Source organism: Nymphalis io, chromosome 8, assembly GCF_905147045.1.
Source record: "Nymphalis io chromosome 8, ilAglIoxx1.1, whole genome shotgun sequence".
Classification (NCBI taxonomy): Eukaryota; Metazoa; Arthropoda; class Insecta; order Lepidoptera; family Nymphalidae; genus Nymphalis; species Nymphalis io.
In genome coordinates this window covers 6922460-7028010 of record NC_065895.1, presented here as the reverse complement: position 1 = coordinate 7028010, position 105551 = coordinate 6922460, and the positions used below count along the sequence as shown (strand labels likewise).

At 35.9% G+C, this 105551-nt stretch overlaps 1 protein-coding gene across 3 annotated transcripts; it reads right to left on the bottom strand.

Annotated features, from left to right (window-relative positions):
• Window positions 1-8819: 8819 nt before the first annotated feature.
• Window positions 8820-105220, bottom strand: LOC126770337 (uncharacterized). Of its 3 annotated transcripts, XM_050489705.1 has the most exons (135): window positions 104940-105220; window positions 92046-92107; window positions 91634-91835; window positions 91244-91348; window positions 91037-91153; window positions 90784-90915; window positions 90586-90701; window positions 90187-90436; window positions 89439-89704; window positions 88636-89368; window positions 87371-88543; window positions 86756-86965; window positions 86270-86563; window positions 83196-86189; window positions 82457-83122; window positions 81646-82356; window positions 81284-81475; window positions 81028-81210; window positions 80812-80943; window positions 80009-80729; window positions 79504-79679; window positions 78499-79410; window positions 78090-78227; window positions 76696-77469; window positions 75861-76004; window positions 75594-75668; window positions 75318-75395; window positions 69079-69294; window positions 68718-68900; window positions 68436-68636; window positions 67781-68071; window positions 66421-67572; window positions 66003-66341; window positions 64666-65925; window positions 64181-64486; window positions 62976-63290; window positions 62549-62866; window positions 62155-62466; window positions 61748-62059; window positions 61354-61665; window positions 60946-61260; window positions 60516-60830; window positions 60115-60441; window positions 59732-60043; window positions 59202-59522; window positions 58798-59112; window positions 58245-58568; window positions 57734-58048; window positions 56655-56987; window positions 56279-56578; window positions 55878-56201; window positions 54870-55808; window positions 53835-54776; window positions 53422-53733; window positions 52813-53121; window positions 52416-52730; window positions 51359-51679; window positions 50935-51249; window positions 50525-50851; window positions 50128-50436; window positions 49739-50041; window positions 49023-49658; window positions 48410-48721; window positions 47970-48299; window positions 46835-47440; window positions 46061-46687; window positions 45639-45938; window positions 45207-45533; window positions 44814-45113; window positions 44379-44684; window positions 43662-44300; window positions 43196-43510; window positions 42529-42855; window positions 42155-42448; window positions 41761-42066; window positions 41021-41653; window positions 40595-40915; window positions 40182-40505; window positions 39774-40076; window positions 39390-39698; window positions 38654-39280; window positions 38251-38565; window positions 37837-38166; window positions 37463-37759; window positions 37082-37387; window positions 36358-36993; window positions 35649-36278; window positions 35227-35541; window positions 34145-35074; window positions 33748-34062; window positions 33332-33667; window positions 32916-33215; window positions 31826-32131; window positions 31115-31747; window positions 30716-31027; window positions 30301-30636; window positions 29919-30218; window positions 29537-29839; window positions 29104-29421; window positions 28708-29028; window positions 28317-28619; window positions 27914-28246; window positions 27285-27584; window positions 26890-27195; window positions 26148-26789; window positions 25362-25994; window positions 24891-25196; window positions 24256-24552; window positions 23524-24177; window positions 23135-23443; window positions 22735-23055; window positions 22319-22624; window positions 21933-22244; window positions 21150-21464; window positions 20706-21032; window positions 19992-20615; window positions 19464-19772; window positions 19073-19375; window positions 18658-18966; window positions 18069-18380; window positions 17633-17932; window positions 17081-17560; window positions 16635-16991; window positions 16340-16543; window positions 15741-15923; window positions 15473-15661; window positions 14586-15350; window positions 14268-14465; window positions 13999-14196; window positions 11680-13782; window positions 11058-11449; window positions 10741-10923; window positions 9952-10222; window positions 9622-9866; window positions 8820-9538 (listed from the first exon to the last, which is right to left on the bottom strand). In XM_050489705.1, the coding sequence occupies exons 2-135, from the start codon at window positions 92100-92102 to the stop codon at window positions 9158-9160; spliced, it is 54612 nt and encodes an 18203-aa protein (XP_050345662.1). In that variant the 5' UTR covers window positions 92103-92107; window positions 104940-105220; the 3' UTR covers window positions 8820-9157. The 3 variants fall into 3 exon arrangements, with proteins under 3 accessions (XP_050345662.1, XP_050345664.1, XP_050345663.1); XM_050489707.1 differs by lacking the exon at window positions 69079-69294; XM_050489706.1 differs by lacking the exons at window positions 75318-75395; window positions 75594-75668; window positions 75861-76004; ... (22 more) ...; window positions 92046-92107; window positions 104940-105220 and adding an exon at window positions 69516-73300.
• Between the last annotated feature and the right edge of the window lie 331 nt (window positions 105221-105551).

Sequence of the window (105551 nt, the reverse complement as noted above, 5' to 3'; positions counted from 1 at the left end):
CATCTCTGCTTGACCGTAATTTTTTGAGTTAAACTTTTTTTTTGAGATGTCACAAAAACGTACACAAACTTGAATGTCTTTTCCTATGCTTTATTTATTGTGACTGCAAACGATAAATTCACCGGAAATTGTGTCATTTTAATACTAAAACGTAAATCTGTTTTTTTTTGTAATAAGTACTTATTATCAACTAACCGATTAACTGGTTCATTTTTCGCTCAGAGAATCGGAATTCAAAGGGCATCGATTCAATGGGGAAATGCTGCCAATATTACACGTGGTCACGATTTGAACAGTAACTATTTTTAATTTTTATTTGTATATATTTAAGGCTTTCTTCACTTGTCAAACTAACCGACTAAGTATAAATATAACAAAACCATGAAAAAAAATATATGCGGCATCGAAACGAAATACCTAACTTATAAACTTTAACTTACACAGTTATTTACAAAGCGAAAAAAATACTTATGTATGAGTATTTTCAAGTGACCTACTTAACTACCTGGTGAAATAATGTGAAAACTAAAAATACTAAAACTGTATATGGTCTTATTTCGATATCTTTTATAAGAATAATACCTTTTTTTTAAAAACGATTTCGCAAATAATGTGCTTACCCGTGGTTTGGCCAGCATAAGCTGAACCCTATTTAATATGATCGATCATATAGATCTGAGCTCAACTTACATTAGAAGCTTCTTAATCTCTGAAATTGCCCATTTTTTAACTTTGTTTTGTTTCTATAAATTTTCAGTCATCATCATTTTACAGACTACCATTCATAGTTAGCTAAAGTTTCAAAGGTAGCAAAATTCAACTGAACAATTATTTTATAGCATTTTTATCGAAAAAATGTTTGACGTGATTCTTTACATTGACATTAGTTTATTATTTATGAACTGATTGAAATAAAATAATTTTAAGTGAATCAGCCACAACACATTGATGAAAACCACCTCCAAATCCGTTAAACCGTTTTGAAGATTAGCGTACACAAATGCATAGACAAACAGGAAACAAAGATTCTAACAATCATTGTTTTGGGTTCTGTTGCGTAGATAAAGGCCCCCAATAATATATAGTTTTACTCATATATGTTCCACTAAAAAACAGACAGCGATCAGTTAGAGATTTTTATATGTATAGATTGTCAGGCCAATTTAATCTCTGGCTTGTTGTACTTGTCAGAGCCTAACAGGGCCTATAGTAATCTGCGCCACGGTAGCATGCGAAAGCGATCCCGTGGCGCTCCTCGTTCAGACGGAAAGGGTACCGCTGGTTTTTTAGTGGATATTCCGATGTTCGGTGCGCACTCGGCGCCTTGGACACCGGCGAGCCCCACATACCCCCCCCACTGTTCGTTAAAAAAAGGGCCTATAGTAATCTACCTTACGATTAATCACCCACAATATTGTAACCTATACAGTGGCCTATCAAGGGTACCTAGTACTTAGGGTAGCAGGACTGGCAATATGCCACGGGCTCCTGACCCGGTAGAGGACCGAGGGGCCGCGAGCTCAAAGTAACCTAACATTTTTAACAAAACTTGTCGTCAGGAGGACATCATTATATTTACAGCTTACATTTGCACTGTAATATTGATAGATTGGTTGTTAGGACGTTTATATTGACAGCTTACGTTTGCACTGTAATATAGGCACACTTATCGTCAGGACATCATTATATTGACAGCTGACCTTTGCTCTATAATACAAGCAGAATGGACGTCAGGAAGACATTATAATATTGACAACTGACACTTGCACTATAATACAGGCAGGTCGTCAGCTGACAAATCAATTAATTTAAATAAAATAATATAAAAATTAAAATAAATTGTTAAGATTTCAACGCATTCATTTCATTTTTTGTCGCGTTTGGTGGCGCGGACGAGCTAATGTCGTATTCTGTCTATAAAAAATTTGTATGGCTTGATTTTTTAAGTTTTATAATCTTAACGAAAGAATTGATTTTGGACCTTTTGAAAGAATTTGCTACGGTCCCCGCGCTTGTTTAATCCGGAACTTTATATAGCATTTGAATTTTATACTCAAATGGTTCGTGTCACTTTTGTCATAACTTGTCAAATAAAATGGGATTAAGGGTAGTGCTTTAGTTAATTATCGGCTTAGCTACCACTGATTTTAAATCAAGATGTCATACTGTTACTGTTTATAAATCAATCTTTTAATATAATTTATTTGTCAATCTTTTGCAATATCACTATTTTTAATGTATTGAACTATTAATATAAATCTCAAATGAAATAAATATATTTTTCATATATATATTTGTACTGCATCTTTTTTGTGAGTACAACTTCTATTAATTTTTCATTGTCTCCATCAAGACTCAGTAAATATGTCGCGAAATCGACATGTTTTGTTTGAAAATATATACACATTTGTAGCTAGAGGATATAGAAGACCGAAATCAATAGATATTTATTGTTAGAAGAAGAAAAATACCCCATTATGAAAGCATTGTCAGAAATTTAAATTTATTATAAGTACTAATTTACGTGTTAAGACACAATCTGGGCTGCACACGCGTATGCTCTGTCTTGTATATCGGAAACGGTTTTAATGATGTGGCTCAACTATTGTATTTATCGTTAGATAAGATTTTGCTTTTTAATAATATTAATTTATTCGCATGAAACATAGTTTTACAGATGTTATGATTTCTTTACAAGTATCTAATACATTTCGCCCACGATAGGCACGCAAATATTAGGTCCTTACATATGAAATTAGCGTTTTGTCGTACTGACCACTTTGATCTGAAATATTTCCATTTTGGTTAAAAATTCCAAATTCAAATTTATAAATTCATTTAGCTGATACATTTGTTTTTGAAAACAGTTATTAATTTGTTTTTTCCTCATTATTTTTTACTTTGGCGTCGCTTATGACAGCACAATGGAAAACATGAAATATCGGTATATTTACGAGTACGAGTTCTACCGTGGCACCAGTGCTGCAGAAACAGCGCGAAGGATTAATGATGTGTACGGCGCTGGTGTCGCAAAAGAAAGCAAGGTACGTTTTTGGTTTCAACGTTTTCGTTCTGGGAATTTCGACATTCAGAACCAACCCCGTGGATGGCCGGAGAACAAAGTGGAAAATGAAAAATTAAATTAAGGATATTGTGGAAGCGGATCCATCACATAGCACTTCAGAGACAGCTGCAGGCTTCGGGGTAAGTGATAAAACTTTATTAATCCACTTGAAGCAAATCGGGAAAGTAAAAAAACTTGAACGATGGGTACCTCATGAATTGAGTGAATCGAACTCTCTGATAATCTTGTCGAGCTTAATGCCAAGAAAACACAGGTATGCGCTCTCACGGCGAAAAAGTCAACATTTTCCCCTCTTCCCTCCCTCTGTGGTACTCCGCTGGTGATGCAAAGCAAAATCGCCATGCTGAGGATTGACGTTCGCTGCGACCTTAGTCCAAGGGATTACATCGAGGCTGTTATAAAAACAGCTTCACGGAAACTCGGAGTTCTGAACAAGGTGCGGCGCTTTTTCACGCCACAACAACTGTGCCTGCTGTACAAAACACAGGTACGGTCTTGCGTGGAATATTGCTCGCACCTTTGGGATGGCTCCGCTAAGTACTTACTTAAGGCCTTGGACCGATTGCAGCGACGTGCCGTACGCATTATTGGCGACGTAAAGGTCACAAACACCCTTGAACCTTTACAGTTGCGTCGTGAGATAGCAGCACTGAGCGCTTTCTATCGACTGTATCACGGCGAGTGCTCTGAGGAATTATTCTCTCTAATTCCTTCTTCCCCCTTCCTTCTTAAGTCCACGCGAGCTGGTTCTCGATGTCACCGCCTAACTGTGACATCAATTCCATCGCGAACAAAGAAATTTGGCAACTCCTTTATTTGTCGCACTTCCAAAAAATGGAATTCCTTACCAGCTCACGTGTTCCCCTCCTCTTACAACCCGGGTTCCTTCAAACGAGGCGTGAAGAGGCATCTTGCGGGCCGGCAAGGCGAAGGTGGCTAGTGCAGAACGTTTTTCCCATCTGTACTGGCCGTCGTCGCGTTTGGACTCTACTACCACTTACCATCAGGTGAAGTAGAGTTATTTGCCATCCCGACGCATATAAAAAAAAAAAAAAACATTATCATCTGCTTCCAAAACCTCCGACCAAGCCAAACTTTGTAATGAATTTTCAAATTTTAGAATATTTTCTTTACAATAATTGCGTGATTTTAGAATTATTTTAAGAATTATTTTTTTGAATTGGATTGTTTAAAGATATTTGTATTATTTGGCATGTATCATGATCTGAAAGATATGAGTATATAGTAATAAGTTTCAAGACTGTTCCAGCTTTGGTAATATTCGTTGCGTTATGTCCTATGCAAGATTTTTGTCGTGTTGGCTCATTTATGCTTAATCTAAGATTATATTCTTATAGCATGTTTTTAAATTCTTCAGTGATTTTATTATTTTTTAATACATCAATGTTAAAATCTCTCTCAATCTTTGAAGGATAAGATCAGAAATGAGATTATCCGGAAAAGAACCGGAGTCACCGACATAGCTTGCAAAATTAGCAGGCTGAAGTGGCAGTGGGCTGGTCACGTATGTCGTAGGACCGATGGCCGTTGGAGCAGACGAGTCCTAGAGTGGAGACCGCGAATCGGCAAGCGCAGCGTAGGGCGCCCTCCAGCCAGGTGGACCGACGACCTTAAGAAGGTGGCGGGCACCAACTGGATGCGGAAGGCGGATGACAGGGAGCTTTGGCGCACCTTGGGAGAGGCCTATGTTCAGCAGTGGACAACGATTGGCTGTTGATTGATTGAATGTTAAAATCACCTGCTAAAATTATAGATTTTTTATCTTGTTTGGTTAGCCTACTTAAAAATGAGTTAAGTTTATTAAAGAATAAATTTGTTTGAGTTGGGTGTTCTGTATAAGCAAATAATTTGATATTTCAGGAAAGGTATATCTACACCACAGCATTCAAATATTTTTTCTGTTGAAATATCACAGCATAGTTGTATTGGTTTTCATTCTAAGTTTTTATTTAATAGTATACAGTATTATATAGTTACGTAGAGTAATATTGTGTTCATCACCTTTTTTATAAACGTTTCAGTAAAACAAAGTGCATCGACATGAAGATTGCTATCATATAATTCATTTAAATACAATTCAATCTAATCTAGTTTATTTAATAGCCCGGCTATGTTTTGATATACTACAGAAAATATACTATTAGTTCTTATCTTTAACTTTCTCTATTAATCTTTCGTGTTTAAACCAATGATATTATATATTTAAAAAGAAGCAGACATGTCATTTGAGCGTACAAATTGAAGACTCGAATACGTCTCACATGTAAAAGTATCAATAAAACAATATAAAATTTAGGAGAAATAATAGAATGAAAAACGCCACATTGATTGACTTTTTAAATAATCAGTGCCAAATAAATTATTTGTAAAGAAAAAACGGGTAGACCTTTCTAAAGTCGATGACCAAATTGTTATATATATACAAATTTGTTATATATATACAAATTTGTTATATATATATACAAATTTGTTATATATATAAAAATATTACAATTTTGTACCCGTAGTATGCGGAGCGTAGATATGCGCTCGAACGTTATCTCACAGTACAAATTTTTTTGTTTTACACTACACTAGGGAAACATATACCTAGCTCTTTTTTATCCATAGTAGTTGATATATATTTGTCTCCCTCTCTCTTTTTTATTAGATTATCATTTCGACCAATCAACGACGACGAAATTCACGTCGCAAATTCGCGCGCCAACATCATTTTTTCGAATGTTCGCGGTTATATTTGTAAAAATTTCGTAAATTGCAAAATGTTTTTCGAATATAATTAACAACAGTAAAGTGATTTTATTCATCATCAATCAATCATATTAACAAAGGTTCTCGGGTAAGCGTAGTATTTGTATATTCTATATATAAAATAGCTTTTTGTACTTCTTCCGCAAAGATTTTAGTTTACCCTAAATAAAACTAATAATTATAAACTTATCAGTTAATTAATTAACTAATAATTATAATTACAAACTAATTTTGATAAACTTATCAGTCAATTCTAATAATTATAATTTATATTTTAATTATTTAAATACAGTTATCATATTAAATTAATTTCATTCGTAGGTACTCATCAATCTTTTTAAAAACATTTTTGTATCAATAAGATTCAGGTGTCAGTTTCAGGTTGTGTTCGGCTTTTACTGTTTGTGAACTCATTTTATAACTTATAATTTATATGTTTTATATACAAGAAAATGAATAAAATACATAGTAATTTTCATAGACACACTATAGCGAGATTCAAATATACTTTTTATTTTAAACAGATTTTGTTGTTTTAACATAACAGTCATATTTTTTATTTACACATTAATTACATTTTAATTTCACTACTAATATAAGATAAATACTTATAGGTAAAATGGTGTTGTTAATTACGAAACAAAGATTTATTGTGTAGATGGAATTGAAACGGATCAATCTAGGATAATATTTTGCCTTTTCCGGAATCACCTAGAGAAATGTTGCATATCATACAAAACATTGATCAGGTCGACGTGCTAAGATCTGAAGCCTAAGGCTTAATTTTTTTTTTTATACTAACAACAAAATCAGACTAGATTCATCCAAGAGACTTTATTGTAAGTATTGATAGTAGGTACTTGAATTTGTAGATATAATAATCTTATTCATATTAGTTAGTAATTTATAACATCTTTTAAAGTAAACTTTTTATGAATAAAAAAAAATACCCTTTATATAAATCTATTCAATTGAATTAATGTTTTAGTTAATAAATTATAAAAATAGAAAAAAAAAATTATTTGAATATTAAGTTAGCCTATAATTGATATATATTTGTTACACTATTTTTATATAAGCAATTAAAAAATGTTTTACTTACTAAAATGGCTTCCTAATTAATAAAGAAACGATATGAGGGCAACGTAACAGACATGTCAAATAATCTCATTATCTTACAACCGTCTCGTAATATTCACTCGTAACAGATATATTCGAACCGGATCTTCACAGGATTTTACAGGGATTTTTATAGATAATGAAAAGGCGTAAAGACGATCTGTGGACCATATCGGACTGAGAAAACCTTATTTGAATAGACACATTTTTAACATTTTATGGTAAAAAGAAAACTTATTTACCCAATTTTATACAAATACTAAAGAGTAGAGACATTTGAAATATTTTTTGCAACGTGGGATAATAGCATAATGGAAAAGATTTTCATCATACCGATGAATTTGGTTGGCAAGCAAGGGATTCCTCTCGAATCTCGACTTCAGGATTGCTATGAAGTTACGATAGCGAACAGTATTTAATTTGGAGAGCGCAGTCACAATTATGAATATTGGAATTTGTAAAGACAATGTAAAGCGCCAAAACCTTTCTTTATAATATATGTAACAAAAACACTCTGATGTCAGCCCTAGATTATGAGTAAATTCAGTCAATCTTACAGCTTTAGTCTCAATAAACTAAAGTATTTAATAAATATCAGAAGTCACTTCGTGTTTTTTTTAATCGATAAAAAATAATTATTTAATGTTTATAATCATTGAAAGACCCTTTAAGTTATAATGTAGTTATACATACAATATTTTATTTTTCGCCATGAACTGGATTCACTTTCTGCAAAATCAAGTTAAGGATTAGCAACTTTGCTCTTAATTAAGATAATTTAGCAGAGGTTTGAGGACAGTTTTTGACGAGGCTGCTGTATATATCTACAAGTACCTTATCCGATGACGTTATCTTGTTCTTGTCAATATTTTGCGTTTACATATGTTATAAAAAATACTATTTCAGCTTAAAGGAAGTTCATAAACTTTTATGCCAAAGTGGGCAGATGTAGTACATGTTCAATGGAGCCAATGCACGATTTAAATACAAGGGTTAAACGAAGTATTGTTTTATATATATTGAAACAGAAGGTGAGCCAGGATAGCGAAAGAAGTGACGGTTGTTATAAACAATATTCATTAAAGAGGCAGAGTGACCACCCTGTTCAAGTTCAACAATAATTATGATCGTTCATTGTAAAAATCATATCACGAAGTTAAATAACATTAAAACAAAATTTATAATCAAATTAACTTCAATAAATATTAGGTTATTCTAAATTATATACGCGTTGGTCGTAGCGTTGAGTTTAAGTGTTGTAAAAAAGTAAAAACAATCATAATAAATGAGTAAAACACTGAGACTTTTATTCAACAAATTATTTAAAAAATCTGGATATGAGGGCGATAAAAAATTATAAAAAAGAGTACAAAAACTTTCGATAATATTGTTAAAATAAAGTTTACGCCTGGCTATACCAAATCATAGCGTGCGGCCCTATGGAGACAAAAAAAATCTATCTCTTTCTTAGGTATGTTCTTTCCCTTTCACTTGATAGAGCGGCGGCAGTTACAGCATTTCTCATGGTGTGTGATGCGGCATACGAAGGGTTAAGAATATCAAGAATTATTATTACTTATGTCTTGAGCGTGTCTATTATGTATTATTGTAAAAATGTATGTATTATATTTATTTTGACAAGCTCAACAGAATGACAAAAAATAGTACATTAAGTAGGATAGAAGTTAAATATTCTCGGAATGTAGCTCTACTTTTGAGCTTGCGCCTCAAAAGTAGAGCGTGTGTTGTTTGTGTAATGTCTAATGTGTTTTTCTTTAAATTTTAAGAAAGTCTATTTCGATAACATATTGGCAACGATAATAATAAGTACAAGACAATTTATTTATTATTTTTTATTTAATTATTAATTGCTTATGGACTAAATTCAATAATTATTTTACAAAAATATGGTGATTTCGAATATTTATTATTTATCACATAGTTCAGAGGAGGCGACGAGTCTAAGTTAATAATTATTAAGGTAAAAATATAATTAAGATAACCTAATGAGGACGCCGCGAGCGCTCGAGGGATGCGGCTACGGTGCCGCAGCGCCCATGGCGTCCTAGCCCGGCGGTCCTCCGACGGCACGCACAGATTAACCAGTGAGTGAAAGAGGAAGAGCCGACACCGCCCGGCGCCGGCGGAGGAGCGGGGCATGGACTAGCTGCGAGCGACGGCTCAGCGCTGGAACAGCGGGTTTGGGAAATCGGGCGGATGCGGTAATGGTGCGGGTGGTGGGCGCGCTCGGCGCCACGCGACCAACCAACAAGCTACCGCTGCTGCCACCGCTACGAGCGCCAGAAGCGCCGTTAAAGCCAGCGCTACAGCCAGTCCAGCTGCGGACACGCACACCTCGCCGCCGCCTGTCGTACCACCTGGCTCTGTTCCCGAGCCATCGCGTTGCCGTGCCGCTCGGGACGGGTCGCGTCTCTCCAGCGTGAAGATCTCGTTTGACTCGACCGTTACCTCCTCTCGAAGTTGACCCGACAGCGGGCCATCTGAGTCGATCGTTTCTCGTTTACGGCGTTTTCCAAAAGCGTCGGAACCACGGCAGTTAACCTAGACGCATTTTATGTTACTAATTTTATATACTAATTTGTATAAAAATATTAGAAGAGTTTAAAATATTCTTGAAAACTTACCGGTTGACATTTTCCAAAACAAACTCTTATATTACATTGGAATCTAATATTGTCGCTACTAGGGAACTTGAAGGCGTTGAATGCAGCACGCAAGGCACTACCGTCTTCACTTCTTTCCCATTCCCCAAAGATAGCCGCGTCAGTAGCACAACCATCCTCATCGGTAACCGTGTACTCGTTTTCTATATTTGTTGATACTTCGCTAGTTTTTGCAATACAACTGCGAGCGAATCCTCCGTATATACCTAATAGTATTTAAAATGGTTACTTGAAGTAATATGTAGGGGATGCTGATATTTGGTAAAAGATTAAATGTTATTTTATACTTACTAGACGGTTGAACATCGACTTGTAACACTAAGTTTTCTCCGATTTCTGCAGAGCTGACCTCATCGCCAGTACGCGATACGATCCTCATAGAGCACGTAGGCGGAGGACCAGTGTTTGCAATCGTGCCCGCGGTTGTTAACATAGACACATTGAAAGCAAGTGTCACATTTTGTTCTCCAGTTTGATATATACATTTAATGTGGAAAGCTTTAGCGTTCGATGTTACAAGTTTAGGATGTTTCTGCATTACTAGAACGAAACTCGCTAAGCCCTGCAAGTAAAATGATAAGCGTAAAATTAACTCATAACTAGGAAAAAGTTTTTTTTTAATAATTGTTTTCGAATATTTTAAGTATATTTGATATAAATTGAATATCTTTTTTATTAAATATAATTAGTTTTTATACCATTATATATGTCGTGGAAAGCGATATGGTTTAATATTAAATTGCTGATTTGAGTATTATAGTACCAGAGAAGGGGGTAAACACCGTGACATCACTTGTTATTGTAAATTGGGGCATGTGGACAGAGTCGTGTTGGAAAGTGAGGAATTGAAACGGCACATTACGATTACGGACGCCGACCAGGTCACTTCTCCAAAACGAAACTGTCGGTTTACCTATTTTACTTTTAAGTGTGTTTATTGTGTTCAAAAGAAAATAAAGTCAGATTATAAGAAGTGTACATTATCATTTTCGCCACCTACCACCACCACCTACTCAAAATGGAGACAGTAGTATCGCTCAGCCATCCCTCCCGCCGTCATATAAAATCAATAATACTTACGTTGACATGAACTAATCCACAGTCACCAAAGAATACAGTGAAATCTACGGGTCTTTCTTGATTCACAGTTGTATGAACAACGAGACGGCATCGTTCATCTTTGCTATATCCTTTTACATATAATACTCCATTGAAATCTTTAATCTTAAGGCTTACACTCACTCCATTTGCGAGACAATGTACCTTGAACATAAAAGAGAGTATGAGTATATAAATAAAGTTCATATTTTAATACAAAATTAAATAGTATGATAATTTCAATATCAATTGTTATAAATAAAATAAATCAATGTAAAATTTATTAAAGTTAATCTCACCTGCATATCGGGTAGGGGGAAATCGGTTCGATAATTAGTGATGTTAGGCGTCGATGTAGTATTGCAGTGGACTCTCGGATTACCGACGTAGCCAGTGATGCAGGTGCATCGTGAACGGTGATTGACGGCTTCGCAAGTCGCATGCAGCCCGCATGGTTCGGCCTCACATGCTGGTACACACTTTTTATTAACGCAGCGCGAAGAATCATCACACTCATCGTCGACAACACAGCCAGCTGGTATGCATGAGCCACCGAGCATCGTGAACCCACGATCTGAGTCACAAACGCAGCGACCACGTACATCTACGATACGACCCTCATCTTGAAGACAAGGAACACATTCTCCGTTGTCGTTCACTCCTTGGCCCTGTACGCACTTCGTAATGGGAGCTGCAAGGATTGAGACAAATATAATTTTAATTGTAACAAGATGAAATTGTATTAAGGAAGAACAAACGTTTACAGCAACAAACTTTTTTCAGTTTTTTGAGGATATCCAAAAGACCTTTTATTGAAATAATAAAAATAATTTCTTTTTGCTAAGTAATGCTTTGTAAGTAATTAAAAACAAAGAAATTCATCATAAATTTAAAGTTAAAAATATATTAATTGTAGCTTACGTTTATAAGGTGTACATTGTACAAGAGCATTTCCTTTATAGCCAGGTTCACATTCACATATCATAGTTTTTACTGGCAATGTATCAATAAGTTTACATTCTGCATTTATGCCACAGAGATTTGTGTCCAAACAAGGATTTGAGCATTTATTTTCTAAGCACGCGGTAGCAGGCGGGCAATCTAAGTCAGTATTACAACGTGGTTCTGTTTTGTTACAGCCTTCAGTAGTACTCTGGTATCCCGGTGGGCAAACACAATAAACTTCGTTAAGGTGTACTCTACATTCAGCAGGTTCGTTACACGTATTTGAAGTGCATGGTTCCACACATTTTGAGTTGATGCATGATTTTTGAGGTGGACAATCAGAGTTTGCACGACAGCTGATCGGCGAACAAGATAAGGCTGGGTTACCAATAGTACCAATTTGGCAGCGACAAGAAGCACGATGTTCTACGCCATAGCATTCGGCAAATTTTCCACAGATGTTAGGCTCAATTGTGCAGGCGGGCACACAACGGTTATTTACACAAGTCTCATCGTCTGCACAATGGTTATCCGCTTGACATTTAATATCATAACATCCCGAGCGTGGATCGCCAATAAAGCCGGGCATACAAGCACATACTGGTTTGTGATCTTTAATTTGACAATCAGTGTTTGGACCACATTCGCATGGATTTTTACAAACCGAAGTTATGCAAGCATGGTTGGAATTACAGTCCTTATCTATCTCACAAGCTACTTCCAGAATTGGAGTGGTTGGGCGACAAATGCCTTTACCACTACTGACATAACCTGGAGGACAGGAACAGATCATTGTGCGAACGGGTAATGTGGGTGATACTTCACAATGAGCTGGCGTTGAACAAGGCTGCAACGCCGTACACGGATTCACACATTTTGCAGATAAACAAGCTAATTTAGACGGACAGCCTGCGTCTACATAACATTCTGCTGTTTTTTGAATTTTACACTCTATATAAGGACTGCCTGTGTAACCTTGGCTACATTTGCACACACTAATGTGGTTACGAACTAAACATTCAGCATTGTTTCCACATGGATTTGTGGTGAGACATGGATTAATACACCTGTGAGTACGACATTGTTTATCTAGCGGACAGTCACCATTTGACCTGCATTCTACTGCATTACATCCGGAGTAAGCATCACCTTCAAATCCAGAACGGCAACGGCAAAGTGGCTGTGACCTTTCTACAAAACACTCGGCATTAGAGCCACATGTGCTATTTAACAGACATGGACTGACACAATTTCCATTTACACAGGCTTCGTTTGTTTCGCATTCTGAATTTGAGCGACAACCAACAATGCGACACTGACGATAAGGATCACCGTCATAACCATCAAGGCAGGAACAAACGGGCCTATGGTTGCGAATATAGCATTCTGCATTTTCTCCGCAGTTACAAGGATTTCGACACATTCTGTTGACACAGGATTCCTGATCACTACAATCCTGATCAGTGGAACAGCTGAGCGGTGGTAGTTGAGCTGGCTTACAAGAACCTCTTTCATCTGGTATGTAACCTTCTGGACAGCGGCATATTAAAGTTCGGAAAGGAACACTGTCAGAAACTGTACAGCGCGCTTTCGCGCCACATGGTGTTAGTTCTTCACAAGCATTGCGACATTCATCTCTGAGACAAGCTTGCCCACTCGGGCAGTCTCCATCCAATCTGCACTCTGGTTCACCATATACTATTGATTTTTCGCAGATGCTTAGAGGGTTGCCTAATGGTAGTTCCGGTGGACATTTGCAAGATGCAGCGTGGTTGCGAGCGAAACAAATAGCATTATAGGCACACGGGTTACGTCCCTCGGGTGAGCAGGCGTTATGGCAAACACCTTTGATGCAAACGTTATCATCATTACAGTCAGAATCTATTTCACATTCGGATGCATGACATTTATCGTATGGGTTCCCTGTTGTAGCCACAGGACAACGGCATTTAGGTCGGTGAGTTTCTCCGTAGCACTCAGCACTTATGGCGCACGGAGCTTCTACGACGCAAGGATTGACACAGGCTCCATTGTAACACATTTCGCTATCCTGACATTCCGAATCAGACGTGCAGTCAACTAAAAAAATGATATTAAAAAGATAAATAATAGATCAGTTTTATGTAATGTTGTGTTAAAATACTTATTTTAGATAATATTTAAAAGTAATAACATAATTAATCGCATGATTCACCTATAAGATTAAGAATCACTGTTGTTTATTAAAAAAAATATATTGTATTTAATCAAAAATGTTTTATAAACATAATATGTAAATGTAAATATTGTATTTACCTTTTACACATCCAATGTATGGATTTCCAGAGTGATTGCGTTCGCAAAAGCACACCGGATGGTGTCTCACTACAGTGCATTCTGCGTTAGTACCACAGACGCAAGGATTAGCGCATGCACCGTTTATACATGCCTTGGATAATGGACAGTCAGAGTTCGTTTTACATCCAACAGGTATAACAGATTTATCTTGTGATGCTATAAAAGTATATAGGTTAAGGTTTGTTCTATACATTTCATTAAAGAAGTTTTAAAATAAAGCAACTTACGCGGTGTACAACGTGTATTGGCATTTCCTGTGTATCCCATAGGACAAGAGCACTGGGGTTTATGGTTTATGACACGACATAAAGCGCCGGATCCACATGCATTCATACATGGGTTGATACAAGTACGCTCAGTACATGCTTGCTCTGGTCCACATTCTTCATTTTTATAACATTCGAAAATTGACGGTTGCCTCGGTTCTGAAAGAGTTTTAGAAATTAAATGAAGAATATAATAAATACAAATAGTACTATAGTAATTAGAAATTCGTAAAAAAAATTCCTGTCAGAAATAAAAAATGGATTAAGCCAAATAAATACCTGGGTTGCATTCTATTCTTGGATTTCCAGTGTATCCTGGAGGACAAGAGCACCGTGATTGATGATCGTCCGTTTCACAGAGTGCATTATGTCCGCAAGGCGATGCTTTACAAGCATCGATACATTTTCCACGTTGGCAAATCTGATTCTTTGTGCAATCAGGGTTAGAAGAGCATTCCGCATCGGGTGGATTACGGCAACCACTGTCCGGAGCCACGCGGCCTCCATCAGGACATACGCAGGCCACTGCACGTAAGGGTAGTATGTCCACAGTCTTACAGAGAAGACCAGCATCGCAAGGATTTCCTTGGCATAAGTCGACACACCGAGAGTTCACACAACCAAGTGGGCGGGCACAGTCAGCATCAGTAGCACATTCATCCGAGAGCTGAATAGTAACACAACCGCGAAGGTATGGATCGCCGCTGTGACCTGGTGGACATTCACATATAGGTCGATGACGATTGGGGGTGCAGACTGCACCGGGAGCGCAACTGTTCTCGGAGCATGCTGGTTGACAGAATCGGTTTAATCTGTTACATATCTGTGAATCGTCACAGTCTTCGTTATATTGGCATATTCCTGAAACGCAAGCCCGACGTGGATCTCCTTGCGTGCCAGGTGGACAGCGACAAGTGGCCACATGGGCGATAACTTCACAGACGGCATCTCGACCACAAGGACCACCGAAACCACAGGGGTCGCGACAATATCCATTGAGGCAGCTCTTATCAAATGGACAGTTTTCGTCTGAAGTACATTCCGCTGGAAAAAATAAATAATCGTTACTTTATATATGTACTTTAATTAGTGTATTTAATATTACGCAGACATCGAATGTCTAAAGATAAAGTTTTATGATATAATGAATTTTGCAATATACTTACGTATATAACAAGAGCGAGCCGGGTCACCAGCGGTACCAGGTGGGCAACGGCAGCGAGCGCGGTGTACATGAGCTTCACACAGTGCGCCAGTACCGCACGCGTTCGCGCAGGCCGAAATGCAGCGCTGACCAACACATGCTTCCGCTGCACCGCATTCCTCGTCAGATAAGCACATCGGCCCAGATACACCTGTAGTAACATTTGTTATGTAATTTTTTTTCCCAACTATCATTAAAAATTGTGTAAAGGGTTTGCATATGTCAATTACTTGGTGTGCATGCGACGTTCGGATCTCCTTGTAGTGGCGGCACACACATGCATGAGACGCGGTGATCTCTAGCGTGACATTCTGCTCCAACACCGCATGCTCCTGATGCGCACACGCTCTTACACTGCTGGTCTAAACATTTTTCTTCGTCACCGCAATCCGTGTCTTCTGTGCATTGCCCACCTAAGAAAATAAATAGTATGATAAGAGAAAACTTCAACACTGCAGTAATTTAACAGCGTTAAACCCATTACGATAGTTAAGAAGGACAGGTGACAAGGTTTTCAAATAATATATTAAGATGTGCCATGCGAAGTAAATACGATTTTATCCGTTTCCAAAAAAATAATACATGTATTTACATACATACAAAAAATAGTGTGTATTATACAATATAAAAATGGCGAAAATTATTTTATGCACGTACGTACAAATTATTTCATGACCTGCTTTGAATAGTCTCTCCTGGTAAATCACTTACATATCTGTCTATTAATTTCAACGAAGGTTTATCAACTTTTTTTAAACCTATTGATTAAAATGGTAAAAAATGTTATCAGTTTACAAGTCAATATCGTATAATATTTATCACGACTTACGAGGACTGCATTGTATGGAAGCATCACCAGTCAAAGGTTGAGGACATTCGCATATTAGTGTACGGAATGGTAATGTATTTGCAACGCGACACACAGCTCGGGTTCCACAGGATGTCTCTTCACACGGATTTTTACAGTTTCCTTGTAAGCAGGCCAATCCGGGGCCACATTCGGCATCGTTTCCGCACTCAAATTGGTCTTGTACTAATGAACGATATAAAAAAAATTGTGAATATCATTATTTTTACAAACAATTTCTCTGCACTTGAACTGTTTCAAAAATAACAAGGCTAACCTGTTTTACATTCAATCTGAGGATTTCCTCTAGTACCGCGTGGACATTCACATGTAGGGTTATGGCGTACGACGTTGCAGAGAGCGCCAAGTGCACAAGCTCCGGCACAAGGATCTTGACAAACCTTTCCTTTACAAGCTAACCAGTTAGGACAATCTTCATCTACTGTGCATTCGTCTTTGCGACAGCCAATCCATGGATCTCCGCGAGTTCCAGGAATACATTCGCAAGATGCCACGTGACCTCTCGTATAGCATTGAGCTTCAGAACCGCACCGCATGCGTAGGCACAATTTGATGCAGGTACTGCTTTCGCAGCCCTCGTCGTCAGGGCAATCATTATTGCTGTGGCATTGAGCTGCAGCAAATAAAGTATTGGAAGTATAATAACTAAATTATATTTTAACAAACATTTATTAATAAAAAATACACAATAATTGTGTATACCTGAATGGCATCCTATATAAGCGTCACCTTCATAACCCGGTAAGCAGGCGCAACGAGCTCTATGCTGTTTAGCTAGGCATCGAGCATTTATACCACAATTCGTAAGCAAACAAACAGAAGTACATCTGGAATCGACACAAGCTGCGTTATCAGCACACTGTTCATCGTGTAAACATTCAGGTACCGGTGGCGCCACAGTGACGGTAGTGATTTGTTCACAACGCACAAATGGATATCCAGTGTAACCAACTGGACACGAACAAACAGCAGAATGTCTTACGCCAGTACAAATTGCATTAATACCACAGGCGTTTATGCAAGGATCTGAACATTTTCTATTAATACATGCTCGGTCGCCGGGGCAGTCATCATTGACGATACACTCAGGGTAAGTGCAGAATCCATCTCGGCATGTTCCGTGTGGGCCACAAGGGTTAGGATCGCAAGGATCAAATACCGTTGGGCTCGTAGGTGGTGTTTCTAAAAGTAACGTGTTTTTTAAATATATATTTTTTGAATGAATCCTTAATTATTAATTGATTATTTATTTACCTCTGACTCTGCAATGTAGGAATGGATCGCCTGTGGTAGAAGGTGGGCATGAGCATATTGGGGCATGATCAAAAACGCGACACATGGCCCCATTTCCACAAGCACCAACGCATGGGTCGATACATTTATTACGAATACAGGCTCGATCACGAGGACATTCGGAGCTCACAACACATTCGGGTCGACAACCCGTGGAGCCTGCATCTCCCATTGTGCCACTAGGACAGGAGCACACTGCGTTACCAGCGACGGCGCTGCAAAGAGCGCCAGGACCGCATGGAGATGGTGTGCAAGGTGGAGCTAAATAAAAAATAAAACATTTATATATACTAGTAACATAACACTTTAGCACGTGCAAACATCAAATGATTTAAAAGATAATAAAAATAAATATCGAAGCGTTGAAAATATTTGTTAAATACTATGAATTATTAACCTGTTGTTATGATGTCACATCTTTCAAATGCATTGCCTCTTGTTCCTGATGGGCATGAGCAAAGTGGGATGTGGTTTATCGTTTCACACTCCGCACCTATTCCACATGTACCTTGACAAGGGTCACGGCAATGTGATCGGATACATGCACGATTAGGAGAGCAGTCCGAGTCGGCAATACATTCTGGTCTACATCCAGTGTAGGGATCACCGCGTAAGCTTGGTTCACATTCACAAGACGCGCCGTTTCCTCTTGCGCGACATATTGCGCCAGGACCACAAGGAGATGGATTACATAGATCCGGTTGTTTTGCTGTAAAATTTAGGTAATTCTTATATTTTTGAATTAATTTTAACAGTACATGTAAGCAAGTCATGTAACAAGCATTTTTGCTTAGATTCTGCATAGAGGTCACATAAAAAAATTACGACTCACTAAGTTTCGCAAGTAAAACCCATGCCTAAGTTTTAAAAGCGAAAACAAAAGTTTGTCGCAATCTTTATTCCCTAAATTTATATTTTGACTAGCAATATATAAAAAAAAAATTATAATAAAATCAAAAGCAATCTTCCAGTTAAATCTATCTTACGAATATTCTCGATGGGTCGACATTCAATAAGAGGATTTCCGCTAGTGGGTGGGGGACAGGTGCAGCGTGGTTCGTGAGCAACTGCGGTACAAACAGCATTGAGACCGCATGCTCCGGGACAAGGGTCAGTGCAACGTCTATTTAAACACATGAGATTCCATGCGCAGTCGCTAGATTTAAGACACTCAACGCGACAGAACGGAGGAGCGCCGAAATACCCAGATCGGCACTGACAAACAGCATTAATGCAATCAGCATTAGGTCCACAGTTCGGACACGGTGATTTTATTTCAGGTTCCAGTTCTGTAACTGTATGAAATAGAAAACGTAATTATTTTAATATTACACAATAATTTAATTTTTATTTATGGTAAAATATATTACAATATATTGCTTAATATTACGCCTATATTACCTTCCATACATCGCGTAAATGGATCACCAGTATAATGACTTGGACAGCTACAAATTGGAGAATGTGAGTTGGTATGACAAATAGCATGTGTGCCGCAAGAGCCAGGACAAGGGTCACGACATTTATTATTACGACAGGCACGACTCGGTGAACAGTCAGAATCAAATCGACATTCAGGTCTGCAGCTTGGCGGTTCTTCGTACATCGTTGATCGACAAGAACAATGGGCCACTGTACCCGCTGCCCGACAAACACTATTTGGTCCACATGGATTTGGTGAACATGGATCTGTTACTATTGGTGCTGAAATATTAAAAATATTGCTATTAACATTGTTTTACAGCGAGTCTTCCGATTTTTAATACATTTAAATACAAAAAGAAAACCGAACCTGTTACACGACGACAAGCAATAAATGGATCTCCTCGTAGTGGTGCTGGACATTCACATATTGCTAAATGATTATAAACATTGCAAACTGCGTCTATACCACATGCATTTTTGCAGGGGTCAATGCATTTGTAATTGATACAAGCAAACTGCTTCTGACATTCATTATTTGTTGTACATTCTGGTCGACATTCAATGTAACTGTTGCCATAGTATCCAGGGATGCATGAACAAGTTCCATTATCACATACAGCATTGACACCACACGGCGATGGTGTACAGGAATCCGGCTGCGGTACTGGATCTTCATCTATTTATATTATGACAAATATTGGTTTGAGTGCAATATATATATAGTTAGTACTAAAGTGTAAAATTGCTATTTGACATTTGGTTTAGATTATTTATAATAGTATATATAAATAACTTAAAATGATTATGAATCAAAATATTTTTAAAAGTATATAAAGTGATAAAAATATTTTTTGAAAATACTATCGCTAAAGATGTAAATACAATATAAATATACCTTTTACTATTTCATAACATCCCACAAATGGGTCTCCTCGATAGCCTAGTAGACACGTACAAATTGCCAGATGATTAGATGCACGGCACTCGGCATTACTGCCACAAGATCCTATGCAGGGATCAACGCACTTTTCACGTACACAAGCCTTATCTTTAGAACAATCTTCATTAATCGTGCATTCTGGAGAGCAACGTGGAGGACTGCCAAAGTAACCTGGCTTACAACTGCAAGAGGCTGACCCATAGGTGTCTTGACAGTGAGCAAAAGGTCCACAAGGATTTGGTTCACAAGGACTTGTAGCAACTGCAGTTATTATCTTTTTTTTAGTGCATCGTGTAAATGGATCTCCTTCAAAACCTTCGAGGCAAGTACAGTATGGACTGTGGCGGTGAACACGACATTGAGTATTATCGCCACATGTTCCGATACATGGATCAATGCATTTTAGTTTTATGCACGCTCTATTAAGAGGGCATTCTGAGCTTGTCACACATTCAGGTCGACAGTTTGGTGGGCTGCCATGATATTCAGGTAAACAGGTACAAATCGCTTGTTCGTTGATAGTCTTGCATGTACTGTATGGCCCACATGGAGAGGTAGTACATGGGTCTGTTGGTTTATCTACAAAATAGTTTTTTTATTAATATTTAAGGTTAATACATATGTTTAGTATTAAATGTCATATAATTAAAATGAATGAAATACACTCACCTTCTATTGGAGTGCAACGATCATATGGATTGCCTATAAAACCAACGATGCAATTACATTTGGGCATATGGTTAACAGTTTGACATTCGGAATTGATTCCACAAAAACCTAAACATGGATCTTGGCATTTATTATTGAGGCATGCTAAATTTTGTGAACAATCGGAGTTCAGCAAGCATTCGGGTCTGCATCCTTCATACGGGTTACCAAAGTATCCACTTATGCACATGCAGCTAGCAGCGTTATTTCTTTCTTGGCATAAAGCGTTCGGGCCGCATGGATTTGGCGAACATGGCTTAACTTGTTCAGGTGGTCTTTGTATTGATACTGAAAAATAAAACTTATATTAAAGAATATATACATAATTGAGTATTATAAAGTAATCCATCCCGATTTAAGTAAAAAATATTTTAAGATTTCGGTAGTAATCAATAAACCTAGTACCTTTAATTGGACTGCATAGGTCAAATGCGTCTCCTTCATAGCCAGATTGACACGAGCACAGTGGAGAATGGCTTACTACTCGACAAACCGCATTTTGTCCACAAGCACCTATGCACGGATCTACGCATTTATTATTAATACAAGATTTATCAAAACTACATTCACTATTTGTGATACATTCTGGACGGCAATATGGCGGATTTCCAATAAAGCCATTTAAGCAGGTGCAAGAGGGCGTTTCCCCGCTTTCGCGACACTGTGAGTTAGGTCCACATGGTGAAGGCGTGCATGGTGTTCTTTTTGGTGGATTGTCATCTGTAATTAACAATAGTAATATTTAAAAAAATACTAATTTGTGTAGATATATTAATTGGGATACTATATGAATTGGCAAATGAACTATATCAATTGATGAATATGTGAGCTCATATAAATTACTGTATTAACTATTTTATTATATGTTACACTAAGATTTATATTATCTAACATTAAGGTGAAACACTGCTGTTTTACATTAGAAACAATAAACACTGAACAATTTAATTCATTAGCAATCACAAACAAATTAATTATTCGTTGTAAACCAACTTTAAATGCATGATCATTTTTGTCAGATTAACGCAGAAATGAAGTATCATCCGCAAACAATAACATAAATACCTTTACCGCCCCTTTGTGAAACCAATATGGTTTCACAAACGGGTTTTCACTGTAAAAAAACTATCAGTTTAAAAAAGGATCATACTTCAATTTCAATAAATCAGTAAATGTAAAATTACTTACATGTTATTACCAAGCAATGCGTAAATGGATCGCCAGTTAATCCTCTTGGGCAATAACAAATAGGATTGTGATTATGAATCCTACATTCTGCATTAACACCACATGATCCGCGACAAGGGTCCACGCATTTTTGATTAGAGCATGATAAAACGCTTGAGCAATCTGAATCAACTAAGCATTCAGGACGACAAGATGGCGGTATTCCAATATAGCCTAAAATACATGAGCAGACTGCTTGCTCCTGCACAATGCGGCACTGACTGTTCGGACCGCAAGGAGATGGAACACAAGGATTTTTCTTTTGTTGTTCAACTAAAAATCAAAAATAAATGGTTAAAAAACGTTTTAACTTAGGAAAATTATAGTTTTTTACTAATTTTATTTACCTTTGTTTGGTGTACACGTAAAGAACGCATTTCCGATGGTGTTTGGTGGGCAACTACACATAGGAACATGATTATATACATCGCATGACGCATTTTCGCCACAAAGATTTGTACATGGATTCATACATTTATTATTTAAACATGCTAAATTTGATGCACAGTCTGAGTTATGAGTGCATTCAGGTCGACAACTCAAGTAAGGATTGCCAAAGAAGTTCTTTTTACATGTACAAAGTCCATCGTTACAATCTGCGTTCGCTCCACATGGGCTCGGATTACATTTATCATATAGAGCTGGAGTATGTTCTGAAAAACACATTTTATTTAAATAATTTAATATTTAATAAACAATAACAACAAATATATAAATAAATAATAATTCTGACTACAGAAATATTTAACTGAAATTATCTCACCTATAATTTCTGTAACGTGACAACTTTCAAATGGATTTCCTGTATATCCTTCTATACAACTGCATATAGCAGAGTGCTGATGGACTTGACAAACGGTTTGCAGTCCACAAGAACCAACACAAGGATCACTACATTTTCTATTGATGCAAGCTTTGCTTGTTGGACAGTCAGAGTTAACAGTACATTCGGCTCTACAGTTTGGTGGAATTCCAATAAAATTATCTATACAAGTGCACATTGGTATCTTATTAATAGTCTGGCAGATTGAATTCAAGCCACAAGGAGACGGTGTACAGGGATTCAGATCAGCAGGAGGACTTTCTGTAAAAAATATTTCATATCATGAAGGAGAATTTGCTTAATTTCATATATAGTTATTATAAAAATTATGTATTCTTACTTTCTCTTACAATGCACCTGGTGAATGGATCCCCTTCATAGTTTTCTCGACATGAACAAATTGGTGCATGATTAATTACTTTACATTGAGCATTTTGTCCGCATAAACCTGGGCACGGATCAATACATCTTTGATTTATACAACTCTTTGATTTTTCGCATTCTGAATTAACCGTACACTCAGGACGACAACTAGGCGGTGCTCCAATATACTCAGGTATGCAAGTGCAAGAAGCCACACCGTTATTATCTTTACATATACTGTTGCTTCCACAAGGGTTTGGAATACAAGGATTTTGCGGCACAGGTTCTATAAGAAATAGGTTAACATATTAAATTATTTAAAGTTTTAAACATTATCATATTTCATAATTTGTAGCAAAAACTTACCCGGTTCATTAATAATTATATGACAATATGCGTATGGATTTCCAGTATATCCGGGAGAGCATTTGCATGATGGTAAGTGGTTTATGACTTCGCAAACAGCAGTTGTGCCGCATACACCTGGACATGGGTCTTCACATTTATTATTAAGACAAGCTTTATTAAAAGGACAGTCAGTGTTTACAACACATTCGGGTCTGCAGGTCTCATAGGGATTGCCAAAATATCCATGTTCGCAAGCACAAACGGCAACATTATTTCTAGTGACTCTGCAGCGAGCATTGATTCCACAAGGTGTTGGATTGCATGGGTCTTCTGATATTGACATTTGTGGTACTTCATAGCATGATAAAAATGGATCTCCTGAATAACCACCTTGACACGAACACATAACGGTATGAAGTCTCACTATACATACGGTATTGATTCCACAAGATTCAGGGCAAGGGTCCTTGCATTTATAATTAATGCACGTTCTATCAGTTGGGCAATCTTCATTGTTCGTGCATTCTCGCTTGCAATTTGGTGGGTTTCCTTCAAAAGTAGGTTGACACGAGCAAGTATGCGAATAACCATTAAGTGAAGCTTTACATATGCTATTTGGTCCACAGGGCGAAGCGGCACATGGATTATTAGGTAGTTCTTCAGTGGGTTGTACTGGAAAAAATAAAACTTTTTTAGTGATTTTAGACTTATCATGTTATAATAAGTTATTTTAAAAGTATATAAAATTACCGAAGCAGTGCGTGAAAGGAGATCCTGTATATCTTGGCGGACAAGAACATATGGGATTGTGATTGTTTACGTTGCATATAGCATTGGAAGCACACGACCCTGGGCATGGATCCTGACATTTTCTATTAATGCAAGCCAACGACGGAGAACAATCAGTACTTTGAATGCACTCAGGTCTGCAACTAGGTGGATTACCCATGAATCCTTGTATACAGGAACAAACTGCTTGACCGTTTGTCTCTCTACATAAACTGTTCGGCCCGCATGGAGATGGTTCACAAGGTTTGGTAACAGGTACTAAAAATTATAAACAGTTATTAAATTACGAATTTATATATAATAATATATAAAATAATTGTAATAAATAAAATAATATATAATGTAATTGACTATTTTAAATCAGTCAGAAAATATAGTCTATGTTATTCGTTAGTATATCAAATATGTACGTGTACATATTTTCAATTCAATTTATTTATTCGTTCTCAATTACATTAATAATATTTAAAAATCACTACACATTGTTTAACTGTTTACTGTACAACATTAACGGTTGTTAAAAAATAAAAATACAAAAGAACAATTAAAAAAAATAGATCATTTAAGAGAAAAAAATAATTTGTAGTAATACTTACTATTTACATTAATGCATTCGTAAAAAGCGTTCCCAGACATACCACTTGGACAACTACATACAGCTACGTGGTTATAAACCTGACATTCAGCGTTAACTCCGCACATGTCGCGACAAGGATCAACACACTTGTTATGTAAGCACGCTTGAGTGAGGAAGCAATCTGAGCTGAGTACGCATTCAGGGCGGCAGCTGAAGTACGGGTCACCGTGGTAGTCTGGCAAGCAACTGCATTCTCCATTGTTACGGCAAACGGCGTTTGGCCCACATGGCGACGGATTACATGAGTCGATGTTTTGAACTGGTTCTGTAATTTTGGTATAAATTAATAATCACAACAATCGTTATTTACTGTTAATTTTAATAAAAATAAGGTAAAATTGCATTAAATTTATATATTGTTTTCAGATTAGTATTCACATTTTGCTTTACTATAACGTTATGTTTATTTTAATGAGCAATCATATTTCACCTTGTACTTTTATATTGCAAGCCATAAAAGGATCTCCTTCATACCCAACGGGGCAAGAGCAAACGGGCACGTGTTTCACGACGTTACACACTGCTGTTATGCCACATGATCCTAGACATGGGTCGAGACATCTCATATTTATACAGGCTTTGTCGTTACTGCAATCAGTGTTCAGAACACATTCGGGTTTACAATTTGGTGGACTTCCAATATAATCTGGCAGGCATATGCAGGAAGGTATTCCACCTGTATCTCTACACTCGGAGTTGAGTCCACACGGGGAAGGAACACAGGGATTTACTGGTTCCAGTAAAGTAGGTTCAACTTTAACGATTTGATGACATATTGTAAACGGATTTCCCGTATATCCTTCTTTACAAGAGCAAATAGGATTATGATTGATTGCCCGGCAGTCAACGTTAATGCCGCATCCTTTGGGACAAGGATTTATACACTTTAAGTTTTCGCATGTTTTGTCGAGAGGACATTCAGAGTTTGTAATACATTCTGGGCGGCAGTCAGGTGGAGATCCAAGGTATCCATTTAAGCACGTACAGATAGCTAGGTCGTTTTGATCTTTACATAGGCTGTTTGGTCCACATGGCGATGGATTACAGGGGTCAATTTTTTCCACTAAAATGTAAAACACATTGAATATATTTAAAATGATATAGTGCTTATAATCTGATATTAAATTAATATTTTTCATACGTACACTGCATTGGAAAAAAAAATACATTAACAACTAGCATTGAGAATTATTGTAAAGTTTATGTATTTACTTACTTTGTGGTTTAAATAAACAAATTTTGTATGGATCTCCAAAGTGTTGATCTGGACAGCTACAACTAGGTATATGATTAACAACATTACACAGAGCATTCACACCACATGTTCCAGGACAAGGGTCGTGACATTTATTCAGGTGACAGGCTTGATTAGATGGACAATCTGAGTTTAATATGCATTCCGGTTTACACGCGACGTAAGGATCGCCAAAATAGCCCGATATGCATGTGCAAGATCCAATATCATTCCGTTCTTTGCATTCAGCATTAGCGCCGCAAGGAGACGGAACACACGGTGTTGGTCTTTCTTCATTTATTTGGGCAACTTTAATTGTACAATATAGGAAAGGATCTCCCGTATAACCATTTTCGCATAAACAGCTTGGTGTATGGCTTACAACTCGGCATTCTGCATTGACTCCGCAAGAGCCGGGACAAGGATCCCGGCATTTTTTATGAATACAAGCTTTACTAGTATCACAGTCAGTATTACTAGTGCATTCAGGTCGACAATTAGGCGGTGAGCCGTTAAATTCAGGCAAACATTTACAATCTGCACTATTTTCATTTTCAGTACAAAGTGAGTTAGGTCCACAGGGTGAAGGCAAACACGGATTAACTTTAACTGGTGGTAATAAAGCTGAAAATTAGAAGGACAACGGTTATAATCGTATTAGAAATTCATAGTTGTATAATAAGAGGATTATTTTTCTTTTTATTATAAAATTGTTAATACTTACGAATTAGTTGACAAACTGAAAATGGATCTCCTGAAAATCCAGACATGCACGTGCAAATTGGGTTATGTTTGACAACAATACATTGAGTGTTGCGTCCACATGCTCCAGGACAAGGGTCTATACATTTTTGATTTGAACAAGCTTGATTTAATGGGCAATCCGAGCTCACTGTACATTCTGGGCGACAGTTCGGTGGACTACCAACATAGCCTTGAACGCAAACACATACAGCGTGCCCATTTACTTCTCGGCATTGACTATAAGGTCCGCACGGTGAAGGTTCACACAAATTTTTAGACACTGGTTCTGGAATAAAAAGAAAATATAAGGCTATTTTATTTGAAACCTTTATATCACATAACATATCAAATATATGTTATAGTTTTAATACGCACCTATAATTTTACGACAATAATTGAAAGGATCGCCTGAAGTTCCAGAAGGACAAGAGCAAATCGGTATATGATTAATAACTTCACAAGAGGCACCACTTCCGCATGTTCCTATACAAGGGTCGTTACATTTATTTCGTATGCAAGCCTTGGTGCGTTGACATTCAGAACTCAATACACATTCAGGTTTACAACCAAAGTAAGGATCTCCGAAGAACTCCGGCAAACAAGAGCAAACACCTTCATTGCAAATGGCGTTAGTTCCGCAAGGCGAAGGAGAACACGGATTACTCGGAGGAACATCTGAAATTATAAGGAATTATACTAATTGGTATATATAATGTTTTATTTGATAAATAATATACTTTGGGCTATAATATAATTTTACATTATAATTGCACACTTAAAACGCGAAGCGGCGTTATAGTATCTCTATTGTGGCCAAAAAATAAAAAAAATCGCGATTTAATTAGTGTAATTTTTTGTAATTGTATTTGCTACATTTTCGCTTTGCCAATTTCGGCTTCGTTAGAATAAATGCTATGATTATAATAATAACGTGTATTAATTATTATTTTACATTAATAACGTAAAATTAGCCTTCAAATACTAACAAAATATGATTTACATACCATTAATTTCAAAATTGCAACTTGTAAATGGATTGCCAGTGTAACCTTGTAAACACGAACAAATGGGTAGATGATTGTTAACAATACATTGAGCATTAATTCCACATGCACCCGGACAAGGGTCAACACAGCGATTGTTTATGCAAGCTTTATTAGCATTGCACTCTGAATTGACCGTGCACTCGGGTCTGCAACGAGGTGGCGTGCCCATGTAATTCGGGAGGCAGCTGCAGCGGGGTATTCCATTGCGATCCTCACACAGTGCGTTTGCACCACATGGCGATGGTAAGCATGGGTTGACATTCTCTTGAGGTGGTAAAATCGACGTAGGATCTAAAACGAAATATAGCGTTTTTAACAAATATAAAAAACAACCAAATCATAATTAAAAAAAAAAACTCACAAGGCATGCAATGAGAGAAAGGATCTCCAGTGAAATGTTCTTGACAGGAACACATAGGATTATGTGTGATAACTCTGCAATTAGCGTTTCGACCACATTGGCCTACACAGGGATCGACGCATTTTCGATTAATACATGCTTTATCAGTTCCGCATTCGCTGTTGATTGTGCATTCAGGTCGACAATTTGGCGGAATTCCCATATATGTGTCGCTACAACTGCACACTGCCTGAGAATTAACCTCACGGCACTGACTATTGGGACCACAGGGTGATGGATTACAAGGCGTAACTTTTACGAAATCTGTAAAATAATGAGAATGATATTAAATACATTTGAAAAAGTGGTACTGATCGTATAAAGTTCAAATTCAAATAAATTTGTAGATTACCTTCGACTTTGTCTATACAATATGAATAAGCGTCTCCTGTTAGACCCGTTGGACAATGACATGACGGTAAATGATTTACGACTTGACATATTCCATTCGGTGCACAGATACCAGGACAAGGATCTTTACATTTATTTTGAATACAGGCCAATGTAGGGCTACAGTCAGTGTTGATAACACACTCTGGCCGACAGCCTTCATAAGGATTACCAGTAAAATCTTCGAGGCATTTACATGCACCAGCCCCATTTCTTTCTGTGCATTCTGCATTAAGCCCGCAAGGAGAAGGTTCACATGGAGAACTATATTCAATAATAGAATCTATAAAACAAAAACATATAAGTTTCATACATTTTTAACAAAAAACAACAAAAATAAATCTTTTTTTATTTTTACCTTTAACAGGATAACAAGAACTTAGCGGGTCACCGGTCTGACCATATGGGCACGAACAAATTAATGCATGACTGACAACTTTGCAATCAGCATTGTATCCGCAAGTTTCAGGACAGGGATCTTTACATTTCTGGTTTATGCAAGCCTGATTGGTTGGACACTCAGAATTACTTATGCACTCAGGACGACAGCCAGGTGGAGCTCCTATATAATTGACTTGACAAGAGCACGATGGAGACTCTCCGATTACTTTGCAAATTGAGTAAGGTCCACAGGGAGATGGGGTACAAGGATCTATAGGGTCCAGTGGTGTTGATACTGTAAAAGAAATATCTAATTAATACTATAATCAAATCGATGTTTTTATGATACCTGTACAAAATATTAGTAAACTTTTGTTATAAATACAATTAAAGTTATTTTAAATACATACCTATCGGAATGCAGTTTGTGAATGGGTCGCCCGTATATTGTGCAGGACATGAGCAAATAGGATTATGGTTTATAACTTCACACCTTGCTCCATACCCGCAGCTACCCTTGCAAGGATTTATACATTTTTGATTATTGCAGGCTTCATCGCGAGGACATTCGGCACTAATGGTGCATTCTGGTCGACAAGATGGCGGACTACCGATAAAGTTTGGTAAACATGAGCACACAGCTTGGTTATTAACTGTTCGACACTGACTATTTGGTCCGCATGGACTAGGATTACAAGGATTCACATGAGTAACTGAAACAAGAAATTACATTGGAGGTTAAGTTGCTTGACTTAATGTTTTTTTATATATTTGTTTTTTACTACGACTTACTTTCAACTTTGTAACACTCTCTGAAAGCATTACCAGTCATTCCTTGAGGACATGTACAAATTGGAATATGATTGTAAACATTACATTCTGCAGTTGGAGCACAAGCTTCAGGACAAGGGTTCATACATTTATTACTGGAGCATACTTTTTCTGTTGAACAGTCCATATTTGTCACACATTCGGGTTTGCAACCTACGTAAGGGTCTCCATAATAATCAATTACACATGTACATATTCCATTGTTACATTCGGCATTAAATCCACACGGTGATGGGTTACAAGGATCTTGAATAATGACATCTAAAAACATTTACAAAAACGATAAAATAAAACTTATAGAAGATAAATAGTAACAATTCTTATGTTAATGTATACATTTTACCTTGTACTGGCGGAATTAAAGTACACCTAGTAAAAGGATCTCCAGAGAAGCTTTGTGCGCACGTACAAGCTGGGAAATGGTTAAATACCGAACATATGGCATTTTGACCACAACTGCCAGGGCATGGGTCGCGGCATTTCATGTTTATACATGCCTTGTCTGAAGGACAATCTTGATTGATCGCGCATTCGGGGCGGCAATTTGGAGGTAGTCCGTTGAAGTTCGATATACAAGAACATGATGGTATGCCATTAACATCTCTACAAATGGCATTATCTCCGCAAGGATTAGGTACACAAGGGTCCTTAGATGTGTCAAAGATTGGTTGAATTGGAGCTAAAATAAAGTTTAATTTAAATAATAAAATATATAAAAATTGGAAAACAAATATATGGTCTACTAATTATATACTTACGTTGTTGATAGCATCGTGTGAAGGGATCCCCTGTATAACCTGGTTTACATGAGCACACTGGACTATGAGTAAAGACTTTGCAGTCTGAGTTTATTCCACAATGACTAGGACATGGGTTTGTGCATTTTAAATTAATACAAGCTTTATTACTCGGACACTCCGAACTGACTGTGCATTCTGGTCGACATCCAGGAGGAGAACCAATGTAATTAGGCATACATGAACATGCACTTTGACCATTAATCGCTTGACATACACTATTTGGTCCACATGGATTGGGAAGGCATGGTGTAAGAGGTTCTGCGCTTAATTCTGACAAGCAAATAATAACACATTAGCTGAAGGATGATAAAACATTAAACTGTAAATATAACGTTGTTTAATTAGAAAAAAATATACCTTTCATAATATCGCATCTGTAGTATGGTTCGCCGGTGTAACCGGGAGGACAAGTGCATACTGGTAAGTGATTTACAGTTGTACAGAGAGCCATTGGGCCACAAGTTCCTGGGCAAGGATCAAGACATTTATTCCGTATGCAGCTCTTGTTTGGCGTGCAATCTGTATTTACTGAACATTCAGGACGACAACCTTCATAGGGATTCCCAATATAATCAGACAGACAAGTGCAAGATCCTGCTGAGTTATGTTCTTTACAAATGGCGTTTGCACCACACGGAGAAGGGTCACAAGGAGATGTTTTCTCAGGGACTCGATTTTGTTGAGGTTGGCAATTTGAAAATGGATCACCTTCATATCCGATATCACAGAAGCACATCGGTGTATGACTGACAACTTTGCAATTAGCATTTTGACCACAGGTATTGATACAGGGATCTTTGCATTTCTGATTAATACACGCTTGATTAGTTGGGCATTCACTGTTACTAGAGCACTCGGGCCTACAATATGGTGGTGAACCAAAGAAATTTGGCATACAAGCACATGAAGGCGCACCAGATACTTCTTTGCATATAGAATTAGCACCACACGGTGATGGTGAACATGGTAACGTATCAGCAATAACGGGGCCTGTTAAGAAATAAGAATTAACAGTACGAAAAAAACAATAAAAATACATAGGAATATGATATTAATAACAATACTTACTAAATGGTACACATCTAACAAAAGGATCTCCAGTAAATCTTGGCGGACAAGTACAGATGGGATTATGTTTTACTACAACACATTTAGCTTCCACTCCGCAAGAACCCTTGCATGGATCAATACATTTCTGGTTACTACATGCTTTATTTGCTGTACAATCTGAGCTAACGACACATTCTGGTCGACACAGCGGTGGACTACCTATGTAACTGGAAATACATGTGCATACAGCTTGTCCATTAACTTCACGACATTGACTGTTTGGTCCGCATGGTGATGGTGTACATGGGTTGCTGGCTATTGGAGCTACAAAGTTTATAAAATATATAATAAGAGCGTACACGGTAATATAGTTTTGCAAAAACTGAATACATATTAATACTTTTAAAATTTTAAATACCCGTTAAACATTATTAACAGTAAAAAAACGTTGCTTCATAAGCCTCAAGATAATGTTGTAATAAAAACAAATTCCAATAAAAGACAAGAACAACACGTGCGTCTTTATAATTGTGTCTTTATATATGTGTGTGTTCTTATGAACCACAAAAGTTAGAATAATAATTAGGGTAATACAAAAAAATATATAAGCAATTTAGAAATTATTTTTCCTTGTAATAATTCGAGTAATTATTACTCTTGCCACCATTCCACGAATGCACGTGGTCAAGATTTGTACAGTACTTATTTCTTTTTTGTAAATATTTAAGGCTAATATTATTACTTAAGTAGTTTAGATACATGTTATAATTATTCTGTAATAAGTTTGTTATTGTTAAATATAGAAATAATATTTTATTACTATTTTAACAAGAAATAGGATGCGCAAATGAGCAATTTTATGTGAAATTGGTTGAGGACCGATGACGAGCAAAAGTTAAGCATAATTTTTTTTTACAAAATAAATTTGATTAGTTATAAATGTAACGTATATGTATATGTAAAGTGTGTGTAGAATATTGTGTGACAATAGGTTTGTTTATTATTTATAAATTATAAATGTTGTTTGATTTACATAAACTGTTATTGAAATTAATTAACACCTAAGAAATATATATTTAAACATTTTTTAGATATAACTGTAACTCACCTCTAATTGGTTCGCAACCGTAGAAAGCATTGCCTGTCAATCCTTGCGAACAACTACACATGGGTATGTGGTTAACGACAGTGCATATAGCCGACGCGGAACATGCTCCAGGACATGGATCCGTACATTTATTTTTAACACAAGCTTTGTCTCTCGGGCAATCACTACTAAGAACACATTCTGGTCGGCATTCGATGTATGGATCTCCCTGATGTTCCTCTATGCAATAACAATCACCATCTTTACATACAGCGTTTCTTCCACAGGGTGATGGATTGCATTTGTCAATTATATCATAATCTAGACATAGTAAATCATTTATGTAGTTTAAGATACAGAAAATATTCAGACATACTTTAGGTATCATCATCATCATTTTTAATTCATTTTACGTATTTATATGTTGATAAGCTTACCTGGCTGAGGTTTGAGAGTACACAAGTTGAAAGCATCCCCTGTGTAACCTTCGGGGCAAGTACAAATAGGTACATGTCTCGACACAGTGCAAAGAGCTCCAATTCCACAGGAGCCTTCACAAGGATTTTGACATTTTTGTTGAATGCAAGCTTGTGACGGCAGACATTCCGAGTTAACGACACATTCTGGTCTGCAATTAGGCGGACTTCCAACAAAATTAGGCATACATGTGCACGAGGGTATATTTCTATTTTCTTGGCAAATTGAATTAGGTCCACAAGGTGATGGAACACAAGGGTTTTTGTATGGTTCCAAAACAGCATTAGCTATTGGAGCTAAAACATGGAAATTATTTATATTATTATATTTAAAACTATACTTAGAAGCCGTTAACTTTTCATTTTTAAATACTTACGTGGTAGTGGGTTACATCTTGTAAATGGATCGCCAGTATAAAGAGCTTTACAGTTGCAGATAGGACTGTGATTAATAACTCTGCATTCTGTATTTACGCCACAAACATCAACGCATGGATCACTACATTTTTGGTTTAAGCAAGCTTTATCACTGGAACACTCTGTACTTATTATACATTCAGGATGACAGCCAGGTGGTGATCCTACATAATTTGGCTTACATGAACAAACAGCTTGTTTATTTACTTCTTGACATCGACTATTGGGTCCACATGGAGATGGTTGGCACACATCGACTGAATCTTCGAATGTTTCTGGTAGAAAACAAGTAATTTAATTATTAGTCAATTTTAATTAAACAAAAGTTTCAAAAATGAATATCTTAAAATAGCTTACGTTTTTGTACACAGTATCGGAAAGGATCTCCTGAAAAGCCTGCGATACAAGAGCATGAAGGAACATGGTTTACAACTTGACAAACAGCATTAGGTGCACAAGCACCTGGACAGGGATCTTGGCACTTATTCACTATACATGCTTTGTGCGTAGGACAATCGGAATTTATCAAACATTCGGGTCTACAACCTTCATACGGATTACCCAAAAATTCCGATAAGCAAGTGCAAGATCCGGCACCATTAAATTCTTTACACACAGCATTTGCCCCGCAAGGTGATGGTTGGCAAGGCGATGTTATCTCTTGTACTGTTTCTACTCTGTGACATTCTACAAATGGATTGCCGGTATAATCTGCTGGACATGAACATGATGGCGAGTGACTTATTACATGGCATTCTGCGTTAGCCCCACACGAATTCTCACATGGATTAACACATTTTTCGTTGATACAGGCTCGGTGTGTGGAGCACTCAGAATTGCTAATACATTCTGGTTTACAGTATGGTGGTCTACCGAAGTATCCTGGCATACACGAACAGGTTGGCGTGCCTGAAGTTTCTTTACAAATGGAATTTGGTCCACATGGTGAGGGAATACATGCGTTGATTATTTCAAGTTCTACTTTTTGATGAATACATCTTATAAACGGATCACCCGTATATGATAAAGGACAAGAGCAAATGGGATTATGATTTATAACTTGACATTTGGCGTTAATACCGCAAGCTCCTTGACAAGGTTTGATACATTTTCTATTCGTACATGCTTCATCTGGCAAACAGTCTGTGCTAACAATACATTCTGGTCTGCAGGACGGTGGGCTTCCGATATATCCAATCAAACATGAACATACTGCCTGTCCGTTTATATTACGACATTGACTGTTTGGTCCACAAGGGCTAGGCTGACACGGTTGCGGTATTTCAACTGAAATAATAAAACAATTAAATATATAAAATACAGTATACAATTAAATATTAACAATTTCAGTAGTATAATTTTTACAACATAAAGTTTCTAAAAGCCGTAATTCAAATTTAAAAAATATATACGAAGAAGGTAAAATATTTCATTCTTACCTTCAAATACAACACAGTGAATGAAGGCATTTCCTGACATATTTTCGGGGCATCTACACATTGGTACGTGATTTATCACTTCGCAAATTGCATTACTGCCACATACACCACTATTGCAAGGATTGATACATTTATTTTTATAGCAAGCTCTGTCTTGCGTGCAGTCTGAACTAAGTGTGCATTCGGGACGGCATTCAAAGTAAGGATCTCCTTGAAACTCTGGCAGGCAGGAACAAACGCCGTTATCGCAGATTGCATTTGATCCACAGGGCGATGGAATACAAGGATCATTACTATCACTTATTACATCTGCAACTACAATAATAATATAAATAGTTGAACTTTAAAAGTTAAATAATAACTGTATATATGTAATTAAATTGAATCGAAAATAATAATTATTTTTAAACAAACTTTTTTACCTTGCAGCAGTTTACATTCGGTAAATGCATCTCCTACATAACTTTCTAGGCATTTACAAATAGGTGTGTGGTTTTTCACAAAGCATTGGGCATTAATACCGCATGATCCTGGGCAAGGATTTTTACATTTATGATTTATGCAGGCCAAATTACTAGAACAGTCCGCGTTAATGACACATTCCGGCCTACAATTAGGCGGTGCTCCGAAATAATTTTCCAAACATGTACAAGATGGAATGCCATTGTTTTCTCTACATTCGCTAAATGGACCACAAGGTGATGGTAAGCATGGATTACTTTGTATTTCAGGAATATATGCTTTTATAGGATAGCACCGACTAAAAGGATCGCCTGTGAAGTGTTCCATACATGTACAAATAGGACTGTGATTAATTACTAAGCATTTTGTATTTTGTCCACATTGACCAGAACAAGGATTAATACACTTTTGAGATACACATGCTTTATCAGAGGGACACTCGCCGCTGATTATACATTCGGGTCTGCAGTTTGGTGGAGTGCCTCTGTACTCTTGCTTGCAACTACATATTGCTTGTTGATTACGTATTTTACAAATGCTGTTTGGTCCGCAGGGGGATGGTTGGCAGGGATCAGAATCGATTTCAATTTCTGTAAAAATATATTTAGGGAATCAGTATCTACTAGGAACTTATTAATTATAATGAAATTAAAAACAAATACTATTTACCTTGTTTCAAGAAACAATTTTGAAATGGGTTTCCAGTATAGCCAGGATAACAAGTACAGATAGGTCCATGATTAACTGTTTGACAATCTGCGTTCACGGCACACGTTCCTGGACAAGGATCTTGACACTTGTTTTGTTGACATACTTTGTTAGACGGACAATCCGTATTGACAGTACACTCGGGCCGACATCCTTCATATGGATTTCCAAAGTAACCAGGAGAACAAACACAAGAGCCTATGTTATTGCGTTCTTTGCATATAGCGTTGCTGCCACAAGGCGATGGGGTACACGGAGATGGTTGTTCAAGAACCTGGATACTATGTATTTGACAAACAACAAATGGATCTCCTGTATATCCTTGTGGGCATAAGCAGTTTGGAGTATGGCTGACAACTCTACATTGCGCTAACGAGCCACACGCTCCTACGCAAGGATCATTACATTTATTGTTAATACAAGCCAGATGATTGGAGCATTCGCTATTACTTGTGCATTCTGGGCGACAATTTGGTGGAGTTCCCACAAACTCAGACATACAAGAACAAGACGGTGTATCATTGATTGTCTGACAAATGGAATTAGGCCCGCAAGGCGAAGGAACGCATGGGTTTATTTGAGGTGGTGTTTCAAGAGCTAAAATATTCAAAAAGTATTTATATTTATATAACAATATTTCATTATTAATATTAGAAAAGACGTATAATATTTAAGAAAAACTTACGTCTTATAATACATCTACTAAATGGATCTCCGGTGTAGCCAGTCGGACACGAACAAATAGGATTATGATTAACAACTTCACACAGCGCATTAACTCCACATGCTCCTTTACACGGGTTTAAGCATTTGTAATTGGTACAAGCCTTGTTTAATGGACATTCCGAGCTAGTTGTGCACTCAGGTCTACAAGTCGGTGGATTTCCGATGTATCCCGGTATACAAGAACAAACTGGGACGTTGTTTACTTCGCGACATTGGCTATTTGGTCCACAAGGACTCGGATTGCATGGATTTGAAGGCATTGTAACTGTAAGTATATTAAATATTATAAAAAATATTAAAATTATAATTTATTATTTTTGTTCAAACGTATGCAAGTTACCTTGTACTACGTTGCAAGACACAAAAGAATTTCCAGTAAATCCAGCAGGGCAGCTGCACATAGGAACGTGGTTTACTACTTCACATATTGCGTTGCTGCCGCAAATATCCGGACACGGGTTATAACATTTTTTAGAGTTACATATTTGATTTTTGGCACAATCAGTACTGACTGTACATTCTGGTCGACATCCAATATATGGGTCACCGTGATAGTCTGGCAGACATGAACATTCTCCATTATTACATTTCGCGTTAGATCCACATGGAGATGGATAACATGGATCAATTTTTGAATCTGTGAAAAAAATAATATACGTATATTGGTACGTTAAATTTTACCATTTTAATCGTTTCATAGTAGTATTACCGTACCTTGAAAAGGTTCGATTTCGCAAGCAGAAAACGGGTCACCGTTATAGCCCTCGAGGCACGTGCAAATTGCTACATGATTCATTACGAAACATCTTGCGTTTTTACCACATGAACCAATACAGGGATCGATACATTTCTCGTTAGTACATGCCAGGGAACTAACACAGTCTTGGTTTGTGATACACTCTGGTTTGCAATTAGGCGGGCTTCCAAAGTAACCTAACGAACAAGAACAACTTGGTTGTCCTCCTACATCGCGACAAATAGCGTTAAGACCACAGGGTGAGGGCACACATGGATCTCTTACATCATCCAACTGGGGTTGTGTTACTGTAATATTTATAATTAAAATAATTAATACTGAATCATAATACATACTATCTTGTTTTTATAGAGTTATTAAAAAATATATACCCGGTTGAATATAGCATCTTGAAAAAGGATCTCCTGTGTATCCAAGTAGACAACTGCAAATTGGATTATGGTGAATCACTCGACAATCGGCTTTTAGACCACAGGGACCCGGACAAGGGTTTATACATTTCTGGTTTATACATGCTTTGTCTGAGCCACAATCGGAATTAAGTAGGCACTCGGGTCTGCAAGCTGGTGGTTCACCCAAAAAGTTCGGTAAACAACTGCATACCGCTTGATCGTTAATAAGTTTACATTGACTGTTGGGACCACAGGGACTTGGATAGCAAACACTCACAGGAGTTACGTCTTGCACTGTAATTGAAATAAATATATGTAAAAATATTTAATAGGCAAAATTTTATTATTATTGAGATTAAGTAAACATAAACCATAAGCTTACATGGTATAAATGTACACCTTCGGAAAGCATCGCCTGTGTAACCAGATATGCACAGACAAGTAGGTGAATGGTTTACTGTCGTACATTCTGCGTTTACTCCACAAGTTCCAGGACAAGGATCTTGACATTTGTTATTGATACATGCTCTATTTCCTGGACAGTCAGAGTTTGAGACGCATTCTGGACGACAACTTTCGTAAGGATTCCCAAAATAGCCCTCGTTACACTTACAGGAACCTACATTATTTTGTTCCTTGCAAATTGCATTCGATCCACAGGGCGATGGGGAGCATGGTGTGAGTATTTCAATAGTCGTTTTTATAGAGCATTGTGTAAATGGATCGCCTTCGAAACCTTGTGAACAAACGCACATAGCAGCATGGCTAACTACACGACATTCAGCGTTCGTGCCGCAAGCGTTTAGGCAAGGGTCTTTACATTTTTGGTAGATACATGCTAAGTGTGGTGAGCATTCACTATTGCTAACACATTCTGGTTTACAATATGGTGGTTGCCCCTTAAATTCTGGCATACAGCTGCATGAGGGGTTTCCGTTTACTTCTTGACATATTGAATTAGGGCCGCAAGGTGAAGGCAAGCAAGGATTTAACGTAACCGGTACAACATCTGAAAAAAATAAAAAGGCAACTCAAACTCAACACATCAAATTATGTTCTTTGTTGTTGTATGTTGTTTTTAATTAGGCAACTAGGTTACAATTTTAAAGTGTACTTACTTGATATATAAGAGCATTCAACGAAAGGATCACCCGAGAATCCTTCTGAGCAAGCGCAGACAGGATTGTGATTAATAACTTCACATGTAGCTCTTATACCACAAGAACCAATGCATGGGTTTACACATTTTTGTTGGATGCAAGCCTTGTTTTGTGAACATTCGGCATTTCCTACACATTCCGGTCGACAAGCAGGTGGTACACCCAAGTACGTTGGTAAGCAAGAACATACAGCTTGATTGTTTATTTCACGACATTGACTATTTTGCCCACAAATGGCTGAACTACAAGGATGTTCGGACACTGGTGCTAAAAAATAACACACATTTATAAAATTAGAAAACAAAATTGTACCATCGTTTAATTACATAAAAAAATTATTACCTCTAATTGGATTGCAAATAACAAAGGCATTCCCAGTAAATCCATTACTACATGTACACATAGGGATATGGTTCACTACTTGACATAGAGCGTTAACTCCGCAAGTGCCAATACACGGGTCAACACACTTCTGTTGAATACAAGCTTTTTGAACGTCGCAATCAGTACTAAAGACACATTCCGGTCTACAGTTAAAGTATGGATCACCATGATAATCTGGTCGACATTGACACTGCCCATTGATACATTCAGCGTTGGATCCACAACGTATATTTGTACAAGCATCCGCAGTAACAAGTTCCACTAAACACACAATTTTTTATTATAAAAAAGATATACGATTAAATTTATTTAGATTATAAATTTCTATTTTTAATTATATATAAATATTACGGTTATTACAATTACCTTCCAAAGGTTGAGGCCTACAGCTAGTAAATGGGTCTCCAATATAGCCTTCTATACAAGTACAAATAGGTATGTGATTAAGGATATTGCACGTAGCTGACACTCCACATGAGCCAGGACAAGGATCTTGACACTTGGAGTTTATACAAGCGCGATCACTAGCGCAGTCTGCATGTATACTGCATTCTGGGCGACAGTTTGGTGGACTTCCGATAAAGTTTGAATGACAAGAACAAGAAGGATTATTTCCAATGTTTCTACACTCCGCATTTGGACCACATGGCGACGGCATGCAAGGGTTGCTTGTATCAACAATAGGTTCGACTGAAAAATAGATATATAATACATAAAATAAACACTAATTATATATTTATTTTAAAAAATGTTTTATCAAACTGTTTTGCAATACTTACAAGCAATTGGTGTACATAAAGTGAAAGGGTCTCCGGTGTAAGAAGTTTTACAAGAACATATTGGACTATGGTTGATCATTTTGCAATTAGAATTGACACCACAAGGCTTTGGGCAAGGATTAATACATTTGTTGTTAACACAAGCCTTATCATGTGGGCATTCGGAGCTAACTATACACTCAGGTCGACAGTTTGGTGGGTAGCCCATATATCCTAACAAACAAGAGCATACAACTTGACCATTGCTCTCTTTACATTGACTGTTAGGGCCGCATGGTGTAGGATAACACAGATCAGTCGGGGTGGTCGATTGTACAGGTTCTGAAATAAGATAAAAAATATAAGTATATATTTAATAGACTACCAGCTAGACTAGCATTTAACATGAAAAATGAAGGAAACATAATGTGTAAAATAAAGACAAACCTTGATAGACGCAATATTTAAATGGATCTCCTGTATAACCACTTAAACATGTACACAGAGGTATGTGGTTAACTACTTGACATACAGCATTCATGCTGCAACTACCAGGACAAGGGTCTGCGCATTTATTTTTAATACACGCTTTATTAGATGGACAGTCAGTATTAATAACGCATTCTGGTCGACAACCGTCATATGGATTACCGATATAACCTTCTACACAACTGCATGAACCAGCATTTCTATTCTCTTTACATATAGCGTTTGCTCCACATGGTGAAGGTGAGCATGGATTTGTAATAGCTTCTATTTGTAAAATTTCTCGTGTGCAACCAAAGAACGGGTCTCCTGTGTAACCAATGGCACAAAGACATATAGGTGAATGACTAACAACTTTACATTCAGCGTTTGTACCACATACACCTTCGCATGGGTTGATACATTTCATGCGGACACAGGACAAATGTGGCAGACATTCTTCATTACTAGAGCATTCTGGTTTGCAATAAGGAGGTTGCCCGTGATAGCCTTCTTGACAAGTACACGAAGGTACTTCATTTATTTCTTTACATATCGAATTAGGACCACAAGGAGAAGGCGTGCATACGTTTATACGTTCTGGTAATTTTTCAGCTGTAAAATTTTGAAAATTAATAATTTATTAAATATTTATTATTATGAAAAATGGAATTATATACAAAAATATGCTTATATTATATTATCTATAAAAGTATACTTACGTAAATCGAAACAACGTGAAAATGGATCACCAGTAAAACGAGCAGGGCATGAACAAATTGGATTATGATTTACTACTTTACATTCAGCATTAACACCACATGAACCAACACAAGGATTGACACAACGCTGGTTGCTACAAGCCTGATCTAAACGACATTCTGCACTTATCGTGCACTCAGGGCGGCAACTGGGTGGTGCACCGACGTTATTTGGGGCGCAGGAACAGACGGCTTGTCCGTTTACCTCTCTGCATTGACTGTTCGGACCACAAGGAGATGGTTGGCAAGGATGAACTACAGCTGATTCTGAAAGAAAACGGATCATAAGTATATTATGTAGGTACTTATCGACCCTTTGTAATTGTCATAATCTCGTAATCCTCTCATAACTTGCCTGTAAATGGTCGACATTCTAAGAAAGCGTTGCCTGTTAAGCGTTCAGGACAACTACACATCGGAATGTGATTAACAACATTACATATTGCAGTAGTTGCGCATGTGCCAGGACAAGGATCTAAGCATTTGTTTTTGATACAAGATTTATCACGTTCGCAGTCAGAGCTTTGCACACATTCAGGTCGACAACTATTGTACGGATCTCCTTGAAATTCTGGAATGCAACTGCATTTTCCATCGTGGCATGCAGCGTTAGCTCCACAGGGTGACGGATTGCATAAATCGTCTTGAACTGCAACAAAAATAGGATAAAATATTATGTAGCAAATAAATAGATAAATAACTATCTGATTAGATTAAATATTTTATTACCTTTTGTCTGTATAGGGTTACATTGAATAAATGCATTTCCTGTATAGCCTTCATTACAAATACATATCGCAATGTGATTCATAAGTTGACAATTGGCATTAAGTCCACAAGAACCGGGACAAGGATCTCTACACTTTTGATTAATACAGGCAAGATTGCTAGCGCAGTCTTCGTTGATAGTACATTCTGGGCGGCAATTTGGTGGACTTCCTTCAAAGTTTGGTTGACAAGAACATGATGGGATGCCATTGCGGTTTTGACATAGAGAGTTAGGTCCACATGGCGATGGCTGACATGGGTCACTTTCAATTGGGGCTCGAATAGGAACTAAAAAAGAAGTTAAATATATGAACACATAATCGATAAAACAAATTTCAAAACAAAAATCAGTTGTTCATTATTATTATCAGTTAATTATTATGTCACGTTTTTTTTCCTCTAATACTGTCTTATGATATTTTAAATAGCTAACATCTAACATTTCGATAACGATATGAGATACCATACTACGGTGTACGATATTTGTTTAAGCATGAAATTGATCAAAACACTAAATAAGTATAATTAAATAAATGAGTAGATAAAAGGAAGTCTAAAAGTCAAGGAAGCACAGTGACTGAAAAGCTGAAAATAATTATAAGCATAATATTACAGTAAAAAACTTTACCTGGTATTTTATAACAGTTAGAAAAGGGATCTCCCGTGTATCTATTTTGACACGTGCAGATTGGACTGTGGTTAATAACTCGACAATCTGTATTCTGACCGCATGGTCCAGGGCAAGGTGATACACATTTTTGATTTTTACAAGTTTTGTCTGGTGGACATTCTGTGCTAACAACACATTCTGGTCTACAGTTTGGAGGCGATCCGCGATATTCAGGTAAGCAAGAACATATGCTTATCCCGTTTGAAATTCGACATTGACTATTAGGTCCACAAGGAGATGGTAGGCATGGATTCGTTGATTCTTCTTCAAGTTCTAAAACAAACCAAAATATTTCATGGATTTTGTCGCACAGCAGCGTTTATAAATATGCACTTAATAAGAGTGCAACAATGACATTCATAATAAAAACTTAAGAGATAAAATGTTGTTGCAGGTTGGAAACAAACAAATTAAATAAACTTACCTTTTAAAATACATTGTCTAAATGGATCTCCAGTATATGGACTACGACACGTACACAAAGGTGAGTGATTTACTACTTGGCAATCAGCATTGATAGCACAAGTACCTGGGCATGGATCAATGCATTTATTTCTTGTACAAGCTTTGTTGCTAGGACAATCTGTGTTAACAACGCACTCTGGTTGACAACTTTCATAAGGATTCCCAAAATAACCTGTCAAGCACACACATGCACCAGCTCCTGATCTCTCTTTACATTCTGCATTTGGTCCGCAAGGCGAGGGTGTACACGGTGACAAAGATTCAGTTGGTGCTAATGCATTTATTGTACATTGTATAGCAGCATCTCCACTATAGCCATCGGGGCAATAACACGCTGCAGTGTGACTAACAACTTTACATTCTGCATTCGTTCCACATGCTTGAATACAAGGGTCTTTGCATTTTTTGTTAATACATGCCAATTGAGGAGAACATTCATTGTTAGATATACATTCAGGACGGCAATTTGGTGGTGATCCAAGAAAATCAGGCATACATTGACAAGATGGTACCTCTGATTCTGAAGGTTGACAAATTGAGTTTGGACCGCAAGGTGAGGTTTGGCATGGATTTATAGGTACAGAAGGCTCAAAAATAGCTGCAATGTTATAATGATTAAATATTATTATTTAATATATTTACAAACAAAACTAAGTGAAAAAAATTCAATACTTACGCATAAATATGCATCTTGTGAAAGGATCTCCTGTCATTTCCTCAGGACAGGTACATATTGGGTTGTGGTTAATTACTTGACATTTAGATCCAACGCCACAAGCGCCTGCACATGGGTTTATACATTTTTGGTTGCTACAAGCTTTATCGGAAGGACAGTCGGAGCTTGCAACACATTCTGGACGACAAGAAGGAGGCGCGCCGCGGTAGCCCGTCATACAAGAGCATACTGCTTGATTATTGTATTCTCTGCACTGACTAAATGGTCCACATGGGCTAGACTGGCATGGATTTTGTATAATGGTTTCTGCAAAAAAGGAAAATAAACGTTTTTTTTCAAAATATAATAAAATGAGCACTATTTAATTGTCGATTTTTCTATATAAAATACATTCAAAATCTTGAAGGAGTTAATAACATTTAAAAAATAGCGTACCTTTTACTGTGTTGCATTGTACAAAAGCGTTACCCGTAGAATACGCAGGACAGGTACACATGGCCATGTGATTAATAACCTCACATAGCGCATTGATACCACACGTATTCTCACAAGGATTTACACAACGTTGTCTTACGCAGGCTTTGTTTATTGGACATTCAGAACTAATTGTGCATTCAGGACGGCAACCAAAATAGGGATCACCGTGATACTCGGGTATACAAGTACATACACCGTCGTCGCAAATTGAATTTGGTCCGCAGGGTGACGGGTTGCATGGATTGATAGACACTGGTTCTGAAAATTAGAAAAATTAGTAGGTATTTTCGATATAAATAAACATTACGACGAGTGATGAACTTAATTAATGTAATAATATATTCAACTTACCTTTTTCTCTTTTGATAGAACAAGTTGTAAACGGATCTCCGATATAACCTTCGATGCAAGTACATATCGATACATGACTCTGAACTCTACATTCAGCGTTTACACCACATGAACCTGGACATGGGTCAATGCATTTCTCATTTATACACGCTTTGTCACTTGAGCAATCGGTATTGATTACACATTCTGGGCGACAATTTGGTGGACTCCCAATGTACTGAGGTAAACAAGAACAAGCGGGTAGATCATTTATATTTTGACATTGCGAAAATGGTCCACAGGGTGATGGAAGGCAAGGATTTGCTACAACAGGAGTCACATCGGGTACTGCAAAAGAGTAATTTATTTATACAATTTAAATAATATAATTCAGTTATAAATAAATATAATTAAGTTAATAACAAAGTAATCCGCTAAAGGCGATTATAATACCTCTGTAACATCGGCTAAATGGATCTCCTGTGTGTTGGGACTTACAAGTACAGATTGGACTATGGTTGATAACTTTACAATTAGTGTTGATTCCACACACGCCATCGCAAGGGTTTTTACATTTCTGATTAATGCACGCGTGTTGTTGAGAACATTCAGAACTAATCAGGCATTCAGGGCGACAGTTGGGAGGAGATCCTAAGTACTCTGGTTGACAGGTGCAAATTGCTTGATCATTGAGAATCTTGCAAATACTATTAGGACCACATGGCGAAGGTTCACAGAGATTTTTCGGGGCATCTAAAATATACATGAGTAATTTATTAAAACAATTTTAAAAGAAGGTTTAATTATTATTTAAAATAAGGTTTTATTATTTATCGTAGATAGGAACACAATAAAATATTTCTAATATTACATACCTAGCAATTTTTCGATACATTCTTGATAAGGGTTGCCTATAAGTCCTTCCAAACATGTGCACGTTGGAGTATGATTAATTACATTACACACAGCATTTCGACCACAAATATTTCCACAAGGGTTTATACATTTATTTTGCATACAAGCCAAGTTAAGGGGACATTCAGAGTTAACAACACATTCGGGGCGACAGCCTTCGTATGGATTTCCAATATATTCTGGAAGACATATACAAGCACCCGCTCCTCTTTGTTCTTTACAAACTGCATTCGGACCACAAGGTGAGGGGAAACAAGGCGTAAGAGTTACTTCTATTACTTTACATTCAATAAAACCATCTCCAGTGTATCCCGCGGGACAAATGCATTGAGGTGCATGACTTAGCACCCTACATTCCGCATCAATTCCACAGGATCCTGGGCAAGGATCTTTGCATTTTTGATTAATACAAGCTCGTTCATTTGAACATTCGCTGTTGGCAATACACTCGGGGCGACAGTTTGGTGGACTTCCTGTAAATGTGTCAAGGCATGCACACGATGGTGAACCTGATACTTCTTTGCAAATGGAATTTGGTCCACACGGTGATGGTTCACAAGGGTTTACATAAACCTGTTGCTCTATATCTGAAAGGTAAATTTAACTCGCATTATTGAATTATTATAACATTTATATTTATTATAATATATATATATATATATATATTATAATTATATATACATACATTTTGCTTTAAATCTTTATATAGGGAACAATAATTTAGCAGTACCTACCTTTTTGTATGCATTTATTAAATGGATCACCAGTCAGCCCAGGCGGGCAAGAGCAAATCGGATTATGATTTATAACTTGACAATTAGAACTAACTCCACAGTTTCCTATACAAGGGTCAATACAACGTTGTCCAGAACAAGCTCTATCGAGAGCACATTCGGCACTACTGACGCATTCAGGTCTACAGGTAGGCGGAGCACCTTTGTAATTAGGTAAACAAGTGCAAATGGCTTGCCCGTTTATCTCTCTACACTGACTGTTTGGTCCACAAGGAGATGGATTGCAGGGATTTATTGCTTCTGTAATTTTTATTTTTCTACACTCAAGAAAAGCATTTCCTGAAAATCCTGATGGACAAGTACACATCGGTATATGATTATATATTTTGCAATCTGCTCCTAGTCCACAGGTGTTAAGACAGGGATCCACGCATTTGTTCTTGACGCATGCTTTATTTTGTGGACAATCGGTGTTCAATAAACATTCTGGTCTACAACCAAAATAGGGATCACCCATGTAGCCGGGTAGGCAGGTACACTCTCCGTCATTACATTTAGTGTTAGATCCGCACGGTGTAGGATTACAAAGATCGTATTCAACTTTTTCTGGAAATTTTTTTATTCTTTAATTAGAATGGATTAGAAATTTTAAATAAACATAATACACATAACAATTGCATTAGGTTACAAAAACATTAACTATAAAATATAATTTATAATTATATTGATTTGACGAGCCGGTTGGCGTGGTTGGTAGAACACTCGCCTTTCACGCAGAAGGTTGTGGGTTCGATTCCCACCCAGGACAGACATTTGTGTGCATGAACATGTATGTTTGTCCTGAGTCTGGGTGTAATTATCTATATAAGTATGTATTTACAAAAAAAAGTAGTATATGTAGTATATCAGTTGTCTGGTTTTCATAGCACAAGCTTTGTCCAAGCTTAATTTGGGATTGGCCGTGTGTGAAAAATGTCCCAGGATATTATTATTGATTGATAAAATAATATTTTATAAGCCTAATAATTTTAATAGCCGGAATATGTTATATATACTTACACGTACTTACGCTACAGTTAGTAGTTTTTATTTTATTTTATAATATTATAAATTATGTTTTTTACAAATATTTTACCTTCGTTTAATGGAATTGGATTACATTGTACGAAGGGATCACCATTATATTGATCAACACAACTACATTGAGCAATATGATTAAATACGGAACAAATAGCATTGAGACCACAAGCTCCTAAACATGGATCCCGACATTTCTCGTTGATACAAGCTTGATTACTGGGACACTCTGAATTGATTGTGCATTCAGGCCGACAGTTAGGAGGATTACCCATATATCCAGCTTTACATGCACATGAAGCTGAACCTACATTTCGACATTCTGCATAAAGACCACATGGTGAAGGCAAGCAAGGGTCTGCATTTGGCAAGTCCGGTGGTTGTGACACTGCAAAATATATAAATATATTTAAAACAATAATACATTTATTTAAAATTTAACTTAAATATTCTTATATCCAGACATAACAAACATATGCTAAGTATATTGTTACGTACCTTTAATTGGGAAACATCTCGTGAAGGGGTTTCCAGTCAATCCAGGTTTGCATACACAAATTGGACTATGATTAATAACATTACAATTCGCATTATCTCCGCAACTTCCAATGCAAGGATCTGAGCACTTTTGATCTATGCAAGCTAAATTCGGAGGACATTCGGAACTTACAATACATTCTGGACGACAATTTGGTGGTGAACCAACAAAATTAGGTAAGCAAGAACAAACGGCTTGTCTATTTATTTCTTTGCATTGACTATTTGCGCCACATGGGGGTGGATTGCACGGATTATTTTCTACAATTTGAGCTGAAAGAGATAGAAAATAAAAATGAAAAAAAGTTCTTTCATATTTGTTTTCGGGAATGGTGCTTAGGAAAATGACAAATCAATCAAAATGTCAACATGGAGAGTTGACAAAACAATATTATATTCCAAATTTTGATTTGAAGTAAGCCATACTACTATATTCAATAAAATATAGCGAAACATATTGCTCGTATAAAATCAATTAGGTAACATTTTTATTCATTAGCTTTGACAATGTTGAGTTATTGGTTAAACATTGTATTATGGAGACTTCATAACTGTAAGATTAAATTATACTCACGTTCTTGAATTATATTACAATGATTAAATGGATTTCCAGTATAACCTGTTTGGCACATACAGTTTGGCATATGGTTATTGACCTGACAAAAAGCATTAGTTCCACAAGTACCAGGACACGGATCGATACATTTCAATCGGGAACAAGCCTTATTAAGAGGACAATCAGAGTTTACTACACATTCCGGTCGGCATCCTTCGTATGGATTTCCAAGATATCCCTCTAGGCATTGGCAAGCACCTACACCTCTTTGCTCTTTACATACAGCATTCGAGCCACATGGACTTGGACTGCACGGGTTTAAAATTTCATTCGGCACAAGAGCTATAGGATTGCATTGTGAAAAAGGGTCACCAGTATAACCAATTTGACATATGCACATTGGTGAGTGACTGACTACTCTACACTCCGTATTTGTTCCGCAGCTACCTAGGCAAGGATCAGCGCATTTTTTATTTAGACATGCTAAATTATAATCACATTCACTATTACTGATACATTCTGGTCTACAATTTGGTGGAGTTCCTCGATAACCTGTTAAACAAGCACACACAGGACCTGCTTCACTTATTCTACACGTTGAATGTGAACCACAAGGAGAAGGATCACACGGGTCAACTTGCTCTATTGCTTGCACTAAAATATAAAGTATACAATTTAATAATTAATAGGCACAAGTATAATTATATAATTCGTTTGAAATTGTCTCTACTTACCAATTATTGAGCATTTAATAAATGGATCACCCGTGAACGAAGATGGGCACGAACAGATTGGATTATGATTTATAACGTCGCATACCGCTGCAACCCCACAAGCTCCAATGCATGGATCTATACATTTTTGATTTTGGCAAGCTTCTTTTAAGGAACATTCAAGACTGACTAAACATTCGGGTCTACAAGTCGGTGGACTACTACGATACCCCGGCAGACACGAACACGCCGCTTGACCATGTGACTGATGGCACTGACTATTCGGTCCACATGGTGATGGATTACATGGGTTGACGTTAATTACTAGAAAGAAACCATAAAACATCAATAATATAAATACTTTAGAAATCTATTAAACTGGTCTAATTGTAATAAGATCGATTGAATACCTGCAACTGGTCGGCATTCAACAAAAGCATTGCCACTCATACCCTTCGGGCACGTGCACATAGGAATATGATTGTTCACATCGCAAATAGCGTTTACCCCGCAAGTTCCAATACATGGATTCACACATTTGTTATTTTGGCAGCCCTTGTCTTGTGGACAATCTGAATTATATACACATTCCGGACGACAACCAAGGTAAGGGTCACCGTGATATCCTAGCAAGCAGGAACAGATAGCTTCTTGACATCTTGTATTAGGTCCACACGGGCTTGGATTGCAAGGATCGATAGGTTTCGTTTGTGGTAGATCTAAATAATACGATTTTTATCAATTAGTATTTTTATCAACATAAAAAAAGTTACAATAATATCTCCAATATTAAAATGAAATAAATACCTTCTAGCGGTGTTTGTTTGCATTCACGGAATGGGTCACCAGTAAATCCTTCTGAACATAAACATACTGGTATATGATTATGAACAAAGCAATTTGCATAAATTCCACATGCACCTTCACAGGGATTTCGACATTTTTCTGCCACGCATGCTTGGTTGCTTTGACAATCAGAGTGTATAACACATTCAGGTTTACAAAACGGTGGTGACCCTATGTAAGATGGCAGGCATGAACACGATGCTAAACCATTATTATTTCGACATTCGGCGTATAGACCACATGGCGATGGAATACAAGGATCCGTTGATGTGGCAGTATCATATATTTCTAAAAAAAAAGATCAGTCAAATATACCAATCGATAAACATTACGAAAAAAATTCATAGAAACAGTAATAATATATGACTTACGCATTATTTGTGTACACATTGTAAAGGGATTTCCGGAGTATCCTGGGCGACATGAACATACGGGACTATGATTTATAACTTTACAGTCAGCGTTTTTGCCGCATGGCTTAGGGCAAGGATTAATACACCTATTGTTAACGCATGCTCTATTTGACTTACATTCTGAATTCACTATACACTCAGGCTTACAATTTGGTGGTGTACCGATATAGTTGTTCAAACATGAGCATACTGGTTGATTGTTTAATTCTTTGCAAATAGCATTTGCTCCACAAGGCGATGGATTACAAACATTAATTACTGACACATCATTATCTGAAGGAAAATTATAAATTATTTAGAAATAATTACGTAATATGTAAGTTGTCTTTCAGTTATATAAGTTAAATTTTAAAAATATACAATTACAATTTAGATTACTTACCACGTGATTTAGAACACATTGATAAAGGATTTCCTGTGTAACCAGATTTACAGTTACAGGTAGGCTTATGATTGGCAACGTAACAATCAGCATTATAACCACAAACTCCGGGGCAAGGATCAATACATTTGTTTTTATTACATGCTAAGGCCAACGGACAATCAGAATCGACTAAGCATTCAGGTCTGCAACCTTGGTATGGGTCACCAAAATAATCCGGTATACATGTACAAGATCCTGCATTTCCTTGTACTTTACAATCAGCATTTGCACCGCAAGGCGATGGTTCACATGGATTAAGGTATTCAAATTTTGATGGAACTGAAATTTTAATTTAATTACATGAATAGACTTACCCAGGTTTATTCAGCCACCGTAGAAGCACTTACTTCTTCCTAAGCGTTAGTCGAAGCTTGTTGGGCTCGGCGACATTTAGTGACCTCTCTAATCCGATGACTGCGTTTCTATTTAGCCGCCCATCAAAAAGCGGCCGTCTCAGCGAACGGCCTAAGCTTACTGTAAGTGCTTTGTTATCTCCGCGAGCTCCGATCAAATAAGCAAGGCATTAATGTCACAATTAAGTTATTATATAATATGTTACGTCCCTTATCTTCTGAAAGCACTTAAGAAATCTAAACGATTAGAAATAAATCCTATCCCTCCATTTCCGGATGTTTATGTTTAATTCCAAGCGTATAAATGGGCACTGCATTGATGATTTTGCCCATAAACTGATCAGTGGGCATGGTCGCTAACCAGCTATTGAGGCTAAACACCCTTGCAATTCCATTATAAATTAGTAAACCGTGTAAGGCGTGACCGAAAACAATATTTTTAAGCACACAATTTATAGCGTGAAATCACGCTTTGCAAAGCTGGATGGTTAACAGCACTTTTATCTTTACCATGGTTTCGTAATGTTAATGATTCTTAACTTTAACACAAATTACCTTGTAATTTATATATTTCTGATAACCATATCTTTTCGCTTTACAACTTTTATAAATATTTATGGTTATGAAAACAATTAACAAAAAATTTGTTTTTAAAGACTTACCTTTTGGTCGCGAACAACCTTGGAATGGATCACCTTCGAAGCCTAGTTCACAGGCACAAGTTGCACGGTGATCTACTACGGTGCATGTTGCACCGGGACCGCAAGCATCAACACAGGGGTTTTTGCACTTTTGAGTAACGCACGCTAGGACAGCAGGACATTCTGCACTTATTGTACATTCGGGACGGCAATTTGGAGGAGACCCGATATAATTTGATTGGCAACTGCAGGCAGGCATATCTCCAGTTTTAATGCATATTGAGTTTGGTCCACAAGGCGAAGGCTCACAAGGATCAATCGGGGCTAATGGAGGTGCTAAAACATTTAAAATAGTTATAACAAGAAAATGATCTTATTCGTTTTAGTTTTTTATTATATTTTGAAGTTTTTTTTTTACCTGGAGAGGGGTAGCAATAAGTAAATGGATCGCCAGTGAATCCATCATTACACGTACAGATAGGACTGTGTGCGATGACTTGGCATCGAGCGCCGCGGCCACATGCACCTTCACATGGATCGCGACACCGGCGGTCCACGCAAGCCATTTGAAGCTTACATTCAGAGCTTACTAAACATTCAGGCCGACATGATGGTGGAGAACCTATGTGTCCAGGTCGGCAAGAACATGCTGCTGCACCGTTAACACTCACTGTACATTCACTGTAAGGTCCGCATGGCGATGGACTACAAGGTGATTTGGGCTTTTCTGTAATTAGTTAATAAAAAAGATTTTTTACTTGTAGTCACATTCATATAAATGGAATAATAAATCTTTTATTATTTTATTTTTTGCTTAAATTATCTTACTAAAATTAACTATTTACATGTTGTGTATTATAAATGGAAAGATAATTAGATAGATATTATTAAATAGGATTTAAACATACCTTATAAATGTTATAATAAAACCAGTATCGATAAAAAACTTACACACGTCCGTATTTAAAAAAAAAATCCACATGCGTAATAAGATAATAATAAGTGACAGTATACTATATAGCCTTACCTTGCTTAGCTATTTCTGTACAAAATGTAAACGGATCTCCTGATGTATTTGGGGGACAGGTACATGATGGTATGTGATTGTAAACAGAGCAAGTTGCTCCAGTACCACAGGCACCTGGACATGGATCCACACATTTTCCACCATGGCAAGCACGAGTTGGTGAACATTCACCATTAGTAGAGCATTCTAGTCGACATCCCGTGTAAGGATCGCCGAAATAGCCGACAGCACACGAACAAGAACCTGACTCGCATACAGCATTACTACCACATGGTGATGGATTACATGGATCTGATGCAGGAGTGGGTGTAACTATAAAGAATAAATCATTAAGTTTTACCATAATTCTCAATTTGTCCTAATATAATCCTAATAAATAAAATATAAACAGGTAAAATTTTAAATTATCTCACCTAATATTTCCGAGCATTGAATAAATGGATCACCAGAGAAACCCGATGGACAACTACATATAGGTATATGATCTTGAACTCGGCAATCTGCTTTAAAACCGCAAGAACCTTCACAAGGATTTCTACATTTTTCTGCAATACATGCTTGTCGTGATGGACAATCAGTATTTACGACGCACTCTGGACGACAGTTTGGAGGAGCTCCAATATAACCAATCATACAAGAACACGAGGGATTACCATTTAAAGAGCGGCATTCGCTGTACGGTCCGCAAGGACTTGGTTGGCATGGTTGCAAAGGTATTTCTTTTTCAACAATAGAATATTGTACCTCGCGACATATAGTAAATGGATCACCAGTTGTTCCAGCGGGGCAACTACATAAAGGACTGTGATTAACAACTTGACAATGTGCGCCTAAGCCACAAGTTCCTCGACAAGGATCGGCACATTTTAATTTGTGACAAGCTCGATCTGATGGACATTCGCTACTAACAGTGCATTCAGGTCGACAATCAGGAGGAGCTCCTCTATATTCAGGAAGGCATTCACATGATGCTAATTCACCGTTTTCTCTACAAATACTGTTTGGACCACAAGGTGAAGGTTGACACGGTCTTATGTCATGTACAATTTCTTTTTTAACGCATTGTACAAATGGATTTCCTGTATAGTCTTTTACGCAGGCACAAGTTGGAACATGATTGACGACTGTACATTCTGCAAATGTTCCACATATTCCTGGACATGGATCTGAGCATTTATTTCTTATGCAGGCTTTGTCAGCAGAACAATCTGAACTTAGAACGCATTCAGGTCGGCAACCTTCGTATGGATTTCCTTGATATCCTTCTAAGCAAGAGCATGCCCCAGCACCATCTCTTTGACTACATACTGCATTAGCTCCACAGGGAGATGGATCACACGGTGTGATAATATTTTCTGCAAAAAAGTAAGATAAAATAATATAACTTACTGTTTGAAGTATAATAGTAGTTAATTTGATAAGATTTTTAGTTTAAGTAAAATATTTACCTTCTATAGGCACACACTGCAAGAAAGGATTCCCAGTATATTTGTCTTTGCAGAGACAAGAAACTGTATGGCTTACAATAATACAATCTGCATTGACACCACAAGAGCCAGGACAAGGATCTATACATTTATTTCTTACACAAGCTTGATTAGAAGGACAGTCAGGATTAATTACACATTCTGGTCTACAATTTGGTGGTTGTCCAACGTAATCATCTGCGCATCGACAATTAGCTTTACCATTTCGTTCCATACATAGGGCATTAGGCCCACATGGTGAAGGATTGCAAGCATCTACTGGGTCTGGTAGCATAGCTACGATATCGTAACAGCTTTTAAATGGATCTCCTGTTTGCCCTGAATTACAACTACAAATAGGACTATGATTTATAACTTCGCAACGTGCTGATATTCCACAACTATTAATACAAGGGTTGATGCATTTTTGATTAACGCATGCTTTGGTCGAGGGACATTCAGAACTGACGACACATTCTGGTCTACATGCTGGAGGAGAGCCTGTGAAACCTTCTATGCAAGCACAAACTGCCGTGTTATCTTTAGTTCTACATATGCTATTTGGTCCGCATGGAGATGGATGACATGGATCTTTCGGCAATGCTTTTTCTTTTTCCATAGGTTGACAATGTATAAATGGATTACCAGTATAATCGGTCATACAAGAACAACTCGGTATATGGTTTATTACATCACATTTAGCATTTTGACCACAAACTCCGGGACACGGATCAAGGCATTTATTTCTGAAACAAGCTTTGTCTCTGGGACATTCTTGACTACCGGTACATTCTGGTCTACATGATTCATATGGATTTCCACTATAATTAGGTAAGCATGTGCAAAAACCATTGTCACACTGTGCATTAGGCCCACAAGGGGAAGGGTTACAAGGATCCGATGGAACTGGCGTTGTAGGAGCTGTAATAATTTATTTTATTAAACGATGATCAGAAATCATAAAAAAATTTAAAATAAAAGTGTCTGTACCTTCAGTTATTTGTGTACACCTAGAGAATGGATCTCCAGTATATCCTTCATTACAAACACAAACGGCTACATGATTTAAAACGTGACAATTTGCTTCAATTCCACACGAACCAGGACAAGGGTCTTCACATTTTTGTCTAACGCAAGCCAAAGATGCGGGACACTCAGAATTTATTGCACATTCTGGTCTACAAGACGGTGGGGATCCTATGTATCCTGGTAAACAAGAACATGCTGGCCCACTAGCTAACAGTTGACAACGTGAGTGCGGACCACAAGGCGATGGTGTACATGATGGTTGTTGCTCGGGTTTCGGCGGAATTGCTGTAAATATATTTATTTTTACCTTCAAAATATCATTTACGAAATAAATCATAATTAAATAAGAAAAGAAAACCTACTGTAACATTGTGTAAATGGATCTCCTGTCATGCCTGCTGGACATGTGCATATAGGATTATGATTTTTTACAAGACAATGAGCTCGAAGGCCACATGTATTTGGACAAGGGTCATCACATTTTTGATTGATACAAGCTTTCGATGTGTCACATTCACTATTTACAACACATTGAGGTCGGCATGATGGTGGCGATCCAATATAGTTTGGTAAGCAAGAACAAACAGCTTGCATGTTAACCTGTCTACATTGACTATTAGGACCACAGGGTGTAGGTTCACAAGGATTTTGTACAGGAGTAGCTGAAAATGAAATAATATTTGTTATTTCTTTTGCTTCCATGTTATGTTATTCAATAAAGTATTGGAAAATACTTACGTTCTAAGACTATTTCTCTACATTGGAAGAATGGATCTCCAGTGAATCCAAGTGGACAAGAGCAAATAGGAACGTGATTTTCGACCGTACATTGAGCTAATTGACCACACGTTCTAGGACATGGGTCTATACACTTAAATCGTGTGCAAGCTAAGTTATAAGCACAATCATCATTATTTTCACATTCTCTTCTACAACCAGTTGAGCTGTATGGATCACCCTCGTAACCTTCTGAACAAAAACAGGCTCCTGCACCGTTATATTCACGACATTCTGCATTAGGTCCGCAAGGCGACGGGGTACAAGGACTAGACGTTGGTGTCATTTCGGTAGCTAAAAAAATGATACAAACATAAATTTAAATTTTAAATTTGTCTTAAATTTTACTCATTTTTAATTTTTTTTTTTTTATAGAATAGGAAGGCGGACGAGCATATGGGCCACCTGATGGTAAGTGGTCACCAACGCTCTTAGACATTGGCATTGTAAGAAATGTCAACCATCGCTTACATATCCAATGCGCCACCAACCTTGGGAACTAAGATTTTGTGTCCCTTGTGCCTGTAATTACACTGGCTCACTCACCCTTCAAACCGGAACACAACAATATCAAGTATTGCTGTTTTGCGGTAGAATATCTGATGAGTGGGTGGTACCTACCCAGACGAGCTTGCACAAAGCCCTACCACCAGTAATTAGTATGCATTAAGTTTATTATTCTATTTATTTTAAGATGTATATTATTTTTCAAAGATAAATAGAACAATTGGTACAAATAAGGTAACAAGTGATTGCCCGTCGTGATACTTAAGGACTGATCGTAGGTTACTAATAGTTTGACGCGTGTGATCTCTAAGAACACGCGCTCGCATTTGAAACAATTGATAGTTGGTACTAACGAATTTTCTTAGTTCAATATTTCATTTACAATTAACATCCTCATAATACGAAAACATTTATTAAAATGTTTTTTTATTTAAAAAAATGATTAAAAACAACTAAGCAAGCACGATTTTAAAAGATGTCAGAATAACGAAATACCTTTAATATAATATTATTTTAGATAAAATCATACATACATGATATAATTATTTGCGTGCAAGAGATAAAGGCATCTCCAGTGAATCCTTGTTGGCATGTGCACATTGGTTTATGGTTGACTGTTAAACAAAGTGTATTTGATCCACATGTCCCTTGACAAGGATCTTTACAACGTTCATTTTGACAAGCAGCATTACTGGGACATTCAGCATCAATAGTACATTCGGGTCTGCAATTCGGGACTCGGCCTATATAGTTAGGGAGACAAGAGCAGGCAGCTTGATCTCCAATAATACGGCATTCGGAATTTGGTCCACACGGTGAAGGAATACATGGGTTTGTTGGCACAGTTCCTAAAATATATACTGTACTGTGTACTGTGTAATTTCAACGGAAACGTTTAGAAATGATACCTTCTATTAAATTTTTTTTTATAATATTTTAAGCACAATATTAAAATGACAGTTAATCCATTTAAAACAAAAGTAATTATTGTATAAATTATACATTATTTAAATTATCATTAATATTTTACGTAATATCACTTACTTTCTTCAGGGCTACATTTAGTAAATGGATCTCCCGTAAAGCCTGATGTACAACTACATATAGGATTATGCGTGACAACTTGACAACGTGCGTTCAGCCCACATGTATTTGGACAAGGATCTATGCATTTTTTATTAACGCACGCTTTGTCTTGTGGGCATTCAGAGCTGACAATGCATTCAGGTCTGCATGATGGTGGAGTTCCAATATAACCAATTTCGCACGTGCAGACGCTATGACCATTCACTTCACGACACAGGCTGTTGGGTCCACATGGTGAAGGTTGACAAGGATGTAACTGTTTTTCGTCTATGTCTGAGATAGCTAAAATTAAAAGTTTTATTAAGAATAAATACCAAGAAAACCTTTCAATGTTCTAATGTATTTAATAATCAAAGAACCTCTTGCTACGAACTACGGAGACGAGTTTATCTATAAACATAATTTAGTAACGAGATAGTTTCAATAGTATAATAAGCACACGATAATAGTATAATTGAACATACGGCATTTATGAGCTAGGTTCATATTATGTATAATAAAAAAGACTCACGTTCTAATTCACACTTTGTTAATGGATTTCCTGAATATCCATAAAGACAGGTACACGTCGGTGAATGGTTTACTGTTCTACATTCAGCATTCATTCCACAAGATCCCGGACACGGATCTTTACATCTATTATTAGAACAGGCTTTGTTGCGGTCACAATCAGAATTGGAAACACATTCTGGGCGACAGCCTGTATATGGGTCTCCAAAATATTCTGGCAAGCAGGAGCAAGATCCAACTCCGTTTCGTTCTTTACATAGAGCGTTTGCACCACAAGGTGATGGATTGCATGGATTCGGTGGCGGTTCAGACGTATCTGGTACATATTAATCGATTAGTATAATTTGTGATAGCATGTGAGTTACGGGTCAAAATTAAATACAGGTAAAATTTCCTAAAACTTACATTCAATATATGAACATCCACTAAATGGATCACCTGTATATCCCGGCAAACAATTACATAATGCTACATGATTTGCTACAGTACATTCGGCATTAAAGCCGCACGAACCAGGACAAGGATCTACACATTTTTCATTTTGACATGCAAGATTACCAGAGCATTCAGCATTGATAGAACATTCAGGTCTACAGTTGGGTGCGATACCAATGAAATTTGGTAAGCAAGAACATGCAGGCGCTTCTCCGACTACTTTACATTGAGAATATGGACCGCATGGTGATGGTATACATGGGTTTCCTTTAGGTCCCATAAAGATAGGCTCTAAGAAAGAAAGTATAATAAATTAAGAATAAATATAGAAAAAGATCAAAGTTCAGAAAATAAAGAAACATAGAAAGTACAATAATAAAATCATGCAAAGTTGAGGATATTCAAAATAAAATATTCATTTATATATTTCAAACACGTTTTTTTTATATTAATTATATTTATTTTTTTGTATTTTATTATGTTTATTGCAATATTCTTACTTGGTTCTAATTGACAAACTACGAATGGATCACCGGTAAATCCTGCTTTACAAGTACAAATTGGATTATGGTTAATAGCTTGGCATCGAGCATTAACTCCACAGGTACCCGGGCATGGATCTCTGCACTTTTGTTTTATACATGCTTGGTGCTGGGGACAGTCTGTACTAGTAACGCATTCCGGCCGGCACGTTGGCGGTGAACCCACAAAGCCTTCTTGACAAGAACAAACTCCGTGTCCGTTAAATTCCTTACAATTACTGTATGGTCCACAGGGAGATGGCACGCAAGGATTAAAGTCTTGCTGCGATGCTACAATATAAGATTAAGTCAATAACATCGTTCTTGTATAATACTCATATTTATCAATTGTTTATGCTTACGTTGTCTTTGAGGATGACAGGATACTACAGGATTTCCATCGTAACCATCAATACACAAACAAATGGGATTGTGATGTGCAACACTGCAAATTGCATTTACCCCACATGCGCCTTGACAAGGATTTACACATTTATTATTTGAGCAAGCTTGTTCTAATGGACAATCATTGTTTGTGACGCACTCCGGACGACATCCAAGATATGGATCTCCTAAATATCCCGGTAAACAAGTACAAGCGCCAGCATTATATTTTTCTGTACATTTCGCATTTGGTCCACACGGCGATGGATTACAGGGATTAGTTTCATCTTCACTTGGTACAGTCACTGTATATTAAAAAATCGTTTAAAGCAAGTTCTTAAATTACAATCGTTATTATTATTATTAACTGTTTACTTACCTATAAAGTGACATCCTCTAAAAGGATCTCCTGTATAACTTTCTCGACAGTGACAAACTGCTTTATGTGCAATTACAATACAATTAGCATTTGATCCGCAAGAGCCATCGCATGGACTTAAACATTTTTCACGAATACAAGCAAGATTACTGGGACATTCTTCATCATAAATACATTCTGGACGGCAGTTAGGTGCCCTTCCAATATAACCTGATTTACAAGAACAAGCTGGAGTTTCTCCTACCACTCGGCATTGCGAATTTGGTCCACATGGTGTGGGTATACAGGGATTACCAGACGGCTTTGGTTCTGGTCCTAAAATTTAAAATATTGCTTCAAAACCAATTCAAAGAGAAAATTTCAAATTTATGTATGATGACTAAAATTGTTTTTTTTTCATATTTAAGAAGTATACATATATAAAACTTACTTCTTTCAAAGGCACAATTAACAAATGGATCACCAATATAATTCTGAGGGCAACTACACAAAGCATTATGATTGACGACTGTACATTTGGCGTCGGTACCGCACGCTCCAATACACGGATCACTGCATCTTTTATTTATGCATGCTTTGTTTGGCATACAATCACTACTGACCATGCACTCGGGACGGCAATTGGGAGGGGAACCAAAATATTCTTCTTGGCATGAACAAATAGCGTGCCCACTGTTGGCATGACATAGACTATAAGGTCCACACGGTGAAGGTAAGCATGGATCAGTAGGTTTTTCAATAGGGCCTAAAAGAATTTTTATTAGGAATTTATAGCTCAATGTTTGTACATTACATAAAAAAACAGTCATAAAATATTATTATATAAATAAATTCTCACTTATGTAACAGGATGTGAATGGGTTTCCTTCATAGCCTAACAGACATGCACAAGAAGGAGCGTGATTATTCACACGACACTCTGCATTCATACCACATACTCCTGGACATGGATCTTTGCATTTATTATTTATACAAGCTCTGTCTTTTGGACAATCTGAGTTTAAAACACATTCTGGTCGGCACTCAATATATGGATCGCCGTAATATTCAAGAATACACGAACAAGAACCAATACCATGTCTTTCTTTGCAAACAGCGTTTACCCCACATGGAGATCGGGAACATGGACTTTCATGTTGTGGTTCGATAGCTAGAAAAGTATTATATGGTTACAATTTGTGAAGGTAGTTTAAAAACTATATTTTTGTATATAACAAATAGTTTCAACTTACTAGGGGCAATTGAACATCCAGAGAATGGATCACCCGTATAGCCTCGTTCGCAAGTGCATATGGGTATATGTTTAACTACTTTACATATTGCATTAAAGCCACAAGAACCCGGACATGGATCATTACATTTTCCAGAAATACATGCCAAGTTACCTGGGCACTCAACATTCATTACGCATTCTGGTCGACAATTTGGTGGTCGCCCAATATAATTGGTTAAACAAGAACATACGGGTATGCCATTTAAATCACGACATTGCGAATGTGGGCCACACGGATTAGGTAAACAGTTATCGATTGGAGTCATTTTTTCTGCAATTTAATTACACATATTTGATAAGAATTAGTGTGTTAAAACGTTTTTCTTTTCAAAAACTAAGTAAACAGTTTTAATAAAATGAACTTACTGTCTTCTAAAAAACATCTTACAAATGGATCGCCAGTATAATCACTTCCACAACTGCAGATTGGATTGTGGTTCACAACTTGACATTCGGCGTTAACCCCACACGTACCAGGACAAGGATCTTGACATTTATTATTTATACACGCTTTACTTGGCCGACAGTCAGAACTGACAATACATTCAGGTCGACAATTCGGTGGAGAACCAACACAAATATCAAGACACGTACAAACCGCGTGGTTATTAAACGTACGACATTTACTGTAAGGGCCACAAGGCGAAGGGTGGCATGGATCGATCGGTTCCGGAAGAGCTGTATTGTAAGAAAAGATATAAAAGGTTGTACATAGAATGAAATAAAGTATAAGATAAAAAAGAAAGAGTAAGAGGCTTACTTATAGCAGGAGTGCATGCATGAAGAGGATTTCCATTATATCCAGATAAACAATAACATGAAGGTGCATGATTTGTGACTCTACATTCTGCGTTTTGCCCACATGTACCCGGACAAGGGTCTACACATTTATTATTAACACATGTTCTGTCAATAGAACAGTCTGAATTCATAACACACTCAGGTCTACAGCCTAGATAAGGATCTCCGTAAAAATCATTAATGCAAGTACACGCACCAGCACCATTTCGTTCTTTACAAATAGCATTAGATCCACAAGGTGATGGGTTGCAAGGATGTCGGGAAACTTCTTTAGGAGCTGAAATTCCGTTTAATAGATACATTTGTTGAACTATTTTCTACTGTCTCATGCAGGAATATTTAAGATATCATGCATTACATTTAAAGGTTATTTCAAATAAACTTACTTTTGACGAGACTGCAACCAGAGAACGGGTCTCCTGAAAAACCACTGTCGCAAGAGCATATCGGCTGATGGTTTTGTACCACACAGCGGGTGTTAAATCCACAGGAACCGACGCACGGATTAACACAGGTGCCACTCAAGCAAGCGAGAGCAAGTGGGCAATCTTGGTTGATAAGACACTGAGGTCGACAGGCAGGAGGAGCACCTAGAGTACCTGGCTCGCACGCACATACTACCCTGCCTGTCTCGCTTCGGCACGTTGAATGCGGTCCACATGGCGATGGCAAGCAAGGGTCGGGAGCTGGCTGCATAATACCTGAGAAAATTTCCAATATATATTATTATATGATTATTTACTGGTATGAGTAGATAACCATTTAATTGAAAAATAATAATAATAATAATGGCCTCCAGACCGATTTCGGCCACGGTGGCCAATCTCAAGAGAGATTTGCCAATTGCGCAGGAGATATGATAGTGCACAAGTGTGTGCGCAAACACAGGTGCACTGTCTATTCCTTAACTCTCATAATCCGATGGGACGACAATCCGACACGACCGGAAAGAGTTCAGGCGCAGGACCAACGGCTTTATGTGCTTTCCGAGGCACGGGAGTGTACACACTTCCAACTTCCAGACTCCAGGCTGCTACTGAGAATTTTCTGACAGAAAAACCCAATAACTTTTTATTGACCCGATCTGGGAATTGAACCCAGGCCTTACTTACATCAAGCCACTAGACCAACTAGGCAGAATTGAAAAATAAGTCAAATGTAAAAACTAAGTTTTTTCTCCGAGGTCAAGATTTTTTTTATAGTATAGTTAGGCGGATGATCAGCATATGGGCCATCTGATGGTAAGTGGTCACCAATGCCCATATACATTGGCATTGTAAGAAATGTTAACCATCGCTTACATCGCCAATGTGCCACCAAACTTGGGACTAAGATGTTATGTCCCTTGTGCCTGCAATTACACTGGCTCAATCACCCTTCAAACCGGAACACAACAATATCAAGTACTGCTGTTTCGCGGTAGAATATCTGATAAGTGGGTGGTACCTACCCAGACGAGCTTGCACAAAGCCCCTATCACCATTCTGTGTTTCTTACTTAAAATGCGTGTAAAAAATAAAATAGCAATTCAAACAAAATTGTAAATTTTGAGAATGGTTCAGTAAGAAATATTCATGAAAAAGGGACTTACTTTTTTTGTAACAACGTATAAAGGGATCGCCTTCGGGATTATTTTCTGGACACATGCAGATCGGATTATGACTGACGACGTGGCAACGAGCATCTACACCGCAACTGTGAATGCAAGGATCTCTGCATTTTTGGTTTATGCAAGCCTTAGTCGTAGGACAGTCTGAGTTCACAGCACACTCGGGACGACAAGCGGGAGGAACGCCGAGATAACCGGCGCGACATGAGCACGCTGCTCGATTGCTGACCACGTGACACTCGCTGTTTGGGCCACAAGGTGAAGGTTCGCAAGGATTGATAGGTGTTGCTGTAATGAAAGATAAAGTTATTTCTGTAGTATGCTATACACGAAACATGTTTTAATTATTTAAATAAGATACGACACTAGTTACATACAAATTGTATTGCAATTGTAAATAAAAAACATTACGGTTCGAAATATATTTTGTCAGATTTTATAATCATAATGTATATTGAATCACTTACGGACTGCATAAATTCGACGACAGGAGGAGAATGGGTCCCCTTCGTATCCATTGAAACACGTGCAAACAGGAACATGGTTTGTGACAATACACTCTGCATTAACGCCGCATAAATCTTTACAAGGATCTCGGCAGTGGTTAGATAAACAAGCCAGATGATTTGGACAATCTGAATTAAGAGTACATTCTGGTCTACAACCACCAGCATAAGGATTACCAATATTAGGTGGTATACAAGAACATCTAGCGGCATTATTTGTTACCGTACAAACTGTGTTTTCACCACAAGGTGATGGATTACAGGGAGAAGCAGTATTATCCTTTGAAACTGTTATACATCCAATAAAGGCGTCACCTTTATATCCTTCTAAGCAGCTACATAATGGAGTGTGGTTAACCACGTTGCATACAGCATTATTACCACAGGATCCGATACAGGGATCAGCGCATTTTTCATTTATACAGGCTTGATTTGATGGACACTCCTGACTTATAATGCATTCTGGCCTACAATATGGTGGTGATCCTGAATAGTTAGGTTGACAAGAACATACAGGATGATTAGATTTTATTTCACAAACTGAATTAGGTCCGCATGGTGATGGTAGACATGGATTTTTTTCATTAGGGCCGTTTTCGGTTAATGCTGTGCAAACTGTGAAGGGATCACCAGTTTCTCCTTGTCCACAACTACATATGGGATTGTGGTTAACTACAACACAATGAGCACCAATGCCACAACTTCCATGACATGGATCAATACATCTTTGGTTGACACAAGTTTCTTTTTGTGGGCAGTCTGAATTACTAACACATTCTGGTTGACACATTGGAGGAACACCTCGGAAGCCTGGTAAACAGGAACAGATGGCAAAACCAGACGGTGATACCAGACAACGACTGTATGCTCCACAAGGTGATGGATCGCATGTAGACACTGTAGGTGTAGTTACAGGATTAATTTGGCACCGAATATAAGGATCACCAGTCTGACCCGGTGCACAATAGCAAATAGCATGATGATTTACAGTTTCGCATAGTGCTCCGATTCCACAAACATTTTCACAGGGATTTTCACACTTATTATTTATACAGGCCAGTTTTGAAGAACAATCACTATTGACAACACATTCTGGTCTACATGAAAGATAAGGATTTCCGAAGAAACCAGGTAAACATGTACACGTGAGAGCTTCATTCATATTTTGGCAAACAGCATTGGCTCCACAGCGAATATTATCACAAGTTTCAGTCAGCACGGCTAAAAATAAAAAATCAATATATAAAACTAAATTAATATATATAAAACCATTTAGTTATCTTAGCCTAAAAACTTACGCTGTGTTGTAAATTTACAATGCTCATATGGATTTCCTTCAAAACCGTTTTTGCATTTACAAATTGGATCATGGTTATATACCATTGTACATTCAGCATTAACACCGCATGAGCCAGGACAAGGATCCACACATTTGTTTTTTAAGCAGAATTTGTTAAACGAACAGTCTGAATTTAAGACACAATCAGGTCTACATCCAGGGTTGTTGATGGCGTTGGGGCCAACGCATATATTACATACGGCAAATTTATCGCCATATGTGTCACAAAGAGAATTAGGATCACACGGATTTGGTGCACATGGTTGGGCTGTCGTATTATCTTGAACAACAATTATGGCTGAAAGTATAAAAAATATTTAATTTAAAATAAATTAAAAATCATACTTCTGGAAGAATATAAAAATAATGATACGTACGCCTGTATATACATTGAATTAATGGATCTCCTATATATCCATCAGGACACAAACACGAAACCGTATGATCTGAACATAAACAAACTGCATTTATTCCGCAGATGTTGCTTTGCAAACAAGGATCTGTACATTTTCGATTAATACAAGCTTCGTTAGGTGAGCAGTCTGAATTCATAAGACATTCTGGTTTACATTCTTTGGTTGGATCTCCATAAAAGTCCGGAAGACATGAACACAAGGCCTTATTGCCAACATCTTGACAGATCGCGTTAATACCGCATTGTATTTTACTACAAGGTCTATTACTCTTTTGTTCTTCAGGTTCTAAGCAACATACTAAAGGATTGCCTATCAAACCATCTTCGCAGACACAAACAGGATGGTGTGATTCCACGTGACACTTAGCGTTTAGACCACATACACCTGGACAAGGATCACGACATGCATAACCAATGCAAGCTTTGTCCAGTGCACATTCGTCATCGATTTCGCATTCCCTGGAATGGCAACCCTCCAAACTGTAAGGGTCACCAGTGCTACCTTCAATACACGTACATAGTGTTTGCCCATCATATTGAATATTGCACAGCGATTGAGGCCCGCAAGGGTTTGGGCTACACGGGGTTTTTTGAGGTTGACAGCCAATATAAGGATCTCCAATAAATCCTGTCCTACAGAAACACATTTCTCTGTTGTTACTGACGTAACAATCTGCATTTTCACCACAATTTCCAGGTTGGCAAAGGAAAGACACGGGCATATCAGATTCATGATTACAAGATTTATAGGCATTACCTCTTGTATTTTCTGGACAGTAACATGCGGGTATCCTGTTAGGATCACATCGCGCCCCATGACCACAGGTGTTAGGTTCACAAGGATTACGTGTCTCGACACAGCCACGAACTGTATTTGGACTCTCTACGTAGCCTTGTAAGCAAGTGCATTTTGAAAATCCATTCGATAAAACTGTGCATTGTGTATTAGGACCACAAGGGGAAGGATTGCACGGATTGTTTGGTAGACGACAAGGTTGTCGAGGAGGGTTTCCTTCGTAATTTGGAAGACAAAAACATGCTGGCTTATTATCTACAATTCTGCAGCCAGTAAACGGTCCGCATGGGTTAGGTTCACACTCGTTACCTTCCGGAACTGAAAAATAAACAATAACAGTAGTAAGGTTTATTTCATAAATTTAAAAAAAAAACAACTAATTTCATTACTACAGTTCCCAAAAGAAAATAGACGATAGCGATTATTTTTAATTTGACAACTTTCTCTTACCTAATTATATAGAAAAAGAAAAATATAATATTTATTGTGTGCAATTGTGTGCCGTAATTATATGTAAAATACTTACTACAGTTCTTGAATGGGTTGCCCGTAAGACCCTTAGGACAAAAGCAGATAGGATTGCCATTATCATTTTCACAAAGTGCATTTATACCACATGGATTTGGAGAACAAGGATTTGATGGTGGTTCACAACTTAACATTGGGTTTCCAGTATAACCACCTAAGCATTTACACGAAGCACGATGATTTAAAACGTCACAAATTGCGTTTGTTCCACATCTACAAGGCGACTCGCATTTTCCGTTAATACACGCCTCTGAATTTGAACATTCATTATTGGATCGACAACCTTGAACTGAAAGAACAGATACTTGTTTTTATAAACGCAATAACTAAGACATAACAAAACAGTACGAATAAGGAAGAAAACTTGCAAATGAAGTAAAATACTAACAATTATTTAAGTAATCGTTTTCACCCGTCTCACTCGTGACGTTATCATCATCATCTCTTGTCTAAAAGCGAACCTATTAGACAAGTGACATATAGGAGGAAATTAAACCTTATTCGTGAAAAGGCAGTTAGTTCCCTTCTAGATGTTATAGACAAACAGTAAGCCTATAAGCATCTTTTATTCTATCTCTATCAAAATAAATCGAAATGGAAATTTTAGGTAGACCTATTAAAATTTTAAAGTATTTTCGAAAAACTATGCTCACCTTGATAGCATTCCAAAAATGGGTTACCAGTAAAGCCTGCGAAACATTCGCATTGTATTCCATGATTTGCAGGGAAGCATTCAGCATTATCTCCACATTTATTTACGGCACACGGATTAATACAAACTCTGTTTAACCTATCACATAGTAATTCTGGTGGACAATCTTCGTTGTATTGACATACTGCATGAGAATCAACAACTAAAACAAAATATTAGTTGAGTGATGAAATTCAAAGTTAATATTTATTCGAAATAAGATTCCATTTATACATTAACTTACCCGGTACGCATCCAATGTATCCGTTTCCTTGATATCCTTCCGCGCAACTACAATCTGAGCCATGGTTTGTATTTATACAGGCTGCATTTTGTGCGCATGGATTGTGTATTGAACATGGATATTGACATGCACTATTTATACAAGCTTCAGTCAAGTGGCAATCTTCATTTCTAGTGCAACCAGCTGAGTAAAAGTGAAAAGTAAAATGTATAATACAAATTCGTGCAATGTTTAATTTATTTTACATGTTATTATTTGTGTTATATACAATATAATATATCATAATTAATTTCAATTACCTTTGTTTGGGTAAATTTAGTATATTACAAAAAAGAAACGTTATAATAGCCCTAACACTTACATGTGCTGGGAGAACATTTAACAGCTGGATCGCCGTCATATCCAGCCGGACACGAGCACATTGGCCTTTGTTTAACCGGATGACACTTGGCTTCAATACCACAAACATTGTCAAATTCACAAGGATTTTGACATAATCCCATAAAGCAGGCTTCTGTTTCTATACAGTCTCGATCAGAATGACAAGGTTCTGGTGTTTTGAGTGTCCCGGGTGATTCTATTATATTATACGTTAAATATGAAATTAGTATGTTATAATCGATTGTTATAAATTAGTTTATGTACAAGATATGTATATTATAAAAGAACTTTACATTTGTCCGATAAAACAACCGTAATACTGTCGTGTCATATTAAAACATTAATATTTCTTAAAATAACCCTTATTGATACCTAACAAAATTGAAATGAAGATTATTGTTATCATTTCTAGCATACCTTTCCCACAGTAGTGTTCGGCTGCATCATTGCAAGCACAAACAGCGTCATGGTTCACAACTTTACAGGAAGCACTCTTTGAACACGGGTTTCGCACTTCACATGGGTTCTGGCAAACTCCATCAAAGCAGAACTTGTCGGTGGGACAGTGAATGTTTGATTTACATTTATTGTTAATTTGAAAGTCAGTCGTAGTCTCAGTTACAGTCAGATCAAAGTAAGGAGTAGAATCAGTCCAAGCAGGAATATCTATATCTTTTCTTCGCGACGACAAATTGTCTAATGATGTGCTGGATAGGGCAGATACTGTTGATGGATACTGCTTTCCATTTAGATCATTATTAGTTAATTCTGTTTGTGTCCTTAATATGTCCTCCGATGTATTTTCCGTAGTAGTCGCGACGTAATCGGTCGTCGTCGATAGTAATGAAGACGTAACTGTAAGTTCTTTGTCCTCATTTGTTCCTATCGTACTCCATAGTGCTTTATTAAAACTAGATACTGCTGTTGGAGTTAACAATATATCACTTTCACTTACAGATTCAGTAATAAATTCAGTATTTGTCAAAGAACTTTTAATATCTTTCTTCATATGAGTCGAGGATTCGTTATCTAACGTGGTCAAGGAAGGTGAAGTCGAATCATATGTTTCAGTTTGTGACATAAATGTATTTTTATTTATATTTTGAGTGTCTTTACTTAAGTTTATAATATTTTCTGTACTTTCTGCTACCGTTACATAATTTGTGTTATCAGCATTAGTGCTTAGCTTTACATCACTTTTAGTTGTAGTGTATTTTTTTATATCATATGTAGTAATAGAATCTGTCTTTGGATTAAAAGGTGTATTTTCTTCTGATACAGATAATGTTGTTAAGTATTTTTCTGATACAGTTTCTTTGAACTCATTTACAGTTGTATCTAAATATTCAAAGACCTTAGTTTCATTTTTACTTAAAGAATTGTTTTCTGATTTTTTTAAATACATTTCTGAGAGTGTTGTTACAGTATATTCGTTATTTTTTGTTGTACCATCTTCCAAAGGTAAAACTGTAGACGTCGTGCCAGTACTTTCATATTGAGTTTTAATTATTTTACTGTCCTTGTTTTCATTGATTAAAGTACTCGTCATGAATGGGGTTATAGTGTTTTCACTTTCTACTAGTGTCTTTTTGGTAATTCCTTCTATATAATGATTAATCGCTGATTCTGTAGTATCCTTCACAGTTGTTTCTGTGTTAAACGGCTTAACATTAAGTGAATAATCTTCCTTATCGAAAGGATCTTTTGTTTCTATTAATGTATCGATAGTTGATAAAGTTAAATAATCGTTATTTTTTTGCGTAGATGTATCTTTTATAAGACTTTCTTCTATTGATATCACAGAGTTTTTATTCTGTTTTTGAAAATAATTTTCTTTGTGATATGTTGTGTCAAGTGTATTTGTTGTTGTTATTATTTCAGTAGTTTGAGTTGGCGCTGTTTCTGTATTAACTTTTAAAACAAATTCATTATTTAATGTTTTTGTAGACTCAGTAGGTATATTTGATGGCTCTGTGAAATGTATTTTATCTTGATAAGATAAAGTAAGACTATCTGTAGTTGGAACTACAGTTGTTACATGGTCGTTAAAATGTGATATATCAAAAATGCTGTCTGTTGTAGAATCATGGTTATAATTTTTATTCAAATATGTATAGTCTGTTATTTTAACATTATTATTAATTGATGTTTGAGTTTGTATATTATCCTGAGTTGTGAACAGAGAAAATTCATGAGGGGTCGATTTAGATGTTACGGGAAGCTTTGTGTCAAAATCATTTAATGTTTGATAATTGAAAGTAGTTATTAATATACTCTTATTTTTATTATTATTTGCACCATTGTCAGATTCAGAAGTCGGTGTTTTACTAGTTTCAAAATTATTATACTGTGAAGGATACTGAGTTGAAACCGTATTTTGTTCAGTATCAAAATCGTATGGAACTGAGGCTGTAGTATAATTAAATATATTAACATTTTCTGTTACGAAATCTTTTTTCTCAGTTGTTAATTTATTAGTGACAGTTACGGTGCTTGTAACTAGATTTATATTATTATCCATAAAAGATGCGCTATAAGAGCGAGTAAGAGAATCCTCGTCGTTATTTTTATTAGTTGTGCTAGAACCAAATTCATTTGCCGATTTAGTAACTAAGTTATCAGACATTGTAACCATTTCTTCGCTTTTATATTTTGTATGATCTAAATGTTTATTTTTTGTTAATATACTTTTCTCTGTATTTTCTTTAAACCTCGTCGTAGAGTATTCATTAGTTTCAGTACGTATTTCAGAGCTAGAAGAAGCTTTTGTAGTAGTATCATTCACTTCTAATATTTTTGTATAATCATTCACATTTGTAATTGTATTCTGTTCAACCGTAGATTCTGTCCTGGAATTTAACATTTCTATAGTTGTTATGCGTAAATCAAATAATTTTGAATGTTCTTCTGTAACTGTTTCCGGGCTAATAGTTATAGTAGAATCCAAATAATCAGCATTCGATCCTTCTTTCGACCGTTCTTCTGTATTTTGTATTAGGCTATTAGTTGTGGTGGAATTCAGATAATCAGCAGTTGATCCTTCTTTCGAATGTTCTGCTGTAATTATTTCAGGGCTAGTGGTTATAGAAGAATCTAGATAACCATCAGTTGATCCTTCTTTCAAATATTCTTCTGTGGTTATTTCTGGGCTAGTAGTTATAGTAGAATCTATATAACTAGCTTTTGATCCCCCTTTCGAATTTTCTTCTACAGTTATTACTGAGCCAGTTATTGTATTAGAATCCAGATAATCAGCAGTTGATCCTTCTTTCGAATATTCTTCTGTATTTTTTTTCAGGCTATTAGTTGTAGTAGAATCCAGATAATCAGCAATTGATCCTTCTTTCCAATATTCTTCTGTATTTTTTTTCAGGCTATTATTTGTAGTAGAATCCAGATAATCAGCAGTTGCTCCTTCTTTCGAATATTCTTCTGTAATTATTTCAGGGCTACTGATTATAGAAGAATCTTGATAACCATCAGTTGATCCTTCTTTCAAATATTCTTCTGTGGTTATTTCTGGGCTAGTAGTTATAGTAGAATCTATATAACCAGCTGTTGATCCTCCTTTCGAATTTTCCTCTAAAATTATTTTCGAGCTAGTAGTTAAAGTATAATCCAGATAACCAGCAGTTGATCCTTCTTTTGAATATTCTTTTGTATTTTTTTTCAGGCTATTAGTTGTAGTAAAATCCAGATAATCAGCAATTGATCCTTCTTTCGAATATTCTTCTGTATTTTTTTTCAGGCTATTAGTTGTAGTAGAATCCAGATAATCAGCAGTTGCTCCTTCTTTCGAATATTCTTCTGTAATTATTTCAGGGCTACTGATTATAGAAGAATCTTGATAACCATCAGTTGATCCTTCTTTCAAATATTCTTCTGTGGTTATTTCTGGGCTAGTAGTTATAGTAGAATCTATATAACCAGCTGTTGATCCTCCTTTCGAATTTTCCTCTAAAATTATTTTCGAGCTAGTAGTTAAAGTATAATCCAGATAACCAGCAGTTGATCCTTCTTTCGAATATTTTTCTGAAAAAATAGTTTCACGGTTTGTCAAGACATAACTCGTTGTAGATTCCTTAACTGTATCAGTGGCTTGTGATAAATCATTTTCAATTTTTCGTAGAGTTGTTCTAGAAGTATCAATAATTGTATGGCCATAATGATCATAGGTACCGGCAATAGTAGTCATTTCGATTGCTGTAGTGTCTGCATCGAACTTGGTGGTTTGGAGTGATTCATCAATTTCAGTAGTCACAGTCGTTACCTGGCCTTTATTAAAAGGTGTGTACGATGTTCCTTTTGAACTGGTAGTACTTTTTTTTAACGAGGAGTCCAACGTCGATTTTTTTTCTGTACCATTCTTTATTAATAAAGTAGCCGTTGATTTATTCATTTCAATAGTATCTAAAAATTCCGTTGTTGTTTCAAATTTTTGAGTTGATGCTCCAATCTCAGGCTCAAATACTTGTATTGTGTTGGTAGTAATTTCATTTTGAATTATATCCTTATTTTTATTTTGTGTTACAGATGACTTTGCCGTTGTTTCCGCAAATGCAAAATCTGTACTATCTTTAAATAAGTCCACCGATATAGTAGATTTTGTCAAATTCAATTTATTTACCGCTGTTTGAGTATTTTCTATAAAATCAGTAAGTGTTATGGGTGTCGTACCTGGAGTAGTTATTTCTTTCTGACCTGATTGATTGTCTTGAAACAATTTTGTAGTTTTTTCCGTATTGTGGTTGTATGCATTTACTGTTGTTTGTAATTTAAGGGTACTACTTTTAGCAGCAGTATTTAAATTATCTGTGTAATTTTTATGTAAATTTCTTTGATTTTCTGGTGTTTTAGTATTCTTATTTTCATGAACTTGTTTCTGTGAGCCACTTGTTTCTTTTCTTTTTAGTTGAGGTTTAACAGTACTTTCTGTGTGTATTGTACTACTGCTTTGTATAAGCTCCTCATAATCCAATGTTGTCTGAAACTCTTTATCTTGATTTGCCATTAAAGATATATCAGGGTTTTCATTTTTTATAGAAACAGTAGTATATAAATCATAAGATTCTGAATTAGATGAAGGTACCAAAGTAGTGATGTCATTGATTTGTTGTTCTTTGAAACTGGTATGAAGTAAGCCTTGATCTGTATTTTTTGTATTACTATAAGAATCAGTAATGGCTAATAGTGTTTTTTCTGTCTTGTCATATGATGAAGTATCAATAGTCGAATCTACGGTTGAATCGAGGATTTCAAAATCAAAATATTTGGATGTTGTACTTAAGTTTTCTTTGGAATTGGTAGGGAAATTTAAATCTTTTAAATCGTTTTCGGTTGAAAAGTAGGATCCTATAGTATTGATTGTATTAACATTTGTAGTAGTATAGCTAAAATTATCAATAGTCGTTACACTGTCATATTCGGTAAAGTCTTTCAGTTTGATAGTAGTTGAAGTAATTATATTGGAGTTTGTTTCTGTTAGTGGGACATTTAGAGGTCGATCATCTGTTAATCGGAAAGGAATATTTTGTTAATTTTTTTTATTTTTATACACTAATACAAAAATTCACTTCATATTTTTTTAAATATAGACAACATCAAATTATCAATATATATACGTTATGATTATTTAATCTAAATATAATATTTCAAGCAAACTAAGACAAAGTATAGAAAAGATTAATAAAAGAAGAAAAATTTAGGCTTAAGAGACTAGTTGATGTTGATGATGAAACTAAATAGCAATAAAAAGACAAAATAAGTATTCATAAAAATGTCTGCTTCTTAAGCCTAAAATAATATGTCTTATTGAACATCTGGTTCTACAACAGATCATGTAAAGGATTCCGTGATACTAATTCTACTCTGAAAATATAAAGACAGAAAATACAATATTGTTTTTCGGGTCTGCCGAGTGAACATAACCAGTATTTTGTGGCGTTTTATCGGACAAATGGTACGCTGTTCATAGCAACAACCAGTTTATTTGGAGTTAGTTTTGCTATTCACAATATATAAAGTATTTACAGACTTGCCAGCTTTATAGTAGTAGTCTGTGACACACATCACGTGGAAATATAATGTAAGTAAAAGGTTTATATAAGATCCTGTATGTGGATATTATTAATTATAAATAAAAGTTAGCTATGTCATATCAGGCATAAATTAGCATAGTAAATAAATATTAGCGATAGATATTTTTTTATTATTACTCACTCTCCATGCACGCTCCGGAAAATGGATCACATGGAACTCCCGGCCGACAATGTGCACAATTTTTGATTGGTTTTTGATCTGTTAAAATAAATAAGTTTTATGTTATTTATTTATTTGATAATAATAATTGGAATTTGTGGGAGTTTAAGTATTCATGTCGTTATAACACATATATATTATATTTTTGTATGTGTTGTATATGTGTTTGGTTGTCATAATAGTTTTTTTTAAGATTTGTCTTAAAGTTATTGAAATAAATATAAACATAATTTTTACCTTGTACACAAACGCATCCATCACACTTTGTATTTGGATACCTGGCGCAGTCTGAAGCAGTTTGACATTGACAAACTGTAATACAAAACAACAAACTCAATGTCGTTTAAGTTTATTTTAAAAATAAATAGGATTTCATTTCTCATGAGCCTCAAACTCAAACAATTCGACTTATACTAAAGAACTTTTCTTACTATACTAAGTATAGTAAGAAAATGCATTTGAAGCAGTAAATAATTTACATTGCTATCCGAAAAAAATATATACCCTTTGAGCAAACAGGTTGGTGATCAACGACAGCGCAGTGTTGCCCGCGCGTGCAAGGACCACCACTCGCGCAAGGATCTGCGCACCGCCCGCCCATGCACGCCAGACCCGTAGCACACTGCTCATGCGCACCGCATTCTAACGCTGCGAAATCCAACTGATTGTCACCAAGAGAACACACATATACCTAAACTCCTAAAAATCTGTATCATACATGTTGTACACGTGCTTAGGTTCACATTTTAATCAATCCAGTGGCAATATTTTTAAATATGGTATCAAATTTATATATTACACAAAATATGAACTTTTTGTGCATAGTAGGCAAAAGAGGTAAAGCAACAAAGTTTCTACCGATAGTTTATTGTGTTGCTTATATGTATATAAATAAATTTAATTCATAGAGATAATAACAAATATGATGTAATTATAAAAGTATAAAATAAAGGCATATTGATCTTTGCAAACTCTGTCTCGTGGCAGTTTTTTGCATTTTTAGTTTATACCAAAGCACTGAAAGCGTTATAGTTACCCAAGCGCAACCGACACCAATATGTTCAAGAGAGACTTACACTCTTATGAATATGTAGTATGTACACAGATAAGAAATAACATGCTTTAATCTACCTGATCTAGAAGAATTCAACTGTTGAAAAAGAAAAATTTGTCATGCTAGAAAAAAGAAATAAAGAAATAGAGAGAGCCGGATGAAGTCATAAAGTATACTATTTCGTTTTTCCTGGAATGTGAAGAACAAAATTAATAAGATTCTTTGAAAAGATAATATACTAATAATACTGTATAATACTTTAACTTTCTGTTAACGCAGAATTACCTTTAATGCAGCCATGCTTTTCATCGTGTATGAATCCTCTAGGACAAAACTTGCATACGGGGTGATGATCTTCAACTGAACAAGGGGCGTCACCACAAGCATCTTTACATGGATCTTTACATTGGAAGTTTATGCACGCTAAATTTTGAGGACATCCATTATCTCTAAGGCATATTGACACTGTAGGGTGACAATCTTCGACACATATACAAACTGCTCGATGCTCTACCACATCACACTGTTTCCCTTTCGGACAAATAGACTGTTTAGATGCTAAGCAAGGATTTACACATTTAGAATCTCGGCATGCAGCATTTGACGGACATTGTTCATCTCTTGTACATTCAGCGTGTTCCGGTGCGCAAGTTAGTTCTCCCCTTTCATTAAGTGCAAACCCATTACGACATACACATACGGGTTTATGATTTCTGACTTCACATTTCTGATTTCTACGACAATTTTGGTAGTCTGTGCATGGGTTTCGACATTCATTTGTCGTCATATCACATGCCAACTTCGACGGGCATGGTTTTGTATCGGAACAAGTGAAAGTAACGTTGGTGTCGGCTGTAGGTTTGCAATTAGGATCAAGCCGACAGGATAGGCGCGGCTGGCCCACGTAACACTGTGGGCACGAACACTGGGCACGATGCATCACGGACACGCACAGGGCATCCTCTCCACAAACACCGCGTATCGTGCAAGGGTCGACGCAACGTAAGCTCAAACACGCTTTGTCTACTGGACAATCTTTATCACTCGTGCATTCGATACCTAGGAAGATGTGAAAGAAGAAAGCAGAGTCGAAAGAGCTGTACCTTCAGCCACGAAGAGGAAACTTTCTCACGAGACAGTGCATGCTTTTTATAATTGAGGGTTTATGATCAGAAGTATATAACGTTATATTATAATACAAGCCATATGTACATGAAGCCGAACAAAATGTTACTGACTGTAATAAAGCACGAACGGTGAGAATGCTTCCACTAATGTAAAAATAAAATATGACCTATTGTTATTTGTACACATATGTAGTTACAATATTAATTATAAGATACATATCTGTACAATTTAATTAAAATCTTGTGCTTTTGAAAACAATTTTTGCAACATTAAACAATCTCAAAAAAAAATAATTGATTTCTTTTTAAATATTAGTAAGTTTATTTAAAGAAGTTTTAAATTATTTTTAACTATTTCAAATATGTCACAAATAGCCTAAAAACTATTTTATTTATATTTCATATTTACAAAAAGATTTAATCATTATGATTTTTCATATATATATATAAAAAATGTTGTATCAAAAATCCTATATGTTATGAAGAAATACCCTTATCGTGCATTTATACAAGTGTCGAGATTTATGAGAACAAACAGTGTGGTTTACTTACTGGTGTGACATTCGACATCAGCCTGTCCCTCTGTACCGGGAATGCAACGACATACAAATTCAGCGCCTTCTCTTAAGCATTCTCCGTTAATTCCACAAAACGTCGTTCGACAATCAACAACGCTGGGTTCTTTAGCACCTATAAATTAATATAAAATAGTAATATTATTTACTGATTATATTTTATTACGTTTTTATAGAACTACCTGCTATAACTATTGAATACTATCACAAATATGTAAATAGTAAATATATTCCTCGCAGTAAATTAAAAAATCAAAAATCAAGCTAAACATAATTGTATGTATACTATAATTAGTTTCCATATGTTTGGATAAGAAGAAATTATATAATATCATAATTTTTGTGATTAAAAATGAAAACGATACTTATAATACAAAAATACTTACACTCAATATTTGGGTCTCCATTGGGGTAAATACGAGGGCAGAAGCATATCGCTTCTCCCTGCTCTCCGATACGACATTGAGCATTTGTGCCACATGATTTGCGTGCGCAAGGTGTCATAGCTCCGCAGAAACATTGTTTTTGTGGGCTGCCGGCGCATCCTGGAGGACACGTGCACTCATAATCACCATCGTCCAGATCGCGACAGCGAGCATTAATACCACAAGGATTACGCAAACAACTTCCAGCTGGAGGTTTAGAACATTCTAATCTCGGATTGCCTACATAATTTGGCGGACAAGAACATTGAGGTACTCTATTCACGGAACGACATATCGCATTTGCTCCACAAGCACTTAGACAAACGTTCTTACATTTCCCCTCATCATTACATTCCTCATCCGATCCACACTCTTCATTTTTCATACATTCGTAAGCTTTACATGCTTGTTCTGGATCACCGGAAAAACCACTGGGGCAACTACAAACAGCACGGTGTCTATTTGCCAAGCAAATGGCATTTTTTCCACATGAACTGTCTTGACAAACTGCAACACATTGTTTTGAAGAACAGATCATGTCGTCACCACAATCCCGATTATTATTACAGCCAGGTACACAAAGTCCTTGCATGCATATTTGCCTTTCAGGACATTTATTTCTGCTTGAGCATAGGGACCTGCAACCACCGTTGTAACATTTTTCACCGCAACTACAATCTGAATTGTCTTCGCATAGTGATATGCAATAACCGCTCTCATCGCATGGACAAAAACCGTCACATTGTACTGATTTTTTCTTACACTCAACGAGTGGGTTTCCTGTATAGTTACTTTTACAACTGCATTGAGTTCGATGATTTACCACGTTACACTCTGAACAAATACCACAAGCTGCGTTGTTAACGCAAGGATCTACAAAAATACACAAAATATTATTAGTAAAAATACACAAAATAGTTTCACAACTAAACTACAATCGACCTAAATAATAATATATAATTCTACCTTTGCATTGCCCTTTTAAACAAGCTTCGTTATTATCGCACGCATTATCATCGCGGCAACCTTGCTTACAAATTCTGTTTTCACAAATGTGCCCTACACTGCAGCCATCGTCACTGTTGCATATTAGTCGACATATTCCTCGAATACATTTTTCATTCGACAAGCAGATATTGTCTCTGTAAAATGGTGTAACTGATAAAATTTTGTTTTTGAGTCTGCAATATATAGAGTGGAAGTCGAAATAACGTCCTTCATGGCTTGAGTAATTTTGTATTTTTACATTTATCTAAGTTTTAAGACAATTATTTTACATTAAAAATCACAGCTCTTTTTAAGGATATAACCATGTTCCAATTTGTAAATCCAAATAAGAATGAATCTTTGGAGTGGGGACAATATTCGCCCCACGAGTCAAAATATTGATTGAGATCTTAAAAGTTTTTTTATAAAAAATTACTAATATACAAAATATAAAAATAGATAAAATGGTTAAGTTAATTCGTACCTTCTACATGATGGATAGCATGTATCACCATAACAATTAAATCCATCAGGACAGTTTTTATTAATATCGCAAGCAGTTCTTACTCGTTTACAAACAATTTTTGGATCACCATCTAAATATTGCGGACAAGTGCACACGGGGCGGTGACCTACAGTTGTGCATAGAGCATTAGCTCCACAAGTGCCTGGCTCTGTGCATGGATCTAAGCACTGTCCTGATATACAAGCAAGATTACTGGGACAGTGTAAGTCTGATCTGCAGCCAGTTACGCAAACTCGTCCATCACAAACTTCATCATCAGAACAATGGGCATCTGAAGTGCAAGCATATCGGCACACGCCTGAGTTACATCTTTCTCCTTCTAAACATTCTGATCCATCTAATGTACAAGCTGGTCGACATCTACTATCTTCACACCTCCAACCTTTTTCACAATCAGTGTGCATTTGACACGAAAGGGACGGTGTACGAACACAGCCAATATTTGGCGTTGGATTTGGTATTAGGCCTTCTGAACATGAGCATATAGCTTTTCGATCAATAACTGAACAATACGCATTCGGGCCGCAAGGATCAATATCATTAGCGCAAGGGTTTTTACAATAATTATTTTTGCACACTTCGTCTTGTCTACAGTCATCATCCTGCCTACATCCATATCTACAGCTGTTCGACAAACATATATGGCCTAGGAAGCAATCGTTATCAACACGACATGTTACTGAAAAGATTTTTTAACATTTTAACTTATAAATTACATACGAGTTCAATGTAAGAATTTGGTTACTAGTTTTTATACGTACATAAGCAATTTCCTTGAGAGCATCTTTCGTTAAGTGCACATTCTTCGTTTTGATTACAATGAGGAACGCAAGCGGAATCTTTGCAAACATAACCGTCTTCACATTCTCCTGCTAGACCGCAAAGCCTTGGAACTGAAAAAAATGTTTATTGTTAGTAATGAATTAAATCACCTGACTCCGTCCTAGCGATATTGGCTATAGACATAAATTACTTACTCCTAACACATTCGACGTCTTGGTTACCAGTAAAACTGTTAGGACAATTACACTGTACGACATGATTTTCGGTACGGCAAACAGCATTCAAACCGCAAGTCTTTTCCATTTGGCAAGGATTTAAACATTGACCGTTGTAACATTTTTCACTTGACTCGCATTCTTCGTCAATTATACATAGTCCTAAAACAAATTCATTAAAATTATCTTAACCTGTGACATGATAAACCTTATAAAAATTATTTTTTTAAATTACCTCGGCATATTCCTTTGTGGCAATATTGTTCATTAGGGCAGTCAGATTTATTTTTACAAGTTACTTCACGCAGGTGACAACCTTTTTCAATTGCACCATTGCCCACATATCCTTCTTTGCATTTGCATTGCCCTGAATGTCTAGCAGCAATACATTCAGCATTGTGTCCACATTTAATATTATCGCAAGCATCTTAAAAAAAGATATATATTAATTTAATAAAAGCACTAAATGTGTTTATTGTTTTGTAAAGCTGACAAAACAATGTAAATGTCATTAATATAAGGTAAAAATATACGCCGGTTATATCTATATATTATTGTAACAAATAATAAATATAATTTTAATATATCATTACTGACCGGTGCATTTTCTAACACCATCGATAACGGTGCAACGTGCAGCTGCAGGACAATCCCTGTTGAATCGGCATTCTGAAGATTTACGGCAGCCTTCATCGTGTGGATTTCCAACAGTTCCTTCAGGACAGACACATTTTGCACTGTTTCTTGTACTAATACATTCAGCTCCATTACCACACGGGTTTGTTTCGCACCAATTGATTTCAGTACATCCCTTAACCGGATCACCAGTAAAACCAGGTTGACAATAGCATACATGTTTATGATTTTCGGAAGCGCAAATCGAATTTTCACCACAATCGTTATAAACTAAACAGGCTATTTTACACATATTATTTTCGCAAAATTTATCTTCACTGCAGTCTGTATCACTATCACATTCCTTTTTATCACATCCCTTTATTGGATCTCCTAAAAAGCCCTCTTTACATGTACAGATAGGTCTATGAGTAGAACCTGTACACAAGGTATTTCTACCACATGGCTGACTTTCACATAACTTGATACATTTGGGGTTCCCACTATTTGTCAGCTCGCATTGTTCGTCATCAGAGCAATCACTATCAGAACTACATTTAATATCTTTAGTGCAGATTCGGTTAACACAAAAATAAGAGTCAGGACAAGAATTGTTTGAAATACACGTCTGTCTACATGTTCCATGAATGCAAGTATGATCATCGAAACAATCTCTTGAGTTTTGACATACACCTGCAAAAATATTTTTGTTAGAAACACCTTAATATTTAATTACACGAATATTTATTGATATTCCTTAAAAACAATACCATATCACAAAAAAGTAACTTACCAACACATAAATTGTCAAGGCATTTTGTGCCCGAAGAGCATCGACTATCGTCCGAACAATATTGAATAGGTACGCAACCCAAAACGGGATCACCAGTATAACCTGACATACAAGAACAGTGACCTATGTGGTTTCTTGATAAGCAATTAGTATTTTTACCGCAAGCACGTGGTATACTACATGAATTTTGACAAATATTATTGGTACATGCTTCTTCGTACGAACAATCAGAATCTGTGAGACACTCGGGCTTGAAACATTCTTTATATGGGTCGCCTTGACTATCTTGTTTACATTCACATATTGCCTCATGTTTCAATACATTACAATCAGCATTTACACCGCAAGTTAACTTATCACATGGATTTACGCAATTATTATCGTAACATTTAGTTTCGTCAGAGCAATCGTTATCATTAGAACATTCTCCCGGAATTCTACAGCTGCCACTTTCTATGTCTAGTATAGTGCCATTGACACAACTACAGATAAACGTTCCCTTTATGTTTTCACAAACTGCATTCTGAGGACAGGGATTTTTCAGGCACTCATTTATATCTTCACATTTATTGCCTATTAATACGAATCCTGTGCCACAAACACAGTCAACTTTGTGGTTTTCAATTTTACATTTCCCACCCTGACACATACCATCTTCACATTTATCTGAAAATCATATTTTTTTAATAGTATTGTATATAATGTACATATAAAAAGATAAAAAATAAAATTAACTTACCAGAGCACTTATTACTCTTTAAATTACAGTATTTGTCTTGAGAACAGTCTGAATCTTCTAAGCATTCAACTTTAAAACAACCAATATTTTTATCAAACGGATTTCCGAGGTGTCTCTCTTCACAAGCACAAGTTGTTCTATGTTTGTTGACTTTACAAATAGCATTATAACCACATACGTTATTTTGGCAGGGATTGGAACATTTTCCTTTGATGCAAGCAAGAGAGTCCTCACATTGGTTGTCGTGTCTACATTGATTTGGTAACAAGCAACCTGTTTTATAAGGATCGCCAATAGCTCCTGTAGGACAAATACATTTAAAAGACCCTGCAGAATCTATACACTGAGCTGTTGGATGACATGGATTGTTAACACATTCATCTACGTTTATGCATTCACCATTAACTATTTTAAATCCTTTGTCACATTTACACTCTTCGGCAATACAAACTTGTTTATCCAGACAGTCCGAATTACTTTTGCATCCAGGAATACATATTCCAGCACTACAATGTTCTCCATGTAAGCAGTTGCTGCTAGTATGACATACTTTATGACATTTGTTATCATGGCATTTTTCTCCAATGGCACAGTTTGAATTAGTCTGACAGGGAACCTGACAAAGAAAACCTATACACATGTGATCAGGAGGACATTGTGATGTACGCGAACATGCTGATGGTTTTCGTATGCAACCTTGTTGAGGCGTTGGTGATCCTTCAAATCCTACAGGGCATTCACATCTTGTACTATGATTTATTCTCGTACAAATAGCGTTTGGTCCACAAGCTCGTGCAGCTTGACATGGATTAACACATTTATTACTTATACACGACTCCTCATTAGGGCAATCTTTATTATTTCTACAACCAATTAAACATTGACCCTCAACGCATACTTGCCCTATTCCGCATTGAGAATGTGTAGTGCATTTGGTTATACAGTAGTTTTTAATACACATGTCTCCTGGATCACAGTGACTCGAATTTTTACAAGCTGAAAAGCATTGGCCATTATGGCAAACATCACCATCACAATCCAACTCAGTAACACATGCCATTATTTTTTTTTTACATGATTTACCGTCTTGCGAACTTTCATAACCATCTGGACACAAACAAATGGCTTTTCTTTCAACAATTTTACATAGAGAATTAATCCCACAAGCTCCTTCGCATGGATTGATGCAACGTCCTTCAACACAAGTAGATTCTCTTAAACAATCATCATCACCTCTTGGACATTCACCCTGTTTTCTGCATCCTTCTTTTATTGGATCACCTACATAACCGACAGGGCATTTGCAAACATATGTTGAAGATAGTGGGTCACAAAGAGCAGTGGAATGACAAGGATTCGGGCTACACAATTCCAGTTTTCTGCAACTAATTTCTGGTAGAGGATCTGGTTGATAGCCAGTTAAACATTGACATTTTAATTTATGGCTACTTGCTATACATACAGCATTTTCTCCACAACTATCTTCATCACATACATTTATGCATTGGTGTGTCATACGGTTACACAATTCATGATCTAAGCAGTCAATATTATAAACACAGGGAACTGATTGACATCCAACGTCTAAATTATCAGGATCACCCGTGAATGGTCCTAAAGGGCATTGACATTTTGCAACGTGATTATTTGTAATACACACAGCATTTGGTCCGCACACCTTTCCATGACAAGCAGGTATACATTTCTTTATATTACCTACATTCTTACATATTTCATTTTCTTTGCACTGAGCATCATTTGAGCATTCATTTTTATTAAATGGCAAACAACCGTCACGATCATTGGGATTGCCTATAAAGCCTGTGGAACATTGGCATTGACTTTTATGATTTTTTGTTATACACTTGGAATTTTGTGGACAAGTAAATACTAAACAGTTATCGATACATTTATTGACTCCAAGTACGTCTTTTTGACATGATTTACTGTCATCACAATCAGTGTCTGATTTACAATTAGGTGTTGTTGGTTGTTCACACATAGAATTAACAGGATTCCAGAGAAATCCTTCCTTACATTCACACCGGGCTGTATAATTTAATATTTTGCAAATTTCATTTGCGCTACAAGCTATAGTAGAACATAAATCGAGGCATTTGTTAGTAGTTCCATCTACAGAAACACAAATTAGTGGATCTGTACAATCACTATTAGTATTACATTCTGCTTCATCTGGTGCTCTCTGTTCTAAATGACAACCTGATTTTATATCGCTCGGTTTACCAATATATCCTTCTGCACAAATACAATGAGCTTGATGGTTAGAACTGACGCATAAAGAATTTGGTCCACATTGAATTTTACTGCATGAATCCACGCATTTACGAATGTTCTTTCCCATTTGAAAACAAATTTCAGAATCTTTACAATCATTATCAATTATACATTTGTTATCAGGCCTACATCCCTGTATGAGATCATTTGGATTACCAATGTAACCTGTTAGACAAATGCATCGTCCTTCTTCACAAATTGATTTAGGTCCACATATTATGGAGTGACATACATCAATGCACTTAGAATTTTCGCAGATATAACCTTCGGGACATGTTGCATTTTTAGAGCATAAACATGCAGATCCATCTACACATTTAGAAATTGAAAGCAGCGTGCATAATTCATATGGATTACCAACATATTTACTTTTACATATACAGCTATAGCTTCCCGGAGTATTAATGCAAATAGCATTTTCAGCGCAAGGTCTTGATCTGCACTCGTCTATATCAATGCACTGTAAATTTGGATTACCGACGTAACCAGGAGGGCATAAACATTCGACGTGTGATTTAGTTTGCTGACAAACTGCATTTGTTCCACAAGAGGTAGTAGCGCAAGTTATATGTTTACGTGGAAGGCATTTATTATAGGGATTTCCTGTGTAACCTTTGTCACATTTACATATATTTGTTTGGCCATAAACACAATGTGCATTTTCCCCACAATTTGGCTCGCAATTAGGTGGAGCGACGGCTGCAATGCAAAATTGTTTATATTAAAATGTATAAAATTTACACGTAGTTTATTTTTATTAAAGTTTCAATGTTACTTACGTGGCATACATAGTAATTCTGGATTACCCACAAAAAATGTGTTACAAACACATCGACCGGTATTCTCGTCACATGACGCACCTATTCCACATACAATTGTTTCGCAACGCTGTCGACATCGTCCTGCTACGCATGTCAATGGTTCTTCACAAGGAACTCCCGGTCCACAAATATCTCTTCTGCAAGTTCCGCCCGGGAATGGGTTACCTACCATGCCTTCAGGACAAACGCAAGTCGGTCCTGACTTTGATATAATACATTGTGCAGCAGGAGCGCAGGAATAGTGATCACAACCTTAAATACACATGACGTATGCATAATTGAAATTCTATAGCAACAATTAGTAAAATATTATATTACATTTTTTGTTTTGTTTTAGTTTGGGATGGCTATTTTAAAGTTTAGAAAGTTTAGGTTTTATTAAATTATCTTTTATCGCAAACTTAATTAAAAACAGCTTTTAAATAAAATGCCTTTATAACTCACCTGATATGCATTTACCACCTTCGGGCTTTGTGTATCCAGGATTACAACGACACCAAGCTGCATGATTCTCAACTTCACAAAAAGCATTTGGACCACACGACACAGTTTTGCAAGGAGATACACAAGTATGATTCAAACACGCCAGATTGTTAGCACATTGACTATTTTTACTACATAATTGTCTCGGTAATGTCCCTTGTTCTTCATTACCTAAAATATTTTAAAGTAATAATTGCTTTAACATGCATTAATATAGCTCCATACCGTTAAAAATATCTACAAGATTATCTTTTTAGCAATCCCAAAACACTAAGTTTTATATCTATCTAATAATTTTAAATACATATTCATTCTTTTCATTAATTGGTGTATTATTGGCAAATAAATTTTAATAAACGATTAACCATTAATTTGATTAGGTCTGAGAAAGTAATCAGTAGGAAATTTGAAAATAAACACTTTAAAAATATATGTAGTAGGCATTTCTATAAGATATAATATATTCTATCAGTACTAATAATCGCCATCGTTACTATATAAATACGAATCAAATGTATGTATATATTTCGTGTATATGTGTATATATATATTATTAAAAGTGTAGATGATACTTACATCCTGATTTATACGGGTCTCCAGCCATATTTTGTGGACAACTACATTTGTATCCACCTTTTTCATCGTGACAAATTGCGCCGTACGCACAAGGGGCACTGTCACACTCATTTCTATTTGTGCAACCAGTATATGGATCACCTTCGAAGCCAGGCATACACATACATTTTGGAGGATCGCTAGGAGTACATTTAGCATTAATCCCACAAACAAATCTTTCACACGGGCTCTTACATTTTTGCCCATCTGTTACGTCTAAATAAAATGGGGGTGGACATATACAATTTCCTGGTTGAATACATTTTTCATTAGCAAAACAATCTGTGTCACTTATACATCGCTTCTGATTAAGACTACAGTGGCCTGATATTGAATCTTTACCATAGCCTGGTGGGCATTTACATAAATAAGATCCAACTGTATTTATGCATTCTGCCCCAAACCCGCACACCGGTTGACCAAAAGTGCATTCATTAATATCTTCGCACGTACCATCAACACTTTGAGAATATCCAGCAGGACAAGCACAGTAACTAACTCCGTCCGCAATAACGATACATTCAGCTCCCTTGCCGCATTTTTTATCAGTTGAACAACCAGACAAAACACATTTTCCATCCACAATTTTATAAGGGGGTTGACATTGACAACTGATGTCATCGCAAATTTCACAAAGTTTGTATGGATTACCACTGTATTCAGGAGGACATTTACATTCGTAACTGCCTGGCAAATTTTTGCACATGGCGTTTAAGCCACATGGCGTTCTTCCAAGTTGCGTGCACTCATTAATATCTTCACATTCTCCGGTTTCTATATTACGAGAAAATCCTTGGGTACATATGCAAACGTTTTCTCCTTCATGCATAATGCATTGTTCGCCGAGTGGACAAGGATTAACATGGCTGCATTTACTAGGTACTTTGTTAACAATACAACCTTCCAAATACGGATCTCCACTAAAATTGCCTGGACACTCACATTGGAAATGACCCGGAAAATTTATGCACACTGCTCCCATTGCACAAGGGCTTACTTCACATTCATCAATATCTTGACAACCAATTGGCGATAAAGGATTTCCTGTAAATCCAGTTTGGCATGAACATTGAGCTTCATAATTGCTAAGAAGACATTCTGAATTACTTCCACACTGAACTGTTTCACATGGATCTGTGGAAATATAGTTTAGTGATTAGTGAAAATAAGTAACGATTTATTCGATAAAAGGAAACATTATTAAAATATTATTACTATTTACTTACGTCTACATTCATTTCCGATATTTGGTTCTGGACATAAGCATTTCTTTTTTGAGTCACAAACAGCATTCCCAGGACAATCTTTATTTGATATGCAGGTAAGAATTTCTGAACATCTTAGAGTGGGTTCTGGATCTGCTATGGTGCCCTCAGGACATTCACACGAGAATGAGCCTTCGTGGTTAATACAATTTGCTCCTACACCACATATATTTTCTGATGAACACTCGTCTATATCTAAACATTCCTTGTATGCATCACCAGTATAACCTTCGGGGCAATTACAAATGAAATTTCCTAAAGTATTTGAGCATTGGGCATTATTTCCGCATCGTCCTGCTAATCCAAGAGATGTGTCGCATTCATTAACATCGATACAACCAGCAGCTATATCATTGGGGTCAAACGTCCAGCCTTCTTCACACACGCAGAAAGCTTCGGTACCATCTGGCTTACAATAAGAATGTTCACCACATTGGACATCATCGCAAGGTGCCCGACATGTAATTGTAGGTGGAGACCCAATGAAACCAATATTACATTCACATTTATAACTTCCCAAGGTATTAATGCATATTGCATTTCCCCCACATTTAGTATTATTATTGCATTCGTTAATGTCGACACAAACTGATCCTTTGGCACTAAAACCATCTTTACAAAAACATTGATTTTCTATACATTCTGCATTATTAGTGCAATCAAAATTTGATTTACACAGTGTATTCACGTCCACCTAAAAATGATATTATAGTTAAATGGTTTGAATAATCAACAAAACACAATATTAACAATTTTCATTATACCTGTTCGCATGCAGTTTGTGGATCAGGTTTTTCTCTAAATCCTTGGGGACAAAGACAATTATATCCTGGATTAGTGTTTTCACATATCGCGTGCAAGCCACAGGGATGTTCCAAAGTTTCACACTCATTAACGTCATGGCAACCACCGGCTAGTCGCGCATCTCCCGTGTACTCAGGTTTACATGTGCACACGAAGCTGCCGACAGTATTGGTGCACACGGCGTGTTCGCCGCATACGGGCTCGCTATTCTTACATTCATCTACGTCTGGTATAACAAATAACTCATTTCTTATTATATAGACCATCTAACAAACATTGTAGATTTTATACGCACGCAGTAGGTACACCAGCTACTTCGAAGGAGAAAACACAAGCACACAGGAAGTATGTAACGATAGAAAAGAAAAAGTCCTCAAAAGAATCAAAGATCCAGGATCTGCACGTAAAATTGCGATACTATGAAATCCTAAAACGAGTAACACATTTCCTCTGTCGTACGTCGGGAAATTATTATCAAGCCACCATAACTCAATGACATGAATTTTCTCAAGCTGAAAATTATTAGTTATCCTTGACATTATCAATGGTGTGATCGGTTAGATTAGTATAAGCGTGAGGCTACCGCGCGTCTATTACGGTAGTACTCGGTTCGTTCCGAGAATAGATTAGAAGTACAATAAGCGTTAGCCCGTATAGTAAAGAAATTAGATCGGTCAGACCTACTGGCGCGTCGGCTAAGGACCTTACCGGTACACTGCACGTCAGGGTTGCCTTCAAAACCTGGTGGACAGGAGCAGCGATGAGCGCCAGGCAGGTTCTCGCAGAGCGCATCTCGACCGCAAGGAGTTCGTGCGCATTGATCATGGTCGAGACAGGAGATACGTGGGTCACCCTCTCGACCGGGTGGACAGCTGCACTCGTAGCCGCCGTCCACATTGCGGCAAATTGCACCTTCGCCGCATGCGTCGCTATTGCCACATTCATCCACGTCTACGCACTAGTATACATTATAAAATTATTATCGCTTCGTGACTACAGCGGACTGTTGTTTTTGTACTTTCAATAAAAAAAAACTGTGATGTTCACTTTTAACTTAATTTTAAATACGATAAATTTTACATATTATTTTTATTACTGTAAACTTACTCCATCGAAAGGATTTCCGGTATACCCTGCTTTACATGCGCAGGTATAGTTTCCAGGATAATTTTGACAAATCGCATTAACACCGCAAGCTCCGGGTCGTTGACATTCGTCTATATCTATAAAATATACGTATAATCGATAATAATATATGTTATATTAAATTTGCTATAGATCAATATAACTGGTGACTTATTTTACCTCGACATTCTTCTTCTCCGTCGCCTTCAAAACCTCGATTGCACTTGCAAATAAAATGAGCAGGCAGATTACAGCATTCAGCATTTTTTACACATCGCGCAGAGATTGCGGGGTCTTCACATTCATTAATGTCTATCAATGAAAAATAAATATTTATTAATTAAAAATAAACAAAACAGCATTATTTTCAAGTTTTAAAAAACTGTTTTCAATACCAAAAGGGTTGTTGTTAAAAACCAAATATGGCTCGTACCTTTACATGTGAAACCGTCGCCAACATAACCCGGGAAGCAGGAACATTGAAAGCTACCAACAGTGTTTGTACAGTGAGCAAAAACATCACACGGTCTGTCTTTGCATTCGTTTACGTCTAAAAATTGATAAAATTAAAATATAATCAATAAAATCCAATCTAACAATATATATTTATTAAAGCCAAAAATAAACAATTAATTTATACCAAGTTCTTGGCAATTACATCCGCCGAACCCATCGTTACAGTGGCAAACACCATTTAAGCAGGCACCGTTTATACAGCGCGCTCCATCGTCTTTGGTACAATCATCTGAAAATAATTGTGGTGATTATGTGACGGTACTTTTTAATTTAAAAGTAATATAAATATTATAATCTCTCAATAAAAAACAAACGTAGATATAACAAGCTAAACTTAAGCTTTGTTATAACTTATTGTCACCAACTCCTTAATAAGAGAGAAGGCCAGCAGTTATGAGTAGTTACACTAACAACACAACCTACCCCAAAAGTAAAAGTCGTTTTATTTATTTTTGTATAGGTTGAAAAACTATACTGTTAAATATTTGTACTATTTCAAGAAACGTTTACAAACCTGAGCATTTTAATTCTGTTCTAAGTTCGTCGGATGCCTTATAACAATCCGGCACACCGTCACATAATTTTGATAATTCATACAATTGTAATATTTGTGTCGATTCGTTTACTTGGCAGCCAAAGTAGCCGTCTTCTAAATTTAAGAAAAATACTTCTCGTTTTATTCCTAAGCCTATTCCATACTGGTTTTGCGTCGCTACCTGTAAAATAAATCAAATAAAATTATAACTAGTTGATGTTATTAAAAGTCTATTTAAGCCTTAATGTATTCACACTTCGGCACGTTCGGTCAATGACAACGGTCAATGGCTCTAACATAAATGTGCAATTACATAAAAAGGTCCCCAGGGCAACACAGATCATCAATAAAATATAATAAAACTGTAATGGTCAAAATCTAAAGTACTTACATGTGTCGTTGTAAGTAGGAGCGTCCAAACCACGAGCGGTAGGGTTTCTATATACATTGTCCCTGTAAACAAAAAATAGCTTACATTAAAACATAGCACAATAAATAAATATATATCTCCTACTTAGCTTTCATAAAATTATAAATAAAGTTTTTCTATATACTTTTACTGCTACTTATATAATACTTACATAAAAATGAAGTTAATTTATTTTAATAATTATTATAACGTAAAAGAAAATTAAAAGTTAAAATTGGATCATTCTACGAATAAATGAAATTTCTGTTCGCGCGATAAAAGTCCGTCTATGAGACCTCGTGATCAACAATCTGTTATTTATAATCAATTGAATATCTGTATCTATTGGTTAAGCTCAAAATTTTTGAGTCATAGATGTATTTAATGGCCGAGAAGGCCTAGTGGTTAGAACGCGTGAATCTTAACCGATGATCGTGGGTTCAAACCCGGGCAAGCCCCACTGAATTTTCATGTGCTTAATTTGTGTTTATAAATCATCTCGTGCTTGACGGTGAAGGAAAACATCGTGAGGAAACCTACATGTGTCTAATTTCATTGAAATTCTGACACGTGTGTATTCTACCAATCCGCATTAGAGAAGTGTGGTGGAATAAGCTCCAAACTTTCTCCTTAAGAGAGAGAGGAGGCCTTCGCTCAGCAGTGGGATATTAACAGGCTGTTACTATAATGTATGTAATAATCTCTTTCTTGTCACACTCTGTCGACTGTCCTTTTTTTATAGAATAGGGAGGCGGATGGCGACTACCGCCCATAACCATTGGGATTGTAGGAAATATAAATTATCCCTTACATCGCCAATGCACCACCAATCTTAGGATGTTATGTCCCTCGTGCCTCTAGTTACACTGGCTCACTCACCGTTCAAACCGAAACACAACAATACTAAGTACTGTTGTTTTGCGATAGAGTATAAGATGAGTGGGTGGTACCAGCCGAGCTTGCAATAAGCCTAGTTATTTAAAAAAATCGCTTATTTTACAAAGCAGAATTACATATTTTAAGATGCTACATACCCTTAAAAATGTAAATAAAAGTGTTTAAACATGTATGACACGAAAATAAAAATATATATTAAATTCTACAATCGTTTTAAAAATTTTGACACATTTGCCGACATGTAAAGTTTGGATTATTACAAGTTGAAATATCAATATTTGTGTATAGTGATTAATTACATTTTTGGCCGTTAACAAAACTAGTGTGGGAATATTCCAAATTGAAAGGTAGTTTGAGTGGTAGTATACATACCTATACTATATTACCTTTTTTTTTAATTTTTCCTATAGGAAAACCGTAATATATTATAGGTATGTCAAAGTTAACAGGTCATACACGGAAAATAGAAATTGATTTAAATTATTTGCATCACATGACCTTGTGAAACAAAAGGTTCCAAAAAATATATGTTTGGCAGAAATTTTGTTTACTGCTTAGTCATTTTCTGATACTAATATCATTCCCATTAGGAAATGAGTATCAGATGTTTGACCAAAGACTAAAGATGCTGCTACCGGTACTGCAACGATGATACTATTATTCTGCGACAATCAATACAAAAAATGCAAATAAATTAATATAATAATATAAAACTCCAGTTAGCTTACAAATTATTCTTTTGTTTGAAAGTAATGACAGCAATAATAAGTGTAACTCCAGTCGAGGTTTTTATTCTACTAATAATTTCATCCAAATTTATCATTTAAGACCAAAACAAACGAATGTGTCTATAATTTTATAGTCGTCTTCAATTTAGAAAAGGGTAATTTTAAATGTCGATAGAATATAATATTCCTGTCGCTAATATTTTTAATTAGTTCTTTTTTTTATTGACAATTTAATTTATGACCAACGTTGTTACGAGGCCTAAAACATTTGTTATTAGATTTTTTTTAATTTTATTTCATAAAATCTCATAGTTTATAACCAAAAACGATCATTACTGTAGCTATGTTCATGGTCACTTTTGTTTATCTAAAAAATAAAAAGCTATTTTTTTTAATTACACACTATTTTTAGCTATGTCATAAATTGTATTGTTTATATGGTATTGTATGCATATTAAAAAATACTTCTACTAAATAAATGAAAACTTAATTTTTTTATTTTTTTATTTTACTAAACTAAATGTATAATGTATAATAAATAAACTTCATATAACTACTGCAATAAAAAAGCCAATGGAATACTGGTGCTAACTTCACGTTAATACTATAAAGACGACTATTAGTTGATATAACTTTTTTATTAGAGTCAACACAAACGACTTTTATTTTCATGTTAATGGTATTAAATATTATTTTTACGTTTTAATAATCCTATTATTATTATTTATAAAACATACGTATACCTCTGAAAATGCCTTTCACACAGCTACTTCAATTTCCGTTAAATTTTACCCAGCGACAAAGGCGAAGGTTACAAGTACGAGGTCAGGTAACTGTGAGCTGAAGTTTGTCGTATTCCTAATGAGTCGTTGTATAACTACGTTAAATCCCAAATTTTCTTGTTCAAGATCATGTTATGTTTAATATATTTTTTTAAATAGCAATATAGTTATGTGATATCCTTAAGTGTATAAATAGCTGTGCTTAAAGTCAACGTTCTAACTGCACATTACACGTTAGGAATGATGTCACGCGCATTATGCTCATAGATAGTATTCGTGGTTAAAGCAATTTACTTCACTTCTTCATGTCTTTATTAATTACTTCATATGGCCTTAGCTTTCACTTACAAAATTAAGGAAGTTTTGTCCTGCATTCAAGTGTAGTAATTGATCTTTTACAAAATAAATATTATGCGAATGTTACCGTAAACGGTAGTAGGTAATTAAAAAAAGAGGAACTATATTAAAAAAAATTATGCCATTCAGAGAACATGTCAAAATTATTTATTATATTGCTATATTTCACAAAAATGTCCTGAATCTTACACAAAGCCCACACACAACGTAATAAGTAGGTACCAAATTATCTGTGTAAATAAAAGAAAACTTCATTAATTTCCAAGTCGCAATAAATACATTATAATAGATTTAACATCTATGCCCAAAGGAACCCTGGTATTTCGTAGCAAGATATTACAAAAATTATTGATAGCACGATGCATGATATATTTCTGAACGATTATAATTTTTTAATATAAATAGAATAAATGATGATCATTACCATGCTCGTGCAAAAACAGTAGGTAGTTAGTACATTATGAGGCACAAGGTTTCATGAATTGATGTCTCTAATTGTGTGTAAAGTATTGAGAATGACATAATACTGTAAAGGCCACATTAGTTGGGTACACATAAACCTATTTACATTGTCTCCAACAATTACTAAAACCTTGACATCTTCACAAAAATCGTGAGAATAGTTTTTTTTTTTACTTTAAGGATGTATTTAATAACCATATCTTGAGTTATAAAAAGAAAAAATTACAATCGTTAGTTGTTTTATCTGGATCAAAACTTAACAACATTGCTTATAGTATAAAAATTAAAAAGAAGTATTGCAGTATTTCGATATACAACTGTATACTTATATGATATACATATATTTTAAAAGAATAGAAATTGATTGAATATTTTTGTTGCAAGTACTGGCAAAACTATAATAAATAATTAACATGTACCAAATCTTCTTTAAATAAAGATATATATTCTTCGATAAATATTAAAAATTATATTTAAAGAAGAGTTGTAGACATCAAATTGCATATTAAAAATAGCTATTGAATTTTTACACAACTTTCCTCGTCGTGTATTAACCATTACAGTCGCCCTAATAAAGTTGTTGGGTAGGCTATGTAAACGAACTGCTGAAATGAAACAAAGCCGTGTACGAATCTCCTTGTTTTCGACTCATATTCTACATTTTCTTAAATTTTAAAATGGAACCAAATCAAAGTATAGTCTATTCAATATAAAAAAATATAAAAATTGGTCCATAAAAATCTACAAAAATATATTTGTTTAAACATTGATAAGAGTACCGTTACTCAATTTGATAGAGTTGCAACTAATAATTTCGAGTAAACAAAAAAATGCACTATATATATATTTATGTGCAGTAATTATAATTACCTCATGCTCGAATTTGTGACAAATATACAAGTTCGCGCGTGCAGAGCAAATCGGGCGTAAAGCGCGACCGTGCGTTCGTATGAACTTGCTTGCGCCATTCACTTTCACGTCTCGTGTCGTTCGCTGGTTCGTACGGAAAGTAGGCTGCTAACAATGCCTATACGCCAGTTTCTCTCTTGAGAAATGATACTTCATCGCCGATTGTATTTGTCCGCAAACATTTATTAAACTGCCAGTAGCAAAGGGCGGCTAAACAAGTATTTACATGCTTTTTCCGCAATTTTTTTGCACATTTTTCTCGAAAATTCGAGCATTACAATTCAATTTATTATTAAAATCTTAATTGTTAATGCTAAAATGTATTTAAAATTTATGTATATGGCCTTAAACTTTGTATATAAAGAACTCAAATTACTGTCATATAAAATAAAGTAATCAAGATCAATCCGGTTTTTTAAACCTTGTAGAATAAGTGGACGTACATTTATACGATTACCGACTTTTAAATTGTTTTAATATTTTCGATTGTAATCAATTAAATAAAGTTGCAGTTATAGTACCTAATGTTAGCGGGACAATACAACTGTTTCAAGAGCAATAGCGGCATTTCTTGACTTTACATACATATAATTGTATCTATCTATGTACTTGTATATATCTTTCATTCAATATATGTATTTATGTTGAAAATAACATGAAATACACTGCGAAGTAGTTAGGATAATGTTTCAGAAACCAAAATAAAATATTGGCCTTTTTTTAAATATTGATAAAGCAATTTAACCTTTTAAAAAAAAAGCTCTCGTTACCCAATCAACTAAACTTAGAATAAAAATTCTTATTTTATTAAATATATAGTAGACATACAAGACAAATACAAATTATTAAATATAAATGTTCTATGTATCATTATGCAAGTCACACACAATAGTATTTTTATTTATTTATTGCATATATTCCAAAAATAAGTAATCAGTTTTTATGTATGTAAGCATAACTTTCAATAAAAAATAACAGACTAATACAGTGAAGAAGTAAGTTTTGGTTGTTTATTATGAAAATGAGACGTTAAAATAAATAAAAATAGTAATTACATATTTCTAAAATTCATTATCCTCTGTTGCTTTACTGTCTTGTCATACATCTACGTATTACCTACAATACTTCAAATTACAGCGTAAATACTTGCCAAACCAAAGGCTTCATAACACAGTAAATTACACCTATATAACCTTTAGGTGTGTATACAAGTAAAGTCGTTAAATTGAATACCTCATTTATTTCCGAAACCTTAACAGTAACTATATCTTTGACATTCAAAAATAATTCTCTATTATATCAAATGAATATCTCAAATAAGCCAATCTAAATTAAATCAACCAGCATATTTACTTTACTACTGTTTGTTGCTAATTAGATATTTAAAGATATATATTTTTATTAGTTTTCCGATAAAGCAAGAAGTAAATAAACGTAACTATTGGGTATATAAAAACTGGTTTATATATTTTCTTTACATTGTTTTTTGAGACTATATTATAATGCAAAAAGTTTTTTTGGGTTTTAAGTAAATGGTAAAATTATAAGATTACATACAATATGATAGCTCTGAAGTTTTTCAAGTTAATAATTATGGATGGTGGGATATGTTTATATTTTAAATATAATGACATCTAAAATGTGATGGTAATAGCCCTTGTCAGACACGTATTACGGAATCATAAAGCTTTATATGAAAACTAAAGAAATAAGAGTAATAAACTAAAAACTAAGGCATTGGCTTGTCCTTTATAATTCATAATTTTACCTAATAGTTACTCAGGTATTAGATGATTTTTAAACCACACAAAAAATTTTGATGCAGGATGTGCGTCATTATTAAAGACTTGGTGATTGATTTACGTTACGATGATTCATTTATTATATTCAAATGGGTTGTAGGGTAATGTCGCAACCGCTGTATTCACATTTCATAATTGAAAATTTAATTTAAACATACTATAAATATCCGTTTTTGTGCGGCTTCTATATATCTATAGTATCTTTTTATTTGTTGTATCTCATAATTATATTCATTATATTGTAATTTATTTATTTTAATTGTTTATAAATGTATTTTAATAAGTAGTTGCTTTATGCTAGATACCGTAAATGAAATCGTAAGTAACGGTATACGGTTTACACATTAATTTATTATTCCTAAACACTCAAGTTTTATTTTTATTGCTTCAGAAATGAGCGCAATGATAATATTTCATAAATAATCGTTTTGCTGTATCGAAGATTGGCATTTGGCGGCACATCGTGCGTGTTCCTATGCCGATAGCATCTATTAAAGGAGAAGGAGCCGTTCATGTGTAACTGAGTTCCGGTGACGGCGGACGACGACGTCGTCGATCGACGATCGCGACAGGAATAATTAAAAGTTTATTGATTATATTATAGCTGTATATATTACGAGCTACCTGTCCCGCCTTCGCATGGATACAGTTTATCCTTATAAGGTTTTTACCTTGAGGATTTTTAAACAATGAGATAAAAGCATTAGTCCATAGATTAACTCACCCGTACTGTGTTATACACGTGTTTTTTTTACACATATCGCAACTACTGGTCATGTTATAGAGTATTGTTGATTACCCATTTTGCACAAATATTTTTTTACAAATTATTATATTTAGTAACCTTTCTAGTTGATTACTCTTTCTTTTAGTGAAAATAGTATTAATGTTGTAAATCCGTTGTGTGGTTTATAAGAAGTAGACAAGCAGCGACTTTTTTTATACTATTTATAGACAACTTTTTATTAAAATATTATATAAAAATTAAGCATCAGTTTACTACTTATTATTGACTGAGAAAAGTAAAATCAACATAATAAAAACCTTTAAAGTGCGCGATAACTGGCGCTAGAACTAAGTACAGACTAAGTAAGTACATATACAACTATGGGCAATAGGTTAAACACTTCTCGATATAAAGTTAAAGGTACCTTATTTAATGTGTAAGAAATAAATTTTGTAAAAAGTGATATGTTATTCGTATAGCTAAAGGAGACATGAGAACAGAAAATTACACCGAACATTATTCTTATGAAAAAAATAATAAGAAAATTATATTAGAAAACAATCAAAGGTAATCCTACCTCTACAAATGGACACTCATCAAGAAAAAGCATCGTTTATATAAAATTTCTCACAGACATGGGAGATTGATGGCAACGCGTGAGAGTATGGGATGGGCCTCCATTGGAATGGAATGACATAACGGGGCGTTGTCGTCGGTCGAGTGGCCACCGGCGCAACAGGTGCTCACTCATTCAACGCCGCCGGGGCCACTACGACATCTGTGTTATAATTCCCCGATCCCTAGCAGCTTTATTTGCGGCTTATTTCGTTATTGTTGCATCTTTTTTGGTCTATACGTGCTACAAACTTGTAAAATTAGGTAGTAGGTAAGTATTATGCAAAAGTAAGATTAATATGCAAAAAATATGTAAAATTCGAGAAATCATATTATGAAAACAAATACTGATGTAAAAAACATGTTACAATAACAAAAGATTTGATTACGATACTGAGTATTTATATATCTTTTCTCAGAGACTTAAGAATAGTAGGCATGTCGAAATGCTAAAGAAAACCTTTTAGATCTGCAGTTGATTACAATTAACTCGTTTGTGGGAATAGTTTGCAATAAGAACAAAGGGGCCTTGGAGCAAGCATTTGTTTAGCGGCACCACGCTTCGACGAAACAAATATAATGTATATACGTTAGCTTAATTCTTATTGGTAGATAGAGATTCAAGATTATTTCTAAATCAAGACCAAATTCTAATATAATTTGAAAAATACGAAATATTAACTATAATTAAAAAATATAAATATCTACTATTACTCTTTACTTTTTAGCATAGTTTTATTGTGAGTCACATTTGAACGACAGATAAATACAATGAACACGCCAACAAAGTAAAATATTTTATCTAAATATTCATTTATGGAAAACTATTGAAGCCAAGGCTATAAGCGTCAATGTAACGTGTTGTGATTTAACAGCCTAAACCTACGCAGTCATTACTTTTCAAGTGTTTTTATCTTTGAACTAATTTAGAAACTAATCTACATCAAATTACATCAACTTACAATTGAACACCTATCTGCAATATAAAAACCAATGTTGGTAATAAATATCAATAGAAAACAAATCACGTATAAAATAAATTTTATACGTGACGTGTGTAGACTTTATTAAAATTCATTGAAATGTACAGAATATTATGTACTTTTCAAATAAAATATACAGCAGGCAATTTTTTGTGCTAGCAACTGTTCGCATTTCTTATAAAAGTTAACAACAGTAAGGGTGTAGTGGCATTACATAACTTTTTATTGATATCCATTTAAGGGCATTTTGGATTCGCGCGCCTTATTACGGCAGCAGGCGTTTTTTTCTATTACGATAGCTACAATATAGAAGTTAATCGTTTATACTTTATTTTAATGAATTTTGTATTTTAATCAAAATAACTGTTGGTTGGATTTATTCTTACGAGAAAAGATAAAGATATAAAAATAGTGTACAAAAGAAAGACACGTGTGCTTTGAGTAGAAACATTCGCGGATTTTTTAAATTCTTAGCTTGCTTTGTTACTGAAACAATGAAAATATCGTTTTATAATTTGGTTATTAATTCTAAGTATATATGTAGTAGTTCCCTTAAATATTTATTACATTTAATAAACGACTTTATCATTTATTTTTATTTAATATATCCCATTGTTTTTCTGATACTAAACTCAATTTCAAAATTAATATAATTGTTATTTATTATCTTTTGTCACTAATGTATATCGACATACCAAAAAAGTCTATTTAGCTTTTATGTAGACGCAATGTTTTAGACAAAGAATAGACTACGTGCAAGTATGATTATATATTTTTTGACATTTTGGCACGCTGGGCATTTCAAACTATAAATATCTGCTTTGTGACATCAAACTCTGAGCTCCGGTATGACTCATTAATTGAAGGTAAACACGCTTTCCATGTAATAGACAGCTACCTACCGATTAATTTGTATGAACAGGTTAATACACCTACTCAATATCAATAATGAACATGAAATTATTCTTATATATTTATTTAATACTTAATCTCCGCTTTCCGTATCCCGTTGAAACGAGGAGCACTTGGCACGTTCACTAACAACTAAAAATAATAATATTTTTTAATATTAATTGGGTTAGTCATTTATCCTCAATAGGAAAAAAAAACCAAAAAAGCTATATTTTATATCAACTTTAATTATTTAGTACATTAGTTTGCTGATCACACAAGGTTTAGCTCACGTAAGCGATGTAAGCGCTCGAAAATAAATTTATTGACAGCTTGATTACAAAATCCTATATTATACAAAAAAATTGCATTTTATATACATATCATTAGAAAGAAACAGATGAGAAAAGACACGGATGGCGACTTCGTTTTATACTATTTCAACTAACAAAACTTTAACCACATTAAAGCTTATAATGACATGATATGACATGACATGGAAAATTTATAAAATCCACCATTGACTGAATGATAAATTCCCCTAAATATGACACACACTTCCAAATTCATACCATGTATTATACTTTTACCATTAGTAGGTAAAACCATACTAGGTTGCCCTGCTTTTTTTACAAAAGTATTTTAATCTTTAAAGCTGTTGTTGTCTTTTAAGACTGTCTGTCAGACCCCATAGTCCATACCCAAAACGTCATTACCTACCCGGTAACGATTAATTATATATTGCACGTAATTTTTATAGGTTCGTTAAAATATTAATAAATAACTCAAAAACTATTGATTTTAATTTATACCTTAGTATATATCATACCTTGATATTTTATTTTTTTTGTTATATACGATTTGAATTTTATGTGTGACATAATATAATCTATACGTATACTTAAATAAAATTGAAGTGTCTGTCTGTGATTTCAAAATATTTTTTTTTTTATATGCCCCGGGATGGCAAATGACTCTACTCCACCTGATGGTAAGTGGTAGTAGAGTCCAAACGCGACGACGGCCAGTACAGTCGGGAAGAATGTTCTGTACTAGCCGTCCCCGCCTTGCCGGCCCGCAAGATGCCTCTTCACGCCTCGTTTGAAGGAACCCGGGTTGTAAGAGGAGGGGAACACGTGAGCTGGTAAGGAATTCCATTCTTTGGTAGTGCGACAATAAAAAGGAGTTGCCAAATTTCTTTGTGCGCGATGGAATTGATGTCACAGTTAGGCGGTGACATCGAGAACCAGCTCGCGTGGACTTAAGAAGGAAGGGGGAAGCAGGAATTAGAGAGAATAATTCCTCAGAGCACTCGCCGTGACTAACTGTCTCTTTTAACGGTAGTTTGGCTATTTGCGAATTACCAAAACCAAAACAATCATTTTTTTTATTTTTGTCTGTCTGTCTGTTTATCCAGGCTAATCTCAGAAACAGCTAAAAAATACAAATTGAAATAACTAAATTATTATAAGAAGTATTTCGAGGTTCAGTTTAGTCCTTGTTTCATCAAAATTGGTTGAGTCTTGCAAAAGTTATAAAAACGTACGTTTTTTTAAGCGCGAGCGAAGCCGCGGGCAACAGCTAGCACCAAATGAAATTGTATTGGGAAAAATTAAGCAAAATGACAGTTAATATATTCCTATTTTTGATAATTCTTGCAGCGTTTTATCTATAAAAACCAGATATACCGTCGAAGGCTTTTCGTTGATAATTTAAAATGTTACAAAGTACATTCTAAATTCTAAAAGTTGCAATGTATTAAAATGTATATTTTTGTTACATCATGCGTTTACCACAAACTTCGACTTAGCTATTATATCTCAGCTAAACAAATGTCTAGCGAACATTCCAACACTGTAACAAAAATGTGGCTCTCAAAAAAACTAAGGATGATGTGAAAGTTCTAATTAAATCAGATTAGCTGTTTTTTCGTAAATCCAAACATTTTTAACACTTCTGTTTGTAATAAGACCACGATATTCTAATTTCAGTTATTTTAATAGCACTAGTAGCCAACTCTTGCTTGACGGTGAAAACATCGCGAGGAAACCTGCATGTGTCTAATTACATTAAAATTCTGCCACATGTGTATTCCACCAACCCGCATTCGAGCAGTGTGGTAGAATAAGCAAACCTTCTCCTCAAGAAAGGAGAGGAGGCCATAGTCCAGCAGTGGGACATTCACAGGCTGTTACTTTACGTTACTATTTATCTTTATAATTTTTAGAGAAAGAGTTTTAGTCTACATTTAAACTTGTCAAAGGAAGCACACATCTTTCAAAGTTTTGATATAAGTTTTTATGTTTGCCATAATTACAATTTTAATTTAAACAAAAGAATTGTCTGACAATAACGATAAATTTTTCTTCTTGAATAAAATAGTAACTTTCTCAAAAAACAAACCATAATTCAGACCAATGGAGACGTCAATCAAAAACATAAAATAAGCCACATGACATCACTTCAATATGGCGAACATTTCTTGTAAAGAACAACGACCGACCCGCGTTAGAGCAGATTGGTGGCATAAGCTCTAACCATTCTCTCCTCAAAAGGAAAACGGGCTTTAGCCCAGTAATAGGCCACTAACAGGCTATTATTGTTTTACGATAAATTAAAAAAAAATGTTCTGTTTTCTATTTGATCACTCTCTAACTCATAGAGCATTATCAGTATTACAATCACTATACTGTCAGAAGTCTCGAATTGATTAAATAATTAAACTAATATGTGCTGAGTTTTATAATGACAATACTTGTATTGGATGAGTTTTATATATTGTTTTAATCCCATTGCCATTGGTTCCTTACTGTCAGAAATTATGAAAGTATTGTCTTTTAAATTAAATATATTCTTTTGTTTAATTAATTTTCTTTTTAAGATTTTGTTTAATACAGGTCCTTTATTTTAGTTTTATATAATTTTATAATCTCTTTTTAAACGCGTATGATGTACCTATTTTTCATATGCCAATACTCATTTATTTATATATATTCATATATTCGTGAATAAGGTTGTAAAAAGTAAGAAAGATAACATTTAAAACATATAGCATTGAAAAACTAGTTCGTGTTCATTATAACATTTTAAAGTAATCATTTGTGTCTAGAACGTTTTTACGTTACTTATAATTTAATTACTAAACTGTTAAAATTACATTGAACCTAAGTAGTCCTTACCTTCATGCATTAGTAAGATTTTGATTACTGGCTATTGTTAAAGTCGTTACATCATATTAATTATGTATAGATCTACGGGTGCCGCTAAGGAAATCAGCGTTACTTTATATGGAGATGAAGGTGCAGGTCCAGCTTACATAAGTAATACTCGAACGCCATCTAGTGAAACTGATCGTCGTTTTGTAATTCTATTACGTTTATAAACGTCGAACACTTACTTCAATAAATTTAAATACGCAACGAAAGTAAGTGACCTTTATTATATATCGTAATTGCCTTAAAATAAAAGCTATTACTTAAATTATAAGATGCATATACGATAACCTTTTTTCTAATAAGAATAGAAATTTAAGTTAGCCTAGTTATAGGTAAACGATGGAGTTATTAATATTTATGAAGTGAACGTTCCTCAGTTTAACTTTGAAACGAATATTATTATAATGAGAGCAGAATGGAGAGTACTAGAGTAGAGGAGAATGCAAGCGTTCGTGGGGTCGCGGCGGTAAAGTTGCGACACGGCTGGGTGAGTGTGCTAGATGCCAACCTTGAGATCATCGGTGAGTGCGGGAGCAGTAATGTACGGGGCTCATTCCTCCCGGTACAAGCAATCCACCTTCCCTCGCTAGGCGAACAGCCGTTAAGTAACTCCGTGGAACAAGCCGCACACTAACGACAATGTTACTTTATAGAGATACACTATCCGATTGTATGCCTAAAAACACACTGTCACAACACTGCACCTACAACACTCCAAAGGTGGAGCAAACGGACACTCGAAAAACGAAACGTGGTAACGACGCAGATAAACTCGTACGTGCAACCAACCTGTTGGTCGGAGCAAGACTGATCGTGGCGTGTCAGGCTGCGGCGCGCGCGCAGTCGCTCCACCCCCTCCCCCTCTATACTTCTTCAGTTGCCGACGCTCTTTACTAGCTGAGCTTTTCTTGCCTGGACTCTACACCATTATAATAAAACTGCAAGGATGATAAATAAAAAAGCGAAATAGCTAAACAGTTTCGACAACTGTTAGATAGTATTTTTTAACTAAAACTTTATTATATGTTTACTTTATATTTCAATTTAATTGCTTTGATAGTGTATAAGGCCGTAAGCCCCAAATAATGTGCGAGCTTTATATACAAAAAACCACTTTTGA

What these genes read in the sequence shown, in the direction of transcription:
- LOC126770337 (XM_050489705.1), bottom strand. Translation starts at nt 92,102, where the DNA reads ATGTATATAGAAACCCTACCGCTCGTGGTTTGGACGCTCCTACTTACA. An exon ending in ATTTAGCCGATGTTACAGAG is followed by an intron (nt 45,534 to 45,638) that starts GTATTATAATCG and finishes ACTCTTTTGCAG; the next exon opens with TACCCGATGTGACTCCTGTT. An exon ending in CCGATACTGTGTACAAAAAC is followed by an intron (nt 34,063 to 34,144) that starts GTAAGCTATTTT and finishes GTTTTCTACCAG; the next exon opens with AAACATTCGAAGATTCAGTC.